The sequence below is a fragment of the Sorex fumeus genome, unplaced genomic scaffold (genome assembly GCF_029834395.1).
Source record: "Sorex fumeus unplaced genomic scaffold, SorFum_2.1 ptg000010l, whole genome shotgun sequence".
Lineage (NCBI taxonomy): Eukaryota > Metazoa > Chordata > Mammalia > Eulipotyphla > Soricidae > Sorex > Sorex fumeus.
The window spans coordinates 36,718,995-36,863,173 of record NW_026606067.1 but is presented as its reverse complement, the minus strand read 5'-3'; the positions used below and the strand labels follow the sequence as shown (position 1 = coordinate 36,863,173).

Below are 144,179 nucleotides of genomic sequence, written 5' to 3'. Positions count from 1 at the left end.
CAGGATGAGAACACTATTTGGGTCTCCTAAAGAGGAATCGAAAGAGCTATGCTTGAAGTATCACGCTTCACTCAAGTGAAAGAAAGAATATGGAGTTCTGACCTCCATTGATGATCGAGAATCAGGGACGCTGTCTCGTTTGGATTCCGTTGCTCATTGTTGTTCCCTGATTTGCTCGAGCAGGCACCAGTAACATCTTGGGCCAATCTATCTTGGGCCACTCGTTCTGGGTCAGTCTATCTAGGGCCTATCTATCTTCAGCCCACCATTCAGCCCTCCCCCTGCTTCTGTGGCAAACAATTTCCCCCATACTCTTTCTCTACTTTTGGGCATTATGGTTTGTAATATAGATACTGAGAGGCTATCACGTTTGGTTCTTTAAGTACTTTGAACACATATCTCCCATTCTGAACAATTCCTCCATTCCTCGAACAGGGTGAGAGACTGTCTGGGTTTCTTTTTCATCATGTCGACCAAGACCATTCATGGTAACTCACAGTTCCAGAAGGCAGAATCTAAACGATGGACATGGGAGTCTCCCGGTGGACGATTCCACAACGAAATAGACCACATCATATTCAATCGACGGTTTTGCCTGACTGATGTCGCTGTTGTCCCAAAATTTCGAACGGGATCGGACCACCGTCTCCTTCGTGCAAAATTCTACTTCACAGAGCGGGGAGAAAGGGCTGCAAAGTTCAAAAAGAGAACTCCCAGAATGACCACCAACTGGGAACTCTTTGGTACTATTGCGGCAACATGGGAAGATGCCATTGTTGACAACATTGACGAGGAATACGATCGACTGGTTCAGCACCTCCATGAATGTGTGAGGAATGCCAAGAGAGAGATAGCCACAAAAAGTCGCCTATCTTCGAAAACTCTTGAGCTAATTCGCCAGCGTGGTTTGGCGCATGCCTCAGGCAACCGCAAGCTAACGTCCGAGCTTGCAAAGCAGTGCAGAGATGCGATCAAGGAAGACCTCAAAGAGAGAAGAGCAGAAGTACTGGTAGATGCGGCAGAAGCCGGGAAAAGTATCCGTAACGCCCGCCTGTCCTTCGCCAACTATAAGACCAAGATGACTGCCCTCCGACGTCCTGATGGATTCATCACATCCTCCAGAACGGCAATGGAGAAGATTATCCATGACTTCTACTCAAATCTCTTCGATAGCCATGTCCACTTGCCGACATACCAAATTCCACAGGATGGGTATGTCGTTCCTAACGTTCTCCCTTCCGAAATCCGACACGCCATTTCGTTGGTAAAGAAGCAAACAGCACCCGGCCCAGACAAGGTCAGACCTGAACACCTGAAGAACCTGCCGTCAGTACTCATCAATACACTGGCTCGGCTCTTCACTCGCTACCTGTCTGAATGCAAGGTTCCGTCCCAATGGAAAACCAGCAGGACCGTACTACTGTTCAAGAAGGGAGACATCCATGACATTGGCAACTATCGCCCGATCTGCCTATTGTCTGTCATCTACAAGCTGTTCACTCGAGTCATCCTGAATAGGATTGGCAGAACACTAGATGAAGGACAACCATGCGAGCAAGCAGGGTTCCGCAAAGGATTCAGCACCATCGACCATATCCACACGGTAACCAAGCTCATTGAGGTTTCTCGGGAGTTCAAGATGCCGCTCTGCTTAACGTTCATTGATTTAAAGAAGGCCTTTGATTCTGTTGAGACGGAAGCGGTCATTGAAGCCCTAGCCAATCAGGGCATTCAAGCCCAATACATCAGGATCCTCCGTGAGCTGTATTGCGGATTCACTACCAGGATCTCACCATTCTACAAAGAAGTGATCGTTGATGTCAAGAGAGGGGTGCGGCAGGGTGATACCATTTCACCGAAACTCTTCAGTGCCACCCTCGAGAACATCATGCGACGACTGGAATGGGAAGGAATGGGAGTGAAGATAGATGGTCGGCAACTACACCACCTCCGCTTTGCTGATGACATTGTTTTAATAACACCAAACATCAGCCAAGCGGCACAAATGCTGGCCGACTTTGACCATGAGTGTGGAAAGGTAGGACTACAGCTGAATCTTACGAAGACAATGTTTATGAGAAACAGCCTTGTTCCTGATGCCCCATTCGCTCTCAATGGAACGACCATCTCCGAATGCAACAGCTATGTGTACCTAGGTCGAGAGGTCAACATGAGAAATGACCTGGCACCCGAGCTGCGCAGAAGGAAGAGAGCGGCTTGGAACGCCTTCAAGAACGTCAAAGAAATAGTTAAGAGGACGAAGAACCTCCGGCTCCGGGCACATCTCTTTGATTCCACTGTTCTTCCTGCATTAACATATGCCTCAGAGACCTGGGCCCTACGCAAACAAGATGAGAACACCATTCAGGTCTCCCAAAGAAGAATAGAAAGAGCTATGCTTGGAATATCACGTTTCACTCAAATGAGAGAACGAATCCGGAGTTCTGACATCCGTTGACAATCAAGGATCAGGGACGCTGTCTCATATGCCAAGGTGTCGAAAATCAGATGGGCTGGTCACATAATGAGATTTAAAGACGACCGTTGGACTAGAGCTGTTACTGATTGGATTCCACGGGATGTCAAGAGACCGCGTGGCCGCCCACCTACCAGATGGTCAGACTTCTTTGTCAAGATCATGAACGATCGGTTTGAGGCCCTCCATGTTCCCGGAGCGAAGAGATGCCATTGGGCTACACTAGCACGCGACAGGGACAAATGGAGACGTTACTGGTGCCCGCTCGAGCAAATCGACGACTAACGGGAAGTTAAGTGATTAAGTGATTATTATTAAGTGTCTACTGTCCTTGGGCATCAGTTCCATATCATTTTATTTTATATTCCACAAATGAGTGCAGTCATTTTTTTTTTTTGCTTTTTTGGTCACACCTGGCAATGCACAGGGTTTACTCCTGGCTCTACACTCAGGATTTACCCCTGGCAATGCTCAGGGGGACATATGGGATGCTGGGAATCAAACACGGGTCAGCTGCATGCAAGGCAAACGCCCTACCTGTTGTGCTATTGCTCCAGTCCCAGTCATTCTATGTCTGTTCTTCTCTTTCTGACTCATTTCACTTAGCATGACACTCTCCATAACCATTCACTTATAAGCAATTTTTATAACTTCATCTTTCCTTATAGCTGCACAGTATTCTATTGTGTAGATGTACCAAAGTTCCTTTAATTAGTCGTCTGTTCTCTGGCACTCGGGTTGTTTCCAGATTCTGACTATTGTGAACAGTGCTGCAACGCACATACTGATGCAGATGTCATTTTTTTGCACCCTCGGGATATATTCCCAGATGTGGTACTGTGGGGTCATGTGGAAGCTCAATTTCTAGCTTTTTGAAGGATAAGGTTGAGAGGTAATTTGATACTCAGTAGTAAGTAACATAAACACATGATATCTCTTTTCCTATTCATTTTCTCAAACTCTGATTACAGTTGAATTAAATTAAAAATGCTTAGCAATTTGGTATCTAAAAAATCTATAATATTGGGAAATTAAGCGACACATTTATAAAAATCCATGGTCTAAAAAGAAAACACAAGGAAACTAGGAAATATGTCAACTGAATAATAATGAAAATAAAACCTCAAAACTATGCAAAGCAGGGCTGAGGTAAATTTGTGGACTCAAATGCTTTGTTAATAAAAAAAATCTATAAACATTAACCTAAGATTCTATTTTCTTTTTATGAAAAAGGAAAGGAAATTTAAAATAAGTGTAAAACAGTAAGAAAATAAATAATAAACAAGAGATAAAATTCAAAAATCAAATCAGTCTTTGAAAAGGTTAATAAAATATATGATAGTCAAGATATATTCTTTTTGGTTTGTTGTAGCCTAGGTAACATGGTTACAATAGTTTTAACACTTATGCTTTGGGAGTACAAAGTTACTGCACCTTCATCACCACCAAAATACTGAAAAGATAGGTTTTTAGTGCTAAAAAGATAGGTTTCAGTGCTTAGTCAATCCTTGAGCTACATTCTTTTTTTTCTAATTAGTCAAACACCTTGAGGTACAGTTGTAGACTTACAAACTTTCATGCTTGGGTTTCAGTTATACAATGATCAAGTACTCCACCAGTGCCCATTCTCCACCATCAATGAACCTGGTAGCCCTCCCCTCCCATAACCCTCCACCCCACCCCACCTCTGTGGCAGGGAATTCCCTTTTTGGAGCTACATTCTTATAATCTTTCTGACCCCCTAAACCAATAAGTACTGATAAGATCTACCTTCCATTGTCATCAATTAATTCTAAGTCTTCAAAAGAACTCAAACGTCTGCGGAAGCTCTTCATTGGAGTTATTTTTGTTTGTTTGTTTGTTTTTTTGTTCTTGTTTTCTATATTGGATATTTGAACTTTGTAAGATTTGAGTTTTGAAACAACTGGTAAAAGTCCGAGACATGGGGCTGGAGCAATAGTACAATGGGCAAGGTGCTTGCCTTGCACATAACTGCAGTCCCGTCCATCTCTAGCACCCTAGGTAATCCCCTGAGCACTACCAGGACTGGTTTCCAAGCGCAGAGCCAGGATTCAGCCCTGGCTCAGGTGTGACTGCAAAACAAAAAACAAACAAACAAAAATTAAATTAGAAATGATCAGCAATTGGGTATCTGAAAAATCTACAATAGAGAGGTTCTCAAAGAAAGAGTTTGAGGAGCCCTTCTGAGCAATGGAAAGGAACATTCAAGGACTTTGGCTACTTATACCAGTGATCATGAGGTGACTGTAGTTTTGAATGTAAAGCCACACTACGTGAATAGAAGAGTTGTGAAACCAAAACGGGCTGTCTCGAAAGAAGATTCTCAATGACCTGATGCCCATCTAAGCGTGAAAAAAAAAATGTTATTGGTGGCATACTAGAAGACATTGACGATAACACTGCAACTAATGCCTAGAAGCTACAAAGATGTGTGTGTGTGCCTGCGTGTACATTTTTTGTAATTAACTGTATAAAAGGTTGATTTATTTTCTGTTCTATGAAAAAGTGTAAAGCATTCCATAAAACGTTTTAATATAGTTTTTTGGTACATATATTGACTGCTAAATGCAGTAATCTGATCATGACACTGAATGAATGTGCCTTAAAAAATAAAGCACTATGTAAAGTTAGTCTTCTCTGAAGTCATCTTGGTTGACTTGCCTTAATAGTATGAAATTAGAACGCCTTCAGGTGATACAGATTTCATTGGAAATGTATTATTATAATATTTTTGGACAAAGAAATCACTATCTTTAGAAAACACTTTATTAGTAGATTTCATTGTTTGTAAAACTACCCAAAAAAGTAACTTTTATACTGTTAATGGGTGCATATTGAAATTTTTAAGGAAAATTATACAGATGCCTGTAATTCAGGGTTTGAATTTTTTGGGGTGTGTGTGGGTGGGCCAGGGGAGTGTTTGGGCCACAGCAGGTTTTCATCCTGGCTCTGTGCTGAGCAAATCACCTCTGATGGTGCTCAGTGAGCTATATGTTAACCAGGATCAACCAAGTACACCTTAACCCTGTGTACTATCTCTCTGCCACTCCAGAGATGGTTGAGAGGCAAAAATGTCCTCAGACATTGTTCATCTGAGAATACTTTTATCACTCCCTCGAGTCTGTATGATATAACCCAGCAGGATAGAGGATTCTTGGTTGGAAGTTCTTTTCATTCATTTTTAAAAATATATACCATTTCTTTCTCTTCTTGCTGTAGACCTTCTTTGTAAAATCTGATGTGAGATTTAAAGGGGTTTCCATAGACTTTAATCTTTGCTTCTCTTGCTGTTTTAAGGAATTTGTCTCTCTCCAAAAAGAGATTTTAAAAGACTGAGCTACTGGAACTCTACCAAGTAAGAGACCAAGTAAATGGTTTGTGCAATGCTAAGAATCAGAGAGTCAAAGACAGGCAAAGAAACTTTATATTTGAGACAAAAAGGTGATCAAAGGAAAACCAAAATGCATGCAGTTAGTTAAAATTCCAAAAGTTCCTAACCTTTGCCCTGAAGTGAATGAACTGATGGCTACTGTATAGCATGTAATTCAGGGGAAAAGGGATAAGGATAGTGACTACTATTATCATTTATTGACAAATATTTATTTATTTATTTTTAATGTAGGAGAACTGCTAATTATTCAGCCATTAATTAAGCTGATTGAATTGGGTATGAACCCCACATTAGTTTTTTTTAAAAAATTTTTAAATGAAGGCATCATTTTATTTATTTTTATTTTTTTATTTTTTATTAGTGAAACACCACGAGCTACAGTTGTAGACTTACAGATTTTTTGCTTGGGTTTCATTTATACAATGATCAAATACCCATCCCTCCACCTCCAATGCCCATTCCCCACCTCCAATGCTCCCGGAATTCCTCCCACCTCCACCACCCCCCCCCATCCCACCCCACCCTTGAGGCAGGGCATTCCCTTTTGTTCTCTCTCTCCTTTTGGGTGCTGTGGTTTGCAAAAGAGGCATTGAGTGGCAATCATGTTTGGTCTATAGTCTACTTTCAGCATGCATCTCTCATCCTAGGAGGATCCTCCCAACACCCCTTATTTGGTGCTCCCTTCTCTATCTGAGCTGCCTTTTCCCCTAGCGTGTGCAGCTGGCCTACAAGCCGTGGAGTAAACCTCCTGGTACTTATTTCGGTTATTCTTGGGTGTTAGTATCCTATTTTGTTACTTTATGTTCCCCAGATGAATGCAATCTTTCTATGTCTGTCTCTTTCTGAGTCATTTCGCTTAGCATGATACTTTCCATGTCGAACCACTTGTATGCAAATTTCATGACTTCATCTTTTCTAACAGCTGCATAGTTCTACATTGTGTAGATGTACCAAAGGTTCTTTAACCAGTCATCTGTTCTCAGGCACTCGGGATTTTTCCAGATTTTGGCTATTGCGAACAATGCAGCAATGAACATAGAAGTGTAGATGTCATTTTGACTGTACTTTTTTGCCTCTCCGGGATATATTCCCAGGAGTGGTATTGCTGTATCAAATGGGAGCTCAATTTCTAATTTTTTGAGAATCGTCATCCATACTGTTTTCCAAAAGGGCTGAACCAGTCAGCATTCTCACCAGCAGTGAAGGAGGGTCCCTTTTTCGCCACATCCGCGCCAACACAGGTTGCTTTTGTTCTTTTGGATGTGGGCCATTCTCTGTGGTGTGAAATGATAGCTCATTGTTGTTTTGATCTGCATCTCCCTGATGATTAATGATGTAGAGCATTTTCTCATGTGCCTTTTAGCCATTCGGATTTCTTCTTTCAGAAAGTCTCTGTTCATTTCATCACCCCATTTTTTGATGGGGTTAGATGTTTTCTTCTTGTAGAGTTCAAGCAGTGTTTTGTATATCCTTGATATCAACCCTTTATCAGATGGGTATTGGGTAAATATCCTTTCCCATTCTGTAGATTGTCTTTGTATTTTGGTTATTGTATACTTTTTTTTAATTGAATCACCGTGAGATACAGTTACAAAGCTTTCATGTTAGTGATTCAGCTGTACAATGATTGAACACCCATCCCTCCACTAGTGCATACTTTCTACCACCATGTCCCCAGAATATTCCCCCCTCCCCATACCAGTTCTGACCCTGCCTCAATGACAGACAATTTCCCCAATACTCTCTCTTAATTTTGAACATTATGTTTTGTTCAAATTTTCCCACTATCATTCAAGCCTGCCTGCCAGGGGCAGATGCTAGATCATTTATTATCCATTGCTCATTTTGAATATCTTGGGTGCCTCAGCCAGGTACTTCTGGAATCCTAGATTGTAAGTGGTTGGGTTCAAGAGACTTTTCTTTAGGGCATTAATCCATTTTGGATTCAATTGGGCGTCTCTGGACCAGGGCTTTTGGTACACTAAGATGACACCCAGAGGTACATTGTGAGTTTGACAGCCAGACTGATGAGCGGGTGGGGAGCCAGGGAGGGACAGCCCAGCACCTCTGCTGTCATGCTGCATGAAGATTTAGTCCTGGAATCTGCACAACTGGGCCTTGCTTGTGGAAGCTCTTGGTCACCAGGATTCCCTCTGGAGTAGGCGGAAAGACTGCACCTGCTCCATCTGGGCTGCCCCAGTGAAATTGGCTCAATATGGGGCCCGGAGAGATCTCTGGCTCTGTGGTGTCTTCTGGGACTCGCTGCTGTGTCTCTGACTTTTGAGCTCTTCAGAGATTTATTTATGGATCTCTGAAGCAAGGCCAGTAATAGAGTTGACAGGGTGGCTCTGCAGTTGTTTTGTGGAGGTGACTGCCAGCGCTTCCATGTGTATTGGGAAGTGGGGGGAGATAGCCCACCCCAACTTGTGAAAGCCTGGAGATTTCAGTCATAAAACCCACATATCCAAATTTTCAGCAGATTATGTCTTGGTGAGGTCCATCCTGAGACGGTGGAGTCAAGGCAGAGGTATGGCAGCAACTTTGGATTGTGGAAGCAAGCAGCTGCTGGGGGCTCTGATTGGGTGGCCACCAGGACAACCCTCCAATTTACCCCAGTCTGTTCAGCCATGTTCAGGTCTGAGATTAACTGTGGCTTTTGGTCTCTTTGGAGATTTATCTGTGGGTCTCTGAGATAAGGTCAATAAATGAGCTTATAGAGCTAAGGTGTTTTGTGGGTGTGGCTCCCATATATCTAACTTTTGGCCATTTAATTTCTTGGTAAACTTGGTCCCAAGTTGTTGGGGTCCTGCCAAAGCACAGTGGCAATTTTGGGATGTCAGGCACCACCCAGCTACTGATGCACTCTCCTGACAAATATTTATTAGGTACTGACAAATATTTATTAGGCACTATACTCGGCACTGAGGACAGAACCTATGAAACATGCTGGTGTAGCCTTTGCTTTGTAAAGATGTGTTTAGTGAGCAATATTGAATCAATCCCCATTCTGTTGTGCTGCTTTTGTACCAGAATTATCAAGGCCATATGATATTTTGAATTCACAAGGCAATACAATATTCTAACCAATGTAACAGGATAGCAATTTTTGTTAATATGTGTAAAATAGAAAAATGTTCCTCTAATTCACACTAATATGAAGGTTGCAATGCTTGATATAGTCAGAGATAAGGAAGAAATGTTTCATCTCTCATTATTTTTATCTTCTTTTCACACACAGTTAAATTTATTTTACAGAGGCCACTAAGATATTAGGCTATTTTCTTGTTCATTAAGCATCATTGCCTTTAATTTTTATTAACATTTTGCGTGCTTCCCTTTTTCAGAATTAGGTGAAGATGTTATGCAAAATATCATGGAGTTGAGATGTTTATTAATATTTTCAATTATATCTTTTTCTTAATTAAAATACATTTTTATTCATTAACTGAATAATTGGTAAATAAATGATAAATTGTGACTCAGAACACAGTGTGAAACAAAAAGCCAAGAATATGTTATCATGCAGATACCTCTAGATAGCACTTCTATATGTTAGTGCTTTATTTTTTAAAATTGTGAACATGAGTTATTTTCATACTTTAAAATCCAATAAAGCAGCAGAATTGTGCCATTTTCCTTACAAATCTTGTACTTCTTACCTGTTACTAATATCAGTTAGACAATCCAAGTACTTTGTCATCAACTTTATAGGTTTTCCCCAACAGAAAAATGAACAAGTTTTCAGGCCATGAAAATAAGGAACTCAAGTTAAAAGATTCATATTCTGCAAATTCCTGTATTGGTTTTAGGTAAAAACCACAAGTAATATATTTATCTGAAATTTTACAGTAATACAGGATGGCAGGGTAATTCCTGGTCACCTACATGTAGTGGCAGTACTACATCCTTGGACCCTGACCTAGAGTTCCCTACTGGATTGGCCAAGAACTGCTGAGAGTTCCCTGAACCTCCCGTACACAGCTTGGGAGGCCCTTCAGAAGGAAAAGAGAAAGAAAAAAACCAGCTTGACTTTATAGTTTATTAATCTATTCCTTTTTTTTTTTTTTTGCTTTTTGGGTCACACCTGGCAATGCTCAGGGGTTACTCCTGGTTTTGCACTCAGGAATCATTCCTGTGCTCAGGGATATGGGATGCTGGGAATAGAACTCGGGTCGGCCATGTTGGCTGCATGCAAGGCAAATGCCCTACCCGCTGTGCTATCACTCCAGCCCCTATTCTTTTTGTTTTTGTTAGCATGGTAATATATTTGCTAACTAGAGATACCTAGAAAAATAAACCCAAGGTATATTTGTAACAAAATAATTATAAGGGAAAATATTTTTAGAAAAATAGATTTTATAGACTCTTGAGTGTGCTTTGACTTGATTTCCCTCCCCTCTTTTTGTAGGATTGAGGGTTCTCCTGGAGGTTGGGGTTGGAAGACACGCCTCCCAGAGATTCTTGACCAACTGCACCTATAGGTCAATGTGCTGCCTGAAGGGGGTCAAAGCAATGCGATGTACAATGGGAGGGCCCTTGTCCTGCGAGAGGCTGACCCGGTTCTCTCCCCTGTATTCGACATGGTGCCCTGAGCCTGCGAGGAGTGATTCCTGAGTGAAGAGCCAGGAGTAACCCCCAAGCACTGCCAGGTGTGCAGTCCCCAAAACAATAAAACAAAAAACCCAATACACTGCCTAAAACTTGCTTAGGTCACCCTTACCTTGAAGATGTTGGGGATATGGTGGGGGTGCTACACTATATGATACTGGGAATTGAAACAATCACATGCCAGGCACACACCTTAACTCATGCAATACCTTGAATACTAATTTGATTTTTTAGTAGCACTGCACTGTAGCACTGTCCTCCCATTGTTCATCAGTTGCTCAAGCGGGCACCAGTAATGTCTCCATTGTGAGACTTGTTGTTACTGTTTTTGGCATATAGAATATGCCACGGGGAGCTTTGCCATGCAGGCAGCATACTCTCGGTAGCTTGCCAGGTTCTCCTAGAGGGACAAAGGAATTGAACCTGGGTTGGCCGCACGCAAGGGCATTGGCCTACCTGCTGTGCTATCACTCCAGCCAGTATATCATAGAAATTTTCAAGACAGAAAATGAAAATTTTATTTTCTCACAGATCTTGAGCCAGGTAAAGGAAAGTTAAGCACGGTTTCTTGGGTCATAAAGATGAAGAGCTACTTGGTGCTGAATGGGCATGCTTGGCACTGGAGATGGTTCATGGGTGTGACTGACTGGGTTTCCTGAAGTACAGGGACTTGGGGGAGGTAGCTCTGTGAATGACAGGATATTTCAGTCCAAAAATTGCATACCTGAGTTTTTCAGCAGATTAGTTTCTGGGTGGGGCTCGTCCCAAGCAGTCAAGTCTGGCAGGGAGCATGCCAGTGACTGTGAAATGTGGAAGCTTTTGGCTGCTGGGGCTCTGTTTTGGCAGGCATTGTGCTGACCCATTCGGCCATGATCCAGAGACTCATAAATAAATCCCAAAGGAGATCAACCAGTTGATTCTTCCAGACACCACCCAATACTGAGTCATCAAGGGCATCCCAGAGGGAGGTGGGTCGAAAAGGATCGGGGGGGGGGGGGAGGGCGGGGGTGGATTCCCTGTCCTCTACCACAAACAGTTTGTGAAACTGCTTCTGATTTTTAATTGTTAATTTTTGCAGGGTTTATGAACAGGTGATGCTTAGATTTTATCCTGTCGTTTTTCTCAGGGCTAAACTCCTGAAGGTGCTTCAGGATGGTATATTGAACAGGAATTTTAAATGGGACGTTGCTCTTACAAAGCAAATGACTTGACTCCAGTTCCTGTCAAACTTTTCTTAAAAAGGCCTGGAACAATAGTTCAGTAGGTGAGGTTTTTGCTTTGTAAGCAGGCAGATCTGATGGATCTATCACATCCTGATGGATATATCATATCTTCCAGAAGGGCAATGGAGAAGATTATCCATGACTTCTACTCAGATCTCTTCGATAGTCACGTCCACCTGCCCACATACCAAATTCCTGAGGATGGATATGTCATTCCCAATGTTCTCCCTTCCAAAATCCGACATGCCATTTTGTCGGTAAAGAAGTGAACAGCGCCCGGCCCAAACAGGGTCAGACCCAAACACCTGAAGAACCTGCTGTCAGTACTCATCAATACACTGGCTCAGCTCTTCACACGCTCCCTGTCTGAATGCAAGGTTTCATCCCAGTAGAAAACCAGCAGGACTGTTCTACTGTATGAGAAGGGAGACATCCAAGACATTGGCAACTATCGCCCGACCTGCCTGTTGTCTGTCGTCTACAAGCTGTTCACTGGAGTTCATCCCTAATAGGATTGGCAGAACACTAGATGAAGGACAGCCATGCGAGCAAGCCAGGCTCCGAAAAGGATTCAGTGTGATCGACCATATCCACACGATAACCAAGCTCACTGAGGTTTCTTGGAAGTTCAAGATGCCGCTCTGTCTAATGTTCATTGATTTAAAGAAGGCCTTTGATTCTGTTAAGACAGAAGCAGTCATCGAAGCCCTAGCCAATCAGGGCGTTCAAACCCAATACATCAGGATCCTTTGTGAGCTGTATTACAGATTCACTACCAAGATCTCACCATTCTACAAGGAAGTGATCATCCATGTCAAGAGAGGGGTTCGGCAGGGTGATACTATTTCACCGAAACTCTTCAGTGCCACCCTCAAGAACGTCATGCAATGACTAGAATGGGAAGCAATGGGAGTGAAGATAGATGGTCGGCTACTACACCACCTCCGCTTTGCTGATGACATCGTTCTAATAACAACAAACATCAACCAAGCAACACAAATGCTGACCGACTTCGACCGTGAGTGTGGAAAGGTCAAATTACAACTGAATCTCACAAAGACAATGTTCATGCGAAACAGTCTTGTTCCTGACATTCCATTCACTTTCAATGGAACGACCATCTCCGAATGCAACAGTTATGTATACCTAGATCGAGAAGTCAACATGACAAATGACCTGGCACCTGATTTACGCAGGAGGAAGAGAGCAGCTTGGAACGCCTTCAAGAGCATCGAAGAAATAACTAAGAGGACAAAGAACCTCCAGTTCCGAGCATATCTCTTCGATTCCACTGTTCTTCCTGCATTAACATATGCCTCAGAGACCTGAGCCTTACGAAAATAGAATGAGAACGCTATTCAGGTCTCCCAAAGAGGAATCAAAAGAGCTATGCTTGGAGTATCATGTTTCACTCAAGTGAGAGGGGAAATCTGGAGTTCTGACCTCCATTGACGATCAAGAATCAGGAACTCTGTCTTGTTTGCCAAGAAGTCGAAAATCAGGTGTGCTGGACACATAATGTGATTCCGAGATGACTGCTGGACTAGAGTTGTTACCGACTGGATTCCACGGGATGTCAAAAGAACACGTGGCCGCCCACCTACGAGATGGTCAGACTTCATTGTCAAAACCCTGAACAAATGGTTTGAGGCTCTTCATATTCCTGGAGCGAGCAGATGCCATTGGGCACGTGACAGGGACGAACAGAGATGTTACTAGCACCCGCTCGAGCAAATTCATGATCAAAGGGATGATAAGTGATACAATAAATAATTTCATTTAGAAAGAGAATGAAAATTACTTGTTTGGGATCTGTCCAAGATGGAGCATGTCTACTGACAAGATTCATTTGAACCGGCAGGTTTGGATTAGTCTTAAGATACAGGATTTTCTGTTAGGTTGGTTACATCTAAAAACAAGTTGTCAAATACCCAGCAAGTCTGAAAACAAAAAGAACCTTATTTGAATAATTAGATGATAGCTTAATAGGAAAGAGGTGGTTGTAGGAAAGAAATTTTTAAAAATTGGGGGGGGGGGGCGGCATACGTTGAGGTATTTAGAGTCACTTCTGCTCCTGCTGGGGTGTGAGAGGTGTTGCTATCAGTGGTGCTTCCCATGCAGTTCTGGGGTCAATCCTGTTCCTTCTGCTTGCAAAGTATGTGCTCTAGCCTGTTGAGCTATCTCTCTGATGCCAGAAATAATTTTTATTAGCTTGTTTTTGGGGCTCTGGGGCACACCCAATGGTGCTAAAGGCTTGCTTTTGGTTCTGTGCTCAAGGGGTCACTCTTGGTGGTGGTGGAGATCAAGTCTGTGTTGGCTACATGCAAGGCAAGCACTTATCTCCTGTACTATATCTCTGGCTCAAGGAAATGAAATTTTTAAAAAATCTTTTAGCTTTGTAATTCTTTTGTTTTTTTGTGTTTAGGGCACAGCCAGCTATGCTGACTCCTGGCTCTGCACTCAGTGATCAGCCCTGGCAGGCCCAGAAGATCATAGGGGTTGCTGGGAATGCAACCCGACTTGGTCAGATGCAAGGCTACTGTCCCATCTGCTGTATTTTTGAGGTAGAAAATTAATTTTTTTCCCAAGTACTGCTCCTGGTTAAATACTTCTTTGCTTTTTAAGGTTCAAGTAACTACTGAAACTTCTACTATGAGCTCTCTTACCAAATTGAATGAAGATTCTGATCTCTAGTCTTTGTTCAACCATGCTTGACTCAAACCACACTGTAAAGTTTCTCTTCCAGAACATTCTTCTTGTATTTACCTTTCAAAGTGTTTAGTTCTAAGGTCTTTGAGTCTATCCCTTCTTTTAAAAGCAAGAAAGTCTCATTTTGTAAAATTACTACCCTGTCTGCAGTAACCCCTGGCATAATGCATTATAGTATGCATTAATTGCATTAATACACTTTTGTTGGATTTGATTGTATTGCAAGTCAGTGACTTTAATACATTTGTGTGTTTTTAGGTTTGGACCACATCCGAGAGTGCTCAGGGGTTAGTCCTGGATCTGCATTCAGGAATCACTCCTGCTTGGGCTTAGGGACCATATGGGATGCTGGGGGTCGGACCTGGGTCTGCCACATGCAATGCAAGCGCCTTACACTCTGTACTACTTCCCTGCCACCTTATATTATGAATTTTAATGTTACATGAAAGAATGGTGCTTTTAGTCACTAGACTATACACTGCAAGTTCGTATGTGTTTTTATGGTCATAGGCCCCTGGAGCCACATGTCCAGTACTGTACATTCTTTTACTTTTTTCTTTATATATCAGAGAATCCAAGTCCCACACACCTGGGTTCCTCTCCACACACTTGGATAAGCCTCAGACATAACAGAACTGGCAGAGGAACCCAGGTGTGTGGGACCCGGGGCTGAGATCTCCAAGCCTGCACGGTTTGGGACTGGACCTGTCAGTAGCTAGACAGTTACACCCTCCAACTGCCGTGTAACCCCAACAAAGGCCAGGATCCAGAGATTATCACAACAAGCTCCCGGGAGAGCACAAGGCAGAGTCTCCTACCCTGTGTCTGACCATCCTCGCCAGGGCCCAACAGCTGAAGACCTCCAGGCCCCAACCAAGGCCTTACTGGAGCCACTCTCCACACACTTGGATAAGCCTCAGACATAACAGAACTGGCAGAAGAACCCAGGTGTGTGGGACCCGGGGCTGAGATCTCCAAGCCTGCACGGTTTGGGACTGGACCTGTCAGTAGCTAGACAGTTACACCCTCCAACTGCCGTGTAACCCCAACAAAGGCCAGGATCCAGAGATTATCACAACAAGCTCCCGGGAGAGCACAAGGCAGAGTCTCCTACCCTGTGTCTGACCATCCTCGCCAGGGCCCAACAGCTGAAGACCTCCAGGCCCCAACCAAGGCCTTACTGGGGCCACTCTCCACACACTTGGATAAGCCTCAGACATAACAGAACTGGCAGAGGAACCCAGGTGTGTGGGACCCGGGGCTGAGATCTCCAAGCCTGCACGGTTTGGGACTGGACCTGTCAGTAGCTAGACAGTTACACCCTCCAACTGCCGTGTAACCCCAACAAAGGCCAGGATCCAGAGATTATCACAACAAGCTCCCGGGAGCGCGCGGCCGCATTTGCGGCCTCGCGAATATTTAATTACTTTTCTCTAAATTTACAGGGTACCTTAAATATCCTTAAATATCCAACCCGCACGGCAGAGCCTGGCAAGCTATCTGTGGTCTATGCCAAATAGACCAAATTGATATGCCAAATCCAGTAATAAATGGATCTCATTTCCCTAACCCTGAATATGCAGAGTCGAGAAGGATATGGAAGGAGAAGCTGATAAAACACCAAGGCAGACATAGGCTGCCAAAACGCAGAAAAACAAAAATGATTGTCTGTACTTTTAATGCTCATATGCTGGCATCCGCTGCATCCATTGAAGACCTTATGGTACAAGCACGAAAGATCAAGTACGACATCATTGGTCTGACCGAAACGAGAAGACATCAATCCCATCATGCTGTTTTCGACACTGGAGAAGAACTGTTCCTTGGAACATGTGATAAAAGAGGCGTCGGTGGTGTCGGTATCCTTGTCAACACAAACTTAGTCACGAGCATTGATTCATTTGAATGCCTAACAACCCGAATCGGACGATTACACTTGAATAAATGTGGCTCACTACCGGCAGTTTCTATCTTTGTTGTCTATGCACCAACATCCAGTTATGGTGAAAGAGAAACTGAGAAATTCTACATGGAGCTGGAGAAATTCTATAAAGAAGATCACACCTTCTACAAGATCATTGTCGGTGATTTTAATGCCAAGATAGGACCAAGAAGATCAGTCGATGAACTCCACATCAGAACCCATGGCCTGGAATGGAACGAACAGGGTGACAGACTGTCTGAGTTCATCATGTCAACCAAAACCTTCCATGGTAACTCACAATTCCAAAAGGCTGAATCTAAACGTTGGACATGGGAGTCTCCCGATGGACGGTTCCACAATGAAATAGACCACATCATATTCAATCGGCGGTTTTGCCTAACCGATGTTGCTGTTGTCCCAAAATTCCAAATGGGATCAGACCACCGTCTTCTTCGTGCAAAATTCTACCTCACAGAACGAGGAGAAAAGAATGCAAGGTTTAAGAAGAGGACTCCCAGAACAACCACCAACTGGGAACTCTTTGGCTCTGTTGCGGCAACATGGGAAGATGCCGTCATTGACAACATTGATGAGGAATACGATCGAATGATTCAGCACCTCCATGATTGTGCAAGGAATGCCAAGAGAGAGATAACCACAAAAAACCGTCTTTCTTCGAACACTCTTGAACTTATTCACCAACGTGGCTTGGCACGTGCCTCAGGCAACCACAAGCAAACGTCCGAACTGGCAAAACAGTGCAGAGAAGCCATCAAGGATGACCTCAAAAACAGGAGAGCAGCAGTACTGGTAGATGCAGCAGAAGCTGAAAAAAAAAAAACATTCGTAATGCCCGCCTGTCCTTCACCAACTACAAAACCAAGATGACTGCCCTCCGACATCATGATGGATCTATCACATCTTCCAGAAGGGCAATGGAGAAGATTATTCATGACTTCTACTCAGATCTCTTTAATAGCCACATCCACTTGCCCACATACCACATACCACATGATGGATATGTTGTTCCCAATGTTCTCCCTTCCGAAATCCAACATGCCATCTCGTCTGTAAAGAAACAAAGAGCACCTGGCCCAGACAAGATCAGACCTGAACACCTGAAGAACTTACCATCAGTACTCATCAATACATTGGCTCGACTCTTCACACACTACCTGTCTGAATGCAAGGTTCCATCCCAATGGAAAACCAGCAGGACTGTACTACTATACAAGAAAGGAGACATCCACGACATTGGCAACTATCGCCCAATCTGCCTATTGTCTGTCATCTACAAACTATTCACTCGAGTCATCCTGAATAGGATTAGCAGAACACTAGATGAAGGACAACCATGTGAACAAGCTGGATTCCGAAAAGGATTCAGTACCATCGACCATATCCACACAATAACCAAGCTCATTGAGGTATCTCGGGAGTTCAAGATGCCACTCTGTCTAACGTTCATTGATTTAAAGAAGGCCTTTGATTCTGTTGAGACGGAAGCGGTCATGGAAGCCCTAGCCAATCAGGGCGTACAAACTCAATACATCAGGATCCTTCGTGAGCTCTATTGCGGATTCACTACCAAGATCTCACCATTCTACAAAGAAGTAATCATCCATATCAAGAGAGGGGTTCGGCAGGGTGATACCATTTCACCAAAACTCTTCAGTGCCACCCTCGAGAACATCATGCGACGACTGGAATGGGAAAACATGGGAGTGAAGATAGATGTTCGGCAACTACACCACCTCCGCTTTGCTGATGACATCGTTCTAATAACACCAAACATCAACCAAGCGGCACAAATGCTGAACGACTTTGACCGTGAATGTGGAAAGGTCGGACTACAGCTGAATCTTACGAAGACAATGTTTATGAGAAACAACCTTGTTCCTGACGCTCCATTCGCTCTCAACGGAACCACCATCTCCGACTGCAACAGTTATATATACCTAGGTCGAGAAATCAACATGATGAATGACCTGGCACCTGAGTTGCGCAGGAGGAAGAGAGCGGCTTGGAATGCCTTCAAGAGCATTGAAGAAATAACTAAAAGGACAAAGAACCTCCAGCTACGAGCACATCTCTTTGATTCCACTATTCTTCCTGCATTAACATATGCCTCAGAGACCTGGACCCTACGAAAACAGGATGAGAACACTATTCGGGTCTCTCAAAGAGGAATCGAAAGAACTATGCTTGGAATATCACGATTCACTCAAATGAGAGATAGAATCCGGAGTTCTGATCTTCGTCAACGCTCAAGAATCAGGGACGGTGTCTCATTTGCCAAGACATCAAAAATCAGATAGGCTGGACACGTAATGAGGTTTACAGACAACCGCTGGACTAGAGCCATTACTGATTGGATTCCACGAGACATCAAAAGATCACGTGGACGCCCACCTATAAGATGGTCAGACTTCTTCGTCAAGACCCTAAATGATAGGTTTGAGGCTCTACATGTTCCTAAAACGAACAGATACCATTGGGCTACACTAGCACGCAACCGGGATGAATGGAGACGTTACTGGCACCCGCTCGAATAAATCGATGAATAACGGGGATTAAGTGATTAAGTGATTAAGTGATCAGAGAATCATCAAGCAATGCGGGCTTAGTATTGTTTAATGGACTAACAAAGATAAATGAGTCCAAACAAAAGTTATACCTGAGAATAAAAGCAAATGTGTGTGACATCCTCACCCCCACACCCCAGTCATCATAACAATAATAAAGGAAAGGTGCAGACAGTTTAGGTGTTTAGTTTCTTCTCTCCCTACAAATGCCCCAAATTTTAATCCATGCCCTGGCTGAAATAACTAGGTAGCCAAAAATGTCAGGAGTTGTTTTGCTTAGTAAGAAATGTGCAAGAAAAAAATCCTTTTTGGCAAGCCAAGAGTCACCCTAACCAAATCTGATTTGACAGTTGGCTTGGTGCCCAATCAATTCAGTTGAGCCTCAAGGAAAATACACTACATGGACTAAAAAATAATTTATAGCATTTTACAGCAAATAAAGTATTAAAAATAGTTATAGTTTCAGAAACATAGTACAAGGGTTAAGCACTTGCCTTGTATGTGACAAAAAAAAACCTTATTCTATATTTATTTTATTAACAACAAAATAAATACAGAATAAGCATGAAAGTATTGGTACGAAATTTACCTAAAAGAAAATTTCTAGAAATATCACTGTCACTATCCTCCTATTGTTCATCGATTTGCTTGAGCGGGCGGGCCTGGTAACATTGTGAGACTTGTTACTGTGTTTAGCATATCGAATACATCATGGGTACTTGTCAGGCTTTGCCGTGTGGGCGAGATACTCTCAGTAGCTTGTTGGGCTATGTTATATATACAGTTGCATTCATAATATGAACCAGGTAGAAATTCTAGTTTAAAATGCAGTATAAGCATAAATAATTAACAAAGACGAAGGAAAAGGAGAAGGAGAAGGAGAAGGAGAAGGAGAAGGAGAAGGAGAAGGAGAAGGAGAAAGAGAAGGAGAAGGAGGAGAAGGAGGAGGAGGAGGAGGAGGAGGAGAAGAAGAAGAAGAAGAAGAAGAAGAAGAAGAAGAAGAAGAAGGAGAAGGAGAAGGAGAAGGAGAAGGAGAAGGAGAAGGAGAAGGAGAAGGAGAAGGAGAAGGAGAAGGAGAAGGAGAAGAAGAAGAAGAAGAAGAAGAAGAAGAAGAAGAAGAAGAAGAAGAAGAAGAAGAAGAAGAAGAACTGCAAAATGTTGATCACATGATCACTTGACATCACGTTACTCATTGATTTGCTCAAGCAGGTGCCAGTAACGTCTCCATTCATCACTGTCGTGTGCTAATGTAGCCCAATGGCATCTGCTCATTTTAGGAACACAAAGAGCCTCAAACCGATCGTTCAGGGTCTTGAAGAAGTATGATCATCTCATAGGTGGGCGGCCACACGATCTTTTGACGTCCGGTGGAACCCAGTCAGTAATGGCTCTAGTCCAGCGGTCGTCTCCAAATCTTATTACGTATCCAGCCCATCTGATTTTTGACATCTTGGCAAATGAGACAGTGTCCCTGATTCTTGACCATCGATGAAGGTTGGAACTCCGGATACTTTCTCTCATTTGAGTGAAGCGTGATACTCCAAGCATAACTCTTTCGATTCCTCTTTGGGAGATCCTAAAAGCATTCTCATCCTGTTTGTGTAGGGCCCAGGTCTCTGAGGCGTATTTTAATGCAGGAAGAACAGTGGAATTGAAGAGATATGCCCGGAGCCGGAGGTTCTTTGTTCTCTTAGCTATTTCTTCTACGTTCTTGAAGGCTTTTCAAGCCACTCTCTTCATCCTGCGCAACTCTGGTGCCAGGTTGTTCGTCATGTTGACTTCTCGAGCTAGGTACACATAACTGTTGCATTCGGAGATGTTCATACCATTGAGAGTGAATGGAATGTCAGGAATGAGACCATTTCTCATAAACATTGTCTTTGTTAGATTCAACTGTAGTCCGACCTTTCCACACTCATGGTCGAAGTCAGCCAGCATTTGTGCTGTTTGGCTGATGTTTGGTGTTTCAAGAACAATGTCATCAGCGAAGCGAGGGGGTATAGTTGCCGACCGTCTATCTTCACTACCATTACTTCCCATTCTAGGCATCGCATGATGTTCTCAAGGGTGGCACTGAAGAGTTTCTGTGAAGTGGTATCACCCTGTCGAACCCCTCTTTTGATGCCAATGATCACCTCCCTGTACAATGGTGAGATCCTGGTAGTGAATCCACAATACAGCTCACGGAGGATCCTGATGTATTGACTGAATGCCCTGTTTGGCTATGACCTCAATGACCACTTTAGTCTCAACAGAATCAAAGGCCTTCTTTAAATCAATGAACATTAGACAGAGCTGCGTCTTGAACTCCCAAGAAACCTCAATGAGTTTGGTTATCGTGTGGATATGGTCGATTGTGCTAAATCTCTTTTGGAAACCAGCTTGCTCCCATGGTTGCTCTTCATCTAGTGTTCTGACAATCCTATTCAGGATGACTCGAGTGAATAGCTTGTAGACAACAGACAACAGGCAGATTGGGCGATAGTTGCCAATATTGTGGATGTCTCCCTTCTTGTACAGTAGTACAGTCCTGCTGGTTTTCCACTGGAACGGAACCTTGAATTCAGACAGGTTGCATGTGAAGAGCTGAGCCTGTGTATTGATGAGTACTGACAGCAGGTTCTTCAGGTATTTGGGTCTGACCTTGTCTGGGCCAGGTGTTGTTTGCTTCTTTACCGACAAAATGGCATGTCGGATTTCGGAAGGGAGAACGTTGAGAATGACATATCCATCCTGTGAAATTTGGTATGTGGGCAGGTAGACGTGGCTATCAAAGAGTTCTGAATAGAAGACATGGATAATCTCCGTTGTCCTTCTGGAAAATGTGATAGATCCATTAGGATGTTGGAGGGCAGTCATCTTGGTGTTGTAGTTGGCGAAGGATAGGTGGGAATTGCGAATGCTTTTCCTGGCTCTGCTGCATCTGCCAGAACTGCTGCTCTTCTCTCTTTGAGGTCTTCCTTGGTCGCTTCTCTGCACTGCTTTGTAAGCTCGGAAGTTCGCTTGCGATTGCCTGAAGCTTGCACCAAGCTATGTTCGCGAATGAGCTTGAGAGTTTTCGAAGACAGGCATCTTTTTGTGGTTATCTCTTTCTCGGCATTCCTCGCACAATCATGGAGGTGCTGAACCAGTTGATTCCTCGTCAATGTTGTCAATGATGGCATCTTCCCATGTTGCTGCAATAGTGCCAAAGAGCTCACAGTTGGTGGTGGTTCTGGGAGTTCTCTTCTTAAATTTTTCAGCCCTTTCTCCCTGCTCCGTGAAGTAGAATTTTGCACACAGGAGACAGTGGGCCAATCCCGTTTGGAATTTTGAGACAACAGCAACATCAGTCAGGCAAGATGTTGATTGAATATGATGTGGTCAATTTCATTGTGGAACCGTCCACTGGGAGGCTCCCATGTCCAGCGTTTAGATTCGGCCTTCTGGAATTGTGAGTTACCATGGATGGTGTTGGTCGATATGATGAACTCAGACAGTCTCTCACCCTGTTTGTTCCATTCCAGGCATGGGTCCTGATGTGGAGTTCTTCGGCTGATCTTCTCAGTCCTATCTTGGCATTAAAATCACCGACAATGATCTTGTAGAAGGTGTGGTCTTCTTTATAGAACTTCTCCAGCTCCATGTAGAACTTCTCAATGTCTCCTTCATCATAATTGGATGTTGATGCGTAGACAACGAAGATAGAAACTGCCGGCAGTGAGCCACATCTATTCAATCGTAATCATCTGATTCGGGTTGTTAGGCAAAATGTTACAATAGCCAAAATCCCCAGGGCAAAGAAGAAATATATAACAAAAGTGTGTGTCCTTGCAGACTTAGAGATTGATTTTAAAGAATCACAGAGACATTTTGCTCAAAAATTCTCCTGTGGTGCCTCAGTAACAGGGGAGGATGAAATCATAACTCAGAGAGACTCTGCAGATGATATAATTGATGTCATTTAGGGAAAATGGCCGGAAGTGGATGATGATAGCGTTTAAGATGTCACAGAAGTGAAGAAGGGATTTTGACTACAGACAAGTATTTAACGATCTAAACTGAGAGTTGATGTGGCAAAAGAGAGTCCTTTTCAAAAAATATATATATTTATCCTACAGAAAAACTGTAGACTACCCTCACAGTAGGCATTTTCTCTATTCTGTACAAAGCTTCTTATTTTCGTTTTTTTATTGTCAAAGTCTAATAAACTTATTAGAAATATCATGTTTATACATGAAATAGAATTTAGTTAAATAAAACTTTCTGTTCATTTGGTACTGAAAAAATGATGAAATGGTTTTCTGAGATTACTGGGATAATTAGATTTAAATGTGCTACCAGGTTTATTTATATTATTCTAAAATTTTGAAAATGAAAGCTAGAAACAAAGAAAATATATTCAACCAAAATTTGACTAAAAAGTGTAGATTTTTTTTTGTCTAATGCCAGGTACAAAAGTCAGATCAAAGTGGATTAAAGACCTCAATATCAGACGTGAGTATATAAGGTACATAGAGGAAAATGTAGGTAGAAATCTTCATGACATTGAAGCTAAAAATATCTTTAAGGACGAAACAGCACTGACCATGCAAGTGGAAGAAAACATAAACAAATGGGACTACAGCAAACTAAGAATCTTCTGCTCTTCAAAAGAAACAGTGACCAAAATACAGAAAGAACCTAAAGAATGGGAAAGAATATTTACCCAATACCCATCTGATAAGGGATTAATATCCAGGATATACAAGACACTAGCAGTAGAGCATTTGCTTTGCACATGGCCAACCGGACCGACCCAGGTTCTGTACCTCTGCCCCTCTCGGAGAGCCTGGCAAGCTACCGAGAGTATCTCCCCCACACAGCAAATCCTGGCAACCTATTCGTGATTTATTCAACATGCCAAACACAGTAACAACAAGTCTCACAATGGAGACGTTACTGGGCCCGCTTGAGCAAATCAATGAATAACAGGAGGACAGTGCTACATACAAGACACTTGTAGAATTCTACAAGAAAAAAACCCCAACCCCATCAAAAAATGAGAAGAAATGAACAGAAACTTCCTCAAAAAAGAAATACAAATGGCCAAAAGGCACATGAAAAAATGCTCCACTTCGCTAGTCATCAGGGAGATGCAAATCAAAACAACAATGAGATATCATCTCACACCACAGAGACTGGCACACATTCAAAAGTACCAAAGCAACCAGTGCTGGCATGGATGTGGGGAAAAAGGGAAGCTCTTTCACTGTTGGTGGGAATGCCCACTAGTCCAGCCTTTCTGGAAAACAATATGGACAGTCCTTCAAAAACTAGAAATTGAGCTTCCATGTGACCCTGCAATACCACTTCTGGAAATATATACCGAGTATGCAAAAAAAGCACGTAGAAATGACATCTGAACCTATATGTTCATTGCAGCACTGTTCACAATATCCAAAATCTGGAAACAACTCAAGTGTCCTAGAACAGATGGCTGATTAAAGAAACTTAGGTACTTCTACATGATGGAATACTATGCAGCTGTTAGGAGAGACAAAGTCATGAACTTTGATTATAAATGGATAGACATGGAGAGTATCATGCTAAATGAAATGAGTCAGAAAGAGAGGGACAGACATAAAGGACTGCACTCATTTGTGGAGTATAAAACAACATAACATGAGGCTGACAACAAAGGACAGTAGATACACGGGACAAGAAGATTGCTCCATAGCTGGAAGCCTGCCTCATGAGCAAAGGGGAGAAGGCAGCTGGAATAGAGAAGGGATCACTAAGAAAAAGATGGCAGGAGGAATAGGCTGGGACGGGAGATGTAAGCAGGAAGTAGATAAAGGACCAAACATGATAACCTCTCAGGGTCTGTATTGCAAATCATAATGCCCAAAAGTAGAGAGAGAATATGGGGAATCATGTCTGTCATGGAGGCAGAGGGAGGGTGGGAAAGGGGGGGTATACCGGGGATATTGGTGGTGGGGAACGTGCACTGGTGGAGGAATGGGTGTTGGATCATTGTGTGATTGTAACCCAAACATGAAAGCCTTTAACTATCTCATGGTGATTCAATATTTTTTTTTAAAGTCTAGGAGCTATAGCACAGCGGTAGGGCTTTTGCCTTGTGTGCAGCCAGCCTGGCTGAGCCGCGTTCAATTCCTCCACCCCTCTCGGAGAGCCTGGCAAGCTACCGAGACTATCTCGCCTACACAGCAAAGCCTGGCAAACTACCCGTGATGTATTCAATATGCCAAACACAGTAACAGCAAGTCTCACAATGGAGACGTTATTGGGTCCGCTCGAGCAAATTGATGAACAACGGGAGGACAGTGACAGTGACAGCTATTTTAAGCAAGAAAACGTTTAATAATCTTTATGAAATAATATTCTGAAATAATAAAATCATGGTATTATTTTTATGGGATGGGGCCAGAGCAATAGTGCAGCAGATAGGGCACTTGCCTTGCATGCAGCTAACCTGGGTTCAATCCTTGGCATCCCATATGGTGCCCTGAGTCTACCAGAAGTAATTGCTGAGTGCAGCGACAGCAATAGCTCCTGAGCACCAATGGGTGTGACCCCCCAAACAAAACACACACAAAAGAGAAAAGATTATGTTAGCATTTTCAGAAACATTAAAATCACTTCAAGAGTGTTTCCTTTAAGATATAAATACTAACCTAAAGCTTTCTTTTTTTTTTTTATCTATGTCATCATTTTAAACAAGAGGTAATGAGTCATTAGACTTGGCTTAGTGAGAAAAATAAAATTCCTTCTGATTGTAACTTAGTAATTATAGAAGGTGCTTCTATCCGAAGATTCAAGATGCAAATGCTTAACAATAAAATATTGTCGCCCCAAAGAAATGACAGTTAAGCATATACTTAAATTATAAGAATGGTCAACTAGAATGAAAGATAAAAATAGAAATTTCATGTGATTCAGAAACATCATTCATATACATTAATTAATTTTCCAGAAATATTTATATGAAGACTATGAAAATACTAATTTGAAGGTATATTTGCACTCCTTGTGTCATCCAGAATTATTTACAATTGCAAAAATATGGAATTAACTTAAAGATGCCCATTGACAGGTAACTGAATAAAGAAGCTAAATTGTACTCGGCCATTAGAAAAGATCAAATTGTGCTTTTTGTGAAAAATTAATGTTTCTTGAGGTAATTGTGCCAAGCGAGATGTAAGAAAGTAAAAGTTAATTATGGAATAATTTCACTCTTATGGTAATATGAGTAATTAAAGTTAATGAACTAGTAAAAGAAACATTAACTACTGGACCTGTTGAAAATTATGGTGGAGGGGTTGGCGCCATAGTACAGTGAGCAGGATGCTTGCATTTCACGCAGACAACCTGGGTTTGATTCCCAGCACGCTATATGGTCCCCCAAGCCTACCATATGTGATCCCTGAGCCCAGAACCAAGAGCAAGCCTTGAACACAGGTGGTTGTGGCCGAAAAAACAAAAAAAAAGAAAACAAAAAAAAAGAAGAAAAAGAGAAAACTATGACAGAAACCAGTAGTCAGGGGGAAAGAGGTGAAAAATGAGCAGAGAGAGATGCACTCCAGGTGGTAGGGTGACTCTGGAACCTTGTGGAATAAATCGGTGATAATTAAATGCATACAGAGGCCATAAAGCCCAGCACTCTAAAATTGCATAACATGAAAGCCAATGATAAATCAATAGAAAAAAATTTATTGCAGATTTTTAAAATCTTTCTACAGAAAATGTAGAAGATTTAGTCAGGATCAGATTTGCAGAAGCAAAGAGCTACCAACACAGGTCCTGATCTGCCACACATACACTTCTATCAGCTGAAATCCAAATGTCACAGTCATTATTTTGAGTTCCAGAAGAAGAATTATTTTCAAGGGGTCATAGTGAATGACAAGGTAAGGGAAAACTCATATAAAAATCAAAACTCTCCCATCTTTGCTGCACCTCTTTTCCCAGCAGCATGAATTAGTTCTTCAGTTATTGATTCAAAGGCAAACATTTGTGAGCTTCAAAAAATTTTCCAGTGGAATGTTACCTCTATAGGAGTTACCTAAAATATCGAAGGAGGTCTGAGAATCATGTACATAACTACTACAGGATAAGGGCCGGATGCCCAGCAAAAGCACCTCCATTATTCATTTAACAGTTGTGTGCTGTACTACACTGAACACTGAAACACACCTTTTGCAAATTTGAAGGTGATCCCTGAGCACGGAGCCAACTACCTCAGAATATGACCTTGTATAGAAGCAGGGGGCAAAACCACATATAATTCATTTAGATCAGGTCATAGAATGAGCCCCTAACTCCATGTGAGCAGTTCTTATAAGAAGAGATACAAAGACCAAAACACAGAAGCCATAGGCTTATGGCTAGGAGGCAGAGATCAGATGTATCTATATTCAAGGAAAAAGAAGATCGCCCATTTCCACCTCTGAGCTCAATCACTGAAGAAGCCTCTTTGTCTGGCCTCCTGTTATTTATACAACCGCCACGGTGCTTCTTTTCAAATACAGATCAGCTCCTGCTGCCACCCTGCTGTAGTGCTTCCTAGTGAAAAGCTGTATCAATTTTCTGACCCCTTGAGTTGGCTGGAGATGCACCTCCGATGCATGTGCGATCAGACCATACATTAAGATTCATTTCTTGAAAACACCAAGCAGCCACATCAGGGAAACTGGCTCGACCTAAAGGTCCAAAGGCTGCGGCCTGGTCTGATAATGTGCAAGATAATCTCTCCACCATCTCAATATAGCTATTCCAGAGATTTCCCTGGCAGTGGGGAGGTTGACTGAGTTTAATATACACAAGTCAATCAATGCAATACATCATATCAATAAAAGGAACATTTAAAAACATATGATCATATGAATAGATTAATTGAAAGCATTCGACAAGATCCAACAACCATTCATGTTTTAAACTCTATAAAATGGGAAGCATTTGAACGGGAGGAAGTGGTACTGAAAGGTGGTAAAATGTTATATCAGGAACAGTAGTGTAAACCACAATGCAAAACAGCTGGGTGGGAGGCTAAAGGGAGGGCTGGGAGCGGGCATTGGTGGAAGGAAGTGTTCACTGGTAAAGGGATTGGTGTTGACACATTGTATGCCTGAAACCCAGTCATGAATAACTTTGTAAGGTCATGGTGAGGAAAGAGAGAGAGAGAAAGAGAGAAAGAGGGGAAGGAAGGAAGGAAGGAAGGAAGGAAGGAAGGAAGGAAGGAAGGAAGGAAGGAGAAGAGGGAGGGAGGCAGGGAGGGAGGGAGGGAGGAAGGAAGGAAGGAAGGAAGGAAGGAAGGAAGGAAGGAAGGGAGGGAGGGAGGGAGGGAGGGACGGGGGAGGCTGAGAGAACAAGAGACCTAGTGAGAGAGTGCGAGAGAAACACAAAAACAGAGAGGCAGAAAGAAAAAGGAAAAAAAGGGAGGGAGGGAAAGAAGATCTTATTTCAGGGCCAGAGAGGAGCACACCTTTGCACGCAGGACTCCTGGTCTGACCCCTGGCACCACACTGTATGACACCTCCAGTACCACTGGGAATGACCCCCAAGCAATGATATGGCCTACCACCTTAACACCACATAGCCTCTACATATGTTTTCTCAGCCTCTGGATTCCTGCATAGCTATCTCCATATCATTCATGTTTCTGGTCATATTGCTCTTCCTCAAAGAGGGCCCCTTCACCACCCAATGTGAAGCAGCAATCTGTCAGACGATGTTACACCACTCTGTTCCAATTCCTTCAACGTTCCACCACCCAGCAGCAGAGTTGAGTGGCTGAGCACCTAAGAATGAAAACTGGAATCTGTGACCCAGGTACCTCAGTTTCACTAGCTCAGTGACTTGGTGCAGAGCACCTCATACTTCAATGCCTCTGTTTCAGAGTAATAGTATATACTTTATAGAATTGTGAACAGTAAATAAGTTAATACATTCAGAGTGCTAACTACAGAACTTGGTTTATAGTAAGTATTCTGTGCATGTAAACTGTACTGATCACTTGATCACTTGACATCCCATTACTCATCAATTTGCTCGAGTGGGCGCCGGTAATGTCTCCATTTGTCCCTGTTGCATGCTAGTGTAGTCCAGTGGCATCTGCTCACTCCAGGAACATGAAGAGCCTAAAACCAATCATTAAGGGACTTGATGAAGTATGACCATCTCGTAGGCCACGCAATCTTTTGACATCCTGTGGAATCCATTCAGTAATGGCTCTACTGCAGTGGTCATCTCCAAATCTCATTGTGTGTCCAGTCCATCTGATTTTCGATGCCTTTGCAAACGAGACAGAATCCCTGATTCTTGATCATTTATGGAGGTCCGAACTCCAGATTCTTTCTCTCACTTGAGTGAAGCCTGACACTCCAAGCATAGCTTTTTTGATTCCTCTTTGTTCTCCTCCTGTTTTTGTAGGGCCCAGGTCTCTGAGGCATACGTTAATGCAGGAAAAACAGTGGAATCAAAGAGAGGTGCCAAGAGCCAGAGATTCTTCATTCTCTTAGCTATTTCTTCAATGCTCTTAAAGATGTTCCAAGTCACTCTCTTCCTCCTGCGCAACTCAGGTGCCAGGTCATTCATCATGTTGACTTCTTGACCTACCTGCACATAACTGTTGCATTCAGAGATGTTCATTTTGTTGAGAGAGAACGGAACATCAGGAACGAGTCTGTTTCTCATAAACATTTGTCTTGGTGAGATTCAGCTGCAGTCTGACATTTCCACACTCATGGTCAAAGTCGGCCAGCATTTGTGCCACTTGGCTAATGTTTGGTGTTATTAGAATGATGTCATCAGAGAAGCAGAGTGGTGTAATTACCAACTGTCTATCTTCACTCCCATTCCTTCCCTTTCCAGTCGTCGCATGACATTCTCGATGGTGGCACTGAAGAGTTTCAGTGAAATGGTATTACCCTGTCGAACCCCTCTCTTGATGTTGATGATCACTTCCTTGTAGAATGGTGAGATCCTGGTAGTGAATCCATAATACAGCTCATGAAGGATCCTGATGTATTGAGTTTGAAAGCCCTATTTGGCTAGGGCTTCAATGACTGCTTCCGTCTCAACAGAATCAAAGGCCTTCTTTAAATCAATGAACATTAGACAGAGCGGCATCTTGAACTCCCGAAAAACCTCAATGAGCTTGGTTATCGTGTGGATATGGTCGATCGTGCTGAATCCTTTTCGGAACCCGGATTGCTTGCATGGTTGTCCTTCATCTAGTGTTCTACCAATCCTATTTAAGATGACTTGAGTGAATAGCTTGTAGACAACAGACAACAGGCAGATTGGGCAATAGTTGCCAATGTCACGAATGTCTCCCTTCCTGTACAGTAGAACAGTCCTGCTGGTTTTCCATTGTGATGGAACCTTGCATTCAGACAGGCAGTATGAGTAGAGCAAACCAGTGTATTGATGAGTACTGACAGCAGGATATTCAGGTATTCGGGTCTGACCTTGTCTGGGCTGGATGCTGTTCGTTTCCTTACTGACAAAATGGCGTGTCGGATTTCGGAAGGGAGAACATTGGGAACGACATATCCATCCTGTGGAATTTGACAGGTGAACATGGCTATTGAAGAGATCTGAGTAGAAGTCATGGATAATCTTCTCCATTGCCCTTCTGGAAGATGTGATAGATCCATCAGGACGTCGGAGGGCAGTCATCTTGGTCTTGTAGTTGGCGAAGGACAGGTGAGCATTGTGAATGCTTTTCCCGGCTTCTGCCACATCTGCCAGCAATGCTGCCCTTCTCTCTTTGACATCTTCCTTTATCACTTCTCTGCACTGCTTTGTGAGTTCGGACCTGTATTATTTTTGCTTTATTCTTTGGCTCTTCCTATGTGCCTTCCTTATCCAATTACCACCATTACTACTACCAATAACCATGAAATCAAATGAAACAGTTACATTGAAGTCTAGGAACAAAGTATAACATCTTGTCTCCACTTTTTCCACTTCCTCTTTTGGGTTAGGTATATCTGTGGATTAAGTGAAGTATTAGAAACAAGGGTTCAAAGTTGCCTAAATTTTTCTTAAATTGGTCTCATTAAAAAAAAATCCCTCAGCTCTACAGAAGAAGAATTGAGAACTACTCGTTTGTTGTTGTTTCTTTTCTTTCTCTCCCTTCCTTCCTTCCTTCTTTCTTTCTTTCTTTCTTTCTTTCTTTCTTTCTTTCTTATTTCTTTTTAATTTCCTGTTTCATAGTGTAGTGCTGGGAGAGGAGAAGTATATTCTGGCTCTATCCGTCACTCACAAACTAGGGTAGCATTCTTCAATCACCATCTGCAAACTGGTGCTGCTCTGCAGATATTAAAAAGAATTCTGAACTAGATGGAGGATAGACAGGCTGAGCTTTAAAAGGTTAATGTGTAAAACTGAGATTGTTACTACTGATTCAGGACTGAAAAATGAGTTAAATATCACCACTTGTCATTACCTTTAAAATCTATGATTTTTTGCTTCACACCCTACTGAGGTCACGAGTTGCCCCCTACAAGGGGCTCTCCGGCACAGCCATGGCTCCAGAAGCACAAGGACTTAATGCAGAGCCCGGCAGCTTGCGGCAGAAAAGTGAATGGACTATGCGTTAATCCACGCCATCATGCCTGCCCGGAAGGGAAAGGGTGCTTCTCCCTTCCGCCTTTTTCCCTCTGGACAGCAAGGTGGCGGCCACCTTGAAGCTTTTTGGAAAGCCAGGTACGAGCCAGTCATGACGGGGCAACTGAAACCTCATGGGAAGGCGGGCATTTCTGGCTCGTCCTTCACGACCTACCAATGTCACGAGTGGCCCCCCACGAGCAGCTCTCCAGCAGGGCCATGGCTCTAGAGCCACAGAAACCAATCTTATAATTATGTGACTCTCGGCAGAAATACTTCCAGGCTTAATAAGTAAAATACCAGAAATCCAAAATCGCGTGGCCACGACATCATTTGGTTCTTGTAACCAGCTGTAGAAAACAAATTATTCCACAATGCCTTTTCAGCATGTCTGATTTTGGGGTGTGAACTCTAAATAATAATGGTGCATCTTTTGTCGAAACAATGATTCTAATCAAAGTAGATAGAGAATTGATCTGCCTCACAGGCACTGGGAGGGTTGGGTGGGGGGTGTTTATTGGGGTTCTTGGTGGTGAAAAATAAGTACTGGTGAAGGGAAATGTGTTTGATGATTGCATGACCGAGACTTAAACCTGAAAGCTTTGTAACTTTTCCCACAGTGATTCAATAAAATAAAAAAAAGTAGAGGGAAAGAAGGAAAGTGCCTTCCAGGGGGTTGGGGGGAGGGGGTGGCAGAAGGGAACTGGAGACATTGGAAATGTACAATGGTAGAGGGATGGGTGTTGGAATATTTTATGGTTGAAACTCAATCATGAAAACTTTGTAAATGTATCTCATAGTGTTTCAATTAAAATTTTTTTAAAAATCTATGATTTTTCTAAGTACAATAATGTCCATTGTCTGTTGTCCTCCAGTTGTTCATCAATTTGCTCGAGCAGACCCAGTAATGTCTCCATTGTAAGAATTATTGTTACTGTTTTTAGCATATCGAATATGTCACGGGTAGCTTGCCAGGCTTTGCCATGGGGGTGAGATACTCTCGTTATCTTGCTGGGCTCTCCAGAGGGGCAGAAGAATTGAACTTGGGTCGGCCACATGCGAGGCAAATGCCATACCCGCTGTGCTATCGCTCCAGCCCCAAGTACAATACAAAATTCAAAAATAAAATTAGCATCTATAAGATAAAACAGAATTATTTTAAGATTACCTAAAAGCAAGTTGTATTCAAGAAATCTAGTATCACTTGTATCATTTGTCATCCTGTTGCTCATCAATTTGCTCGAGTAGGCGCCAGTAAGGTTGCCATTCGTTCCTTTCATGTGCTAGTGTAGCCCAGTGGTGTCTACTTGCCCCAGGAACATGAAGAGCATCAAACCATTCATTCAGGGTCTTGATGAAGAAGTCTGATCATCTTGTAGGTGGACGGCCAGGCGTTCTTTTGACGTCCCATGGAATCCAGTTGGTAATGGCTCTAGTCCAGCGGTCATTTCCAAATTGTATTACATGTCAGGCCTATCTGATTTTTACACCTTCACAAGTGAGACAGTGTCCCTGATCCTCGATCGTTAACAGAAGTTGGAACTCCGGATTTTTTCTCTCAGTTGAGTGAAGCGTGATAATCCAAGCATAGTTCTTTTGATTCCTCTTTGGGAGACCTCTTTGGGAGAATTATGTATACATATTATATATTACTACTAGATTACTTTCGGGTCTCCCAGAGCAATCTAGTAGTAATATATAATATATATTCCATATAGAGAGAATTATTTCTACTGAAATATAAAGATTATCTTCTAACTTTATCACATATATACTTCTGTTTAGAGTTATGTTAAAACAATATATATATGTATATATATATATATATATATAGAGAGAGAGAGAGAGAGAGAGAGAGATGGAAGGCTCAGTGGCAAAAGTGCCTGTCTTGCAGGCTGCAGGCTGAGGTCAGAGAGGCGAGTGAGTCCAATTCTCTAACAATGACCCAATGTCCACATGTGATCCCAGCACCCCTACTGTCTGAGAGCCTTGACACCACGTGTGATTTCCAGTGCAAGCAATGTAAACAAATGGGTGAGTCAACCAAACGTGTGACCTCCACTTGTCACTGAAACAAATGGGAAAGAGAAGGGAAATAAAAGTAAAGCTCCTTAAAACACACACACACACACACACACACACACACACACGTAGATCAATAAAACAATGATGTCGAGAGTCAGGGAGATAGCACAGCAGACATGGTTCTTGCCTTGCACACAGCTGAGCAGGTTTGATCCCCAGCATCCCATATGGTCACCTGAGCATGCCAGGAGTGGTTTGTAAGTGCTGACGCAGGAGTAACTCCTGAGCATGACCAGGTGTGCATCACCCACCCTCCTGCAAAAACAAAAACAAAAACCCAAAATGTGAATGTTCACAGCACCACTGAAGTCCATTCTTCCTATAAATGTTTTCCTTGAACTTGGAGCAGCTCCCCAACTTTCTCCTACTAATATGTCAGTCCCCAACTTGTCATCATAATGTCTCTTTGGATTAGATTAAAATTTTTATAATAAGGTACAAAATTACATGACCAAAATATTTTGAGTCAGTTGGAGTTCTGGGCTGGAGCGATAGCACAGAGGGTATGGTTTTGCCTTGCACACGGCCAACATGGCCAACCCGAGTTCGATTCCTCCGCCTCTCTTGGAGAGCCTGGCAAGCTACCTGTGACATACTCGATATGCCAAACACAGTAACAAGTGTCACAATGGAGACGTTACTGGGCCTGCTCGAGCAAATCAATGAACAATGGGAGGACAGTGACAATGACAGTTGGAGTTCTCAGCACATCCTAGACAAATTTGTTTATGTTTTCTTTCTAGATCTCTGATTGTAGTTCTGCTGGTGTGGTTTTCTCTCCCACTTTGTGTTCTTGGCTAGAGTGTTTTAGGTATCATTTTTATGATTAAAAGGGATGTCCCATTTACTTTTTAAAATTGTCTTAGTCTAGGAGTAGCTTAAATCATTTTTTAAATTTTAGCCATCATTTACACTTTTATAATACTGTCAATGGTCTTTTGTTCATACAACACTCCACCACAAGACTCTCTACCTTCATGTCATTCCCCACTCACCATTATCTACCCTGATGTCCAAACCAGAGGCATCACTAAAAACAAAGAAAATTATAAGACCTATGTCCCTGATGAATATAGATTCAAAGATGTTCAACAAAGTACTAATAAGCTTAATTCAACAATATGTCAGAAAAATCATACACCATGACCAATACTTCAAGTCAGTCAATGTAATATACCACATAACGAGGAAAAATAATCTTATCACTGGATGCACAGCAAGTGTTTGACAGGATAAACACCCTTGATAAACACTCTAGCTAGACTGGAGATAGAAGAAGATAGAACCTTCCTAAATATAGTTAAAGCAGTTTTTACCTTGAACTCACAATTAGCATCATAGTGATTAGTGAAAAACTGAAATTCTCCCCCACTAAGATCAGGCACAAGAGAAAGTTGTGAACTCTCACCACTATTATTCAATATAGTATTGGATATCCTTGCCACATTGGATGTCCTTGTCAGGTGAGGAAGAGGTAGCGAAGGCATCCAGATCGAAAAATAAGTGAAATTAGGGTCTAGAGAAAGTCCAGCAGGTAGAAAGCTTGACTTGCTTTTAGCCAATTTTTGTTCTATCCCTTACACCCTATATGATATACCCCGAGTTCTAGCGGGACTAGATACCTGAGCACAGATTCAGGAGTAATCCCTGAGCACTGCTGAGCACTGCACAACAACCAAAAAAAATCCAAATTATCACTATTCACAGATGGCCCTTATGTGTATTCATGGTTCTAATATAACATTTTTAAATATTATATTAGAAAACCTTAAAGACTCGACAAAAAAAATCTGAAAACAATAAACACATACCGGAAAGTAGCAGCCTACAAAATCAGCAAACATAAATCCATGACATTCCTATATGTAAAAAATGTAATGAAAGATGGTAACCAAAATGAGTCAGAAAGAGAGGAATAGACATAGAAAGATTGTATTCATCTGGGAAACATGTCACTATCACTGTCACCGTCCTCCCGTTGTTCATTGATTTGCTCGAGCGGGCCCAGTAACGTCTCCATTGGAGACTTTGTTGTTACTGTGTTTGGCATATCGAATACATAACAGGTAGCTTGCCAGGCTCTGCCGTGCGGGTGAGATACTCTCGGTAGCTTGCTGGGCTCTCCGAGAGGGGCGCTGGAGCGATAGCACAGCGGTAGGGCGTTTGCCTTGCACGCAGCTGGGGAATATAAAGTAACAAAATAGGAGACTAACACCCAAGAATAGCCGAGATAAGTACCAGGAGGTTCACTCCATGGCTTGGAGGCCAACTGCACATGCTAGGGGAAAAGGCAGCTCAGATAGAGAAGGGAGCACTAAATAAAAGGTGTTGGGAGGATCCTCCCAGGATGGAAGTTGCATGCTGAGAGTAGACTATAGACCGAACATGATTGCCACTCAATGCCTGTTTTGCAAACCACAGCACCCAAAAGGAGAGAGAGAGCAAAGGGGAATATGCTGCCACAGAGGTGGGGTGGGATGGAGGTATGCGGGGGTTGGGAGGGATACTGGGATCATTGGTGGTCGAGAATGGGCACTGGCGGAGGGAGGGGTACTCGACCACTGTATAACTGAAACCCAAGCACAAAAAATTGTAAGTCTAAAATTCTTTTAAAAAAAGTAATGAAAGAAAAAAAAATTTAAAAACCGTCTCATTCACAATGGCACTTAAAAAATCAAATACCTGGGAATCATCTTAACAGAAGTGAAAATCTTTTTAAGGAAAATTATGTATCATTGCTAAAACAAGTAAAAGAAGACATAAAGAAATAAAACTAACCTGTGCTTATGTATTGGAAGGATTAATAGGGTCAAAATGACAATCCTACCCAAAACACTACAGATTCAATGCAGTTCCCATAAAGAAAATTTTTTTGAACACAAAAAAAACGTTGAAAATGTTTTGTTGTTGTTTTATTGGACCACAGTTGGTAGTGCTCAGGGATTACTCCCAGTTATGTGCTCAGCGATCATTCCTGGTGGATCCTGGTAACCATATGTGTGTGTGTGTGTATGTATACAGGGTGCCAGGGATCAAACATGAATTGATTGCATGCAAAGTAAGCACCCTACCTGTAGTACTATCACTCTGGTTCTACACTGCTGAACTATTTATGAAGCACTGAACCCCCACGAAGAGCTAAAGCAATTCCAGGAAAAAAGAGGATGGGAAGCTTTTCTCTTTACAGGCTTCAATTATAGTAATACAAAACATTTGGGACTGGAAAAAGACTTTCCCATTGCTTTAAGTAGAAATGTAATTCAAATATTTCTATATCACCATTGATTCACTGAATATATTTTAAGATGCCACTTCCACATTAATATATTCATTTATATTAGTGTGGACTTTTGTCTTATTCACTTAGCTATATCCATTACGATTTATTATTTTTGGTTTTGAAGCCACATATGGTGGTTCTTGGGAGCTAAGCCCGTCTCTATGTTGGGGTCACTCCCATGAGGTTTCCAGAGATAATCTTATCTGAGCCTCCTGCAATAAAGCATTCATTCAGCCTGCCAACCTAGTCTCTGATCCTAATATTATTTACTTTGTTGCTAATATTATCTTTCTTTAGCCAATGGGAGACTCTTCAACTGAAGCTGGTGCCCTTTGGAGCAGGCAACAATTATTACTATTATCATTTTAAATCTTAGCACAACAGATTCATCTTGTGCTTGTTCTGTGGAACCAGTCTTTCCCTCACCAAGAGTCTGTGGTATAGAAAAAAATGGTTCCTTTTCTTAGACAATAGATGTGGAAACCAAGTCTTGGGTAAGAGATGTCCTACTGACTTTTCAGTGCCTTTTTTCAGAGTCTGTTATCTTCGTGTACTATCCATCAGTTAAGATTTCCTTGCAAGGGGCTGGAGTGGTAGCACAGCAGGTAGGGCGTTTTGCCTTGCATGCGGTGGACCTGGGTCCAATTCCCAGCATCCCATATGATTCCCTGAGCACTGCCAGGGGATTAATTCCTGAGTGCAGAGCCGGGCGTAACCCTTGTGCATCGCTGGGTGTGACCCCAAAAAGAAAAAAAATTCGTTGTGCAAATCTGGACTTTTGTCTGTCTCCTCATCTTCACTTTAATTCCTGAGTGCAGAGCCAGGAGTAACCCATAACCCCTGTGCATCGCTGGGTGTGACCCCAAAAAGCAAAATAATAATAATAATAATAATAATAATAATAATAAAGATTTCATTGTGCAAATCTGGACTTTTGTCTGTCTCACCATCTTCACTTTCACTCGGAAATTGGCCCACTTGCTTTGGCGAGACCTATCACAGTGAAATCACGCACCTAGGGGTGGGGGGACAGTCCTGCAGGAGAACCCGTGGTCCTCTGAGTGCAGTACAGACCCGCGTCCTCCAGAGTCCGCTGTGCCGCCGTGCCCGGCGCCTGCTCCAGCAACCTGGCGCTCCCGCACACCCTGGGCAAGGACACGGCCGAGGGGGCACGTCAGCGCTCCGACGTCCTCCCGGCGCCTCCTCTGATTGGCTGCGGGGCCCGGAGAGCCCGGTGGATGCGAGCGCAGCGCCGGGGGCAGCAACTCGCAGGCGGTCCCTGGGGTGGCATCGGCGGCCCTTGGCTGTGCTGTCGTCTGTCGCCGGGCCGGACCGGGCCGGGCCAGGATGCGGTCCTCCTGCGTGCTGCTCACCGCGCTGGTGGCGCTGGCCGCCTACTACGTCTACATCCCCCTACCCGGCGCCGTCTCGGACCCCTGGAAGCTGATGCTGCTGGACGCCACTTTCCGGAGCGCCCAGCAAATGGTGAGCCAGCCGATGCTCGGGGGTCCCTCGCGAGGGAGGGACTGGAAGGGGGTGGGGTGGGGAGGCGACCCAAATTTCCCCACCCCGACCCAGGGGAACGCGGACGGCGCCCCGGTCGCCTCTTAAGGTGGCTCAGCCTGGCATGACGCGTCGTCCTCCTCCGTGAGCGCATCAGGCTAGATCTGCGGCTGGGGGCTGCGGGGTGGGGGCGCGTGGGTGACTGGCTACAATTTGGCAACAGTCTAACAGTTCCTCTAATCTGTACCCTACCCCCAATCCCCCTCCTCCCTCTTCACCCACTCCTCTTAGCAGGCTTTCTTGGCAGGAACATCAACTTACATTAAAATTTAAAAAAAGAAAAAAAATTAAAAAATTAAAAATGTAGCACTGTAGCACTGTCCTTCCGGTTGTTCATCGATTTACTCCAGCGGGCCCAGTTACAGCTCCATCGTGAGACTTGTTGTTACTGTGTTTGGCATATCGAATACATCACCGGTAGCTTGCCAGGCTTTGCCCTGCGGGTGAGATACTCTCGGTAGCTTAAAATGGAAAAAAAAAATGAAAAAAAAAAACCCCAAACAAACAGACCTTGTGCATTCTGTTAACCTCACTCTCCCGGGAGAGGCTGGCAGTGAGGGAATTAAATGTTGGAGGAAGGTGTTTGGAGGGGGGAAACACATACACACACACACACACACACACACACACACACACACACACACTTTCAGTTTGGGTTTAAGAGCCCAAAAAACAGACTTTCGGTTTAGCCACCTTAAGAGCATAGGCGGGCACGGGCGGGCTTCCAGAGTCCTGTGACCGGAGTCTCTGTTCCTTTCGGGGGCAGCGGGCAGGGCCGCTGGAGAAGCCTCGCAGATCTCCCATTTCGGGCAAGCTTGGGCACTTGCAGCTCTGGCTAAGAAGGCCTGGAGCAGAAGCTCTGGAGGTGGCCGGTGTTTGCATGCTGTGTTTATTTTCTCTCTGCCCTGCAGCCTTGATATTCTGTCCTTGGCTGCCTTTCCTGCACCAAGATCCTCTTGACCTGCGCTGGGTAACATTTCGCTTTACCGTATCTTGCCCGAGCATTTCTCTTCCTGCATCCAGAGGAAGATGGGACTCTCTGGCTTGTGCTATGGATGGAGAGATGATTTCTGGTGGAATCCAAAATCCAAAGAGCCACCTGCAGCCATGTGGGTTATGACCTTTTGCCTAAATGGTATTTCTGGGCCACCGACTCTCCGTTTAAACTAACCTTGCTCCACACCAATTTCTCTTCCTTCCTCCCACCTTGGTCTCTAATCTGTAATTTTTGTTCACCCCACGCCCCCCCTTTTTAGGAATGACTAGAGAAAGGTAAAACAAAAATGACCCATGATTTTTCAAGAAGGTTGCTGTTGCCCTTCAGAGGGGTGGTGTTTGTGCTTTCTCGTGCATTTCAATTATCTCTAGGATCACTTAGTCATGGAGACTTTATCCCATCAGGAAACTCTTGAGGGTGTTATAGTCTGTTTCTAGCAGTGATTTTCTTTTCTTGAACCACCTAGACGTGCTCCACCTTCACGTTCCCTGTTGCCTCTCAAGAAAGGTCTATTGAAGCTACAGATTCTGTTCCCCCATTCCTCATTGGCATGTGAAAGAATGACCAACCCCCCTCTCTAGCCCTGCTTAAGTACCATGGTTTACTAAGTTGTTCATGATGTGTTTGTTACAGGCATTGAGTATTCCAACACCAATCCCACCAGGACGGTCACTTTCCCTGCACCATTGTCCCCATTTTCCAACCACCCCACGAGACTGTCCCTATTAACAGGAACAAAATAATTTCTTTTATATTGTTTCTTATGGGCTGGAGCGATAACACAGCGGGTAGGGTGTTTTCCTTGCAAGCGGCCAACATAGCCAACCCGAGTTCGATTCCTCTGTCCCTCTCAGAGAGCCCTGCAAGCTACCGAGAGTTTCTCGCCCACATGGCAAAGCCTGGCAAGCTACCCTTGATGTATTTGATATGCCAAACACAGTAACTAGTCTCACAATGTTACTGGGCCCGCTCGAGCAAATTGATGAACAACAGGAGGACAGTGACAGTGACAGTGATTGTTTCTTACAACCAAATGGCTAATAGAGCAATCAAAAAAATACTTCAGTTAAAGAAAATTTGTGAAACTTGTTGTATCTCACCATGGGAACATTAAGTTCTCGTCTGAGGGTTTACTAAGCTGCGGTTGCTATTTGAGCCTCCTGTGATAACTTTCTTCTTAATTGAGCTTAGTTGGTGCCTACGTTACATTTCGACCCCATCTGGCATGCTCCCGCTGGGTGTTAGTACTGTAGAGTTTGGAGATGTCACCCACGCCAGAATATTTAACTGGGCAGTGAGTGTACATGATGGTGGTAGTGGAATGTGGGTGTGGCTTCCGGCACTTGGGGAATTGTGGGAGTTGGTGGGAGGTTGCCCACCCAGACTCTGAGAAGGCCCAGAAAAGTATCAGCCAGAAAAACCTGGTATTTGGCAGTTTGGCATCTCTGTGGAGCTCAGTCATCGGGTGGTGGAGTCCGCTGTAGGCATGGCAGCAGCTGTTGGGGTGTGAGTGTGGCTGAGTGTTCTGAGGCATCGACAGGGCTGCTTCGAGTCTTAGATAATTATCTGAACCACAGGTGCCATATTAAAATCACTTAGGGAACTTTGTAAAATCCTAATTCCCAAGTCACACTGCATGCTAATTTGTTCCAAGTCTCTTAAGATATGTTTAGAGGAAGTGTTTGAAGACATATCTGGTGCCTGGAGGTAGCTCCCAACAGTGCTCAGGGGACCATGTATTGCCAGGGATCAAGCACAGACCTCCTGGATGCAACGCTTGTGCTCAGCCCATTGAGATATTCCTTTAGGCTCAAGGACTTTTTGGTTTGTTTTGTTTGGGGGCCACACCCTGCAGTACTCAGGGATTACTCCTGGTTCTTCACTCCTGATGAGCTCACGGGACCATGTGGAGTGCTGAGGATTGAAGTGAGGCTTGCTTGCTCTACTTTCTCTTCACCAGGCATTTGTATTTTTCGCCCGCTTCTTTCCTGCTTGTATAGTTTTTGTGATTTCTGATGCTTATACTTTGTTGCAGTGCTAGCTAGAGATTGGACCAACACCGCATTGTGCATGTGGCTTTGGGCATGTGCTGGATATCAAACTTGGGTCCTACTGCCTGCATAGCAGATAGATGCTCCGTCACCCAGTTTTTAAAATTGTATGTTATGACCTCTGAGGGGGTCATATTGAATGTGTGTGTGGCTTTTTAAAATAAATTTATTCACGACATATTATTAGTGAATGTTTTATTTTTAACACATATATACCTACATACCTGCAGTGATACAAAAATTTCTCCAGTGAAAAAAGGTCATGACTTTTATTGATTTATGTATTCCTTGCCATTCCTTTGAGTTTTGTTGGAGCAAGCAATATAAAATAAATTTTTTATGTACCTGCCTGGGCTGGAGCGACAGCACAGTGGCTAGGCCGTTTGTCTTATACGTAGCCATCCTGGCAAACCCAGGTTCGATTCCTCTGCCCCTCTTGGAGAGCCTGGCAAGCTACCGAGAGTATCTCGCCTGTACGGCAAAGCCTGGCAAGCTCCCCGTGACATATCCGATATGCCAAACACAGTAACAAGTGTCACAATGGAGACGTTACTGGGCCCGCTCTAGCAAATCGATGAACAATGGAAGGACAGTGACAGTGAAGTGACAGTACCTGCCTGCCAAGGTGGGAGGGAACGCAGGGACATTGGTGGAAAAAAGGCCACACTGGTGGTGGGATTGGTGTTGGTACATTGCATGCCTGAAGAAACTCTTGTTATGAGCAACTTTGTAAATCACAATGTCTTAACATACATAAATACATTTATTTTACAAAGGAAAGGGGTCATGAGTGGAAAGGGGTCATGAGTGGGAAAAGGTTAGGAACATCTGCTTTACTATTGGGCCTGGCCCTTTAAGGCAGAGGTTCTCAAACTTTTCTTCTTACTCGAATCACCTAGAGAGCTTTTAAAATTCGTAATACCTTTATAATATCCCTATCAGAATCATCTCTGTGGGTGGGATCCAATATTTCAGTATTTCTCATTCTGTTCAGGATATGCTTGTATACAATCAACGTTGAGAACCACTGCCCAAAGGCATTTATGATTTTTAAAATATTTGTATTGAATCACTGTGAGATGCAGTTACAAAGCTTTCATGTTTGAGTTTCAGTCATACAATGGTTGAACACCCATCCCTCCACCAGTGCACATTTTGCACCACCAATGTCTCCAGTGTCCCTCCTCATCCCAGCCCTCCCCCTGCCTCCATGGCAGGCAGTTTCCCCCATACTCTTTCTCTACTTTTGGGCATTATGGTTTTCAATAGAGATGCTGAGAGACTATCACGTTTTGATCCTTCAGCACACATCTCCCATCCCGAACGATCCCTCCACCCATCATTGACTTAGTGATCCCTTCTCTGTTCCATCTGCCTTCTCCCCCAGATCATGAGGCAGGACTAAGGAGCAGTATTCCTGGCCCTTATGTGTATTCATGGTTTTAAGGCAGCCCCAGGTGATTTAATGTGCAGAGAAGAATCTGAGAACCATTGTGCTGCTAAGTTGAACAAAATGCATTGGGGAATAGATTTTATATATTTCTTATACTGTGCAAATTATTTTGTTTGCATGTTTGTCAGAATGAGCCCTCTTACATTATCATGGATTAATTATCAGATTAGCTGGTTGATACTTTGTCTCTGAGAGACTAAGAAGATAAAATACTAGTAAGACAATTTTCACTGTCATAGCAAAGCTATCACAAGACTTGAGCAGTGGAAAACTACAAATGAAAGTTGTTCTGGGAAAGGCCAACAAGCAGAGAGACAGGTTTAGATTTAAGAGAAGGGTAGCAGGAAACTAAAGGGACAAAGCGGAGAATTTAGGGAAATTCTGAAGACTGGTTTCAAAGTACCATGTGAGCGGGGAAAAAAATCAATGTCCTTTTAGGGGCTGGAGAGTTAGTACAGAAGGTAAGGCGTTTCCTTTGGATGCAGTTGAGGTGCCACAGCTCAGATTTGAGTCCCCGACACCCCCGATGGTCCCTGAGCTCAGCAAGGGGTCACTCACGAGCACAGAGCCAGGAATATTTCCTGAGCAACACATGGTGTGATTCCCAAACAAGACAACAAATTTCCAGTTCAGGGAAACAAACTGAGAAGTGTGTGAATTATAGAAGAACGTGTAAATTATAACCATTCCTTGTTTCTGTGCGTGTGTGCATGTGTTTGTGTGTGTGTGTGTGTGTGTGTGTGTGTGTGTTGGGGGGGGGGGGCTGGGGGGAGCGTGTGCTGGTGGGCAGTGCTGAGCGCACACCAAGCCTTGCTCAGGGGACAGTGCAATGTCTTTTGTGCTATCTCTTCAGCCCAGTCATCATTTTTGAAGACAGTAGCAATGCCCGTCGGAAGTCACAGACACATACCTAGTCTTTGATCCATTACCCTTCTAGATGAAATTGAGTAATCATGAATAGAAGAGTAATCATAACATCTTTCTATATTATCAGAAATGCTGTTTGGTGGTTCAAAGACAGTGCCATTTGTGAGAATAAAAGGAACAATTAACAGATGTTTTTCTTTTTCTTTCTTTTCTTTCCTTTTTAGCACTATTTAAAAGGATACAAACATAAGAACAATAAGGTCTACTCGTATTTTAGAATTTGGGTAGTAATAAACATTAGTTTGTAAAATAATCTATAAGACATACAAAAGAGTAATTCTGTATGTAGAGATAATTCTACCATTATTCTACAAAACTGCATTCTTTTTGATATCTATATGTTATAACAAATTTATATACATCTATATGCATATGTACAATAGGATTTATAATAAAGGAACTTTCCCCTGGCTTATAAGATTATATATTCAATTATCTGACAGTGAATTTGTAATACATTATTAAAATTTTTGTATTTTTTTTGTTTGTTTATGCAATGCCTGGGATCAAGCCCAAGTTCTGAAAATCACACTTTCCTTTGGATATTCAAGCCCCCTTTTGTAAATATATATATATATATATATATTGCTTTTTGGGTCACACTTGGCACTGCACAGGGGTTACTCCTGGCTCATGCACTCAGGAATTACTCCTGGCGGTGCTTGGGATATGGGATATGGGATGCTGGGAATCGAACCTGGGTCGGCAGCGTGCAAGGCAAACGCCCTACTCGCTGTGCTATCACTCCAGCCCCTGTAAATACTTTTTGGGATTGGATACACCTGATTATGTGTTCAGGGTCAATCAGTGGAATTCAGGGATACCAGGGATATAACCTACACCTCCTGCATGCAAAGCATACACACAGCAGCATGTTGATTGATCTTTCTGCCTCTCCTATAGATTTCTATAGATTTCTTCTGATAGAACTGACGTGAGCATATATGTGTATGTATGTGTCTATACATACAAATGCCTCCATCCCTCTCGGAGAGCCTGGCAAGCTACCAAGAGTATCTCGCCCACACGGCAGAGCCTGCAAAGCTACCCGTGGCATACTCGATATGCCAAAAACAGTACCAACGATGGTCCTTATTCCCCTGACCCTGAAAGAGCCCCCAGTATGCCATCGGGCTACACTAGCACGTGACAGGAATGAATAGAGATGTTACTGGTGCCGGCTCAAGCAAATTGATGAACAACGGGGTGATAGTGATAGTGATGATAGTGATGTGTATATCTATCTATCTATCTATCTATCTATCTATCTATATATCAGTCTGATTAATATTTAATTTATTATTAGGGTTTAATTATTCTAGGAAGAAAAGCAGATTCTTTTTTTCAAAAGCATATTTAGGGTCCGTAGAAATAATTCAGGGGTAAGGCACTTGCATGTGGCCAGTCCTAATTCACTCGCCACATATGGTTCCCTGAACACCATCAGGAGTGACCCTTGAGCACTGCCATGTCTGAGCCCCCAAAAGAAATGTTTTTAAAAAATTGAAAACAAAAATGGACTTCCTAAACATATCAAAGGTATAGGCTAATGAAGAAATAAATAAATTTAAAAAAACAAAATAGAAAAAGCATGTTATATTCCTTAACATATTTACCACAGTGGTATGCTCAGGCACTCGGGTGTAATGTGGATTGAAAGCCTACTATGTGAAATTGAAGGGAACGCTATAAAGAAAATGCAACATACAAAAGTGGAGAAGAAACCATGTTAAAACATAGCTATTAAAAAGGTGGGAGCTAATGGGTATCACAGACCAGGGATAATTACAGAAGCTCACAAGAGGAAGAGGTAATGTGCAGTTTAGAGAGGTGATAAAGATGGTGACTAAAGCTAATAATAATGGCACTCAAGGAGGGCAGATCATGAATTTCCCATGTCTTTATCATCCCCTGCTTACTTAATTCTCTCTCTCTCTCTGATAGCAATTTTTGAAAGAGAAGTTCAACCTGATAATCTCTGCTGAATGTTGTGGCTGACAATGCTTTTGGACTAGTCGAACAAGATTTTTCTGCTAAAATGCCCCATACTTGTTGTCATCTAACATGACCTCACCTGGATTCTCTGAGCATGAAGTGCCTTAGGGTGATGGGGTGTGGCATAGTGTTAGCTCTGCTGAACACCGCACAGAGATTCACCCTGCTAACCCTTGTTTTCAGAACCAAGTCAGTTCACTTGAAAGCATTAAATTGTGTCTACTCCCTTCCAGACTTGCTGTGATACAGATGTCTAGATGTGAATTACAGGTTTCATCAATGATATATATATATATATATATATATATATATATATATATATATATATATCTGTGTGTGTATGTGTATGTATGTGTGTGTTTGTGTGTGGTACATATGTAATTTGGGGGTCACACCTAGAAGTGCTCAGGGCTTACTTTTGGATCTGCACTCAGGAATCACTCCTGGCCTCTTGGCAGTGTTCCGGGAACTATGTGTGGTGTTAGAGATCCAACCTAGGTTGGCCTGGTACAAGACAAGCACCCAAACCCTGTGCCATCTCTCCAGGACCCCACCTCCCATCCCATCCTTTATTTCTGGTGGTTGGCAATCAAACCCAGGACTTCACATATGCAAAACAAATACTTTTTTGAAGAGCTACATCCTCAATCCCCATTACACATTTTTCTTTCCTTTTTTTATCATACCTGGTGGTGATCAGGGCTTTATTTTGCTTCTGCACTTAGAAATCAATCCTAATTGGGGCTTGGTGGCAGCTGGTAAGGCAGGCACTTTACCCCCACTGTACTCTGTCCCCCCCCAACCCTTTATTTTCTTTTTGTTTTTTCGGGCCACATCTGGCTGTGCTTTTTAGGGCTTACTTCCGTCCCCGTACTCAGGGATCACTCTGGTGGGGCTCTGGTGACATGGGCCGTGCTGGAGATCAAACCCCAAGTAGATCATATGTGTAAAGCAAGCAACTTACCTGCTACATTACTCTCCCTACCCCCACCCCTTGACAATAATTTTTAGCTTACTTTATGGGATTTTTTCTTTGACCACCTGGCAACAGAACTAGTGACCTTAAGAATGGCTTCAGGGACAGAGCTTAGTCTATATTAATTTTGGCAGTTGAGTTTATTTGAGTTGGTCTCTATACATAGCACTCATGAATCCAGTCAGCATTAAATATTTCTGGCGGTTGGAAGGATTCAGCTTCCAAGTGTATAAAAAAATACCTATTTAGAAGCTGGAGCGATAGCACAGCAGGTAGGGCATTTGCCTTGCACACGGCCAGCCCAGGTTCGATTCCCAGCATCCCATATGGTCCCCTGAGCACTGACAGGAGTGATTCCTGAGTGGATGAGCCAGGAGTAACCCCTGTGCTGTAACACCAGGTGTGACCCCCTCCCCAAAAAGAAAAACCTATTTATAGTTTCTAGTTTTTTTTTTCCCAAAGACTCTACATATATAGCCCCTATGCACAGAAATGTTATTATCATTATTTTCTTTTTGATATGGCATCCCATTTTAAACATGTGACCTGCCTGAACTTGCTCTAGAGACATTCCTGTGAGATTGTAAGAGTGAATTCATTTTTAATTGTTCTATTAATTCATGCACAATTACTACTTTTTAAATACTGAGCATGTGTTTACTTTTACTGCTAATTGCAACCATATGGGAACTACCACTTCTTATTTATCAATAATTAGAAAAGGTAATTGAACTCCATGTAATAAACCTACTAGATTCTGTACCTGATCTAAAACGTGTCATCTCATGAAATTTTGCCAATCTGTTTTTCAGTGTTTCCAGAAGGAAATTAAATTCTTTCCCCTTGGAAGGCATCATTCTCTGAATAAAAACTGAGCACCAGTACTAGGACCAGTGCAGCAAAACTGAAAGGCACCCTAATTTTGAGGAGTTTGCAGTCGAGTGAAGGGAGATAAGCGAACTATTTGGTAATTACTGTTGGTTTGAGTATGCACCTGAATGACAGAGGAAGAGTCTTATGACAGAATCTTTTCTGGGCTATTGTAGGAACCTTAGGAAGAACATTTGGCCCAGGCCTGAGCCTAATGCAGGGCCCGTTTTCCTTTCATAGTGAGTTATCAAGATTGAGTGGCTATAGTAAAATAATGAAGTGTGCACAGAAACTCCTTAGCATCAACTTCAATTGGTTCTTAAAAACTGCAAGTTGTTACGTGAAATAAAGCAGAAGAAAACAAGTCCTTAAATAACACTATTTCGTGCCAGTTGAAGTTGCTTTTTTCTCATGAAGTTGACAATGAAATGATGCTGATGAGGACTTTGCTCAAGTGAGTGTTTTTCTGTGCTAGATACTTTGTTTTGTATTGTGCATAAAATTTATTTAATCCACATTACAATTCAGTACAATAAGGTACGTGTTCTTAGTTTCCCTCTGTTATTACAAAGGTAGTACTATACTGCAAAAGGCACAACTTTTTTTTTTTTTGCCCCCACAACTTCTTCAAGACAACACAGCTTCCATCCTCCTCCATAGACTAATGTAGGATGTATAGATTTCAAATTATACTGCTGCACACTGGAAAGCTATGTAATATCATAAACCTAGGTTTACTTCTGCATTTATTTATTTATTTATTTATTTATTGCTTTTTGGGTCACACTCAGCGATGCACAGGGGTTACTCCTGGCTCTGTACTCAGGAGTTATTCCTGGCGGTGCTCAGGGGACCATAGGGGATGCTGGGAATCGAACCCGGGTCGGCCACATGCAAATGCCCTAAGGCAAAATCCCTACCCACTGTGCTATCTCTCCAGCCCCCTACTTCTGAATTTAAAAAGAATATATAGTGACAGTACTGCTTATCACGGTGGAGTCATGATTTAACTCCGGCCTTTCTTACTCGAAGCTCAAGAGTGTACAGCCTTTGTGCTAGGTTGCCTTTCCATTGGTGGTAGCTGAGTGAAAGGTGAAGAGAAGAGGGGAAAGGAAAGTCAAAGGGGCCTGTTCCCACCAGAGGAACATTCCAGTGAGAGAGGAATTTATGCCTGAAGAACTCAAACGGTTGAGTCCGGTTGCAGCATAAAGCTCTGAAGTCAGAGAGATGAGGGGGAAAGGAAACTAGGAGAAATAATAAAGGACTGTGAGATCAATAAACATCCCTGGAAGATGTTTAGCAGGGGACATGACTGTCCAATCTGTGTTTTAGGATTTCCTTGTGGGAACTAGTTTCAGAGAGTAAAGGAAAGCAGAAGTCCATGCAGGAAACAGTAATCCAGGTAGGAGGTGAGAGTGTGAAAGGAGAAAGAGGGATTGCGTACTGGGGAGAGAGAAAGAGGAAGAGGAAGGGGGACCAAGGAGAGGGTGGACGTGGAGGGGAGAGGGGCGGAGAGGGGATGGATGTGTTAGGAATGAGAGTAAGATTGGGGGATCCTACCAAGAAGACGTGAAGGAGACAGTGGTGGATGCAAACAAGGCTGGCTCAGAGAGAAATAAGATTCTGAAGAACTGGGCTTTAAGTAGATCTTCTTACACTCTGGACTTGACATGGGATTTTACTTGCACAGAACACAGCACTTCAGGTTGTACATAAAAGTTTGGTTGCACAGAAACAGTTCAGCATCTCTTGCTTCCTCCCCTCCTGGCCTCTACCCCCCATAGTCATTATCTCATGAGGAGAATTAAGTCTTGTCTCTTAAAACTCTTCCAGCGTTTTTGGCATTTCCAGAGTCACTGCATCTACCAGCTAGTTTGTAGTAGTCCTTGACATGTGTCAAGAGAGGACACTGAGGTTCAGGAAAGCTCAGTGTCATTCCCCAAGATCATACTTGATTAGTTCAACTGGGAAAGTCACGGCTGTAATAGAAATTCTTGAACTCCTAGTTTTATGCACTCACTCCTAGGCCTTCTACTCTGAATGCAAATGGCCACAGAAGCATTTGCCCCCATTTGTCTCTTTGGTGTTCCATCTGACTAGCCCCTTACAACTGCATCAGGCATGTGGGAAAACTCATGATTCATGATTTGGCTTTCTTTCAATCTGCTGTGTTGGCTCATTTTTTTTCTTTTTGGGGTCACACCCAGTTTTGCTCAGGGGTTATTCCTGGCTCCGCACTCAAGAACTACTCTTGGCAGTGCTTGGGGGACCATTTGGGATGCCGGGGATTGAACCCACGTCAGCTTCATGCAAGGTAGCAGTCCTACCTGCTGTACTATCGCTTCAGCCCTCGTTGGCTAATTTGTCCAAGCAGCATCCCTGCTATGCTTGGAGTTATGCAGTGCTGGGCAAGGTAAGAATTCCACTGAACCACACCCCAACCCAAATATTATCTGCTTTTAATATGAACATTTATTTTAAAACCCAGCTCTTGGAAGGGCGGCAGCATCTGCTTTGGAGGCTAAGCTTACATAAAATGGCTTTTTGTTAACCTTTGCAATTTTGGGAGGGGGAGTGCAATCCTTCGTGGTTTCTGGGCTTTCTGGGCTTCCAAGTTCCTCGTCATATTATTGCAGGTTATTCTTGTGTTTTAATGTGTAGTGATTTACATTCCTTTCTCTACCTAAATGCATCTCTTTGCAAGATGGCTTCTGGGTCCCCACATTCATTCGATGGTATTCTACCTTTTCCCTTCGAATGGGTAATTGATGAAAGCTCCCTGAGAAATTATCCTGCCCACATGGCAGAGGCTGGCAAACTCCCCGTGGCGAATTCAATATGCCAAAAACCAGTAACAATGGTGGGTCTCATTCTCCTGACCCTGAAAGAGCCTCGAATGTGGCACTTTCTAAAATCTCAGGGCTAGGACTAAAGAGACGTTACTGGTGCCTGCTCAAGGAAATCGATGAACAACAGGATGACAGTGACAGTGACAGTGAATAGGAACATATTGATAGAAGAGTTTCTGCACAGTCACGGCTTCATTTGTTGAATAATAGTTCACATCCAGCTTTTGAAACAGTAACTCTGTTCCTCTTTTTATAGGAAAGGAAATGGAAACTCAGCAAAGTTAAGTAACGGCTTCTCGGCCACATGATTGCCTGGCAAGGCTGGCTGGCAGTCAGGTTTTGTGGACTCCATGGTCCTTCCACTCTTGTTCCACAGCTTTCTGTTTGGCTTGTAAGTCTCCCCAACTCTGTTCCTACTCTGTCCCTGCCTCTTGGAAATACTCTGCATTAGTTGCATGAACAAAGCATCACATGCAGAAGGAAGGAGTGTATTACATATTTATAATTATAATTTTAAAATGATAATTTTTATAACTTATATAAAGAGATTAACTTATTACCAAGTTTTTCATGATTAAACGAGTGGGAAGTGCTGAGTTCAACAGTGTTAGGCAGGCTTTATTTATTTATATTTTTTGGTCACGCTGGGACTCTGAGCAGGCGTTAGACGCGCTAGAGGAAGTGTACTACAACTGAGCCACACTCCCAGCCCTAGAAACTCTCTATTTTAAAATTCTCTGTTTTAGTGTTCTTTAACTTCCTTTTTACTTAATCTGTCTTTTCATTTCTTGAGGCTTCGGGGCTAAACCTGGCAATGCCTAGGGGCTATTTCTGGTTCTGTGCTCAGGGGTGAGCGCCCTGGAGTGCTCAGCAGATTCTATGTGGTACAAGGGATTCAAAAACAGCCAACACGCAAGGAAGTGCCTTATTTTGTGTACTATCTGTCAGGCCCTGGAATTCCCCCTTTTGAAAAAGAATTATTATTATTATTATTATTATTATTATTATTATTAAAGCAACAACTATAATACAACAGTTACAATAGAGCTCAAGTTCATGGTTTTGATGTACACAGTGACTTACCTCAACACCTCCAAAGACCCAAACCTCTCCACCACTGACCCTCTGTCGCCTGAGTCATCCTCTTTCTTCCCCTGCCCTTCCCCCAACTGCTTGGTAATCTCTGTTTTGTAATCCAAGGCAGAGGGTTTGTTAGCATTTTGTATTGTCTGTTCCCTGACTTGTTTCTCTATTTACCCCGGATGAATGAGGCCATCCAGTATTTATTTGTTCTTCTGACTTATTTCTCAAATATAATATTCTTCAGCTCCATATGGGACTCTTTTATGACTCATTTTATACTTTTATAAAATGTATCAGGATTCCTACTCTATTGATGTAAACTTTGAATCTAAAAGAGAAAATCTACGGTGAGACTGAAATTGACGTGACTCACAAGGTTCTTATTTTACAAAGAAGACTTCACGATACCGCTATTTGGGGGAACATTTTTTGCAGTACTGAAGATTATGGATTTTGAAATCAGAGAGACCTGTGTCTAGATCATAGGGTATACAAATTGTGTAACCATGATCTATATATTTAACCTGAGTTTTTTCCCCCCATTTCTATTAAGTGATTTGGTAAGCATCATCACTAGGTAATATGTAAAAGCATTTGAAACTGAACCAAACACCTACAAAAACATTTAATGCAGCTCTTATTTACCTATTTTTATTATAGTTGAGGGAACATGGCTACAATCATGTTTAATGCATGCTTATCGTGTACAAAATTACTGCCCTTCCACTATCATGCCCAATACCCTTCACTGCTGTCCTGGTGTCACTTTGAAGTCCGTCTCTTCCTTCCCTCCATCTCTGCCTGCCTTAGTCACCTGAATTCTACATTTGAATTTCAAGAATGTCGTCATTAGATATTATTGGTCATTCTTTTGCTTTTGTTTTTATATATACCACATAGGAATGAGATTGTTAAATACTTACCCTTCTTCTTCCGACTTATTTCACTTATCACAATCCCTTAGAGCTCATCCGTGTTTATAGTCCTATTTTTGTATTTTATATGATAATATTTTAATAGTGATGAGCTATTTTTTGTTTTTCATTTCACCATTACTCTTTTCTCAGATTTGTGGATTTCTATATAAATGCGTGTCTGAATTCCTGGTTTCGTATAGGTTTCAGCTATTGGGTTCCACGCCTATCTTCAACAATCAGTTAAATAATACTTTGGGTTGCTTTGCTTTTCAAGTCTTCATTTCTTTATGAAAGTGAGGTCATACAGTGCCTTCCTCAAGGCTTGTTATATGGATTAGATGCAAACACATATACAAACAATATATATAATTAGCATAGTGCTTGATATCTAGCAAGAAGTAAAACCATAGTTTAAAATCTAGTTTAAAATGTTTTGGAGGGGAAAAATTGTTTTGGAGGGGGCTGGTGCAATAGTACAGCAGGGCAGGCATTTGCTTTGCATGTGGCCAACCTGGGTTTGATCTCTGACATCCCATATGGTCCCCTGAGCGCCGCCAGTAATAATTTCTGAGTGCAGAGCCAGGAGTAACCCCAGAGCATCACCAGGTGTGATCCAAAAAGCAAAAAGAAAAAAAGTTTTGGAGTTTCTAACCTATTTTAATGATTCATACTTTATAGTTACAAATATTTTACATACATATTAACTCAATCTGTTTAACAACTCTGTAAGTTAAGCACTGCTACAATTCCTGTATCTTGAATCAAGACGCTGAGGAATAGAGGAGTTAAGTAACTTGTTCAAATTATATGCACAGAGCTACAATTCTAATATAGTAGTCTGGTTCTGGAGTTAGTTTTTTTTTTTTGGGTCACCCCCGGCATTGCTCAGGGATTACTCCTGACTCTGCACTCAGGAGTTACTCCTGGCGGTGCTCAGGGGATGGGATGCTGGGAATTGAACCCGGCTTGGGCCGCGTGCAAGGCAAATGCACTATCCACTGTGCTATTGCTCCAGCCCTCTGGAATTAGTTTTGCTCAGTGATGAAATTGCACATCCCTTAGGTTATTACTTTGTCTGTAACAAATATCACCAGGTTTTGCAAAGGTATCAGTTGTTTTAGAAAACTATGTCAACCAAAGGATAGAGAAGGTATATTCAGCGTATGTTTTTTGGTTTTATGTATATTAAAATTCTTTACTTAAATTTTACGTCAAGGACTGTTTCACTACAACATGAAAGTAACTGAAAAAGTACTTGAAATTAGAGTTAGTTTTTCCCCAACAAAAGATTTCAGATTAGCTCAAGGCTTTGGGTTCCATCATTTGGGTCCAGAGATCTGGCCTATGACTGTGGAAAATAGAGCTTTGACTTCTACAGTTGTGGGAAACAATTATATTCAGTTCAAGAATGAAAAAAACTTTGCCATGGTCTCTATTATTTGTTAATTGAGCAGACATGGACTGGGGACTCACATAACAGTCACTGGCCTTCCTGGGGCTACAATTCTATGCCAGAATATCTGACACATACTTATGGGAGGAAAAGTGAAGGAAATAGAAAGAAATCTGTTGGCAGGGCAATGCTTGTTGAAATCCCCTAAAGATTTGAAATCCCATAAGGAACTGTTGCCTGAGAAGAGTTGTTTGGGCAGAAGTTCAGCCAGCATAGGATACTGAGGAGTCAGCAGACAGGAAATATAGAGAAATAGAATAGCAAAGAGACCAGGGAGGAGACCACCAGAAGGGTGTGGTCAGCTTTGTTGTGGTTTCCTGAGACTAAGGAACTGCCTGATTTCTCAGTATCTCAGCCACAAGATGTACTCCATGGCAACTGTGCCATTTACATTTCAGATTCTCAACCTGTAGCCTCTTTGTTGGAACAGTTTCAAGGATGCCTGCCAAAGTAATGTTTTGACTTGGTCAGTGCCAATATTGAGCTTTTCTTTATGACAGTAAATATCCAAAATATGCTTTATAGCTGTGCTTAAAATCTAAAATGGGGGCTGCCGATGTTTATTACTTATGGACCAAACAGATTACATGTAAACATATAAAGTAGTCTTTGGGATATGATTATTTAGTCTATTAAAAAATTCAAAGCAAAGGGGGGAGAAGGTCAAGAAATTGACTTTAAATTTATGTTGGTTGTTTATCTATATAAAAAGTTTCTAAACTTTTTACATCTATGTAAAAAGTTTCCTAAATTATATGGAATCACGTTTAAGTATGAATTTGGGGTGGGGAAGATTAGCTCATGTTAAATCTCATGCCTAACATGTGTGAGTCCTAAGTTTGATCTCTGTCACTCCAGCATCATGAGATATGGCCTCTATAAAAAAAAAAAAGACATGTCTTGAGGTGCTGGGGAGATAGTACAGTGGGAAGAGCACGTGTGTTGTATTCAGTCAACCAGGATTCAATCTTTGGCACCCCATATGGTCCCCTGAGCTATGCCAGGAGTAATCCCTGAGCACAGAGCCAGGAGTAAGCCCCGAGCACAACTGAGTGTGGCCTACCCCAATGACACACACACACACAGACACACACACATACACACACAGATATATATATATATATATATATATCTAACCAATTATAATTATTTTCTTTTCACTCATAATACACGTAATTTTTTTTTAAAAAGTTCCTCCCGTTGATCATCGATTTGCTCGAGCGGGCCCAGTAACGTCTCCATTGGAGACTTTGTTGTTACTGTGTCTGGCATATCGAATACGTCACAGGGAGCTTGCCAGGCTCTGCCATGCGGGCGGGATACTCTCGGTAGCTTGCCGGGCTCTCCGAGAGGGGCGGAGGAATCGAACTCGGGTCGGCCATGTTGACTGCGTGCAAGGCAAACGCCCTACCCGCTGTGCTATAAGTTGAGTGAAAAGCAAATAATTATAATTGTTTATGTACTTGAAGGAAACTGTTTTAAAGTGACTTTGAATTACTCTAAAAACAGGTAGCATGGCTTCCTAACCGCATAATATTATTTTGGGCAAATGGGAATTTTGGTGGCTGTATCTTTTGGGGGTGGGGCGAGGACTTTGGGCCATACCCAGTGGGTTTTAGGGACTATATCAGGATCTGGGCTGGTGGGAGTGGGTTGGGGTCCATGCTTTGCTGGGGTCTGAACCTGAGCCTCCTGCATGCAAAGCCCGTGCTCAGCTTTTTAAACTCTCTGGTTGGCAGATCAGAACTATAAAGTCTTAGAATGTTGGACTTTCACTTAGGTGTTCTTAGTGGCTGAAGGTTTGTACACCACTTCCCCACTCCCTCCCCATCTCCTTAGTACTTTCAGGTTTTAGAAAAAGGCAAGTGAGGGCATTTTAATAGGCATTGCAATAAAATGTAAATGTTTAGTGTTAAATGAGCTGTTCCAACTCTTCCTCCCTCTGTTTGTGGAGGACTCACTCCTTGTTCTTTCAAGTACCAAGTATCAAGGTGCCAGAGTAGCTCAGTGGCAAGACTGAGCCAAGAACTTGCCTTGAAAGCATGAGTCCCTGAGTTTGACCACCCGCCTCGCCTCTCCTCAGTTCCTCCCTAAACAAGGGAAGCCTGACCCCAGCAGCACTGCTGTTTGGGACCCCTGTGGTTCCACATCAAGTGTGCCAGGATTGTTGCCCAGCGTGTGTCATCCCCAGTAATCACAACAACACAGGGAAAGAGAGGGGCATAAACAAGATCAAGTGCACTGTGTTTTCACCATTTTTGTTTGTTTGTTAGTTGGCCACACCCGGAAGTGCTTAGGGCTTCCTCTTTGCTCTGCACTCAGGGGTCACTCCTACCATGCGCTGGAGATCATGTAGAGTTCCAGGGAGCGAACCCAGGTTGGCCACCTGCAAGACAAGTGGCCTACCTTCTGTACTATCTCTCTAGCCCCCTTAAAATTTTTTTCGACTGATCATCCAGAACGGTGATTCCCAAAGTGGTTGGTACTACCCAGCTGAAAGGCACTGTAAGAATCTAGGTGGTGGGATGTGTGACCGCTTCTGGTGTAGCTGTGTGTGTGTGTGTGTGTGTGTGTGTGTGTGTGGCCTGATGTGGGTGGTGATGGGGAGGGAATGTTGCCTCCTTCTTGTTTGCTTAAGAACACAGATTTCCTACATTTACACAATGGAGTACTATGTAGCTGTTAGAAAAGATGAAGTCATGAAATTTACATACAAGTGGTACTACATGGAAAGTATCATGCTAAGTGAAAATGAGTCAGAAAGAGAGGGACAGACATAGAAAGATTGCATTCATCTGGGGGACATAAAGTAACAAAATAGGAGACTAACACCCAAGAATAGCCGAGATAAGTACCAGGAGGTTCACTCCATGGCTTGGAGGCCAGCCACACATTTTAGAGAAAAAGGCAGCTCAGATAGAGAAGGCAGCACCAAATAAAGGGTGTTGGGAGTATCCGCCCAGGATGAGAGATGCATGCTGAAAGTAGACTCTAGACTGAACATGATTGCCACTCATTGCCTCTTTTGCAAACCACAACACCCAAAAGAAGAGAGAGAACAAAAGGGAATGTCCTACCACAGAGGCGAGCGGGATGTGGGGGAATAGGGGGTGGGAGGGGTACTGGGACCCATGGTGGTGGGAAATGGGCACTGGTGGAGGGATGGGTACTCGATCATTGTATAACTGAAACCCCAGCACAAAAATTTCTAAGTCTACAACTGTACCTCATGGTGTTTCACTAATAAAAATAAAAAAATAAAAAAGAACACAGATTTCCAAGAGGTAGTTTAGCAACCTTTTTCTTTCCCCTTTTTTTTCCTGAAGAGAAAAAAAGGGCAGAGGGCCAAAGTTTGGGAACCTCTGATCTAAAATATGCCAGCTACAGCAGGAGCCTTGAAGTCTACACATTCCAGTTTGGAAAAACCAAGTTGATAATTCCAACAAAACATGCTGGATAAGAGTTGCCTTGTTGCATTTGTAACGTTTATAACATTATAGTTGGGTTTGTGGGGTGCACTGTGAGAACTGAGCTGCAGACTCAGCTCTTTTGTACTCCTAAGAGAGCCCAGGAGTGACTGACTGAGCTGAGTGGGAAGGATAGGAAGCAGTTCACTAGGCGGAGGGGGATGGAAGGGTTTTCTAGAACGAGAAAGCAGCAAGTGCAAAATTCTGAGGTGGGAGAGCCGGCCTCATAGAAGGAGCTTTTCAAGCTTAATGTAACTGAATGACAGGTGGAACTGGTCTCAGTGTGAACAACTCTGTGCCAAGAGTTGAGTCAAACATGTATTCAGTTGTCTTAGTTCTGGAAACTTTAGGTAAGTTAACAGCAGGAATAAGAAAGCGTACAACCCATATATGATTTTTTTTTAGAGGCAAATACTGTTTGGCCAAATCAACTTTAAAACCCACATAAATATGCTCTGTTGATGACTGAACAGGGAAACTGTTTTGGTTTCAGTCTCAGTGAAACCTAGAGAGTAACACTTACATTTTGGTGGCCAAATATGTCATTCAAAACAGTTTGCTTTTCTATTATAATTTAGTTAGTTTGTTTGTTTCTGGGACATACCTGGTGATGCTCAGGGGTTACTCCTGGCTCTGCACTTAAAATTACTCTTGGCAGTATAATTCCCAAGGTGCTATCACTCTGGCCCTATCATTTTGCTTTATTTATTTACTTTTTAAAAATTTTTATTAGTGAAACACCATGAGGTACAGTTGTAGACTTAGAAATTTTTGTGCTCAGGTTTCAGTTATACAATGATCGAGTACACATCCCTTCACCAGTTCCCATTTTCCACCACCACTGATCCCAGCATCCCTCCCATCCCCCATCCCCCATCCCACCCTGACTCTGTGGCAGGGCATTCCCTTTTGTTCTCTCTCCTTTTGGGTGCTGTGCTTTGAAAAAGGGGAATTGAGTGGCAATCATTTTCGGTCTATATTCTACTTTCAGCATGCTTCTCCCATCCTGGGAGGATCCTCCCAGCACCCTCTATTTGGTGCTCCCTTCTCTATCTGAGCTTCCTTTTCCCCTAGCGTGTGCGGCTGGCCTACAAGCTGTGGAGTAAACCTCCTGGTACTTATTTCGGCTATTCTTGGGTGTCAGTCTTCTATTTTGTTATTTTATGTTCCCCAGATGAATGCAATCTTTAAAGCTATGTCTATCCCTTTCTTTCTGAGTCATTTTGATTAACATGATACTTTCCATGTAGTACCACTTGTATGTAAATTTCATGACTTCATCTTTTCTAACAGCTGCATGGTATTCCACTGTGTAGATGTACCAAAGTTTCTTTAACCAGTCATCTGTTCTCGGGCATTCAGGTTTTTTCCCAGATTCTAGCTATTGTAAACAGTGCTGCAATGAATAAGCAAGTGCAGATGTCACTTCGACTATACTTTTTTGCCTCACGGGTTTAGCCCTTTTGGAAAACAGTATGGACGATTCTCCAAAATTAGAAATTGAGCTCCCATTTGACACAGCAATACCACTCCTGGGAATATCATTTTGTTTTAAATAAAAGCTTCTTTAAGCCAGTTTTCTTGTTCTATCCCAATGCTCTACTCAAGAACGTCAGTCTTTGTCTTCAAGTTTGAAATAAACATTGTTGTTCTTGGCAGCTATTGTGACTTAATTGGGACAGAGGCTTCTTGCATATTCTTCAAAAGGGTTCTGGCTCTGGTTAGAAAATATGATTTTCTTTTCTTTTCTTATTTTGGCTATACCCGTCTGTGCTCAGGGCTTACCCTATAACTCTGTGCTCAGAGATCGCTCCTGGTGGGGTTCAGGGGATCCATTTTGGAGTGCTGGGGATCGAACCCGGGTTGGCCATGTGCAAGGCTGTCTTACCAGTGTTTTCTTCTCTCTGTGCCCTTTTCTTTCCATCGACAGAACAGATTGCTCTTGGTAAGTCTTGATTTAATTATTTTTCCCTAAGTAATTTGAACTGCCAGGCCAGCTGTAAACTGTTTGATGGCAGGGAGAATTATGGGGTTCCCTGTTTGTACCTGGCAGAGTAAAATCACTTTTGCAGAGTAAATATATGGGGGTGGGGGTGGGGGAGCTGGAGCGATAGCACAGCAGGTAGGGCGTTTGCCTTGCACGTGGCCAACCCAGGTTCTATTCCTCCACCCCACTCGGAGAGCCCAGCAAGCTACCAAGAGTATCTCATCTGCACAGCAAAGCCTGGCAAGCTACCTGTGACGTATTCAATATGCCAAAAACAGTAACAACCAGTCTCACAATTTGTTGTGAGACATTACTGGTGCCCGCTCGAGCAAATCGATGAACAACAGGAGGACAGTGCTACAGTGCTAAGTATATGGGGAGTGACCCAGAGTCCCTGGATAGCTTTTTCCTGGTACCAGGGAGCATCAAAGCAGGAGTGACTTTCAAGAAGTGAGTTAGATCGGGTGCCGCAGAGGAAGAGGAAGTACTTGCGGTTTGTACTGAAGGATGAACTGGAGTGAATAGAATTTCCCATACGAGACAGAAGCCTACAGTTCCACATTTTTCTTTGAGGCAATTAACTTCTGCACTTCAAGGGCAAGACAGACAAGTTGTGCTACAGAGGTGTGTACAGGGAAGTGAGGTGAAGGAATATGAGTAGGTAAAGGGTGTGTTTGGATAGTGTATGGATTTTAGAGGGTGGAGAACGTCTTTGAGTCTTATAATCCATGGATGTCATGACTCTCAAATTTTCCCATTGAAATCTGTTTACTTTATTAAATTAGAGAACTGAGTTATTTTTTATTTTTACACATGTTGGATATTTAATTATGCCATGGAACTTTTTAGAAAATTAAAAAATATACCTAGCTTTATCATAACTCACCCATTTCCTCTTTTGCTCTGTCTCCTTGCAGTCTCTATTTTTGCATATTTGTTCTCTTTTATTAAATGGCATCATATTATACTTCTACAAAACTTACTTTACTTTTTGTTGTATTAGAATTTCCCACATGATAATTTCCCAGTATTCCTTCCCTTCGTAATGGACACATCAAAAACTATACATGTGATCTTAAACCTCTATTACCAAAAGCTGAGACTGTTCATTTGCTTGGTATTATAAATAAGCTACAGTGAATATATTTGTGATTATAATATCTTTGTTTTTATGAATTTTCCTTAGAGTAGAAATATACTTAGGGGTGGGGGAGCACAGCTGATTTTGTACACAAAGACCACTTTGGTGGTGCTAAGGGATCAAACCGATTCAAAGAGATAACCTGAGCAGTTGAAAACGTTCATCGTTTGTGTGAGGCCCTGAGTTCAAGCCCTGGCATCATATTCTTTACCATCCCACTACCACAGAAAAAGTTCTAGCCCTGGTGGCTCCTGAGCACCATTGGGAGTGACCTTATTAAATATAGACTGAAGTTCCTATGGCATATTTCTGATTATGGAAACATTTCTAAACATCTAAGACCCAAAAAGCTTCTACTGTTAAACAGAAAGTTGTGCTTATTCCTTCCTTATATCCTTATTTCAGTTCAGGGTTACAGCAGCTCCAGCACAAAGTAGGAACTAACCTTGGACAGGTGCTGTTCCGTTACAGGGCGCACTCCCACACACGCACACCCATGCTCACTCACACGGAGACAGTGGAAACATACCAATTATCCCAATGGACAAATCTGGCATGTGAGAGGAAACCAGAGTATTCAGAGAAAACCCAGGGAGAAATGGGGAGAATATGCCATGTTCCTGGGAGTCAGGCATTGATTATATTTCTTAATCAACATGCTAGTGAAACGATACTGAACAGAACAGTGTTTTTGAGGACATGTTGAACTTGGGTAGTGATCAAAGAGCTGCAGTGACATTGGGAGGGTTGGGGTTAGAGCTTCCTTGGAAGACGGAATAAGAGTAGCATGACAGAGAGGCTAGGGGAAGGGCAGTGAGGTGTGGCAGGGGAGAAGGAAGTCAGAGACAATATGAATAAAGCATGCTGGTAGGAATAGCATGTTTGAGAATTGGGAGTAGGCCTATGTGGTTGGCTGAAGGACCTGTTTAGAGCTACCATTCATCATGGAACTACCTGACAGTCATTCTTTAAATCCTTAATCTGTACCATCACCGTCCATTAACTTTACAAATGTGCTGGAAATGCCTAAACAGAAAGAATCAAACAGTTTGTGGATAAGTGTCACTGAAGCAACAAAAATAAATATGGAATTACGCATTTTTTTTCTATGAAGCGAAAGGCAATTGTTAGGATTATGGGAAATCTGAGATAAATTGAAATTTTTTTTTGAAACAGATAAGTACCTGAAACTAGGAATCTTGAGCTCTTGTTAAATTTTCAGTAAGTAGATGGTTTGGAGCTTGTCTCTCTAGGCATCTCAGTTTCTCAAATTGTAAGGAAGATAGTCTGTGTCTGTGGATTCTTTAGGTTTTGAAATTGTGTGCAATACTTCCTAACAGGGTAAGTTAGGGAGTATTGAACCCTTTGGAAAGGAATTTGGTGAGAAAATACATCTGAAGAAATAAGGGATTTCTTCACGTATAAGGGAATATATATATTATCTATTTTACACAGATATATTACTTCGTTATTATATATGCTATATCACATGCATTTCTATACATATCATACATACACATATTACATATATCACATGCAATATAAACATATTATTTAGAGAATTTGGTGGGTCACCCTTTTTTAAGCTCTAAGAAATCTTTAGAGTTACTTTTGTAAATTAAGTTTCCACTCCTGGGATTCTCCTAAGGAACTCTTTATGGTGTGTGTGTGTGTGTGTCTGTGTGTTGTGTGTGTGTTGTGTATGTATGTGTGTTTGTGTTTGGGGCAGAGGAGTGGAAGGCATCTCCCTCCTCACGTGCACAGTCCCTGGATAATTAACTGCATTTTAGTGAGCTATTTTCATGTTTCATTTGTAGAAGACTGCAAGAATGACATTTTCTAGATTTGATAGTTTCGGGTACTTACTAAGGTTAAATTAGTTGTAGTAATCTCATATAATCTGAGACACAGCTTGTCGTGGTAAACAGATCTTCAGTATACAGAAAGCACCAATGTGTTTCTCAGCATTAAATATCTGCTTCCAAATGTGATTCTGGGCACTCATTCATTCCACGGGAGTTGGTGGCATGCATCATTGTCCCAGGCGGGGTGCTAAGATTATGGATGAAGTAGTGAACCAATGCCTGGTTATTATCCTAATGACCAATATGGAAGGGCGCCTCCTTTCAAACACAGATCTGTTGCTTATGGAAATATTCATGTCCTCACTTGGTTTTAGTGATTGATTCTATTAATTTTAAGTTCTAAAGCCTTGATAATGTGGAAAATTTCAGCAGATCTCTAACAGAAAGGAGATATGCGTACTCACCTTATTAGCCCAATATGTGGTATGAGAGGAGGAAAATATTTTATAATATTACTGATTACTAATACCACAGTGATGAATAATCTTTTGTGTGTGTTTCATTATAAATGATTGAGTCACATTCTTCAAAACCCAGAAAGAAGGGAAGTATCCTTTCTGGAACTCCTTCACTGTTGTACGTGTCTATCCTCCAACACAAGAATTTAATTTATGGTGCATTTTATATTTACATAGCAAAATATAAAGGAACAGTTTTATGCCAGCAAATTTAAACCTTCCTACTTCTGAGTTGGGTAGATATATTGCTAATACTGTATAAGGTTATTATAAGTATAAAAGAAAAACCACACTTCCACTGATTGTTTTCCTTGTTTCATTAAGTGTCCTGATCTCAAGCACAGCTTCCTGAGAATTTATCACTCTTTGGAGAACTGTAATGCCCATGAACTCTGAATTACAAAAGAACATTTTTCTTGGTTTCTGTTTGCCTGATCTAGAAAATTTGAGGTCTAAAGGAGTTGAAGAATAGAGCACTGGCAACACGTTGACTTTTGGCTTGAGTGTTCTATGTATAATGTTGTAGATTAATGAGTCTATAATGAAATTCTTCATCCCTGCCTTAAGGATAACCTATATAAATTTCATTTTACAATGCTCACAGAGGGATCATCAAAAAAAAATTCTCAACTTTAATTCCTCCACCTCAATACCTCTGTAGGTATTCACTGAGCTCAAAATGAAAATCAAATTTGAAATTATAGGGATTGAAACTATAGTCCAGAATCTAATTGCTTCTATTTAAAATATTGTTGGTTAAAAAAAAGAAAGAAAAAAGGGCTGGAGCTATAGCACAGCGGGTAGGGCATTTGCCTTGCACTCGACCGACCCGGGTTCAATTCTCAGCATCCCATATGGTCCCTTGAGCACCACCAGGAGTATTCCTGAGTGCAGAGCCAGGAGTAACCCCTGTGCATCGTTGGGTGTGACCCAAAAAGTGAAAAAAAAATTGTTGGAATTTTGAAATGGGTTCCTATTGTATTTGTAACCCCAAACCTGGCGTACTTTCTTAAATCTACCAAAATTTTAAAATATTTTGGTGTGATTTTTCTTTTCCTTTTTTTTTTTTTTTTTGGTTTTTGTTTTGGGGACAGAACTGGTGGTGTTCAAGTTTACTCCTGGCTTTGTGTAGTGCCTGGGATCAAACAGGGATCTGCTATGTGCAAGGCAAGGATCCCTATCCACTGTACTCTCAGGCCCTGACTCTTACTTACATGATTCCTCCCCTTCTAAAGGCCTGTGTGCATCTGCTTATGTTTAAGCCTGAAAATTTATGGATCTGGGCAAGTAAGACCTTACTGATGCCATTACACTTTCCCCCCCAAAGACTGAAATTTCTTAACAAAGTTGCCTTCTATCTGATTATGCCCTTTCTGCAACTTTTGTGTGACATCCAGGCCTTTGGCAGCTCAATGCTCACTCCTGAGCACTCCACAACATTCTATGGGCAGGAACTGGGCATTTCATCCGGTGACCCAATGAAGAAGGCCTTGGGGCTGGCCTCCCATGCCTGGGTACATCTGTGCTCTGTCGCCATCTGCACAGCGCTTTGTCTTTGTCTTCTGTCAGTGACAGAAGTGAAATTTTGTCCCTGTTAGGAAATTAGACCTTGGTGGGGGCGAGGTTTCGGGGAAGGCCTGGACCGTGGGAATCCCCGAAGTGTGTTTCTGTTCCTGGGGGAGTCAAATATCCGGGTGAGAAAGGAGAAATACATAAATGGTTCCATATTTCAGACACATTCCGGCGAATTTGGCACACAGACGGGTTTTCTGGAAGAATAAATAGGAATTCAGGGACACGAACATTCTCCCTTAAAGGCCAGTGGTGGTCATAAGACCACTGTGAGTTGTGGTTGTAGGTTGTGCCCTTGGCAGCCTTGCCTCAGATCCACGGCAAGGAACAGAAGGAACTGGAAAAGGTGCATTGTGAGAGATTGTTGTGGATTTTAAATAAACTAGCTTAGTGCTTTTCATCTATCATGTGCAGAAGAGCCGCTGGAGAGGGATTCCTGGGGCCCACCCGAAGGCAGGGTTAGAACGTGGAGATGCTGCTGTTCTCATGCCCAAAACCCTTTGAGTTGCCATGTAGTCTGTCTGCACATGTTGTGATGATGTGAGAAGAGTTGAGAGAAAAGAATTCTTTCCACCAGCCTCTTAAAAGCAGGTGAATTTAGTTAGGTATCAAGTCTTGGTTTGCTGATATGGATTTGGTTAGCACAAGTGACTCCACTTTGGGTCTGCTGTCTTTTACATGTGTAAATTACACATTCTATAAATGTGTCTATTATACATTCCTCTCTTTGATCATTCTCATCTTACCAGGAATGTGACCAAAATTCGAGGCACTCACATCAGCTCTCAGTCACTGGTCTGTACTTCATACTGATGTCAATGTGAATTTACAAATCATGCTGCACGTTTGCAGATTCTTTATGATGTTCATAGGGCATTTATGACATTCATAGCTTGTGACTTCAGGTTCACATTTGGGTAAGGAGGAAGCATACCTAGAAGTGCTTGGTGCTACTCCCAGTGGTTCTTGGGGACTATAGATTCCAAGATTATAGGTTCCAAAAGCACAAGGGCTTCTCTTAGCACTGCACTGTCAGTTGGCATGGCCAGCCGCTCCAGACAACTGGTGGACCCGCTTCCCCTGGTTCCAGGACTTGTCTAGAGCCAGTCTGGGTTCTGTCGATCCATATCAGAATTGAATTTTCAACACGCCAGTTGAAAATTACAAAGAGGGGAGATATATATATATATATATTATATACTTTTTAAATAAATGAACACTTTGGCTAAGTGATTTTTTAGTAGTTACTGTATATGTTACTGAGAAAGCTATATAACAGGTTGGCTTTTTGTTGTGTGTGCGTATTTTTTTTTAAATGTTTGGCTATTGTTTCGTATTTGGGGGATGGATTTTTCCCTAACTTTACCAAAGTTTGCAACTTATATTTCAACAGATCAGGACTATTTGAAATCATTACCACTGCAGACAAACTGGAAAAAGAATGGTTTTCTAAAAGTTTGAGGATGTTTTTTCTTTTTTTCTTCTTTCTTTTCTTTTTCTTCTTCTTTTCCTCTTCATTTTTTGTGGATAGTTTGAGGATGTTTTTATTTTTTCTTCTTTTTCATCATCATCATCATCTTCTTCTTCTTCTTCTTCTTCTTCTTCTTCTTCTTCTTCTCCTTTTTCTCCTTCTTCTTCTTTTTTTCCTCCTCCTCCTCCTCCTCTTCCTTTTCCTCCTCCTCCTCGTCCTCCTCCTCCACCTCCTTCTTTATTCAATTTTTTTTTGTTGTGGATAATCTGTTAGGAAGAAACAAAATCCCCTGTAGGCTTTTTGTAAAAAGTTCAATATTCTTTGTCCAGATTTTAGATTTCTCAGAATAAATGACTTTTGCAGAAACAAAGAAATTTCAGGGATTAAGCATAGGGCCTCCACTCCAGTCTTAGGCCTTGGCTTTACATTTTTCAGTGTTTATTCTCTTCATTTATTTTTTTTATATTCCAGACTTAGAATGATCATTTGCTTGGTGGGTAGCAGATACAAATACAATTTTAAAACTTTTGAGTGAACACAGTGTGCCAGGTAAACAACTGTAGTCACTATAAACAGGATCATTCCAAATGCATGACTATTCTTTGAAGTCATGGTCATGAAGGCCCAACCAATCAAAGAAGTCAAAGAAAGGCCCTTTTAAGTAGTTACTTCCTTAAACCAAAGTCATCTTGTGTAACTGAATTTCAACTGTTCCAGAAGTGTTAATCCAGGTGTGAAAAGTGGTATTGGTCATAACACAAGTACTTCCTTTGATAGCTAAAATCAAGAGCTGGTCTTATTACTAAGAATAAATTTGCTTTTTGGGTCACACCCGGCGATGCTCAGGGGTTACTCCTGGCTCATGCACTCAGGAATCGCTCCTGGCGGTGCTCGGGGGACCATACGGGATGCTGGGAATCGAACCTGTGTAAGCCATGTTGGCTGCGTGCAAGGCAAACGCCCTCCCCGCTGTGCTATCGCTCACAGCGCCCAGGAGGAGAGAGAGAACAGGGGGGAATGCCCTGCCACAGTGGCAGGGGGGGATGGGGGGATGGGAGGATGGGGGGGGGAGGGATATTATCCTGGTGGTGGAAAATGGGCACTGGTGGAGGGATGGGTATTTGATCGGGGTATGACCGAGATCCAAGCACAAAAATTTGTAAATCTACAACTGTACCTCATGTCGTTTCACTAATAAAAAAGAAAAAAAAAATAAATAAATAAATAAAATTATAAAAAATGAGGAAAAAAAAAAAAAAAAAAAAAAAAAGAATAAATTTGTCCGGAGATTCTAAACATATGCCTTGGGTAATTGTGATTTTAGCTGCAGATTTTTATTTCTTTTTTAAGGGCCGTGAGTTGGGTGGGTCAGGACCACATCTGGCAGTGCTCAGGGCTTACTCTTGCTCTGTGCTTAGTGATCACTCTTGGTGGTGCTCAGGGATTGGACCGGGGTCAGCCATGTGCAAGGCAAGTGCCTTATCCCTGTTCTATCTCTCTGGCTCCCTACATTGATTGTTTTATTGCCTAGATGCAAGCCAAACCATAGGTTAGGGATTGTTAACCAGAGATGGGGAAATGAATTCCAGAGTTAGGATTCCCCCTCCCCGCCCTAGAAGATAGAAATGATGATGTTACCATTCCAGGTCAATGCCAGAGTGAAGAGAAGTCAAGAGCTGTGGTATGAAGTCTTGCTTTACTGTGTTGAGTGGGAGCAATCTACTCAGTGTCAACTCTTCTTCACTCACAGGCCTCCCACATGGCTGCAGTGCCAGTTGTCAGGTGTAGCTATTTATGTCTGTGAGATTTGTATCCAGGGTCTGTGTCTCTGAAAATTGGCTGCTGATTAGTTAGAGAGGAGGACCTGGAGAATCCCTCATGGGACATTTAGGGGCAGTCTTTGATCTCAGTGATTCCAGATTGGAAAAAAAGGGGGGGGGGGAGTAAGTTGGACATGTTAATTTAAAGCTAGTTCACTTACCGCCCACTTTTGGGGAAGAAATTTACAAACAGCATTCACCTGGAAATCTAGCTTTTAGAGAATTGAAATGAGATGACTCAAGGACTAGTAAAAATTCAGGATCTTAATCAATTTGCAGGTGTATAACAAAGTTGCAGAGATAATTACCAGGACTAGAACCTAATCTAGACTAAAGTGCAAACATAATTTTTCTCTCTCTGAAATATTTTTCACTTACTTTTTACCAAAGGTAATCATGGTAAAATTATTTTGTTTGCATGAAACTTGATAATATTTATGAGATTGAAGTTGTTTTGCCTTGCATGCGGCCAACACGGCTGACCCGAGTTTGATTCCTCCGCCCCTCTCGGAGAGCCCAGCAAGCTAACCAGAGTATCTCGCCCGCAAGCAAAGCCTGGCAAGCTACCTGTGACGTATTCGATATGCCAAACACAGTAACAAATCTCACAATGTACTGGGCCTGCTCGAGCAAATCGATGAACAACGGGAGGACAGTGACAGTGACAGTGAAGTTGTTTTAAAGAATGTTTTGGTGGCAGTTTTTTATTTAAAAACTAAGATTGAACTTTCAGTAACCTCTTGAGACCTGGGAACCACGCCAAGAGCCTACCCTCAGATTATTTTCTGGCAGTACCTAAAGCTTGAGAGAATTTCTGTTTCATATATAATATTCTAGTCAAAACTTGTTAATATGGTCACTATTGTTTTCAGTTATAAGGAGAAAATATTCTTTGTTTTTGGGTCGCACCTGGCAGTGCTCAGTCAGGGCTCACTCTTGGCTCTTTGCTCAGATATCACACATGGCAGTGCCTGGGGAACTGTGGTTGCTGCCTGGGATCAAGCCTGGGACAGCCACATGAATGGCAAGTACTCAACCTGCCGTATTGCTGTATTATTTCTCTGGCTTCAGGAGAAGATTCCTTTTCTTTCCCCCCAATTTTGGTAACAATTTTTTTCTCTAGAACTTTTATTTTTTTAGTTGAATGAACTTGAGATACTCACTTACAAAGTTGTTCATAATTGGGTTTTACCTTTCACCAACATATGTTTCTACCACCAGTGTCTCCATTTTTCCTCCTACCCCTCCCCCCACTAGCCTATCTCTATGGCAGATACTTTTCTTCTATGTGTGTGTGTGTGTGTGTGTGTGTGTGTGTGTGTCTGTCTCTTCTTTTGGCACTGCGCTTTGCAGTACTGTTACTGAAAGGTTTTTGTGTATACTACTTTTTAAAAATTTCTTATAAAAAAGATATCGTGGGACTGGAGTGATAGTACAACGGGTAGGGCGTTTGTTTTGCACGCGGTCGACCCAGGTTCGATCTCTGGCATCCCAGATGGTCCCCCAAGCACTGCCAGGAGTAATTCCTGAGTGCATGAGCCAGGAGTAACTCCTGAGCATTGCTGGGTGTGACCCCAAAATGCAAAAAATTAATAAATAAATAAATAATTAAAAAGGATATCGCTGGAACGATCGCACAGCGGGTAGAATGTTTGCCTTGAGCGCGGCCAACCTGGGTTCGATTCCTCTGTCCCTCTCGGAGAGCCCGGCAAGCTACCGAGAGTATCCCACTCACCTGGCAGAGCCTGGCTTGCTCCCTGTGGCGTATTTGATATACCAAAAACAGTAACAAGAAGTCTCACAATGGAGATGTTACTGGTGCTCACTCAGGCAAATCGATCAACAACGGGGGGGGGGGGGGGGGGGAGGAACAGTGCTGCAGTGCTACAATGCTGCTACTTTACCTCCTTCAACATGCAGTTCTTGTCCAAAGTGATCATTTCCAAAAATCATTGTCATAGCAACCCGTACTCTTTCCTAACTTCCTTCTTCCCCCAAATTGTGGCATGCTTCCTCCCATGGGCCGGTTTTCCTAGCCCTAGTTTCTACTTTCTTTGGGCATTATTCTCATACTATGTCTTTTGTTTGTTTGTTTATACTATCTCTCCTGCCCCAGAATTACTTTCTCTTCATCATTTTTTTTTATACTGCCAGAAATTGAACCAGGTTCTCACACATGCAAGCCAAGTGAACCAGAACCTTGGTTCCTAGTATGACATGTTATTTGATGATGGTCCCCTATAATAAGTAGGCCTGATTTGCTTAATGTCTCACCTTTTCTTCTTTTTTTTAAATTGAATCACCGTGAGATACAATTACAAAACTTTCATGTTTGAGTTTCAGTCCTACATGATTGAAAACCCATCCCTCCACTAGTGCATATTTTCCACCAAAATGTCCCCAGTATCCCCCCTCCCATCCCAGCCCTCCTCTTGCCTCTGTAGCAGACAATTTCCCCCATACTCTCTCTCTACTTTGGGGCATCATGGTTTGCAGTATAGATACTGAGAGGCTATCATGTTTGATCCTTTATCTACTTTCAGCACACATCTCCCATCCCAAACGATTCCTTCCACCATGATTGACTTAGTGATTCTTTATTCCAGTTGCCTTCTCCCCCAGCTCATGAGGCAGGCTTCCAACTACGGAGCAATATTCCTGGCCCTTGTGTCTATGTCCTTGCGTGTCAGTCTCATATTATGTTATTTTATATTCTACAAATGAGTGCAGTAATTCTATGTCTGTCCCTCGCTTTTTGACTCATTTCACTTAGCACGATACTCTCCATGACCATCCACTGATAAGCAAATTTCATGACTTCATCTCTCCTAACAGCTGCATAGTATTCCATTATGTAGATGTACCAAAGTTTCTTTAACCAGTCGTCTGTCCTCGGGTACGCAAGTTGTTTCCAGTTTCTGGCTATTGTGAACAGTGCTGCAATGAACATACAGGAGCAGATGCCATTTCTACTGTGCTTTTTTTTACCCTCGGGATATATTTCCAGAAATAGTGTTGCTGGGTCATATGGAGGCTCAATTTCTAGTTTTTGAAGGAATGCCCATATTGTTTTCTAAAAAGGTTGGACCAGTCGGCATTCCCATCAGCAATGAAAGAGAGTCCCTTTCTCTCCACATCCATGCCAGCACTGGTGGTTCTTATTCTTTTTCATGTGTGCCAGTCTCTGTGTATGAGATGATATTTCATTATTGTTTTGATTTGCATCTCCCGGGTGATAAGCGATTTAGAGCATTTTTATGTGCCTTTTGGCCATTTGTATTTCTTTTTTGAGGAGGTTTCTCTTCATTTCTTCTCCCCATTTCCTGATAGGGTTGGAGGTTTTTTTCTTGTACCATTCTTCTAGTGTCTTAGATATTCTGGATATTAACCTCTTATCAGGTGGCTATTGGATAAATATTCTTTCCCCATTTTATGGGCTCTCTCTGGGCTCTTTCTCTGATTTTGTTCACTGTTTCTTTTGAGGTACAGAATGTCTCCCCTTTTCAAAGATGCAACATTTAGAGTTATTTAGGGGGAGCTTGTAATAAAAATACCAAAAATATTTTAAGACACTTGATAAGATCTTGTGTTACTGTGAAATATCTGTCTTTTTTAATAAAGAAACCCATTAAAGGCTTAGAGTGAAATTATAAAGTGAAATTGAAATTATAAAGTGAAATTTAAAACTTTCAGCAAATGCAGAAAGTTCCACAGTTGTAAAAACCTTGGTTCCGTTAGAAGAAAAGACTCAGTTTTCCTAAGTCATGGAGGACAATAAGTACAACAGGAAATACAGGAAGTTTTTTTTTAAATAAAATACAGTGTTTCTTAGGCAGATTACTTGAATGGTAATTAAGTAATTTGTATTTTTCCACTATCTGTTGTTCAAAGCAGACCAAGGTTGAAGAAAACATTGTTCTTTTATTAGAAGAAAGAAAATTAGCAGATGACAGAAATTGATATGAGTTCACTGTTGATATTAAAGATGTTTTGGTAATTGGTGCTGGGAACTGAACTCAGAACTTTGCGTGTTTGAGGTGTGTGTTGTATCCCTGAGACCCATCCCCAGATCTTAGCTTTTCTTTAGTTTTTAGTTTTGGACCACACATGGCATTGACTTCTTCCGGGCCTTGTGCTCAGGATCACTCCTGGTGATACTTAAGAGGAACTTAACACAGTGCTCATCTGGGTTCATCATGTGCAAGGCAAGCACCTTAGTCCCTGAAGTATCTCTCCAGCCCCAAAGTTCCTTTTTTTAGTGGGGAGAGGGGAGACTTTGGGGCACATCCAATGATATTCAGGGATTACTCCTGGCTCTAAACTCAGAAATTTCTCTGAAGGTCCTCGAGGTACCATATAGAATGCTGGGAATTGAACCAGGGTCGACCTCGTGCAAGATAATTTCCTACCCTCTGCACTATTGCTCTGGCCCCACCAAAGCTTATTTTTTAAACTCTATTTATTTATATCTAGCTTGATCATAAATAAAAATTTGTTCCCATTATTCCTCCTCCACAAACCTAAAACTTTCTTCTTTTTTATAGAGATATTATAAGGTTTCTTGTGTGTTCATTTTTGTTTTGCTTTTTTGTTTGGGGGTCACATGTGGGAGTGCGCAGAGGTTACTCCTAGCTCTGCACTCAGGAATGATTGGCTCATGAGACCATAGGAGATGCTGGGGATCGAACCCACATAAAAGGCAAGTGCCCTACCCACTGTACCATCTCTCTGGCCCTATATATTTTTTGTTTTTGTTTTTTTCTTACCATTCTGAAACAACAGTCCTCACATATGGATGATTCACTCTTCTTTCAACAAATTGCAGTACATGTCTTACTTTTTATGCACACAGATGTTTACCCTATTATTTCTAGCAAATTTGATTATATATTAAAATTTTAACCTAAAAACCTGAATTTCAAGGGAAAAATTAAGATATCAGGCAATTATGATGTGATTACGTGAGCATTTGGTAGATTGGCAGACTTCTAAGTACACATTAGAGTTTCTAGAAGTACATTTTTTCTCATAGTAAATTTTTCAGTGTGATATAAAGCATGCTTACTATTTATTAATAGCCCAATAGCTTTGGTTTTCCCTGTAATAAATGTAGATAAATCTATGGTCAGTAATTATGTATCAGTATTTTATTTTGACTTGAGAAATGAAATGCAGTGGACAGTCAATGAATTTGACTTAACTCATCACCTAACTTTATTTAGAGGGACTTCAAGTTTCTAAATAAAAAAATAAAAAATTGGAAATGATTTCTCACCCTTGATTTTCTTTCATTGCTTTTACAAAGATCAGGAATTATACATGTGCTTGGTTTTAGTGCTCACTTGGACTAATTCTTTCAGTTTCAGTGCTTTTAACTGTGGGTCACATCCTTAGTTTTGGTGCTCAATTACTCTGGTTAATCTTAGTGCTCAGCCAGGATCATTATGGTACTCATATGCATGATTTCTGGGCATTTCACACTTAAGTTGTAATACTCACACGCACACTTGGCTTAGTGGACCAGAGAGCAAACATTTTTTAGTGGTTCCAGGGATCTCAAACTGCAAGGCCACTGGAACAGCAGTGGTCACATGTGGAACCGTACCAAGAATCAAACTCATGACCTTACCCATACATGAGTTTTACCACTGAGCCATCACTCTGGCCCTAGAAATGATTTATTATTATTTATTTAAATGTATTGCTATTTATTCAGCCACTGATTAAGCTGACCAAAGTGGGAATGCACTCCACATTATAATTTTTTTTAACTGAATATCTGTGAGATAGACCATTACAAAGCTGTTCATGACTGGGTTTCAGTCATATAATGATCCAATACCCATCCCTCCACCAGTGTACATTTCCCACCATCAGTGTCCCCCATTTCGCTCCCATCCCAACACCCCACCTCCTACCCCTCCCAGCCTGCCTCTCTGGCAGACACTTTTCTTTTATTTTTTTTCTCTCTCTTTCTTTCCTTTTCCCTTTGCGCATTATGGCTTGCAATACAGGCACTAAGATCACCGTGTTTGTTTGGGGTGTTCAGTATTTTTATCGAGAAGGTAAGGCAGGAGTGGCTTTTTAACTGGGTGGCAGCTTTGGAGTGTGAACGTGACAGCTGGCACAGGTTGAGATTAACTGCAACTTTTGATCTCTTTTGAGATTTATTTATGGGTCTCTGAAGCAAAGGCTGATAAATGAGCTTGTATAGCTGAGCCACAGGTGGTTTGTGGGCATGGCTCCCACATACCTAACTTATGGTCGTTGAATTTTTCTGGAAATTTGGTCCCAAGTTGTTGGGGTCTGGCCAGAGGCACCTTGGCAATTTTGGAGTATAGGAAGCCTGAAAGCATCATCAGACTGTTGATGACTCACCCCACGGGTACAGGTTGACCTGTTGGCAGCACTGCACCCTCATGGAAAGTATTTTTTGTACACTTATCATAAAGCACAATTGGGCAAAAGTGCATTTGTAAAATTTCATATACTTTCTTAATTTACTTGTTCTTAACAATTATGTTTAGTTATTATTCCAAGGTGTATTTCTTGCTGACACATCTTGTAAAAGAGAACATGAGCTTATCTGGCAGGAAAACCAGGTAAATAAAAGTTGTTTTTATTGTATTCATGCTGATAAGTCAGGTCATTCCTACTTTGATTAAACTACTAAGTCCAAACTAGCTTTTATTTGCTAAAGATTAATCATAGATCAAAGAGCATTTGGGTTAGTTTCTGTACTTAAGAGTCTTTGCGGACACTATTTTAAGTGCTTAATTTTGCTAATCCAACTAATAGCACCCTTTTATAATTTTTACAATGTCCATTTAAGAATATAAAATTATCTATATATAAAATGTAGACAGAGACAGACATAAACATGCAAAGAAATATTGTAGTTGTTGCTGGGTATCACTTATATCTTTAATTTTTCTTTAGATTCTGCTGAATTTGGAAACACTTGCTTTCAAGTGCACTTAGTGAATGTTTCTTAAGTGAAATGTTCTTATAAGTGACCAGTATAATTCCAGGTTGCACAATTCCCTTGAGAATTGGCAGTAATCAGTAGGATCCTAGTCACAAACGGACTTCACCCCACATTTTGGCTTAATGTGATAGTTGCCAACCCAAATTCGCAGAACATATAGTAAGCATTTTTATAATAGAAAAATTTCTGCAGATAGAAATTTATAGCTTTTAGGATCATAGTTCTTAGAACTAAAATAATCATGTGTGATTGGGCTGGAGCGATAGCACAGCAGTAGGGCGTTTGCCTTGCACTCAGCCAGCCCGGCCGAGCCAAGTTCGATTCCTCCATCCCTCTCGGAGAGCCCGGCAAGCTACCAAGAGTATCTTGCCCACACGGCAAAGCCTGGCAAGCTACCCATGACATATTCAATATGCCATACACAGTAACAAGTCTCACAATGGAGACATTACTAGGCCCGCTCGAGCAAATCAATGAACAATGGGAGGACAGATTGATAGGTGATGGCACGCTTGATTGACTATCTGGAATCTAAGGGTCCCATTTCTTTTGATCTTGGCGGTGTTTGCTGCATCAGTGCTGCAGTGCCAAGGATTAAACTTAGAACTTCACTCCTATATGGTATGTGCTCCTGTTTGGGCCATGCCCCCAGCCCAAAGAATCCTAATTCTAACATCCTTCCCTCCTTTTGTTGTTTGAATAACCAGAGCTCACACACTTGTTTTCATGTTTATAGGGGATTGAGTCCTTTAATTGTGGTTCTCACACATACCTGATTGCTGTACACTGAAGATGGCACTCACTATTGTGGAACCAGGAATCACCAAAGGCAGTATTGTAGGATCACATTCAGCATCTGGGGTGGTGTTCCGGATCAAACATGTGGCCTTATATCCAAACATCAAGCATTTTCCCACTGACCTATCTCCACTCTCATGTCTTTCAATCCCACTTCTTTAGTTAAACCTTTGTGTACTCTGACTGAACTAGACCTAAGAGGTATAGCTATTGGGTTGAGGATTGTATGATGTGTTTCAGTGTACCTCAACGTGTGGAAATTTTCTTGAGATTGTTGACCTAGTGCCAATCTAACTTGTTTTATGACCAACTGTAATTTGGAGCTTTGTGCCTAGTAATAGTTTTTCAATGCCCAATACATATCCACCAATTTAGGGGTGGCTTCAGAGGGTTCCATTTAGCTATAACCTTTAACCATTCACCCAAGGTATCACACTGGATGTGTCCCAGTTTAAGACTGACCAATTTACCCCGGATTTTTAATTGGATCCAGTACAGCTCCTGTTGGCAAACACACCATTCCCGTCATAGATCCTGAAATTGAGGAAAAGGTTAAACAAGCACAGTTCAGCAAATGCGGGCCTCAGATGTGGACTTCACAAAAAAAAAAAAAAAGCTGAACATTGTGACAGTTTTCTGGTGGACAGAACCATGGCAGATAATAAAGATTAGAGGATTAATTTTGAACAGCCTGCCAGGTGAATATGATGTGTGCTATATTGGAAAGGTAATTAGATTGAGAATTCAACAGATAGAGTGGAACTAGGTCTTATCCATGACTTTTAGAAACAAAGGGTAAGACAAACTTATATAAAACTAAAGTACTTTTTTGGTAGCACTATTAAAATTTTTCTATGTGTAGGACTTGGGGCTGAGATCTCCAAGCCTGCTCGTATCAGGATTGGGCCTCCTCCATTCAGATCCCCCATCTTCCAGTAGCTAGGTAGTAGAAAGCAGAACCACAGACCTACTGGCAGAGAGAATGTGCTGCTGGTTGGGTCAAATTTAGTACAGATTTCATGACCCATTTATCTTACCTGCCCTCATTTTTTAAAAATTTTTATTAGTGAAACACCATGAGGTACAGTTATAGACTTCAAAATTTTTGTTATACAATGATTTCAGTTATACAATGATTGAGTACCCATCCTTCCACCAGTGCCCATTCTCCACCACCACTGATCCCAGTATCCCTCCCACCCCCCATCCCCCCATCCCACCCTGCCTCTGTGGCAGGGCGTTCCCTTTTGTTCTCTCTCTCTTTTTGGGTGCTGTGGTTTGCAAAAGAGGCATTGAGTGGAAATCATGTTGGGTCTATAGTCTACTTTCAGCATGCATCTCTCATCCTGGGAGGATCCTCCCAACACCCTTTATTTGGTGCTCCCTTCTCTATCTGAGCTGCCTTTTCCCTTAGTGTGTGCGGCTGGCCTCCAAGCCATGGAGTAAATGTCCTTTACCTGCCCTGATTTTAAACTTTTTACTCTTAATGTGTTCCAAACCTGTATGATGGAAGAGACTCCATGTTAAGTAATGATTTAGTTACTTTTTTGCTGCTGAGGTCTGTGTAAAAGATCTGGCTAAGAGGACAGTGGATTGGGCTTTTAGCTCACTTTGTTACTTGAGCTTTATGATCTTAGGCAAGGAATTGAAATTCTGTCCCCGTCAGAAGAGTGTCAAATGAGTGTGATGCCTGCTTTATTTCATAGGTTCGTATGAGTTTCAAGCAAGTGAAAGTTCATATGCTCATAAACTGTATTGTACAACAGTAATTCTTCTAGTCATTATAACTTATATGTTTCATATAGCATGATTCATTTATTATAACCATATGAATGCACGTAGGGTCTTGATTTACTATATCGTCTGATTTTGGCTTTTCAGACCTCTCTAGATACCTGTAAAAATCAATTGCCTTCTACCTTTTGGGTTTAAATGCCACTTCAGACACCATTTTTCAAAGGTCATAACTAATTTGCTGCTTCCTACGCTTGACATAAAGATGAACCTCAACTAGCATCAAACAGCTCAGTAAATCCTCAGAAAATGACTTTAATGACACCCTTGTGAGATATAACAATTTTGACAAATTTTATTTCACAGAACTATTTTTTCATAATTCCATTTCCATTTCGTTGTAACAAGCAACGTAAAGTAAATTATTTTGTGCTTGCTAAAGGGGTGGGCTTGGGGGCTGTGTGGGAAACTGGGGACTTTGGTGGAAAGAAGGCCAAATTCGTGGTGGGATTGATGTTGGAACATTGAACGCCTGAAACAACTGTATTATGAACCATTTTGTTAAACCGTAGTGTTTAAAATTAAGTTTAATTTTTTTTTTTAAAAAAAGGATAGCGATTAACCCAAGTTTTGGAGACTCCTGAGCAAAATGCTTGGGAACTCAGGCTGAGGGTGTGACTGGCCAGCCTGCATTTACCATAAAGCAGAAGGAAGTTTGGGAAGTTTTCTGTATAAGTTCATTCCTTGTTCTGTTTCCCCTCCCTGCCCCCCAGCTGTTATTTAGAACACTCACATGAAAACAAATGCCATGCCGTTTGTCCGGCAATCAAGGGAGGCTTTTAGCAGTTTAGGTAGCCTATGGGCATCCGTTTATGATCAGTTGTACATGGAACTCTGGGAAAAACAATTTGATCCCCAAGACTCCGACTTTGTTCCAAGGAGCTAGTGAGCTACTGATTGGTATTGTAAGCCACAGAGACTTAAGTAACAAAAAAAATCATTTTTTTCCCCTCTAAGTCTCTTTTCAGATGTTTAAAGAGAAGTGTAGCACTGTAGCATTGTCCTCCCGTTGTTCATCGATTTTCTTGAGCAGGCCCAGTAACGTCTCCATTGTGAGGCTTGTTGTTACTGTGTTTGGCATATAGAATACAACACGGGTAGCTTGCTAGGCTTTGCTGTGTGGGCGAGACATTTTTGGTAGCTTGCCAGGCACTCTGAGGGGGCGGAGGAATCGAACCTGGGCCGACGTGGTCGGCCGTGTGCCTTACTCACTGTACTATCGCTTCAGCCCAAAGAGAACTGTATAAAGACAAAAGAGAGTGGGATAGGGAGAAGGCCAGAAAGAGACAAATACTGGAGAAGACTTGAGTGAGAAACATGCTGGAGAGAAGATGTTGAAAGGAACAGGATGACCAGGGAGCCTCCTTGAGGTCCAGGGCTCAAGGCTTGGGCTGCTATCCCTGGCCACATTCCTGGGTCCTATCTGAGTCTCAGATTCCCTTTGTGTTAAGTAGGGGAAACTAAATGTCTGTTCCCTATACAAAAATCTTTCCTGTTAGAGAGAAGATTTGGGAGCTGAACTGGTCCTTAGGAATTACCGGAAATGTGTACTGTATGATAGTAAACAGGCCAAAACTATCAAAGACTGTTTGATACTTCATTATGTCTACGCTTCTCAGGTTGGCTTAATCACTCCCTCCAGTGCTTTGCTATATGGAGAGAATGCAACTTAGTCTCACATGGTACTTCTCTGGTCTATGCCCACTTTCATAAAATAGGTTGATTATGCAGAGTAAAAGAAACTAAGAAGCAAAAACATAAGAAAGAAAAGAACAGGAATAATACACGCCCCTAACCAGGTAGATATCTACTATAGGCCCGAGCAAGACTCCTGCCAGTTCAGGGCCTTTGGTGAGAAGTGGCAGTAGGTAGTGTGGTCTTTACCTCAAATGTACTCATTTTCCCTCCCTGCTTTATCTGGATAATTGAGGCACAGAGAACTCATGAAACTTGCTCGTCACATAGCTATTAAATGATAGAGGCAGGATTTGACCATGATCTGTGCTCTTTCCTCTACACCAAATTTCCTATCTCTGTTCTTGTTCAGAACTATTCATAGCATGATAATGAAAAGTGGTTTTTTTGAATCAATCTTCTGAGAAAGGCTTAAAGATAGATAGATAGATAGATAGATAGATAGATAGATATGTGTGTGTTTATCCAATGTGTGTTTTGGGTTATATATACATATATATGTATATACATATATACATATACACACATGTATATAAACATATATGCATATACGTATATATGTACACATATATAGCACTGTCCTGTAGCACTGTCCTCCTATTGTTCATCGATTTTGCTCGAGCGGGCACCAGTAACATATTACAACAAATTGTGAGACTTGTTGCTACTGTGTTTGGCATGTCGAATACATCATGGATAGCTTGCCAGGCTTTGCCGTGCCTCAGATACTCTCAGTAGCTTGCCGGACTCTCCAAGAGGGGCAGAGGAATCGAACCTGGGTAGGCCACGTACAGGGGAAATGCCATACCCGTTGTGCTATCGGTCTGGCCCATGTATACATATATACATATATACACATGTATATAAACACACATATATGCACACATATATAAGCTGTCTCTATGGATATATAGATATATCATATATAGATATATCCTTGAAATCCTCATATCTCTCTCAGTTGGGAACATGCAGCCTGTAATTCGTTTGATGCAGCCCAGCATCAAAATAATGTGAGACTGACTGGTTTGAGATGCCAGAGTTAAACTAAAGTGGAAAGAGTTCATTATATGAAGGACTGGGATTAAAATGCTTTGAAGGCCTGACATAAAATAAAACAGGTAACATTATGAGTATTTATATGCCAGGCACTCTTACAAAAGCACTATAAAGATAACATGATTATCTTGCAATGAAGAATTTGAGGGAGAAAGAGGTATGATGACTCGTCTGGATCTGCCCAACTACTGAAGCATCAGAACCAGTATTGAACTGGTGTCTTTTACCCTCCTATGCTTTAGAAGAATAGGGAATAATGAAGGATGGCATAAAGGCATGTATGTGTTCTCTGGGGGCTGGAGTGTGAGGAATCCCTAATTTGTGTGATTGCTGATTTCCTTGATGCAGATATTCCCATCACTGCCAATTTCAAACGACTAACCCAAAGCCAACTGACTTATAAATAAATGTTAGCAGTTGGTTTTCATGACCAGACAAGAGCTGGTTTTAGCACAACAAAGGGCATTGACAAAGAAAAAGTGTACACGGGGGTGGGGTTGGGGGGGACTGTGCTCATTATGTATGAATACCTTTAAATCTGGAAAACTGGAAAGTACAGAGGATGGAAAAAGGAGGGTGGGGTGTACAGTGTCATCAGACTGGAATGCCAACTTTAGGATTCTTCTTTTTATTGGAAATTGGATTCAACAGAAGATTGTTTTGTTTGTTTCTTTGTTTTTTTTTTTTTAAGCACTAAGGTAATGCATCAGCCATTTTGAGTAGGAACTCTGACAGTATGTGCAGGAAGTTGAGAACAAAGTGTCTAGAATTCAAGTTAGTAGATAAGTATAGGAAATAAGGGACGTGTAATCAAGGCAGCAGTGGGAAAGTGGGTGGAATTGGAAAATACTGACCGGAGTAATTGACATGAATTGACATGAATTAATGATGACTGAATTTTGTCAAGGCTTCTAGCTTAGAAGCTAGACTTGTGTTCATATCATTAATTGATAATTTAATGGAGTGAGTTGTGAAGATGAGAACAGAATATAGATCTTTGAAGATTTTGAAGAGTCTCTACACTAAATCCTGAAGTTGGTTGTAACTATGAATCTAGAGCTCAGGACAGACAGATAAGGCACTAGAGAGAGAGAGAGAGATGTGGATGTCATCAGCATGTGAATAAAAGTCAGAACCACCGATTTCATAGGCCCCGGGTAAGCACTGACCTTTTTGCCAGGGATTGTGCCAAGGTCATACACTGATATGTTCAGGAAATACAGGAATTATAACATTGATTAAAATTTCCAGAATGACCTCGGGGCGCAGCATCATTTAAAGGATCAGTAACCTGAACTACTGCTTGCTGATCCACCATCCTAGGTGAGGCTTGCCTCCAGCTGAGATTGCTGGATTTATTCTGGAATTAGAGGCAAAGCCTCTCCCTACTGGATGAGTCCCAACTACCTCCACGCCCAATCTGTGCCACAATAAGGGCCCACACCACAGCTTCTGAAGTATGCGACTGCTTATGTGGCCATGCAACAGATCTACTCATAAAATTTCATGCTGCTTACAGTGATTCTTCCTGTTATTCTGCGAGGATGGACAGAGAATAAACAGAGTAACCTTCAGCCTAATCCCTCAGCATCTTCCAGAAGGGTAACTACAAAGACTCACCTCCTACACAGCAAGAGTATTAGAAAGACAATGGGAAAAACATACAGAAGCTCACCAAGTTAAATAAATGGAAACAATGTCACTGAAGGCATAAACAACACTAACCTACACAGTAAATCCTCAGTGTCTTTATTGACACCATGATGAAGAAGATCAGTGAGTTCAAAGAAATGATAGCACAGGTAGTCGGAAAAGCCCAAGAGAGTATAAGAGTCAAATAAAAAAAAACTACAGTCATAAATGACAAAAATGTAGTGCATTGTAGTATATATATAGTAAAGTAAAGTAAAGTAAAGTAAAGGCCCTCCCATTGTTCATCGATTTGCTCGAGCGGGCCCAGTAACATCTCCATTGGAGATTTTGTGTTTGGCATATCGAATACATCACGGGTGGCTTGCCAGGCTCTGCCGTGCAGGCAAGATACTCTCAGTAACTTGCCGGGCTCTCCGAGAGGGGTGGAGGAATCGAATTCGGGTTGGCCATGTTGGCTGCATGCAAGGCAAACACCTTACCGCTGTGCTATCGCTCCAGCTGGAATATATATATATATATATATATATATATATATATATATATATATTCAAAGCTCTGAATAGCATCATAATAGAAACTGAGCAAAAGGAGAAGGAGCTCCAAGATGAGGAGAAAATTTCTATGAAACAGCAGAAGGTGGAAAATCGTCTGAAAAGAAATGAACAGCATACTAGAGAACTACAGAATGAGTTCAACAGGAGCAACGTAAGAATCAGCGTAGTTCTGAAGAACAGGAAGCAGTTGTGATGAAGAAACAATAGTTTAAAAAAGTAATTGATAGAATTTCCCAGAGCTGAGGATTACAGGCATCAGGGCCCAAGTAGTTCGAAGGGACCCAGTGAAAATAGACTCAATTAGGAAAACCCCAAGACACATTATGACAAAAATCTAAAGCTAGAGACAGAATATTGAAAGCAGCAAGATTTAAAAAAAAGGAACTTATATGCAAAGAAAAGTCCATAAGATGTTAGGCAGATCTATCAAATACGATTCTGAGGCAGAAGAATATGGAAGGATATAGTACAAAACTCAACAAAATGAATACCTCACCAAGAATAATATATCCAACTAGATTGTCATTCAGATTTGAAGGAACTATACAGAGGTTTATGGATGGGCAACAGTATAGAGAATTCATCGCCTTTTAAAAAAAATCATAGCCTTGAAAACAGTTTTGCAAGAAGCATTAAAATAGCTCCTTTAAGGGACAGGAGCAATAGTGTAGCAGGTATGTGTTTGCTGACCCGGGTTGAATGCAGCTCACTCAGGTTCGATCCCCGGCATCCCATATGGTCCCTCAAGCACTGCCAGGAATAATTCCTGAGTGCAGAGCCAGGAGTAACCCCTGAGCATCACCAGGAGTCACCCCCGCCCATCCCCCTCTCCCGTAAAAAAAAAAAGAAAAAGAAAGCGCTCCTGTAAATTATAGGGGAAATTCCCAACATATGGCATTGAGTATGGCACCATTAATGGTGCATATGGATGTGTCTTCTATTAGACTAAGGAAGGTTAAAAACATAGCAATTGGTCATCACAAATTGACTTTGATTGATTTATTTTCTGATGATTCTATTTGCCTTTCCTTTCAGTTTTATTGGAGCAAGTAATATGAAGTAAACTTGTTATATGCCTGCCAAATGGACAGACCTGGGGTCATTAGCAGTAAGAAGGGGACATTGGTAGTGGGTTTGGTGTTGGAACATTGTGTGCCTGAAAACAACTTTGTATATCGCGGTTTCTCAATTTTTTTTTTTAAAAATAAATGATCAGTGAGCAGAAGAAGTAACAATCAATGAATGACGCTCTGCACACACACCCCAGCCCCCACCCCCTGGTAGAGAGGGATTAATTATTAGCTTGGCAAGAGGCAAAGAGAGACTGGTGAGATTAAGGGAGAAGAGAATTTGAAGAAAGAGCAAGTTGTCAAAGAGACCAAATAGGACACTGTTAACAGTAGATCATGGGGTCTTTGGTGAACCTAACAATGACATTTTTTGTCAGAATTTAGGGGCTGAAAGGTTGCTATGGGTTGCCTTCAAATTGGCAGTCTGAAAAGTCCGTCTTCTTTAGCTTACAGGCATACCTGAGTCACCACAACAAAAATCAAGCTTTGCTTAGGCATAATCCTTCCAACTCCTATACTTTCATCTGTTTTCCAGATCTTGTCTCCTCTTTCCCTTCCAGAGATTTGGTTTACTCCTCATTTGTTTTCTTCTTTGCAATCTTTCTCTTTTCCATAGAAGCATGCTTCTCACTTTCATCTTAATACACACACACACACACACACACACACACACACACACACGCACAAAAGTTTTTTTTTTTTTACTTTTCTCTCAGGCTACTAGCTGCCATCCTTATGGCTGTGGACTGTGAAAATCTGTACACTGTCCACTGTTCTCTGGTTGTTAAGCCATTTGCTCGAGCGGGCACCAGTAATGTCTCCATTGTGAGACTTTGTTACTATTTTTGGCATATTGAATACACCACAGGGAGCTTGCCAGGCTCTGCCATGCAGGCGGGATACTCTCAGTAGCTTGCCAGGCTCTCTGAGAGGGATGGAGGAATCGAACCCGGCTCAGCCGCGTGCAAGGCAAACGGTCTACCCGCTGTAATATCGCAACAGCCCAGTCTGTGAAAATGCTGGTCTACAATCACTAAAGCAGTTTCTTCACTCCCACTCACTTTGCAACCCATTATAAACTGGCTCTCAGCCACAAATCTTCAACACAACTGTCTTTAATGGATTCACCTATGACCCCACTGCTCCCTTGCCAGCAAGACTTGCCTGGTCTCTCTGCAGGCATTTAACAACTGCATCTTTCTTTCAACTCTCACCCTTCTTGTTTCTCTTCCAGGTTGATAATTAATTTCTCTATTGGGGGTGGATGGTGGAAAGGATTATAGACTATTTCTTCTTCTCCTACTCACTGACCCTCAAATAAAGGGTTTTTTTTCTTCTTTTTTTTCTTCTTGTTTTTTTTCTTCTTTTTCTTTCTGTCTTTGAAATCCCTCTTTCTGATGAGGTTGACTTTTCTTTTTCTTTCTTTTTTTTTTTTAGCTAACAAACATTCGGGTAACAGCACTGCTCTGGTTTCAAACAGATTTGTCTGGGCCCCAGAAGAGGGGATATGTCCTTAAATAGAGGAAATCTGGGTTTGGTGGAAATATAGAGGTTTGCTTCTTAGAACCCCACTCAAAGTTACTGGGAGAGAGACCAAAGGGCACCCATATGGAAAGGAAGGCTTTGGGGTTCAGAAGGAGAGGCGTGAGGAACAGCTGTTCCTCCAACAGCCGATAAATAAATGAAGCACAAATATATTCCCATCTCTAACATCAATGAGGTTGACTTTTACCTCTTACCATATGCCTAGAGTCTTCCCCCAAGCGTGATCAGATCACCCTGTCCTTTTCTCAGATTTGGGCTGAGTTAGAGACCCAGGCCTCAGTTACGCCTCAGAATTGCTTTTTTTCTTATGATCTGGGTGGGAATTGGAAATGAGGTCTTTCCATCCTTATTGGAGGGGCTGGTGCTGTACACTCATAAAACTCTGTGTGGCAGTGGGCAGAAGACTAGAGTATGGAACTTCTGCATCACGACCGAAAACATCTATGTGCCCCCCCCCAATCCCCTCTCTGGTCATGCGGGACTGGAGTGAGTAGTACAGTGGGTAGGGCATTTGCCTTGCATGCAGCTGACCTGAGTTCAATCCCCGTCATCCCATATGGTCCCCCAAGCACCACCAGGAGGAATTCCTGAGTGCAGAGCCAGGAGGAACCCCTGAGCATTGCTGGTGTGACCCCAAAAGGAAAAAAAATCTGGTCATGCATTAAAACATAGTTGAACACAGCTGATAATGTTTCCAAGATGCTCTTTTTTCACCTCTTTCTTTTCTCTCCAGACTGGGGGAGCACACATTTGTAGTTTAAGGTACATATGTCTATTTTTAAAGTTTATATATCATATTCATCTATTCTGTCTGGAAGGCTCTGTCATTTCAAGCTAGATCTATACGTTTTGTTCATCCTTGTTTTGTTCATCCACTCTCGAGCCAATAGGCAGCAATTGCTGATTGAGTTAGTTGTCTTGCTTATGCTCTTATGTAGTGACACATCATTCTACCTAAGAGAGCTCTCTCTCTCTCCTCTCTTCTCCTTTCTCTTTCTCTCTTTCTGGGAACAGTGGTAGAGTGCTCAGTCTTGCTTTCAGCCCTCATTTTTCTGGAGGATGGCCAGTCTAGTACCTTGTCTGCCAACGCTTACCCCTAATACCTCCAATTTTCAAATTTTCCCTTCCAAGTTGACACCTGCAGTTTCTTTAAGGTTATGTTTCTATTTATTTGATATTTGTAACTCTTTTTTCCTTATTATTTTTCTGAGTGGTGGTTGGGGGAAATTCCTGGTCTTATCTGGGAGCTATTCTCAGAAATACTAGGCCAGATGGGCCAGACAGTTCAGTGTTCAGGCCCAATGATGCAGGATCTGACCCTTCAGTAGTGCTTGAAGGGCACCTGAGCTACATCCAGAAGTGCGGGAGGGGTGGAGGGGAAAGGCTTATCATGCAGTGGACCAAGGGAACAAACCAAAGTCCTATGCAAACAAAACAGCCTATCTCCATGGCCTAGTTGTTTCTTCTTCAAGTTCTATGCGCTATTTATATGTGTTTATTAAAAAGTGGGACTGAGAAATCACTGAGTTCTTTGAGAAATTTGGAGTATCTCAGATTTACTAAAAGTATATACTTAAATCTCACAAGTAAAGTATGTACAAGTTAAGTCTCTATAAATTAAGCAAGAATTCCAAAATAGTCCAGTTTTCATTAACCTACTAGTATTATCAAGCTGTTCTGCCAGATATAAACCAGAGTAACATTTATTCTCTATGATGATATGAATGGGCATCATACTGTTATCACTGTCATCCCGTTGATTGTCGAATTACTCGAGCGGGCATCAGTAATGTTCTATTCCTCCCAGCCCTGAGATTTTAGCAGCCTCTTCTTTCTTGTCTTTTCCCAACGATTGGAGGCTCTTTCAGGGTCAAGGGAATGAGACCTGATGTCACTACTGTATTTGGCATATCGTATACGCTACGGGGAGCTTGCCAGGCTCTGCCCATGCGGGCTGGATACTCTTGGTAGCTTGCCGGGCTCTCTGAGAGGTATATATTTATATGTTTTTCTCTATGATTTGTTGCCTGCTGTCTGAACCCCATCAGATATGGTGTAGTAATTGTGCAAAATGGGTAGGAAGTGTCTTATAATGTGTTGCACAATGAAAGGGTGATGATCACAATAAACAATAAATAGCAATAGTGGTCTGTACCAGGCACTATTCTAAGTGTTTTCCATATTTTCACTGATATAATGTTTATAACAATTCTGTGAACTTAGGTTCTATTGTTCCCATTTTGCAGATGAGAAAATTAAGGCACATGCCTATAAACGAAGGCACAGCCGATAAGCAGTAGAAAGGAGATTCTGCTGCTGAGCAGAAAGAAACATAGCCAATCTGGCTTTCTCATATATACTTTGAGCCAGTTTTTTGTATTTTCCTGAACATACAGCTTTGGAATTAATTAATTTGTGTAACTGGCAGAGGAAGATGGAGATGAGGGTGCCATCCTCAAGTGTCACTTCATGTAGACTGACACTTTTACTGCTAAGCCCGAGTAACTTTTACTGTGGGATTCTCTGCAGTTGGAGTGGGAGGCATGGGAACATTTTGACATTTTCTGATGAAAGTTTGACATGGTTGCCATTGTATCTCTTAGAAGAACAACAGAGTGCAGAGATGGTCAATCTTTTATAAAGACAATGGGAATATTGAGATCATGGTCTTATTATGTTCCATGATGTGCCTAAAATTTTCTTGGCTGTTACTGATGTCTTTCAGGTTTTGCTGATAGCCATTTTTTCAGTCCTCAACTTCCTTAAATTGCCAAACGCTGGCTTTTTAAAGAATCCAATCTGACTTCCATCCTCTGATATACTCAGATTTCTCTCTTTGGATTCTTTTTCCCCAGCCTGTCAAAGAATTTTATTCTCTGCTGTTTCCTTTTTTTTTAATCACCGTGAGATACAGTTACAAGCTTTTGTGTTTGAATTTCAATCATGCAATAATCAAACACCCATCCCTCCACCAGTGCACATCCTCCACCACCAATGTCCCCAGTATCTGTACTAGGCACTATTCTAAGTGTTTTCCATATTTTCACTGATATATTTTCACCCCTACCATCCCAGTTCTCCCCCTACTCTATGGCAGGAAATTTGTCTCTCTACTTTTTGGCATTATGGTTTGCAATATAGATACTGAGAGGCCGTCATGTTTGATCCTTTATGTACTTTCAACACACACCCCCCATCCCGAGAAATCCCTCCAACCATCATTGACTTAGTGATCCCTTCTCTATTCTGGGAGAGAAGGCGACTGCTGTTTCCTTGACTCTGTGTTCCCTTTCCTACAGGCCTCTCCTGAATAATTAAAACTTACCTCTGAGCTCTTTCTCTGAACTGACAGCCTTAAATCTCTGACTCTGCGTTTATAGACCTAGATGTTCCAGAGGCTTTAACAGGAGCAGTTCTGAAAAGGAAGTTGTCTTACTATTCCTGACTTCTCTGTATACGGTTACTTTTCCTTAAGGGAAGACATAGCTTGAATATTTTGAATTCTTACTCTCAGGGCCTCGACCTGTCCACCTAATCCTGGTCTCCCCATTCTGTGAGCAGTTGTCAAGTCCCAGGAACTCAGACTCAGTGATTTCTCTTATTCCTGTGCCTCCACTGTACTCTTCCAAGATTGGCCTTCATTTTCTTCACCATGGACAATTGTCAAATGTTTGTAGTGTCTCAATTTTGTCTTTAATCCCTCCTCTCAGCCAGCTGCTCTATAGAGTTCCTCCAAAGATAAAGTCTCATTTTGAAAAAAAACATGTTCGGGGCTAGAGAGATAATATAGGGGTTAAGGTGCATAGTTTGCAGGCAGCCAGTCCTGGTTCCATCCTGGAACCACGTGATTACCCAAGCACTGCTGGGTGTGGTCCCACGAGCAAACAACAAAAAAGCTAAGTCTCGCGAGAGCTGTGCAGGCTTAAGGAGAGATGGCAATTTGGTGAAAGGAGTAGGGGAATTGTACAAGATTTAGAATTTCAGTCTTCCATTCATCTTTTACCCTCCTTTGTAACACGTAGCAAAGTCTTTTTATATGATAGGTACATAAAATGATACGTTAGGAATCCACTTGTAATTTGGAATGTTTATGAAACATCATTGAAGGGTTTTTCTTTTTGTAAAGCAAAAATTCTGCTTTGATGAATCTCAGGTGAATGACAATGTTGCATTTAAGTGTAAGTCATGTCATTTGTGTCCAGTAAAAAAGAAAATGAGTCTCATTTAAAGTCCTCAAATTTTATGATACTAAAAAAAAATTCACCATAAATTTCTGGACAGAGAGGTATTCTGTGACTTTTGAAACAATTATAGACAAGAAAAGTGCAGGATCTAAAGAGATTTGAAAGTAACTTAATGGCTGAGAGATAATCATGGGATTAAGGTATTTGCCTTGCATGCTGTTGACCCTACTTCTATTCCCAGCATCACATGGTGGTTCAAGCACTGCTGGGAGGATTCCTGAGCAGAGAGATGGGAGTAAGCCCCCAGGAACTCTGGTGTCCCCACCAAAAAAAGTTACTTGTGGGTCAAAAAGATGAGTATACGTTTTCCATGCAGGAGATTCAGGTTTCATCCTTGGCACTGCCTGGTTCCTGAGCATGAGCTGGGATTAGCTCCTGGGCACCACCAAGTGTGGACCAAAACAAAAACTGCTATTTGACAGTTGAAATGACCGTTACTGAGAAGCTGAACGCTTTTATATTAATCTAGAGTAAAGCCACTGAGCATGAGAAATGAAGCTGATGGTGAGTTGGAATAGATTGCTCTAAGTATTTAATGTGGTTGGTTCCTGCTGAAATCTGACCACACGCTAAGTTATTTATGTGGAATGAGTGTCAGTATACAGTAGCTTTGTCCGACCTCCCTCTATCCTTTTGACATAATCATAGATATGAACTTTGTAGAGAGAATTATTTCATATCTTTTTAACCTGTTCCCTACAGAACTTTATCACCAGTATTGACCTAATAAATAATGTAAAAATGAGGAAGAAATGATAGAATGACTAGAAGTATTGGTCTGTCACTGAGCTCACATTTTTCCCATCAATGCTGTTCTGGTTTTTTTTTTTTTATTTTTTGGGTCACACCTGGCCATGCACAGGGGTTAGTCCTCGCTCTGCCCTCAGGAATTACTCCTGGCAGTGCTCAGGGGACCCTATGGGATCCTGGGAATCAAACCTGGGTCAGCCGCGTGCAAGGAAAACACCCTACCGATGTGCTATCGCTCCAGCCCCAATGCTGTTCTAAGAGTGTAATAATAACAATAGAGAGTCCCTACAGGGCTTAGTAATGCCAGGTAGAGTTCTTGCTGTTCTCGCTTTTTGTCAAGTGTCACAGCGCTCTTTTGAAGTCACGGTCACGGTCACAGTCCTCCGGTCCTCCCGTTGTTCATCGATTTGCTCGAGCAGGCCCAGTAATGTCTCCATCGTGAAACTTGTTGTTACTATGTTTGGCATATCAAATACGTCACGGGCAGCTTGCCTTTTGAAGTAGTCTGATTTATTATACCTGTTCCATTGGTCAATAATTATCCAGGTTAATAATTATCCGAGAGGTTTAGTAACTGGTCTGAGATTCCCACGGTTGGGAAGTGGAGAAACTGGGCCCTGAGTTCAGGAGTCTCTGCTATTGACTTGGGCCGTCTGTGCCTCTTAGAGGGAGCCCTTCATCCCACACTTCCTGCCTCCATTTCCCCTTTAAACTGCAGCCTCCCATTGGCCTTTGAAGTAATGCTTGTCCAATGCGTTTCTATCTTCCTTTTTGGCTCTTCTTCTTGTGACCCGTACTTCATCCTACATTCAAACCCCATTCAGGCTCAGTGCCTCGGCGGATCTCACTCCCAGGTAGAAGTCATTGCTTCCTTCTTGGAGCTTGTGTATGATTTTTATGCTAAGTCTTTTTATTTATTTTTTAAAAATTTTTATTAGTGAGACACCATGAGGTACAGTTATAGACTTACAAATTTTTGTGCTTGGGTTTCAATTATACAATGATCAAACACCCATCCCTCCACCAGTGACCATTTCCCACCACTACGTATCCCAGTATCCCTCCCACCCCCCATCTCCCCATCCCACCCTGCCTCTGTGGCAGGGCATTCCCTTTTGTTCTCTCTCTCCTATTGGGTGTTGTGGTTTATGCTAAGTCTTTATTACTGAGTTTATATCACTTAACTGACATCAGTTACTCATTTATAAAGTCTTGGTTCGCTTCTGTTTCCCAAGACTCTGAAGATTATCTTTTTCTCCTCAATTTTTTTCTGCCCATAGAATATATTCCCTAAACTGTATGCCCAATCAGTTAACAAAAATCATCCTTCTCCAGAAAGTTAGCAACTAGTCTATTTTTTTTTTTTATTTTAGGGCCGCATCCTGCAAGGCTCAGGGGCTACTCCTGGCTCTGCACTTAGAAATTATTCTGGCAGTGCTTGGGGGACCATATGGGATGCCAGGATCGAACCCAGGTCGACAGTGTGCAAGGCAGATGTCCATCCCACTGTGCATTCTGGAGTGGCCCCACAACTACTCTACATTAATAAGAGAGTACAATATCTGTTTAGCTTTCTTTGATTTCTGCTTATCTGGTTACCTGTAATATTCAGACCTGGAGAAGAAAGTTAGCAGCTCACTGATGTGCTCTTGTCCCACTGAGGGCTAGTGAAAACCCTTTACCCTTCTCTCTCCTTAAAGCAAATTTGACTTCAAACCATTGCCCTCCAGTACTTCAACATGTTCAACATGTTAAGACTGGGTTAGTTCTCAGTGGGTGAGATTCTTAACACTTGGCCTGCTGCTTTGGCTACTGGAGTTCTTTAGCACATCTGAAGAGGCTTCAAGAAACTCTTAATTTGAGATGGTTTCTTTGGTGGGCCTGAATCTCATTTAACAAACTCAAGAATATGAGACATATCTCTTGGTCTATGTTTTGGACCTTTTGTTTGTTTGGGTCAGGCCTTGACAGTACTTTTGACAGTACCTGGCTCTGAACTAAGAAACACTCCTTGGTGGGTTCAGGGGAATTAATGGGATGCTGGGGATCAAATCTGGGTCAACTGCATGCAAGCAAGTGCCCTACCTGCTGTACTTTTAGTTTGGCCCTGAAAGGGGCTTATTATTTTGTTGGGGCTGAGTGAGTAAGTGAGATCATGTGCAAACTCATCCTCAGCTCACATTATGTTCCACATGGTGTTGGATTCCTGTATTCTGATTTGGGATATAAATTTTTTTCTACCTATAAGAATCCTTCAGGTTTACTCAGGCTCTCTTTAATTCCTGTGAAGTTCCTTGAGAGCATATAACAGACCAAGGATTATTATATGCTTATATAACATATTATATATGCTTATTATAGATGCTTATATATATTATATGCTCATAATGTTCATGTTTTTATTGGCATGTGGAATCTTTCTACTGTCCCTGCACCCGCTGAAGCCTGAGGAGCTCTCTGAGACCATTTGAGGGACAACCTTCGCAGATATGCCTGCAGCCACTCTTCCCTAGGGTCACGTCTGTCTTCAAGGTTCTGTCTCTGCATGTGTCCACAGCAGATCCCACAGACATTATCTGGGGATGGCTGAATTCTAGAATGATTTTCCTCCTCCTCCTCCTCCTCCTCCTCCTCCTCCTCCTCCTCCTCCTCCTCCTCCTCCTTTTCCTCCTTCTCCTCCTCCTCCTCTCTCCTCCCTCCTTCCTTCCTCCTTCTTTCTTCCTTTCTTCTTCCTCCTTTCTCCTTTCTCCTCCTCCTCCTCTCTTTCTCTCTTCTTCTCTTCTTTCTTCTTCCTCCTCCTCCTTCTCCTCCTTCCCCTCCTCCTCCTCCTCCTCCTCCCTCTCTCAGATATAAACCCATACTTTCTTCACTTCACTTCTCCTTCCCTTTCTCACTACCAAGCTTACACATTTTGTTCCCGAAGCAACATCTTATCCATTATGAAAATTGCTATCGTTTTTTAATTCCCAGAGTATAGAGGTTTTTGAAAATAAAAATCAGAGAGTAACTCCTGTTTCTGTGTGTATATCATCTCCTGTCCCTAAAGTAACGACCACAGAAAGACTTGGCTGCTGTAGGGAAGGAAGAGAAGTAATGAGGACAACTAAGAAACTAAGATATTGGAGCGAAAAGATTAGAAAATAGTCACAATTTTATCTTGCCATATGACATCACCTAGACATGAGAAGTCTTCCCTTACTGAGTAGAACTCAGGGAAACTTCCTGGGCCCAATTGGACATAAGCCATCTGCTCTAGGACAATATTCTGTATGTCCTTATAGTTTCAGGTATCCGCTTTGGCAGTGGCTGCTTAGACTATCTAGGCCGTTTTTCTCACAGAAAGGTTAATTGTGTCTGTCTCATAGAAGTGTAGCCAGGGTTCAGCAATGTACTCTTTCGCTATAACACTCAGGCAGTGATGAAATGGTTAACAACATGCTACCAATTAACAAATGTTTGATTCCATTTTCAGATTTCGCAAGTTTCTGCTGTCTGTGGGAAAACTATTCTTCATCTTCTAATTTTTCAATACAATTAAAAAACATTTATTATAGCACATTCCTGGGTTGTTTTCCCACCCACTGAAACTTTTCTATTCCCTTCTTTGTTTCTCCATAAACAAACTATTCATTCTCCAGCCAGCATTACTGCCCCATACAACACCCTACTCTGCACTATGTAAAAATGTAGTAAGCTATTCAGAAATCCTATTAATGAAAAATGATCATAAGCTCACAGAGTGTGTTTCTGGAAAGATATAAGGGAATTGAGGCACGTCTGAATACTAGAACAATGCCATCGTTAATGAAAACCATGGTGGATTCTACTTTTCTCTCTTCTAAAAACAGTTTATTTGTTTTACAGAACTCTTGTAGTTGAGAAACAAACATAATTTGTCTGATATATCCATTGAAGCCTACAATTAACTATATATATATATATAGTGTAAAATGAAATAGCCCTCCAGTTCTTTGTTCATTATTTCATACTCATAAAACCACAGTTCCTGTGAGTAATAAAATAGATTAGCACTGTAGCATGGCCTCTTATTGTTCATAGATTTGCTTGAGCGGGCACCAGTAATGCCTCCATTGTGAGACTTGTTACTGTTTTTGACATACCAAATGTGCCATGGGGAGCTTGCCAGTCTCTGCCATGCGGGCAGGATACTCTTGGTAGCTTGCCTGGCTCTCTGAGAGGGACAGAGGAATCGAAACTGGGTTGGCCTTGTGCAAGACAAATACCCTACACGCTTTGCTATCGCTCCAGCCCAAAATAGATTATGATCTGTATTAATTGATTTCAGTTATCAAGGATTTATTTTATGATTTCTAAAACGTGAAATGAATATAGTGATTCTTAAGTACATCCTGGAAGATCTTATTCCCCTTTTACAATGATATTTTATAACAAAACCCAAATGATGATTGCCCTTTCCCTATTTTTCAAAGATCTTAAATTGATGTTTAGAATTTTCTGGTCCTAGCATATTTGTTTTCATTTTTTAAATCAAGAACATTAACAGTTATGACTTTTTCAGTAAATTGAACAATTGGTAAATACAGTCATTGACTTCTTTTATTAATATTCATTTCCCTGTTGTTGATTACTCTGTCAGCAAACATTTTAATGGAATTACTGCAATAACTGTTCATGATCAGTCGAACTGCCTCTTGGTCTTGTTTGTCATGAGTATGGACTAATTATTTTATAATGCAGTTCTTTCCATCTCTTCTTGTGCTAGGGCTCCTGTGTTCAGTAGTGATGTCCTCCCTCAGACACTGTGGGTAACGACTCAGCAGTCTGGCTGCTCAGGAGATAAAAAATCTGAGTTCGCATAGACCTGTACCAGGAAAGTCTTCCACTCATTTTTTGGCATTTGGGGCTTCTTTAATTTCATTACTTATGTTCTTTGAATTCTCTGGTTTTGAAACAAGGTCATTAAGTCTTGCAGGGCAGTCAGTTTTCTAAGAGTGTTTGATGAGGGGCTGGAACGATAGCACAGAGGGTAGGGCATTTGCCTTGCATGCGGCCGACCCAGGCTTGATTCCCAGCATCCCATATGGGACCCCAAGCATCACGAGGAGTAATTCCTGAGTGCACGAGCCAAAAGTAACCCCTGTGAAATGCCGGGTGTGACCCAAAAAGTAAAAAAAAAGGTTTTTGATGAGAAGTGCTTGTATAAGTAGTGGAATTGAGGGGATAAACTCTACAGAGACTTTGCTGGGTAGATGACTTGGGACTTTTCTCTCTCTACACCTTCTCCAATGCAAGAACTTCCTGTGAAGACAGTTTGATGTCCACAGGTGTTAAAGAGCAAGAGGTGGCAGGCTGTGTGTTCTTTGCAGATTTCTAAAAAGTGCCTGGTTCTGTCTGAGCTGATCCGCTTCTGAATGCCAGGGTGCCATGGATTCTGACCCAGGCACACTTAAATATATAAGCTTAAAAAAGAAATACTTTTACAACCATTTTCTTTTGTGGTGCTGGGGATCCAGTTTGGGCATCAAGCAAACACACAAGCATGAGCTTTGCCGAGCTACATAACCCTGGTCCTTGACTCAAAACAGTTGAAAAAATGCTGACAAGAGGTCTTGTGGTTAGACCTTAGTGGCTTGAATGTGTTATTGGAATTATGACATCCTGCCTTAGGAAAAATTTAAAAAAGGAATGACTCCTGGGAGCCCAGCTTCTACTTATGAAATTTGAGTTCCAGAAGATGGAATGTTTTCTAATGCCTAACGCTTCTCAGTAAAACTGGAATTGATAACACTTGTCCTGCTTCTTGCTCAGAGCGAAGAACTCATGTGTGAAAATATTTTGTAATTTGTAAAAGTGAACAATAGAAATTTTTATTGCATTACATTGTCCAGTGGGCCTAAGCGATAGCATTGTCGGTAGGGCGTTTGCCTTGCACATGGCTGACCTGGGTTCTATTCCTCTGCCCCTCTCGGGCAGCCCAGCACGCTACTGAGAGTATTCTGCCCACTCAGCAGAACCTGGCAAGCTCCCCGTGGTGTATTTAATATGCCAAAACAGTAACAACAAGTCTCACAGTGGAGACGTTACTGGTGCCTGCTCAAGCAAATCAATGAACAATGGGAGGACAGTGACAGTGACATTGTCCAATAAGTGCTCAGATGCACTGGCAGTTGTAAGAATTCAGATTCTAAGGGCCGAAGGGATGGTGAGGGAGTAATATGTTTACTTAGTCTGCAGCTGATCAGTTTGATCCTTGACACTATTGTGATGGAAATTTACATATGTATCTTTGATTTTATAATCTTATAGCATGTACTCTAAAGAGCTGATTTAACTTGTGGTTAGAACGTTATGAAAGATGCTCACCATATCTGCATTTGGCATAAACTTCCTTATTTCAAGCTAAGAAAAGGCTTATTTTAGAAAACTCCCATAACCGCACTGATAACATGCCATCGTGTGTGTGTGTGTGTGTGTGTGCGCGCGCGCACCCCTACATTGCTTGAGCCTGCAGCAAAGTAATGATAAGTTTGCAGTAATGCCCTATAAAAATGGGCCCTTGGACCCCTGAGCTTTGCCTAAGGTTTTAGGTACTTACTTAGACGAGGGGCTGGAGTGATAGCACCATGGGTAGGGCATTTGCCTTGCACGCGGCCCACCTGGATGTCCCGAGTTCGATTCCTCCGCCCCTCTCAGAGAGCCCGGCAAGCTACCTAGTATCTCACCCGCATGGTAGAGCCTGGAAAGCAACCCATGACATATTCGATATGCCAAACACAGGAACAATTGTCACAATGGAGACGTTACTGAGCCCACTCGAGAAAATCGATGAACAATGGGAGGACAGTGACAGTGACTTAGACTAGACCCACGGTCCCATCAACCATTGTAGTAAAGTTCTCCTTGTTCTCCCAGCACAGATTGTTTCAGTGTGCTTGATTAAGTGAACACCCGTGACAACAGCCCCTTAGACGTTCCCTCGGCGTCAGCTCCCGAAAGGTAGTAAATGTGGCTCCGCTGATGACAGTATTGACCTGCTCTCCCCTTTATCCCTCCTCCGACCGCAGAGTAACCTGATCCACTACCTGGGACTGAGCCATCATCTGCTGGCGCTGAATTTTATCATCCTCTCATTTGGCAAGAAAAGCGCGTGGTCAACCCCTCAGGTGAAGGTGACGGACACCGACTTTGATGGTGTGGAAGTCAGAGTGTTCGAAGGCTCCCCAAAGCCGCAGGAGCCGCTGAAGCGCAGTGTGGTTTACATCCATGGAGGCGGCTGGGCCCTGGCCAGTGCAAGTATGTCTTTCCTTTGGTTTGGGCTGTGGTTGACCCCGAAGTGGTGTGATGGGTTTGGCTTTCTTCTGGTGTAGGAAAGGAGAGGAGACCATTTGATGTTGTTCCTTTGGACTGTCTCAATTACCCCTTTGTAAGATTCCCTACAAAATTAATCACAATGTATAAAAAAAATTCAGCGAGGCTGGAGAGGTAGTAAGTGATAGGCCCAGAGATCTAGTCCCAGTAACTCATGCCCACCCCGAAGAAGTGTTGAGCGTTGCCCTTTCAGCCCCCAGCCCTGCATACTCAAGCAGCACCAGCTGCTTGCCCATTGCCAACCACCAGACCTGAATTTCTCAACTTAGTATCACTGGGAGTGAGGCTAGGGGGACCCTTGACTTCCCTTCCAAAATTCAGCCCATTCATTTATTAATTCAGCACGCTGCATTAAAAACATTTCCAGTAGAAAAGTGAATGGACCATGCGTTAAACTAAGGCGCCATGCCGCCCCAGGAGGGAAAGGGTGTTCCTCCCTTCCGCCTCTGCCACTCCCCCCCCCCGTGTCCCCCCCTCCCCTAGCAGCAAGGTGGCCGCTGCCTCAGAGCTTATTGGAAAGCCAGGTATGAGTCGGTGGTGATGGGGCAACTGCAGTCTCATGGGAAGGGGGGCGGTACCAGCTTGTCCTTCACGCCCTACGGAGGTCACGCGTTGCCCCCCACCCCCCGCCCGGCACAGCCATAACAAACACCAGACGCACAGAAACCAATCTCTAAATTATCTGGCTCTTTGCAGAAATCCAAAATCGCGAGGCCACTACTGCGGCCACGCGAGATTATATGATTCTCATAACTAGGTATAGAAAACGAAGTATTTCACAATGCCTTTTCAGCAATTCTGATTGTTGGGGGGGGGGGGGGTAATTCTAAACAATAATGATGCATCTTTTGTCGAAATAAATGAATGTAATCAATGTAGAGAAGAGTTAAGTAGAAATCATCTGCCTCACAGGCATTGGGAGGGGTTGGAGGGGAGTATATTGGGGTTCTTGGTTCTCTCTCTCTCTCTCTCTCTCTTTCTCTCTCTTTCTCGGAATAGAACAAGTTTTGTTTTGTTTTTTCCTGAATTTACCTGTTAATTCACCACTGTCTCTTCTGCTTATGAAGGCAAAGATGAAAATAATATCCTGCTGTAGAAAGAAAACGATCTTCCAGAGTTCAATTTTGTTTTGGGTTTTTTTTTTATTGTATAACTTTCATGAGCAGTACACACCCAAAATGGTAGCAGCCAAGTAGAGCAGCTTATCCAGGAGGAAATCAGAACCCCTTCTCCGCCCTCATTGTCACAGAGCTGCTTCTGCATCTTGAGCTCAAAGTTTCAAGCACACCTCAGTTTAAAGTCAGTTGACATAGCATGCTCGGGGTCTGGCTTCAAGTTCCAGCACCACTCGGTCCAGTGACCACAGAGCCAAAAGTAGTTCCTGAGCATTGCTGCTGTCTGGAACCCAGACCATGATAATAAAACTAAGTAGCAACTTTGCTTATTTTATTACATTATATACCTTTTTTTGTTTTGTGGCCATACCCAGAAGTACTAGGGGCTACTCATGGCTCTGTGCTCAGGAGTTAACCCCCCCCCCCCGTGATGCCCCTCAGCGACATGCAGTGACAGGGATGAAACCCAGGCTTCCTACATGCAAAACCCATGATCAGCGCATTGAGCTATGTCTCTGCATCCTACCTCTTTTTAAGAAGTATACTACAGAGGATTACTCCATTTCTTAGAGGCCAGCTGGGCATTCTAGGGGAAAGGGCAGCTCAGATAGAGAAGGAAGCACCCAATAAAGGGTTTTTGGAGGATCCTTCCAGGATGGGAGATGCATGCTGAAAGTAGACTATGGGCCGAACATGATTGCCACTCAATGACTCTTTTGCAGACCACAACACCCAAAAGGAGAGAGAGAACAAAAGGGAATGCCCTGCCACAGAGACAGGGTGGGATGGGGGGGCAGGAGAGTTGGAGGGTTACTGGCACCCGTGGTGGTGGAGAATGGGCACTGGTGGAGAGATGGGTATTTGATCATTGTATAATCAAAACCCAAGCACAAAAATTTGTAAGTCTAAAGAAAAAAAAAGTATACAGGCCAAAATATATCATTTTTCCTAATAATTCATTTGATCTAACTCCATTTTAACTAAAAAGCCAACAAATTAACAACATTAAAAATATTTTAAATATTAACAAAATTTTTTCTGGTTTTTGAAAAATTCTTTATTAATTTAGCAAGTTTAATATATTTTTGTTTCTATTAATGTCTTTTTTATTTATTTATTGAATCACTGTGGGAAAAGTTACAAAGCTTTCAGGTTTAAGTCTAGGTCATGCAAATATCAAACACATTTCCCTTTACCGATACTTATTTTTCACCACAAAGAACCCCAATAAACTCCCCCCTCCCAACCCTCCCAATGCCTGTGAGGCAGATGAATTCTAGTTAACACTCTATCTACTTTGATTAGATTCATTGTTTCGACAAAAGACGCAAAATTATTATTTAGAGTTTACACCCCCAAATCAGACATGCTGAAAAGGCATTGTGAAATAATTTGTTTTCTACAGCTGGTCACAAGAATCAAACGATGTCTTTGATTTTGGATTTCTGGTATTTTACTTATTAACCCTGGAAGTATTTCTCCTGAGAGTCAGATAGTTATGTGATTGGTTTCTGTGCTCTGGAGCCATGGTCGTGCCGGAGAGCCTCTCGTGGGGGGCAACCAGTGACCTCGGTAGGGCGTGAAGGACAAGCTGGGAACGCCCCCCTTCCCATGAGGTTTCAGTCGCCCCATCCCGACCAGCTCATACCTGGCTTTCTGTAAAGCTCCAGAGCAGCTGCCATCTTTCTTTCCAGAGGGAAAAAGGCGTAAGGGAGCAATACCCTTTCCCCTCCAGGCAGGCATGGTGGCGTGGATTAACGCATAGTCCATTCACTTTTCTGCCGCAAGCTGCTGGGCTCTGCATTAAGTCCTTGTGCTTCTGGAGCCATGGCTGTGCTGGAGAGCCGCTCGTGGGGAGCAACTCCTGACCTTGGTAGGGCGTGAAAGACAGCCGGGAATGCCCCCCTTCCCATGAGGTTTCAGTCGCCCCATCACGACCAGCTCATACCTGGCTTTCCATAAAGCTCTGGAGCAGCTGCCATTTTTCTTTCCCTAACAAAATTTTAATCTTTTAAAATATTAACAAAAGTGGTGGGCTCCCTAGCAGTGCTCAGAAGTTCTGGGAGTTCCACAAGTGATTCTTAGCCGGTCAGGCCAGCAGGTCAGTGCAAAGGCCATAGGATGTGATGCTGCTTGGGCCCTGCAGTTCTGGGGAAACCCAGGCCACACTGGCAATGCTGGGGGCCTCCAGGGATTTACCGGAGGATGCTCAGGGAACAACATGGTTCCAGGAACTGGACCAGGCACATGGCCTAACCATCAGGCTGTCTTCTGGCTCCTTTATCATTCTCTTCTTTACTGCTTGTTATGTTTTCACCATTTGTTTATGGAGTGTGCAGGTGTTTCCAGGACTGAGAGGTCCCTTAAAATACAGAAATTTCAGTGAAACACTTAAGTTAATTGTATGTAGACTTGAACCTTTGATCATCTTAATGTGTGTCAGGTGATAGATTAAAAAAAATAATCGATCCCCTCCCTCTAAGAGACTGAGCACTGGATACCTTCAGTCATGGCCTTATATTGGGGATGCCAGGAATGGAAAGATGGATAAGACTCAACCTTATCTTTTTCATATCACTTTTATTCATCATTCCTGCCAAAGAAATGACTAGAAATGGCTACAAAATTACATAGAGGGTTTTTTTGTTATTAGTCTTCTGGTTTTAAGATCTTCTTGGAAAATGGTCGTAGTTATTGTCTTTCTCTTCACAGAGCCCAACTTTTTTTTTTTAGAGCCCAACTTTTAAATCATTTTTTTTTTTTATTTATTGAATCACTGTGGGAAAGGTTACAAAGCTTTCAGGTTTATGTCTCAGTAATGCAAATATCAAACACATTTCCCTTTACCAATACTTATTTTTTACCATGAAGAACCCCAATAAAACCCCACCCCCACCCCTCCCCGTCCCTGTGAGGCAGATGAATTCTAGTTAACACTCTATCTGCTTTGATTAGATTCATTGTTTCAATAAAAGATTCACCACTATTATTTAGAGTTTACCCCCCCCCCCCCCAAATCAGACATGCTGAAAAAGCATTGTGAAGTGATTTGCTTTCTACAGCTGGGTTAAAGAATTAAATGTTGGTTTTGGATTTCTGCTATTTTACCTATTGACCCTGGAAGTATTTCTACTGAAAGTCAGATAGTTAAGAAACTGGTTTCTGTGTTCTGGAGTCGTGGCCGTGCTGGAGAGCCGCTCGCGGGGGGCAACCGGTGGCCTCGGTAGGGCGTGAAGGGCGGAGCGAAACGCCCCCCTTCCCATGAGGTTTTAGTCGCCCCCACACTCCCGGCTCATACCTGCTGTCCACAAGGCACCCATGTGGCCGCCATCTTTCTTTCCAGAGAGGAGAGGGCGAATGGGGCAACATCCTTTCCCCTCCGGCAGACTTGATGGGCTGGATCAACGCATAGTCCGCATAGTCCGTTCACTTTTCTGCTCCAAGCTGCTGGGTTCTGCATTAAGTCCTTGTGCTTCTGGGGCCATGGCCGTGCTGGAGAGCCGCTCGCGGGGGGCGACTTGTGGCCTCGGTAGGGCGTGAAGGACGGACCAGAACGCCCCCCGACCCATGAGGTTTTAGTCACCCCCACTCCCCCGGCTCATACCTGCTGTCCACAAGGCTCCCATGTGGCCGCCATCTTTCTTTCCAGAGAGGAGAGGGCGAATGGGGCAACACCCTTTCCCCTCCGGCAGACTTGATGGCCTGGGTCAACGCATAGTCCATTCACTTTTCTGCTCCAAGCTGCTGGGTTCTGCATTAAGTCCTTGTGCTTCTGGGGCCGTGGCTGTGCTGGAGAGCCGCTCGTGGGGGGCGACTGGTGACCTCGGTAGGGCGTGAAGGACGGACCGGAACACCCCCCTTCCCATGAGGTTTTAGTCGCCCCCACACCCCCGGCTCATACCTGCTGTCCGCAAGGCTCCCATGTGGCCGCCATCTTTCTTTCCAGAGGGAGGAGGGCGGAAGGGAGCAACACCCTTTCCCCTCTGGGCAGACTTGATGGCCTGGATTAACGCATAGTCCTTTCACTTTTCTGCTCCAAGCTGCTGGGTTCTGCATTAAGCCCTTGTGCTTCTGGGGCTGTGGCCGTGCTGGAGAGCCGCTCGTGGGGGGCAACTGGTGACCTCGGTAGGGCGTGAAGGATGGACCGGAACGCCCCCCTTCCCATGAGGTTTTAGTCGCCCCCACACCCCCGGCTCATACCTGCTGTCCACAAGGCTCCCATGTGGCCGCCATCTTTCTTTCCAGAGGGAGGAGGGCGGAAGGGAGCAACACCCTTTCCCCTCTGGGCAGAAATGATTGCCTGGATTAACGCATAGTCCTTTCACTTTTCTGCTCCAAGCTGCTGGGTTCTGCATTAAGTCCTTGTGCTTCTGGGGCCATGGCTGTGCTGGAGAGCCGCTTGCGGGGGGTGACTGGTGACCTCGGTAGGGCGTGAAGGACGGACTTAAATCATTTTTTAAAATAATGAAGGGATTAAATTTTTACATGTATTTCTTCTGTTAGGCCCAATCTTTGGATCTTCCGGGGATAAGGCATTGCCTTTCATGGTTTGATCTCCAGCACTGCATATGGTCCCACAAGCACCTTCAAGAGTGACTCCTGGGCACACTCACATCCAGGACTAAGCCCTGAGCACCTCTGAGTGTGGCCCCACACCCTGTCTCCTCCAAAAAATAAAAAAAGATACAGATAAATTCGTTTTATTTGTAGTTTTGTTTGGGGGCTACTCTACTCAGGGGACATGTGGTTCTAGATGTTAGTGGGCCTTATGTGTTGCTGGGATTTGGGTTGGTTTGGTATCGGGATTTTGGGTTTTTGTTTTGGGTATTTTTTTTTTTGTTTTTGTTTTAATTTTTGGCCCACAGCTAGAAGTGCTCAGGGCTTTCTTCTGGCTCTGCACTCAGGGATCACTCCTGACAGGGGTTGGGACCCTTTATGGTGTCAGGGATTGAACTCTTGTTTGCCATGAGCAAGCACGTGCGCTAACCACTGTACTATGGCTCTGGGTTGTGGCATTGGGATTTGAGCCCTGCTGCAGTAGCAGCCAATTGCTGGATGACCACCTCAACCTTTGTACTGTCTCTCAGCTTCCAAAGAAAAGAAATCCTGAGACTTACAAAATGTCTAATTGGTCTTGTGTTGGGTTTAAATAGGGTTTAATTAGAATACTATAATCCCTAAATTGGTGACTTTCTAAATTAGAGCAAATGAATGATGTCAAAAGAGAAAAATCTATACATGTGGTTTTAAAAGGAAATTGTCTATTTGTTGTTCATTTTTGGAAAGGTAAACACAGTTGATATTAACATGCTGCTTTTCACAGAGTCCACTATAAAATAGATGGTTATTTTATAGTACACTTAAAGACCGTCTAGTATGAATAACCTGTTATTTTACAATAATTGCACTTTATCATCAACCAGATCTGGTTTTTAGCCATGTAACTATTATATTTTTTTTAATTTTTATTGTATCACCATGAGTTATACAGTTACAAATTTGCTTGTGATTGGGATTAAATTTTTACATGTATTTCTTCTTTTAGGCCCAATCTTTGGATCTTCCGAGGATAAAATCCCTTTAATCATACAATGTTCCAACACCTATGGCTTTGGCAGTGTACATTTCCCACCACCAATGTCCCCAATTTCCATCCTGCCTTCCTCTTCCCCCCACCCCAGCCTATCTCTATGACAGGCACTTTTCCCCTTCTCTCTCTCTCTCTCTCTCTCTCTCTCTCTCTCTCTCTCTCTCTCTCTCTCTCTCTCTCTCTCTCTCCTCTTGGTCTCTCTTTCCTTTTGGCATTATTTTGGTTTGCAATACAGGTACCAAAAGATGTTTGTTCCTTTACCTACTTCCCACACTCAGTTCTTGTTGAGAGTTATCATTTCCAACTATCATTGTCGTAGTACTTCTTTTTCTATTCTAACTGCTCTTTTGCGCCAACACTTGTGACAAGCTTCCAATCATGGACCAGTCCTCCCGGTCCTTGTTTCTACTATCCTTGAGTATTAGTCTCACATTATGTATTTTCATATCCCACAATGAGTACAGTCATTCTGTGTCTGCCCCTCTCTTTCTGACTCATTTCACTCAGCATGATACTCTCCATGTCCGTTCATTTACTTATTTATTCGCTTATTGAATCACAGTGAGATACACAGTTCAAAAGTTGCTCATGATTGGGTTTTCCTCATATAATGTTCCACCTCCTGTCCCTTCACAGTGTACCTTTCCTACCACCAATGCCCCCAGTTTCCCTCCCCCCATCCTCAATGACAGGCACTTTCCTTCTCTCTCTCTCTCTCTCTCTCTCTCTCTCTCTCTCTCTCTCTCTCTCTCTCTCCCTCTCCCTCTCCCTCCCTCTTTTTTAGTCATTAGTATTTTCTTTTTGGGGAGGGGGCGGTCACACCCAGCAATGCTTAGGGCTTTGCAATCAAGAATTACGTCTGGCATTATTCAGGGGGCCATATATTATGCCGAGGATTGAACCTGGGTTGGCCGCATGCAAGGCAAACACCCTACCTGCTGCTATCACTCTGGCCCTATATTTCTCCTTTGAGGAAGTTTTTGTTCATTTCTTCTCCCCATTTTTTGATGGAATTGAATTTTTTTTCTTGTAAAGTTCTCCCAGTGTTTTATACATCTTTGATATTAACCCCTTATCAGATGGGTATTGGGTAAATAATTTTTTCCTTTCCATGGACCGTGTTTATATTTTGGTCACTGTTTGTTTTGAGGTTCAGGAGCTTCTTAGTTTAATGTAGTTCCATTTATTTTCCTGGCCAGTGGTGTTCCATCTTTGAATATGCCTTTAGCTTCAATATCATGGAGGACCTTCTAACTATTATTGACACATATGTTCATGTTTGCTTTTTTATAAAAATTATTTTATCATTAGAAACGTAAGTCCATCTAAAAGCAATCTAGTTAGCAGAACTTACAAATAGACAGTATTCAATAACCTATTTTATAATGATTATTCCATTGTCTCTTTTAGAAATCAGCTATTATGATGAATTGTGTACAGCAATGGCTGAGGAGTTGAATGCTGTCATCGTCTCCATTGAGTGAGTAGTAAATACTCGTTGGTGGGGGATAGCTTTCAAGAAGAGATCTGAGATAACCATTTGTTTACTTTCTTCTATAAGTATTAAAGTATAACATGAAGGTTCAGAGAGATTTAAAAATTTTCCCAAGGTCACACAGAAGTTTTCTGATATAACTTATATTTCTTTTCTTTTTCTTTTTGGGTCACACCCGGTGATGCACATGGGTTACTCCTGGCTCTGCACTCAGGAGTTACTCCTGGCGGTGCTCAGGGAACCATATGGGATGCTGGGAATCGAACCCAGGTTGGCCACGTGCAAGGCAAATGCCCTACCTGCTGTGCTATCTCTCCAGCCCCTTATATTTCTTGAAGTAGCATTGATTGCTAATGCCTGAAACATCCCATCAATATTCATGGAATGAACGAATGTCAGTTCTCACATGAAAAAGCCAAGTTAAGGACTGAAGTTAATCCCACCCAGGGGCTTTCCTTGCTCCCACCCAACCCAGGTTCAGTTCCCAGCATCACATATTGTTCCCTGAGCACTGCCAGGAGTGATCTCTGACCACAGAGCTGCAAGTAATTCTAAGAACCACCAGGTATGGCCAAAAAAGAGAAGAAAAGAAAAAATTTAAAATAGCCAAAATAAATATTTTATAACTTCCCTATGTATAAGGAAGTTGATATCCACAAAAGATGAGTAATCTGTAAAATTCATATAGAGAAATAAGGAAATGAGCCCAGTTCCAATTTCTTCAGACACCATTGAGTCTTCTTGTACTACTGTTTGGCCAATAAAAAGGAAACTGACTAAATACATAGCATATATACTTACAGCGGGTAGGGCGTTCGCCTTACAAGCGACCAACATGGCCGACCCGAGTTCGATTCCTCCGCCCCTCTCGGAGAGCCCGGCAAGCTACCGAGAGTATTTGATATGCCAGACACAGTAACAACAAAGTCTCCAATGGAGACGTTACTGGGCCCGCTCGAGCAAAATGGCATCTCAGCCACTCTCCACACCCCTGAGCTTATCTGGCTTTTCCTTTCCCTCTCTTCCTTTTAGCCAGCACCTTCCCCGTTCCTGACCCAAGTCCTGCCTGAGGTCTCAGGCCTGAGAGAATCCTTTTTTTCTGCAGTTCCTTGGGAGTTCTCCGGAATAGTTTAGGCAGCTCTGGGCTCTATGGGAAGGCACTTTAGATTCTCCCTGGGGCCTGCTGTAGCTACCTCCTCGGAGTTGGCTGTAGACAGCACCTACCACCCTAGACCCTTACCGGGACCACCCAGATGGCACAAAGACTCTCAGTTCAGTTTGCAATTGTAGGAACAGCCAAGTGATTGCATTAACCAGTCTATGCAGATGGTCAGAGGAAAGAAGAACTATTTAAGCTGTTGCCTGTTATGGAGCAAGGCCCTACATATTGGTACTGAGAAACTTGCCTCAGGGTCCCTCTGTGGTTTCCTGTGTGGTGCCTGCTCCTCAGAAGGCCTGAGGGAAATAGGTCTCGTTTTACTTGGCACCCGGATGGTTCTACACACATGCCTTATCCACCACGATTTCAGTGCAATTGTAAGCAATCTGCTTAAATACTTTGGCATGCCCATCTTCACCTGGCGAGTAAAATGTGTCCTTTAAAAATAATTTTGTATGTTTTGGGTTTGGAGGTCACACCTGGTGGTGTTCAGAGCTTACTCCTGGCTCTGTGCCCAGCGATCACTCATGGTGGGACTTGGGGAACCATATGGGGGTGCTGGACATTGAACCCGAACTGGCTGTGTGTCAGGCAAGTGCCCTACCCACTGTACTATCTCTCCAGCTCCAAAATATGTATTTTCTTGTCATTAAGAAAATATGGATTTTCTAGGATTAACACAGAAAAAGGATGAGTTATATGTTTTTTTGTTTTTTTCTTTTTTGCTTTTTGGGTCACACCTGGCGATGCACAGGGGTTACTCCTGGTTCTGCACTCAGGAATCACCCCTGGCGGTGCTCAGGGGACCATATGGCATGCTGGGAATCGAACCCGGGTTGGCTGCATGCATGGTAAACACCGTATCCACTGTGCTATTGCTCCAGCCCCTTAAGAGTTCTTTTTTATTTTTATTTTTTTTTTGCTTTTTGGGTCACATCTGGCAATGCACAGGGGTCACTCCTGGCTCTCCACTCAGGAGTCACTCCTGGCAGTGCTCAGGGCACCATATGGGATGCTGGGATTTGAACCTGGGTTGGCTGCATGCAAGGCAAACGCCCTACCCGCTGTGCTATCTCTCCAGCCCTGAGTCATATGTTTTTAAGATTATTTATTTATTTATGCATTTGCTTTTTGGGTCACACCCTGTGATGCTCAGGGGTCACTCCTGGCTCTGCACTCAGGAATCACTCCTGGCGGTGCTCGGGGGACCATATGAGATGCTGGGAATCAAACCCGGGTCAGCCGCATGCAAGGCAAACACTCTACCTGCTGTGCTATTGCTCCAGACTCCAAGATTTATTTTTAAAAAAGAAAAACAACACTAAAACAAAGGGGATTGTTTTCATCTTCATCTTCCAATGAGCCAAATTCAAACAACGTAGCATCCAGAAGTTTAACTACTAGGAAACATTATGCCAGAGATCACATACCATAACTAATGACTGTGAACTTAAGCACAGAGTTTATAACTTCACATGAAAATGAGGTCATCAGTATCTTTCTCTTGTCCAGAATATGAAAAATGGGCATAAAAATGATGTCTTCTTTCTTTTGGGTCCTCAGCAACTAGTCCAAGGTTTAGAACATGATTTTAATGTTGTACTTTATGTTGGGCAAATGACATCACAGAATTTTCTTGAGAATCAGTCATTTGAGATCAAAAGGCTTCAGATACTTAAGTATGAAGTATTAAACTTGAACATAGAACAGAAGAGTGCAGCCTGTAAAGGTTATTTATCAACATGTGACTGAGACTCACAGTACTTTTCTTGGCAGAAAAATAGACCTCGGGTGGTTAGGATCCATGCCAGCTCTCAGAACCATGTAACCTATGCTCTAGTTGAGGCAAAGCCAACATCATATGATCACAATGTTTCTCCTGGAAAGTATGTTCAGAAGTCTAATTTAGAAACTCATTTTTCATTGCCCATCTCTTTCCTCTTTTATTTCATAATATCTATTAAATTCCAGTTACATTCCAGTAGCTATGTTAAATTTTCATCACTTAACAGTCAGGCAGACATAATTTCTGCTCTCATGGAGTTTATGACATAGAACAGAAAATACACTGTAAATAGGTAATGCTGTGATGTGAAATAAATGAATCAATGGAGACATCTAACAGGTAAGATGTTGCCTAGTTTTAAGGGTCAAAGAAGGATGAATAGAGCCACCAATTACTTACTTCCTAACAAAGGAGGTTAGGAATGGAAGCCAAAGTGGTTTAATGGGGGTGGGAGGAGAGAGGGAGTGGGCAGAGTGCATTAAGGGGATATGAGAGAAGACAGAGGCAAGAACTTAGTCTTCCAGTGATGGTTAATGAAAAGAAGAAATAAAGATAATTCCAAGTAAGTCTTCAGGAAGATTCTGGACCCTTGGTTCTGCTGGAATTTCAGCTGGTCCAAATCAAAAGGTGGTTGGAAACAGCTCTTTCTTAACCTTGGAACCCACAGGATTAGTAATGGGTTAGAGCTTCAGTTCATGGTGGGTATGGTCTTGATGAAACTGGTGGACAGAAGCTGGGGGCAATCTTGGTTTGATGTCAACATGTTAAGCAATTGCATGTGCCTGGTTTTTTTTCAAACCCTTAAGTGAGACGAGAGCAACTGACAAACTGACAGTGCTTTTCAGAAGCTCAGCACAACTCGTAGCTCAGTAAATCTGTTTGAGGGCCTCTGCAAACCACAGCACCATGGTGACAGGCTGTGACTTGGCTGTTGTGACTCTGCCTGCCTTTCTCTGCTCCTGAACTGAGAAACTTGTGACACCCCCATCCAGGCACCCTGGATGGGGAACAGCCTGAATTCCTAGGGATCCTCTCCAAGAAAGTGAAGTTTATCTCAAAACCATCCTTTAATTCACTCCTCTTCTTTTACTTTGCAAATGTAAAAGTCGGCCTCCAGTAATCTAATACTGTAAGATGATAAGATTTGTGGCTTTTTATTTGGTTTAAAGAAGTAAGTCACTTTATTTTTTTTTCACTGTCATCAAGAATAAAGCTCTTTCTTTTCATGAATTTCATTAATAGCTTCTTAGCTCTGTTTTCTACTAACATAGCAAAAACCCACCAGTTTCTCTTGTGGGGTGTAGATCTTTTATAATTCAGAAGTCAGGGTAGCCACTGAAATTAGAGCTTCACCAAAAGCTACAGAAGCTGGAGCTACACAACCTCTCTGCTAGGTGCCCACGGGACAGTCCCAAGGGTAGACTTCTTGCCTTCCTCACGGCTGACCCAGATTCAATCCCTGACATCCCATCTACTCCCTTCCAAGGCCCATCAGGAGTGAGTGATCCCAGCGTTCAGAGCCAGGAGTAACCCCTGAGCATTGCCAGGTATGGCTCCAAAACAAAAACAAAAACAAAGAACCCCTCTACTAGCAGTGCACAGGCTCCCTGTGTGTGCGGCAGAACCCCGGTTAGGAAGCAGACAGTCTGTTTGGGCTTCTGTAATCACCTGGGGAAAGGTGCTCGCTGTCTGTGTACCCTTGAGGTGGAAGGAGAGGTTAACACCTGGATGGGAGGCGGCTGTTTAGATGAACACAGAAAGGCAGGGAGTTTTCTGCTGTGTATAAGTACCTTCCAGAGATCTCAAACTGTGAACAGTATATCATAGAATCATTTCCTATATTTATTTATTTTTTGCTTTTAGACAGGAATATTTTCCTTAATTATTTACTGAATCGCTGTGAGATACGGTTACCGAGCTTTCATATTTGAGTTTCAGTCATAAAATAATCGAACACCCATCCCTCCACCAGTGGACATTTTCCACCACCAATGCCCCAAGTATCCAACTCTTGCCCCCCATCCCACTCCTTCCCCTGCCTCTATGGCAGACAATTTTCTATATACTCTTTCTCTCTATTTTGGGTCATTATGATTTTCAGTACAGATAATGAGAGGCCATCATGTTTGGTTCTTTATCTACTTTTAGCACACATCTCCCATCCCGAGTGATCCCTCCAACCATCACTGACTTAGTGATCCCTGCTCTATCCCAGCTACCTTCTCCCCAGCGCATAAGGCAGGCTTCCAACCATGGAGCAATCTTCCTGGCCCTTGTCTCTATTGTCCTTGGGTGTTAGTTTCATATTATGCTATTTTATATTCCACAGAAGAGTAGTCATTCTGTCTGTGCCTCTCTTTTTAATCATTTCACTTAGCACAAGACTCTCCATGACCATCCACTTAGAAGCAAACTTCGTGACTTCGTCTTTCCTAACAGCTGCAACTTTTCTAACAGCTACACATTCCATTGTATAGATGTTCCAAAGTTTCTTTAACCAGTCGTCTGTTCTCAGGCACTCAGCTCGTTTCCAGATTCTGCCTCTTGTGAACAGTGCTGCAATGAACATACTGGTGCAGATGTCATTTCTACTGTGCTTTTTTGCACCCCCGGGATATATTCCCAAAAGGGGGATTGCTGGATCATATGCAAGCTCAATTTCTAGTTTTTGGAGGAATTCCCATATTATTTTCCAGAAAGGCTGGACCAATCAGCATTCCTACCAACAATAAAGGAGTCTCCCTTTCTCTCCACATCCACGCCAGCATTGGTTGTTCTTGTTCTTTTTGATGTGTGCCAGTCTCTGTGTATGAAATGCTATCTCATTGTTTTGATTTGCATCTCCCTGATGATTCGTGATGGAGAGCATTTTTTCATGTGCCTTTTGGCCATTTGTATTTCTTTTTTGAGGAAGTTTCTGTTCATTTCTTCTTCCCATTTTTTGATGGGGTTGAGTTTTTTTTTCTTGTACAATTCTACTAGTATATCCTGGATATTAACCCCTATCAGATGGGTATTGGGTAAATACTCTTTCCTATTCTGTGGACTCTCTCTATATTTTGGTGACTGATTCTTTTGAGGTGCAGAAGTTTCTTAGTTTAATGTAGTCCCATTTGTTTATGTTTATGTTTGTTTCCATTTGCTTGGTCAGTGGTGTTTCATCCTTAAAGATAACTTAAGCTTCAGTGTCTTGGGGGGTTCTGCTTGTATTTTCCTCCATGTACCTTATGGATTCATGTATGATATTGAGGTCTTTAATCCACTTTGATCTGACTTTTGTGCCTGGCATTAGACAGAGGTCAGAGTTCATATTTTTGCAGATAGCTGTCCAGTTTTTCCAGCACCACTTGTTGAAGATGCTTTCCTTGTTCCACTTCACATTTCTTGCTCCTTTATCAAAAATTAAATGATCATATATTTGAGAGTCTGTGACAGAATATTCAAATCTGTTCCATTGGTTTGTGGGTCTTTTTCAATTCCAACATTATGCTTTTTAAATTCCTACTGCTTTGTAGTACAGTTTGAAGTTGGGGAAGGTGATGCCACCCATCTTCTTTTTCCCAAGGATGGCTTTAGCTATTCGTGGGGGTTTATTGTTGCATATGTATTTCAAGAGTGTTTTGTCTATTTCTTTGAAGAATTTAATAGGTATCCTGAGAGGGACTGCACTGAATCTGTATATTGCTTTGGGGAGTGACAAGGTTAATCCTCTGTATTCATGAGCAGGAATGTGTCTCCAATTTCTAGTGTTCTCTTTTATTTCTTAAAGTAGTGTTTTGTAATTTTCTTTGTATAGATCCTTCACCTCTTTAGTTAAGCTGATTCTGAGGTACTTGGTTTCCTGAAGCACTATTGTAAAAGGTAGTATTTGTTTATTTATTTACTTATTTATTTTTTGCTTTTTGGGTCGCACCCAGCAATGCACAGGGGTTACTCCTGGCTCTGCACTCAGGAATCACTTCTGGCATTGCTCCGGGGACCATATGGGATGCTGGGGATCAAACTCAGGTCGGCTGCGTGCAAGGCAAATGCCCTACCCGCTGTGCTATTGCTCCAGCCCCGGTATTGTTTTTTTTTTTTAAATATCTCTTTCTTCTCTTTCATTTTTTGTATATAGGAAAGTCATGAACTTCTGGATGTTAACTTTGTAGCCTGTCCTAAGGGTGGCAACGCCCCGCCTGGGTTGCTGCCCCTCACTGGTCCATCGAATCATTTCCTTTAAATAGATACCCATTCTAGGTTCCTGGGATTTTGGTGAAGCATCGTGACCTCTGTCAGTTCTTTGGAATGTCCTTCTGATCCAATCAGCCTAGACTTTGGTAATCTCTGCCCGCCTCTTGCTGACTGAAGGCTGCTTTAAGCTGTCTCCAGACAACAGACTGATAGCAATAAGGGAAAGGGAAAGCTTCCCTGATAGGCACAAAGCACATTTTAGGAATGCAAAAAGAGCAGGGGAGGGGCATGAAGAGCTAGTACAGCAGATGGGATGCTTACCTTGGATGTGGAGTGCTACATCAGGTGTAGTCCTCAAACCAAACCACAACTACCACCACCACAACAAAGTAAAGAAAGGAGCTCAGGGATTGGCTTAGGGGTGGAGCACCTGCCTTAGACTCCTTAGACCTTCATCAGGCAGGCTCCAGGCCACATGCTGAAAGTGACCACGAGGATCATTGTCGGGATTCCTGGTCAGTGTGACTGTGATTTCCAGTGCACATGAACCAAATGTACATCCCCTGGATGTCACAGTAACAACAAAGGTAAAGAAGGAGCAAAGAATGAAAAGAGAGGGGCTGGAGCAATAGCACAGCGGGTAGGGCAGTTGCCTTGCATGCAGCCGACCCGGGTTCAATTCCCAGCATCCCATATGGTCCCCTGAGCACCGCCAGGGGTAATTCCTGAGCGCAGAGCCAGGAGTAATCCCTGTGCATTGCCGGGTGTGACTCAAAAATAAAAAAAAAGAATGAAAAGAGAGCAAGAAAGATAGTTTGGTAGGCTAAGTGCATGCAATGCAGAGGCCCTGGCTTAATCCCTAGCACTGCATGGTACCCAGAACAACACCGGAAGTGACCCTGGAGCACTGCTAAATGTGGCCCCCCCAAACCAAAAAAGAAACAATTGTCCACTTAACATTCTTTCACTGTTATGTCATTTATTGTGTCTGTCTTTCTGTCTTTCTTACTTTGTCTGTCTGTCTGTGTGTCTGTCTGTCTCTCTCTCTCTCTCTCTTTCACTTTCTCTTTCTCACACGTGGTTTAGGGATTACTCCAGGTTCAGGGAACCATATTCTGTGCCAAGGGGATTGACTCTGATTTGGTCACAAAGAAGTCAAGTGCCTTAAGCCTTGTACTGTCTCTCCAGCCCCATTGCATGTTCTTATAACGTCTACAGGAATAGTAGCTTGTTCTTACCTCTCAAGTAGATGGCAATCTAGATGCAATTGCTGATTTGTTTCGGATAATTCTTACTGAAGATAGTCTCTCTGACTGAAGGGATCGTTTACATTTTCATGTTCTCAAGCTAAGTGTATGGAGTTCTTCGTGGGAGATATCAAAAAGAGGGGAAATAGGCTACCCAGGTATGGACATTATCGCCTGTGGATTCTAATACCAATATAGTTTCATTGCAGAATACCACGTTGCCTTTCATCTCACTGGTGCTTAATTCAGTGTCCTATGACCACAGTGGAAGACTGAGTGCTTGGGTCCCATATTAGGTTATTTTGAAGATGAATGGACATTCCATCACTCTAACATTAGTGTTATCTGAGTGTTACACTGGTGTTATTCCATACATCAGTGTCTATAGGCTTAGGCAACTCAAATTTTTCTTCAACTTTGGGTTGTGTGTGATCTGCTTTTGACTTCGGGAGGAATGTTGGCTTTTCTAAGTATTGCTTATCTCCTTGATCACTGTGAATAAATTACATAATAAAAATAATGGACCAGAGAAATGACATTTCTTATTTCAGGTAATATATGTAAACATTTTAGTATGTAATTCTGTCTTTTCGAAAAGAGGTTGGGATATCTGTGTAAAGATCTATTGTTGTCAGAGAAAATTTAAGAGCTCAAAGGAATCAAGCTTTCTTGTCACTGGACTCTTCTTAGGTGTCATGGAAGATGTGGCATTTAATATGAAACCTAAAAGGTGGGAACAGTTGATGAGGGCAAAGCCGATGGAGAGATCAGTGCACTGGGAACAGGAGTGGAAAGTTATAAGAATGTGCTGAGCTGATTTATAGTTCTAAACTCTATACATTAGAACTCCCTGGGTATTAGATCACGATCATAATCATCCTGTTGTTCATCGATTGCCTTGAGCAGGCACCAGTAACGTCTCCTTCGTCCTTGCCCTGAGATTTTAAAAAGTGCCATATTCAAGGCTCTTTCAGGGTTAGGAGAATGAGACCCATCATTGTTACTGGTATTTGGCATATTGGGTACCCCACGGGGAGTTTGCCAGACTCTGCCTTGTGGGCAGGTTACATTTGGTAGCCTGCCAGGTATTAGAACTTCTGTTTATAGAGAAGCTGGGGCCCTGAGCACTACTGGGTGTGGCCCCCAAACCAAACAAACCAAACAAAAAATTTTTTTGTTTGGGAGCTACACCCAGCAGTGCTCAGGGCTTACTCCCTGCTCTGTCCTCGGGCTTCACTCCTGATCGGACTCTGGGACCATATGCATTGTCAAGGATCAAACCCTGGTCACCATGCACAAGGTTTGCCCTCCTCATTGTACTATCACTCTAGTCCTGAGAATATATTCTTTTGGCTGAGACTGGGAAGCCACATGGACTTTGAAGTCAGATTAGATTACACCTGTCACTCCCAGGCTTTTGTCGACTTCCTTGACTTCCTTTCTGAGTTGCTTATTCTTATCCATAAACCCACAGTTTTGTTTAGATATGCTAAGCTGCAGGTGAGGTGCCTGTAACAGTAATACGATCTTTTTCTTTCCTTTAGCTTTTGAGGTCACACCAGTGATGCTCAGGGGTAACTCCCAGTTCTGCACCCAGGAATTACTCCTAGCAGTGCTCAGGGAAAAATATGGGATGCGGGGGAATCGAATTCAGGTCCTCTGCGTACAAGGCAAACACCCTATATGCTGTACTTTCGCTCCAGCCCCTATGATCATTTTTATATGGTGTACACACAAATTAAACTTCATTTCCCGGGACGATCCTCCCAACACCCCTTATTCGGTGCTCCCTTTAGTAGACTATAGACCAAACATGATTGCCTCTCAATGCCTCTTTTGCAAACCACAACGCCCAATAGAGAGAGAGAGAGAACAAAAGGGAATGCCCTGCCACAGAGGCAGGGTGGCATGGGGGGGATAGGGGGTGGGAGGGATACTGGGATCCGTGGTGGTGGGAAATGGGCACTGGTGGAGGGATGGGTATTTGATCATTGTGTAATTGAAACCCAAGCACAAAAATTTGTAAGTCTGCAACTGTACCTCATGATGTCTCACTAATAAAGATTAAAAAAAAAAACCTCATTTCCAACTTTACATCAAATTTTGTTCTGGTAGAGGCTTCACAGTAATGGATAGGTTTCTAGGTGATGTTGCTCTTGTGTCTTACTTCCCTGAGCCAGGCAAATTGAGATAGTACTTGACATGATAGCACATGGGTATTTTTTCCATAAAACTTACATTTACATTTTGAAAATGTCCAGAATTCTCTTTCAATACTTTTTCGGGACATAACTTTCAATAGCGGCAGACATGTCAATACATTGATGCATAATTTCCTTGGCTATAAAATTCCTTAGATGCTTATAAAAATTTCCTCCTGCTGAAATTTCTGTCTATTAAGAATTTACAGAACTTTTCTTTCCTAGGTAAGTTTTAAGGGTTATCTTATACTAGGTCATATCAGAAATATCTTGGATGACTTTTTTAGTGAAAAGTGAAAATTACACCTCTTATTGGATAAAGCAAGAGGACATTTCCTGCTTGTAGAAAAATAAGGGAAGGGATGAGAAGAGAGATCATTAAAGGAACCCAGGAGACTTTACATTACATAACATGGGGCATGTTTACATTAACCAAGCCAGATACTAATTTACTGAGATTTCAGGCAAGTGTATATTCTCTTAGATTACCAATTTCTCTTGCTCTAAAAATCACTAAGAACTTTGTGAAACAGATAGATACAAGGGCCAGGAGGATTGCCCCATAGCCGGAAGCCTACCTCATGAGCAAAGGGGAGAAGGCAGCTGGAATAGAGAAGGGATCACTAAGAAAAAGATGGATGGAGGAATCAGTCGGGATGGGAGATTTGTGCTGAAAGTAGATAATGGACCAAACATGATGACCTCTGAGTATCTGCATTGCAAACCACAGTGCCCAAACGTAGAGAGAGATTACGGGGAATCATGTCTGCCATGGAGGCAGGGGGAGGGGGGGAAAGGGGGAGGTATACTGGGGATATTGGTGGTGGGGATTGTGCACTGATGGAGGGATGGGTGTTTAATCATTGTGTGATTGTAACCCAAGCATGAAAGCTTGTAACTTTCTCACGTTGATTCAATAAAATTTTTTAAAACAGAACTTTGTAAAACAGTCTTTGAAAACTTAAATGTATAACCTTAATTTATGTATAGATTAAATATATTATAGTTAGAATATGTTCTGACTTCCTGGGCCACTTGGAAACTTGTTTACTATCATATGTAAAATCTTGCTGAACAAAATAGCTGTTCTTTCCACAGCCTGAGTCATAAACTGGATCTGTTTTATTTCATTGAAATACTTATGAATTCAGCATGGTGAGTGAAGTCAGCCAAAAGAAGAGAGATGGATATAGAATGATCTCTTTTGTATGCAAGATAAAAAGAAACATGGGAAATGAATAACAAAATGCCAAAGTAATAGAATCTAAGAACTGGTCTACAGAATTAAGCTAGCCATGGCAGGGAGATGGGGGGAAGGAATGGGGAGCTAGTTAGGCGAGGACCCTGACAAATACATTTCTAGAATTATGTAGAAGGACACTTTTGGTGGTGGGGTGGGGTGTTGGAATGTTGCATTCATAAAACATTGCCATTAACAGTTTTATAAAATTTTAAATCATGGTGACCAAAATTCTTTCTTTTTTCACTTTTCTTTTTCTTTAATTTTTATTAGTGAGACATCATGAGGTACAGTTGTAGACTTACAAATTTTGTGCTTGGGTTTCAATTATACAATGATCAAATACCCATCCCTCCACCAGTGCCCATTTCCCACCACCACGAATCCCAGTATCCCTCCCACCCCCCATCCCCACCATCCCATCCTGCCTCTGTGGCAGGGCATTCCCTTTTGTTCCTCTCCTTTTGGGCCTTGTAGTTTGCACGAGAGGCATTGAGTGGCAATCATGTTTGGTCGATAGTCTACTTTCAGCATGTTTCTCCCATCTTGGGAGGATCCTCCCAACACCCTTTATTTGGTGCTCCCTTCTCTATCTGAGCTCCCTTTCCCCCTAGCATGTGTGGCTGGCCTCCAGGCCATGGAGAAAAATTCCTGGTACTAATCTCGGCCATTCTTGGGTGTTAGTCTCCTATTTTGTTACTTTATACTCCCCAGATGAATGCAATCTTTCTATGTCTATCCCTTTCTTTCTGAGTCATTTCGCTTAACACGATACTTTCCATGTAGTACCACTTGTATGTAAATTTCATGACTCCTTGAAAACCAACTCAGTAATGCTGAAACTGTAAAATAAATAAAAAAATAAATAAAACTGAAATTTGGTCCCAAACTGGGGTAAATAGAATCTTGTGTGATGCCTCCACCTAGTGGCCAAAATGGTATAATCTGGTTCTGTTCTCCGTTTCTTAGGAAAGGATACAGTAGCCTCTTAACAGTGAAAATCAACTGGAAAACACCGTGTTGAATGGTTAGTTGATTCAGATAGAAAAAAAATGAAATTTAAAATATATCTTGTTACAACCAAAAAGCATGGTATTTTAAAATCCATATTTAGAGTTTTAAAAAGTAGCCGTTCCCAAGTATCCACATTTATTCTTAATATTTACCAAAGCATTTCACAAATATTTGCTTCTTTGATTATGCCCATGATAACTGCTGAGATATCTATTTTTCAGATCATCTGGTTAATATACTGATTTCATTAACTCAGTAATCAGGAATGATTTCAAATTCAAATTCTGTTGATTGTTGCGGGGGGGGGGTTGAAGGGAGTTATAAATGAGGGTAAGTTAAATGGAGAAAGTAGTCAATAGGTACAAACATACAGTTATAAATAAATAAGTCATGGGTTATAATGTGCGCCATTGTGACTATAGTTTAAATATTGTGTTACATATTTGAAAGTTGCTAGAATGTACCTTGAAAGTTACGATGACATGAAAAAAAATTGTAACTGTGTGATGATGGATGTTAACTAGATATTGTGATAGCACAGCGGTAGGGCATTTGCCTTGCACACAGCCAACATGGCCGACCCGAGTTCGATTCCTCCGCCCCTCTCAGAGAGCCCGTAAGCTACTGAGAGTATCTCGCCCGCACGGCAGAGCCTGGCAAGCTATGCGTGATTTATTCAATATGCCAAACACAGTAACAACAAAGTCTCCAATGGAGACATTACTGGGCCCGCTTGAGCAAATTGATGAACAAATTGAGGACAGTGACAGTGACAGTGACTCATATATCAAATCGTTATATTCTACATGGGAAACTAATATAATTTTTGTGTAGTTATGCTTTAAAAAGGTTATACAATTGTTGATTTCACATAATTGTAAGTTGCAGGATGATTATCGATGCAATGTTAGCTAGCACTTCTATCATATCCAAAAATTATCAATCTCTTTTGGTAGTGAGAACAGCAATAATCTCTTGGCAACTTTGAGGTTTAGAATGATTACTATTTTTTTTATTTTTGTTTTGAACCACACTACCTCTGACACTACCTCCACTACCCAGCCGCCGCCACACTCCAGGATGCTTTCCGGACCTGCGTGGCCACAAAGCGGCCGCGCAACTCATCATAAGACACAAAATACGCATCTTCCGGAATTGCCGTACCGTATTTGATAGGGTTCAAATATGGTAACACCTACGAGGGCGATTAGAGGTCGCCCCAAAAGCCTCTATCCCTCTCGGAAAGACTGGCAAGCTGCCTAGAGTATTCCGCCCGCACGGAAGAGCCTGGCAAGCTATCCGTTGTGTGTTTGATATGCCAAAACCAGTAATTACAACTGGTCTCATTCACCTGACCCTGAAGGCTTCACCGACATGGCAGCACTGAGAAGGATGAGAAAGGAGAGGCTGATAAAATCTCAAGGCCGAACTAGGCTGCCACAATGAAGGAAGACAAAAATGATTGTCTGTACTTTCAATGCACGTACGCTAGCATCAGATGCATCCATCGAGGACCTGATGGTACAAGCGCGAATGATCAAGTACGACATCATTGGTCTGACCGAGACAAGAAGGCACGAATCTCATCATGCCGTTTTCAAATAGCTAAGAGGACGAAGAACCTCTGGCTCCGGGCACATCTCTTTGATTCCACTGTTCTTCCTGCATTAACATATGCCTCAGAGACCTGGGCCCTCGCCCACCTACCAGATGGTCAGACTTCTTCATCAAGATCATGAACGATTGGTTTAAGGCTCTTCATGTTCCCAGAGCGAACAGATGCCATTGGGCTACACTGGCACATGACAGGGGAAAATGGAGACGTTACTGGCGCCCGCTCGAGCAAATCGACGGCTAACGGGAAGTTAACTGATTTATTTTTATTTTTGAACCACACCCAGCGATGCTCTTGCATAACTCCTAGCTCTGCACTCAGGAATCACTCTCTGTGGGCTCAGAGGAGAGACTATATGGAGATCTGGGGATCGAACCTGGGTTGTCTGTGTGCAAGGAAAACGCCGTACTCACTTCACTATCTTTCCAGCTCAGAATCAGTATTGGCCATATGGAAGTGTTCTTTTTGCTGTTTGACTGTTGGCCTTCTGTTCAGCCCCCAGTGACGTGTTCTTTGTGTTTTGTATTAGACTTGTGTGACTCTTTTAGTTCAGTGCAGTTTTACTATTTTTGTCAAGCAAATTACAAAGACTCCTATATGGATTCATTATACATGAAACCATGAAGCAGCTCATACTGCTACGTTGCCTTCTTGCTTGTGAATGAAGCCCTGACTTCTGGAAATAAGTTTCAAAATTATTCTGGTTTTATCCATACATTAGCAATCAACCTCTGCCTTTTACTTTGAGGTTTTGATTTTGCATTTTTTGTTTTTTTGATGATTGAAAGTTAAAAGAAAAAGAAGGGGAGAGGTTGTTGCTAATACAGAAGTACAATCATTGAAATTCTAAATTTTGCTAGAAGATGAACAGTTTCTATTTATTTTCAATGACCTGTCTATTTAATGTATCACGACCACGATCACGACCATCCTGTTGTTTGTCGATTGCCTCGAGCAGGCCCCAGTAACGTCTCCTTCGTCCTAGCCCTGAGATTTTTTAAAAAGTGCCATATTCAAGGCTCTTTCAGGGTTAGGAGAATGAGACCCATCATTGTTACTGGTGTTTGGCAGTTTGGCAGCCACGGGGAGTTTGCCAGACTCTGCCGTGTAGGCAGGTTACATTCGGCAGCCTGCCAGTTTGTCCAAAGTAGGAATGAGATAATAAGATGTCGTGTGGTCACAAATGTGGCCGCGTGCTTCGGGAATTGGGTTTTACAGTCTCTGAGTCTTGGCCGCCAATGGGATCACATGGCACCAGGGGGCCAGCCGGGTATCAAAAAGATGAATTTTTTTCTTAAATTTTAAATGTCTTAAAAAGCCTTTGTGAGGGGACGAGCAACAGCGGACAGGACTGAGTGCTCTTCATGCAGGAGACTTGGGCTCAAACCTTAGTCCCATATAATCCTCAAGCACCTCCCAGAGCAATCCCAAGCACAGAAGGGAGGAAAATCCCCAAGAATTTCCAGGTGTGCCCCACTGCCCCCCCAAAATTCAAGAGTTGGTAAAGTCCTTAAATGTATGTAATTTTTGTCTTCACAGTTACCGGCTAGTTCCAAAGGTTTATTTTCCTGCACAAATCCAGGATGTTGTACGTGCCACGAAATATTTCCTTCGACCAGAAGTCTTACAGAAGTATTCGGTTGACCCAAGCAGAGTTGGCATTTCCGGTGACAGTGCTGGGGGAAATCTGGCCGCAGCCTTGGGCCAACAGGTAAGAGAACCAAACTCCCCCAGCCCCCTGCCCTGGGCTGTTCTGCTAGTGGAGCATGCAGTCAGATACAACAGACCAACAAATTCTCCATTCCAAAGGCAAAGGCTTAGCCAGAGCACTGGTCCCTAGGTGGACTAAATACTCAGATGCCTTCATATGGATAACTTGAAGAGATCTGTTTGAAGTAGGAGGAGCAGTGAGTGTCCTCTCTGAATCTTTTTTGTAAAGACCCCCTGATGGCAGTGTAAAAGGAGAACTGACATTTAGCAGGCTACTCTGAACCTTAGAGACATGTATAGACATTCAGTACCCCTCAATCCTTTTATTTTTTTGGATTCCAAATTGGAGTCTTTAGTTTAAAATCCAACTGGTAAAGGCCAGAGTGGTAGTACAGTGAGTAGGGCACTTGTCTTGCACATGAACCAACCCAGGCTCGATTCTTGGCATCCCATATGGTCCCCAAAATCTGGCAGGAAGGATCCCTGAGTACTGGGCCAGTAGTAAGCCCTGAGCATCATTGGGTGTGGCCCTCTTCAAAAAACAAAAAAAGATAAATAAAACTAATTATTTAGAATGGTTACTTTAGGAATTGGAACCGAATTTTTTTAATTTAAAAATTATGCTATCTTTTTAATATAAAAGAAACTATTAAATGGCTCAAGCACTTTAAATATTGTAAGTTAGTTTAATTGTTACCTAGTTAAGTTCTTTGAAAACACTTCCTCTAACAATACCTAAAATCCTGACTTGGAGTAAACTCAAAGATAAGTACACGTTTGCCTTTTTTTGGATTCAGTAACTTACGATAACATCCCTGTCTTTTCGCCTTCAAATTTCTTTTGATATTCTCAAAAGCATCTGCCTCTGTATTTCTGCTGTATTTTGGTTTCTTTTCCTTTATAATAATTAAAGAACTTGCTTCTTCACTGGGTAGTGGAAAGTTTGCTGTTTACATGTGGCAAGAAGAAAATCCTGGGGCAGTGGGAAGCATCTTAGTCTTTAAAACCCAAGAAGACCAGAGAGGGATGCTCCCTGCTGCCCCTAAACCTCACTGAGACTTACCAAACTTTGAGTAAGTCCTTTCACCTTTCTGAAACTCAGGAAAATAAGGAATAGCTACCTACCTGTGGTGCTGTAGCCAGCTTAGTGCCGTAACAACGCTTGGCACATATTAATAGGTTTACTGCTCATTTCTTCTTGCTTTTATAAAACCATTACATCTTCCCTGAAGAGTGGGACTCTATTTTTTTTCTTTTTGGGTCATGCCTGGTGATGCTCAGGGGTTACTCCTGGCTCTGCACTCAGGAATCACTCCTGGTGGTGCTTGGAGGACCATATGGGATGCTGGGAATTGAACCCAGGTCAGCCACGTGCATGGCAAACACCCTATTCGCTGTGCTATTGCTCCAGCCTGGGACTCTAACGTTTGGGTGTGACCCACATATCCACCAAGATCTTTGAGCTACTTAGGGATTAAATAGCTTAAGTATACTTAAGTTATTTAAGGATACTTAACTGTTTCTTAGGTGTTCCATGAAAAATAAGTCACTTTAGGTACAAAATTACAAAATGAAGTAATATAGTCGTAGGAGAGACCTGAAAGCAATGAGAGCCATGGGCATGTGGGGGTTCCTTTCTATTCCCAGTGAAAGTCCTACTGGGCAGGAGCCCCTGCTGGCCCATCTCCCCTGTGCTACTTAGAGGTTGACAGGGAGCAAGACCAGCACGTTCCAGTCCTCAGTCTCTAACAGAGTGGAAGCACCCACATGCCCAGGAGGAGACAGACTGAGGGCTCCCTAATGCGCACAGTTGGGGACCATAGATGAGCCCTATGGTCTATTCCTTTAACTTTCCTCCCCCTCCCCCCTGGAATGGTTAAAATAGTTGTCTCTCTTAGAAGACGCCAGTCAGCATTTAATGCAAAACTAAACAAAATCTACACATTTTTCCCATTTATACGGCCCAACTAGGTGTGCCAAAGGGCAGATACAAATAAAGGGGTCTGGCGTGATAATACAGAGGGGTGGGGAGCTTGCCATGCTTCCCACCCCCCATAGAGCCCGAGCACCACAGCAATGGTTCCCGAGTGCAGAATGCAGAGTAAGCCCTGAGAACCATAAGGTGTGCCCCCCCCAAAAAAAAACAAAACAAACGACATTTTCGTGGAAGTTTAAGGGTTTAATAGATCATATGACCCCGGAGAGTAAATCCAGTGGACACTCAAAAACCACCAGCTGCATACGTCAGATCTCTCAAAATTCTCCAGCAGCTTGAGAGGGTGATGGTGGCTAATTTATTTTTAAAATTGCCGTTCCTGGTAGAACTTTAGTCCCCGCTCCTCGCCTTTCAATCGATTGCCTTAGAGTTGCTGGTCTACAACTTTATTAAGTGAGGTTTCTGCAAAGGGCATCATTCAAAATGGAATCGTGTGTTTGCTTTCTCTTCTCCAGTTTAATCAAGATGCTGACCTCAGAAACAAGCTCAAACTGCAAGCTTTAATTTATCCGGTTCTTCAAGCTTTAGATTTCAACACGCCCTCCTACCAGCAGAATGTGAACACCCCCATCCTGCCCCGCTACGTCATGGTCAAGTACTGGGTGGACTACTTCAACGGCAACTATGACTTTGTCCAGGCCATGATGGTCAACAATCACACGTCACTTGACGTGCAAGAGGCCGCCGCTCTCCGGGGCCGTCTGAACTGGACGTCACTCTTACCTGCGTCCATCACAAAGAGCTACCAGCCCGTCATGCAGACCACCGGCAATGCCAGGATCATCAAGGAGATCCCTCAGCTGTTGGACGCCCGGTCTGCCCCACTGATTGCAGACCAGGAAGTGCTGCAACACCTCCCGAAGACTTACATCCTCACTTGTGAGCATGATGTCCTCAGGGATGATGGAATCATGTATGCGAAGCGTCTGGAGCGTGCCGGTGTGGAGGTGACCCTTGATCACTTTGAGGATGGCTTCCACGGATGCATGATTTTCACCAGATGGCCTACCAACTTCTCGGTGGGAATCCGGACTAGGAATAGTTACATCCGGTGGCTGAAGGAAAACCTGTAAAGGAGTCACATTTCTAGAATGCTTGAGCCCCTCTTGACCTTCTGTACCTGCTTTGGAAACACATGCATCTTAGTCCACTAATTTCCCCCTTGTTACTCACGACTTGTGGAATCTCTACTTCCTCTGGACTTTATGCCGATTTTTAAAAAATTTAATACGTTGCACTAACTGAAATGCAAAAAAAAAAATGAATCTGGTTCTCAAAGTGGGCCAGTCTCTCTATTCTTGTTTTAGCCAAACTACTGCTAATACTCACAGCTGGAGAAAGCTAGAACAGGAACTGGGACTACAAGATTTTGGGGCCCTGCCTGTGTCAAGAAGTTCTTTTCAGAAGAAAAATTTCCAGCTGTGGGTGGTGAAATAGTGACTCTAATAAGTTTAAAAAACATACGTGGGCTCTTCTTCAACTTGCTAGAGTTTACTAGGAGTTCAGAGCAGTGTTCAGTGGGTGCGCTTGAAGGTCAGATTTGGGTCCCAAGTGTCCTCTGTTCTTTATGGATGGATGGTTTTTGTTTCCTATGGGAATTTTGACAATAACATTCTAGCAAGGACATCTTTCTCAAAGGACTTCTTTCCTTTATTGTGTTTATGAGATGGCTTATCCGTCCAACTGGATGATGATGATACTTGAAAGTTACTTTCTGCCACTCTTACTAGAAAATGTGAGGTTGCATGCACTGGATATCTGTATCTTAGTACTTTTTTTTTAGTTATGTTATCCCCTTGAGTGAGATCTTTTAGGAGTAAGTTTATTTAGACTTAGAGTAAATCTTCCTGTATAGAAGATGAAAATGAAATGCTAATAGTTTCCTAATGAATATTTCTGACATAAAATTATCAAGAGCAGTATAAATATATTTGACATAGAAAAGAAAGTATACTTACTATTGGTATAAAATTATAAAAGTTACTTTCTGAGGTCCTAGATCTTGGAAACACAATTTTTTCATCTACTTGGATTTAAAATGGAGCTATTTTGGTATGTACAATGTGTTGTTTATTTTCTAAAGTTATTTAATGTTAATATATGTCACTAGACTTAAGATTTTTTCAGGATAATATCTGCAATGAACATTATTAAAACTAATGATCTTTTTAAACAGCTATCTTAGGGTTTAAAATGTGATCCTAGAATTATACCCTATTATAATTTTATGAAAATATTGAACAGCTATTATACTACTATATACTAGGCCTAAATATTTTTGTTTATATGCATATGCAGATTAAATATTAGAAACTATAGCAACATTTCATAAAATCCTCTAAATCCGATAGCTTTGGATACACTGCTCATTTCTGCTCTGTCTGGTCAGAGGAATACTAGCTGACCTGTTCTTCTGGCTGACCAGCATGCATTGTCCCCTGGGGCCCTCATGCCTCTTTGTCCCTTTCTAGCCCCGTTTAGAATTTTGCATCATCCATATTCACTGAGCTTCATGGGAAGCCTTCACTGCCAGTGGGAATATTTCTGACACAGCACAAACCTTGAGTGTGATTTGAGTTGACGACCTCTGCCCCTTTTTTCCCTGTAGCTCTGACTTCTGCTTTCTGGGATTGCAGAGAAGAGCAGTAGTATGGTCCAGTAACACACACGTGAAGAGAAAGTAAAACCCTTCTTTCTCATTGGAAAGATTTTAGGGCTGGAGTAATGGTCAACTGGTAGAGCACTTGCCTTTCATGCAACTAACCTGGGTTCGATCCCCAGCATTCCATAGAGTCCCCTAGCACTGCCAGGAGTAATTCCTAGTGCAGAGCCAGGAGTAAACCCTGAGCACTGCCGAATGTGGCCCCAAAACAAACTTTAGAAAAAAATAAAGTCTAAAGAAATGGAATATTTTATGCGCTTGGCAGTAAAATAAACATATGCATACTTATTTTTTATTTACTATATATGTCAATATATAGTAAATTTTACATACAAACCAGAAGTAAATGCAGCAATGTGTGTATGTGTGTGCATATGTGCGTATAGATTCATGCAGATTAACTTGCTAATGTATTGAGGCAAGTCACATATCTCTGTTTCCTTTTCCTTTCTTCTAAAATCAGTTGAATTACTTGATTTAAAAACTTTGACTATTTTGTCACGCTGACCCATTATATTGATCTATTCAATGGTAGTTTTAAAGTCCTTATTTCATATGCACAACAGGCATCTCAAAGATTTGTCCTTAAAAATGGAAATTTTAGTTTTTACTGTTAGTTGCCCTACACATTTAGTGTTATTTATTTTGACACCATTGAAGGAACCAATGTTTGAACCTTATTTTGAGGCTATCTACCTCTAAGAAAGCAAAGATAAGATTTTCCATGCATAGTTCCTTAAAGTGGTATTTCCTGCCCTATTCCCCCAAACCCCAGAATTGTGAGCCAAAAATCCTATAGCAATTACAGAAAACAATTGAATCCAGATCTCTAAAGGGCTCTCTCCAGTAAAATGGGGAGTTAAAAAAAAGGGATCAACCACTGTTTCTGATGAAATACTTGAGTTTCATGGAAGTTTTTACATATATGAATAAGTTGTCTAATCACCTGCACTATATTCCACCTCAAACTCTCTAATAAAATGAAATTCTTGTTGGAATCATAGCAATCAAAAATCATGGTATACAAAAGAATGAGTTTAGACTAACCAAAACCAAGTTAAAAAGAGTTTAGACAAATTTGAGTGCTAATCCTCCTTTAGGAAGTCTACAGAATTTATGTTCAAGATATCTTGTTTTGGGACAACTTCATTTTCTTTAATTTTGATACAAAGTAATTTTTATGCTCTGCAGGTTGATGTCTCTTTAGTTGGTATAATGATTTGGTTTGATTTTCCTTATTTTTTAAAACAATTGTCTTTGTAATCACTCTTTGTGAACTATGAACAAATATATGAAGAAACTCTTGAAGTGCTGCAAAATACAGTGAAGTGTAGAATAATGTTTTATCACTGTTAAATATTTGTTAAAATTTTAAGAACATTATATAAAAATTATCTTGGTGGATAATAATATTTTGTGCATGATCTTCTAATCTTTAACTATTTCCTCATTTCCCACTGCAAAGGGGAAAGCAGATTTTATGGATCTTAATAGCTAATATATTTTGTAAGGTGAAAATCCAGTGTGGATGTAGGCAAGTATGTATATTTTGCCTTGTGTTTTAAAATAAAAGGGTTCCATCTGGAAATGTGCCTCTTACCCCTTGTCTCATTATCTGGTCCTCATTGCTCACTTCTCTGTATCCCAGACCACTAGCCACAGTTCTTTCTTAATCTGCCCTCTGGAGCATTCCTGGTACATTTCAGGTGGTTGAGTGGCCTCCGTGACGAGCTGTGTTGTCTTCCTGGACTCAGTTCCAACAGTTCCAATGAATATAGGTAGAGACTTCCATATACCAACTCAGTCAGAGAGTCCAAGAATTCAAGTCAATTTAGCAACTCCCTGGCATTCTCTACCTGGAGAGATTCCATAATAAGGAGCACCGTCTTCCAAAAATGCCCTCCACTTCAGATCCCAGCCACAAAACCCAGAAGTTCTCTGTGCTTCTAGTGGAAGATTGGCGGTTTCCTTGAAGCTTTCCTCAGACTTCAAGAACCCACTGCAAACCAGATTGTTACCCAGCACGACTAACTTTTTACAAATCTAAGGTTCACAAGACACCACCCTCAGAGTTAATTTATTGGCTAAAAGAGCCCATAAAAGTCAGAAACATTTTTACTCATCAGAGCACTGATTTATTTCATGATATTTACTTTGATCAATGTTTGAACCTTAATTTGAAAGGTAAAGAGTAACTCTAATAAAGCAAAGGTAAGATTTTACATGCACCATTCCTTAAGTATGCATATATATTATAATGTTATATCTACATAGACTATATTATGTAATTCTCTGTCTATTTCTCGAGATAGAGAGATATATAGATATAGAGTCACATAGGAGAAATTATAACAAAAAGTTCTTGAACCTTTTTTTTTAATTTTTAATTTTATTTTTATAAAGTTGTTCACAATAACTTATTACTTCAATATTCCAACACCAATCCCACTACCATTTACCTTTCCACTACCATTATTTTGAATTTTTCCAACCACCACCCAAAGCCTGCCCCAATAGCAAGCCCTAAATAATTTATTTTGTATTGCTTGCTATAAATAATCTGCTAAAAATGATCAAAAAATTTTTCCTTAGAAGAAAGTATGTGAAGATTATTGTGTCTCATCCTGGAGCTATTAAGCCCTATCTAAGCGATTACTAACATGCTATTGCCTTCTGTGCTAATTTTTTTTTACTCGAGATTGGTTGCCTTCTACTTTACACCACATTGGATGTGGTGTAAAGTATGAGATGTCGCTCCAGGAATTCTAAAATTTTAAACAGGGTGATACAGCTGGAGTTAAATTTTTAACTGGATGGTGACTTTGGGACCTGGAGGCATCTATTCAGCTTGTTGGTATCTTCCAAGATTTATTTGTGAGACTCTGGATCATGGCCATTAATGAGCTTATACAGCACCAGAGGCGGTTTGTGGGTATGACTGCCAGACTCTCGGAAGAACAGGGGAATGGGGGGAGTTGGCCCATCCCTGAGTCCATGAAAGCCTGGATATTTCGGTCACAACCCTGCATGCCTGAGTTTTTCAATAGATTCACTCATGGATGAGGTTCATTCGAGCCTGTGGAGATCAGGATGAACATGGTGGCAATTGGGTCCTAGAGGGTTTCCGCTGCTGCGGCTCTTCTTGGGCAGGAGGTAGGTTCACCCACGGCCAGCTTGGAGCTTTCTTTTCCTCTCCAGGAATACCATTCTTCTCAAATTTCCATGTTTTACAAATGCAGAAGCTCTCTGAAGCTCTCTCTTTTGGACTTTCATGGAGATGTCTTTATAGAGGCATGACTGATTAATTCATTGGTTATAGGCAATTGCACTCAAACTCCAGCCCCTCTCTCTTAGGCCAGGGGTGGGACCAGAAGGAGGTTTCGATCTTCTAATGACATGTTTGGTCCTCCTATCAGCCTCTTTTTCAGATGCTCCCTAGGATGTCACTTTACTACCAAGAAACAGTTTATTATTCTCCAGAATTTGGAAATTACAGTGCTCTAAATGGGCCACCTCCCCCCATTCCTCTGTTCTTCTGTTCTCCTGTGAATCAGGAGAGTCAGGAACTGTGGATGATGACCAGATGTCTGTCTGTATATAAGAGAAATAGTATTTTGGTCATCTGAGTGATAAAATGATCTATTTCCTCTGATTCATTCTCACAATGCATTCATTTCACATCTGGATAGAGTATGTGAGTTTTGCATTCACATCTGGATGCAATGCAAGTGTGTTGTATTAAAACAAAAGTTTATAAAAGTTATGCAGGCCCTGAGACTATTTTGGCACTTTCAGTAAGCTACACACATTTGGAAGGGGTGATCTTAGTGCAAACGAGTTTATGTATGAGCCAGTTTAGCAAAAGAATATCAACATTACTGAATGAAAGTTCTCCAGTTGACACTGTTGTCACAGCAACTCTCATCACTTCATACTTGAGTTTGTTACAGTTTTATTGTTACTGTGAGAATTTACAAAACCTTTTCAAAGCGAATCATTTGTTTAGATCCTACATGGTCATATCCTTGTGTGAACTAGATTTTCCTACTCAGTTATACTCACTCTTCTTTAACAAATGCTCTCATTCTGATTGCTTTATTTTTTGTCTCATGTCCAATTATTTAACTACTGTGCCACCCTCATGATAGCAGGGACTTTATCTTGTCCATTCCTTGTTCTCTTGCATTTAGAACAGAGTATGCAGTGAATTTTCAAAATGGTTTTTGACTCAAATTCTTTGTGAAAAAAAAATGAGCGTATAGGGGTTTAGGAGTTATTTTCTATGTGTATCAACTTATGTCAAATATAAACTTGATTTTAAGAAAAAAGCTGAAAATTTTATTTATTTTTTGTAGGAGTTTGCTGTTTATTCAGCCATTGATTAGGCCAATTGAAAAAAAAACTCCACCTTACTTTTTCCCCCCTTTTTTATAATTATATCTATTGAATCACCATGAGAGCAGGAACAAAGCTTTTGGGTTTAAGTCTCAGTCATACAATGAAACACCATCCCTTCACTGGTGCCCATTTTCGACCACAAAAAAACCCAGTATACCCCCCATCTCACACCCTCCCCCTACCTGTGGGGCAGATGATTTCCACGTTACTCTCTACTTTGATTACATTCAATATTTTGACACCAGACCCACCATTATTATTTGGGATTTTACCCCAACACTCAGATCTGCCGAAAAGGCAACAGTAGACAATTTGTTTTCTATTGCTGTTATAAATAACATATGATTTTGGAATTCCAAAATTTTAACAATTAAATCTGGAGGGATTTCTGCCAAAACCTTATGGGTTCCGAGATTTGTTCCTGAGTCTCTGGGATCATGGTCGTTAAGCAGCTTGATTAGGAGCCAGAGAGGCCATTTGTGGGCGGCAACTCGGGGTCTCGCTGGGGCGGGGAGGAAAAGGCCAGCTCCACCGCCATCCCATGAGGTCCTGCATGTCTTGTCTCTGCAGATCAAAAACTGACTGTCCAGTGGCCTCTCAAGGATGGCGGTCCCCAAGCCGCCAAGGGGGAGCAGGTGGAGGGACAACACCCTTTCCCGCTTGGGATGGTCCGGCTGGTAGACCATTGTGGGGACCACACGCATCTCTGCTAAAAGCCGCTGGGTTCTGAGATTTGTCTCTGAGTCTCTGGGATCATGGCCATTAAGCTGTTTGATCAGGAACCAGAGAGGCCTTGCCTCCTATTATATAGCTGAGCCAGAAGTGGTTTGTGGGTGTGTCTCCCACTTACCTTACTTTTGACCATTTACTGTCTTGGTAAACTTTGCCCCAAGCTTTTGGGGTCTGGCCAAAGGCACAGCAGCAATTTTGGGGTATCTGGAAGCCTGAAGGTGCCATCAGGGTGCTGATGCACTCGCCTCACAGGCACAGATTGACCTGCTGGTGGCACTATGGCCCCAAGCTGAATATTCTAATCAAAATAAAATATTCAAACTAATTTTATCTCTCTTTGCAGGTGTGGGGTGCTCAGGGCTTACTCCTGGCTTTGTATTCTGGGATCATTCCTGGCTATGCTCAAAGGACTATATGTGATGCTGGTGGATTTAACCAGGTTTAGTCATATGGAAAACAAGCCTTGTATCTTTGTATTCTCTCTCTAGCCCTCTAGTTCTATTTTTAACTGTAGCACCATAGCATCGGTGCATTAACATACGCCTCAGAACACTAGATGAAGGACATTTGCACGAGTGGGCCCAGTAATGTCTTCCATTGTGAGACTTATTGTTACTGTGTTTTTTAACTACTATACAGAAAAAAAATTTTTTTGAAAAAAAATAAAAATTTTTCTTCTTCCTGTAACTCAAATCACACCTGCATTTAAAAAAAAAAACAGTATTGAGGGGCTGGAGTGATAGCAGAGCGGGTAGGGCATTTGCCTTGCACGTGGCCGACCCGGTTTCAATTCCCAACATCCCATATGGTCCCCCGAGCATTGCCAGGAGTAATTCCTGAGTGAAGAGCCAGGAGTAACCCCTGTGCATTGCCGGGTGTGACACCCCTCTAGAAAAAAAAACAGTATTGAGGTTTTTGCTACGTTAAATAATGCATACACTGTGTCCTGAATCACTTGATCACTTGACTTCCCGTTAATCATCAATTTGCTGGAGCGGGGGCAGTAACATCTCCATTCATTCCTGTCAGCATGCTATTGTAGACCAGTGGCATCTGTTTGTTTTAGGAACACAAAGAGCTTAAATCGATTGTTCAGGGTCTTGATGAAGAAGTCTGACCATTTTGTAGGTGGGCAGCCACGTGGTCTTTTGACATCCTGTGGAATCCAGTTGGTAAGGGCTCTAGTCCAGCAGTCGTCTCCAAATCTCATTACGTGTCAAGCCCATCTGATTTTCGATGCCTTGGCAAAAGAGACAGCGTCCCTGATTCTTGATCGTCGACAGAGGTCAGAACTCCAGATTCTTTCTCTCATTTGAGTGAAACGTGATATCCAAGCATAGCTCTTTTGATCCCTCTTTTGATACACCATGTCCTGAAAGAATGACTTACCTAATATAGTCCAAAGTGTTCGGTGGAAAACAATTCAGGGTTGGAAACTTTGAGCAATCTAGCAACTTTATCACTTTTAGGATAAACATCCATTTACATTCATTATTTTAAGGGGGGATGAAATTCAATGTTCTTTATTTCAACAAAATTCATGAACTAATTTTTAAGAGAAATAACAAATGCTTACAGGCTTTGCCACAGATTTCTGACTTTGATGTTCTACTTTAGGATTATTATTTTACTCTGAGCAGCATCACCCCTACTTATTTCATTTCTGCCACTCATAGAATGACGTTCCTTGGTATTTCTAAAAAGCAAGTACTTTAACCTATCTCTTATTCAAATTCATTAGTCTCATTAAACAACCCGCTGACGTATCCCCCTCCTTTTACTGGGACTCTTCCACTAATTCCTCTCAATTCTCTAGATAGGGTTCAATGTGTCTTGTCACAGGAAATTCCATTTAAATTTTATTATTCCATTTTTATGTTCCTTCAGATCTAAACATGGAAATGTTGGTTGGGTTACTGATTGCTGAGAAACAATTATTCTGAAATTCAAAATGGAAAATAACCCTGTGTGGTGTGATTGTGTACTTTTGACTTAGCTTAGCTCAAAGGATTATCAGCTAAGTGTAGTCCTGGTGGGTCACAGTAATCAGCATCCCACCAGGATGAAACTAGCACAAAGGCTCATCATGGGGCATGCAGTTGACGCCAGCTATTGGGTGAGTGACTTAGTTTTCCTCCACATGAGCTTTCTTTTTGAACTAAAATTCTACAAGCATTGTCTGGATCCAAGATGGAGTATTCTGAATGTGCAAAATGGGATTCATAGTATCTCCTAATATTATTGTACCATACATTATCAGTTCAAGCAGTCATAGAACAAACTAAAATTCAAGAGGGAGGGATAATAGAAATTACTGCATCCTTAATGCCCCACAATTCCTGCCATTGGAGAACGTCTATCTTAATCAGACATGTATGAGAACAAAATCCTCTATTTACATTGTTGATGACTGGGATAATTTTCCACAGATTATTTTGGCCCCCTAAATTTTTATTTATTTGGGGTCACAACTGGTGCTTCTCAGGGCCTACTTCTGGCTCTGTGCTCAGGAATAATCCCTGGTGGTGCTTGGGGGACCATAAGTGGTACCAAGGAAAACCTGTGGTTGTGGGCTAGCCCATATCTAACTATCTCTCCATCCTGGGTTCCATACATTTTTAGTTCTTTTGTTTTATGAAGCTGGAGCAATAGCACAGCAGGTAGGACGTTTGCCTAGCACACAGCCAACATGGCCGACCTGAGTTCGATTCCTTCACCCCTCTCGGAGGGCCTGGCAAGCTACCGAGAGTATCTCACCTACACAGCAAAGCCTGACAAGCTACTCGTGACATATTCGATATGCCAAACACAGTAACAAGTCTCACAATGTTACTGGGCCCACTCGAGCAAATAGATGAACAATGGGAGGACAGTGACTGAGTTTAAAATTGTTGTTTTGTTGTTTGGGTCACACCCAAGAGTGCCCAGGGGCTACTCCTGGTGGTGTTCAAGGAACTGTATGCAGTACTGAGATTGAACAGAGGTCAGCCTCATGCATGGAAAGTACCTAGACTCTTGAGCTATGTCTTGAGCAGCTTCGTGTAATGTTTTTTACTCCATTGTCTCTTAAATATTTGGTGCTGGATGCAATAGAATAAATCCATATTTCTGTACGCCTAGTTTCACATTTCAGCAGAGTATAAGATATGGGTATCCCTGGAAATTATTCCTCTATTGGATGAGTCAATAACAAGCAACTTCACATCACATAGATATATAGCAATAAAAGCTAAACACATCCCAGCTAAATTTTATTTTTACTGATCCCAAAAATATTTTAAAAAGAATTAAGTGGGGGGGGCAAAAAATAGTACAGGGGTAAAAGTGTTTGTCTTGTATGCAGCCAATCCTGGTTCAAATCCCTGTGACCACTCATGGTCCCCAAGCACCACCAGGAGTCACTAGGAACACACAGCCAGGAATAGCTCCTGGACAATGTCTAGAGTGACCTGAGCTCACCCCCTACCCAAACAAAGGTACAAACAGTTTATACTATACTCTAATAAAACGGGAGGAAAAATGAGTAGGTAGTCAGTGATAATAGCAAAATGCAGTTAAAAGGTTTGTTGCTTTTAACCTTTGTGTTGTTTGTTTGTGGGACATAGCCACTAGTGCTTGGGAACTATTCCATTCTCACTGATTTGGGCTCACTCCTGGTACTATTGTTGCCAGAGATCAAATGCTGAGCTCTGGTCTGCAAAGCATGTGCTTAATATCCTGTTGAGCTATCTACCCAAGTCACCTTTCGCCTGCTATAGAAAAGCAATAGTTGCATACATTTATGAACGAGATTCCAACTGTTTCTCAAAAGGGGTACTTTTTTTTTTTTTGCTTTTTGGGTCACACCTGGTGATGCACAGGGGCTACTCCTGGCTCTGCGCTCAGGAATTATCCCTGGCGGTGCTCAGGGGACTATATGAGATGTTGGGAATCGAACCCGGGTCGGCCGCGTGCAAGGCCAATGCCCTACCCGCTGTGCTATTGCTCCAGCCCTCAAAAGGGGTACTTTTTTTTTTTCCCTTTATTTTATTTTATTTTTTTTAAAGTTGTAGATTTACAATTTTTTGTGCTTTGGTTTCAATTATACAATGATCAGATACCCATCCCTCCACCAGTGCCCATTTTCCACCACCATGGATAATATCTATCCCACCCCCATCCCCCCATCCCCCCTGTCTCTGTGGCAGGGCAATCAAAAGGGGTACTTTTTAATGAAGATGTCCAGCTCAAATTTTATGACAATCTTTCTGTACAAGATTTAGATTTATATATTCAGATTCCTTCTAGATGCTTCTCCCAGGCCACCCTATGACTCACCAGTGCAGTAAGTTGTTAAGTAAGTGCATTGCTTTGTCCCTCTGTAATGGTAAGGCCTTATATAGTATCTATTTCACTTGACTAAACCATAGTCTTTCATTAACCAAGCTGGTTGTGACGATTTTCCCTTAGTACAACCAGTCTTTCAACTTTCAGTCATTAAACAAATTAATCAATACTAGTTACTAATTATTTCTGAAAAAGTTATTCTCTTCTTTTCCTCCTGCAGTCTCTCACCACTTTGTGGGGGGGGGGAGGGGTGGAGAGGGGGATGGTACAGGCACATTAACAGTACTCAGGGCTTGCTCCTGGCTCTGTGCCCAGGAATTTCTCCTTGCGGTGCTCGGGGGAATATATGGGATACCAGGGATTGAATTCCAGTCAGTTGCATGCAAGGCAAATGCCCTACCCATTGTACTATTATATTATACTGTTATACTAAGCCACACTGCCCTGGCCAAAGGATTGCAATAACTTTATAACTCATTTATTCTCTCCAGTCTCAGTTCACTCCATAGCTGCAAAAAAAGATTATTTAAACCATATACTTACAAACTCAAACCTCTCAGTACATTAGCAAGTCCAGTGCACTTAACATTACAAGCACAACTCTCCACAGTACATTGTCCTGTCTTTTGTGTGCAGACACACCTGCAGTCTTTTAAGTGTGTACTGGGAATCCTTAGGGACCCAAAAATCAAAACTCTTTCCTAACAGTGATACAACATTGTCTCCTTTTGTTATTGTTCTCCTTTTCTGAAGGAGTAGTGGAGTGATGTCCTACCAGATGAAACCCACAGGCAAAACTGAGAATTAGTCGCTTTCCTTTTTTGTCAAGATATAATCATATTCCTTTTAATTTTTTCTTGAGTTTGATTGGTCAAAATATAAAGTCAAAATGTTCCTCTTAAGCCAGTGTTTTACAATACTGTAAAACAGTGCCATATTTATACTTGGAAAGTTTCAAGTGTCTCCTTTTTTTCCATAAGCATGTAACATAGGACAAGATATATTACATGAGCTAAGAACTATGCATAAAACTTTTCAGTTTTAATTTTTAAGGTAGTAAACCTCAATCAATAGGTGCTAGGGAACAGAAACTCTTTGGAGGGTGTCAGGGAACAATAAAGTAAAACTTAAATGAGGGGTTCTGAAAAACTGCTATCATAAAGCATCATGTCTTGGACATCCCTGAATATTTTGCTAAATTAGACCTGAACTGTATACAGAACTTCCTACCATGGTTGAATTATTCACACACCTGTCTTTTTTGCCTACCTAATTCTTTTTCTTCTATCTCCAATGCCCTTCCTCTGTCCTTTCTTGTTTTACTTTGCTAGCCTCTCCCTTTGCTAGCCTTTCTCTTCAGGGTGAGCTAAGCAAGCGTGTGTTCTCAGGTCTCACCCTTGCATTCAACTTGTTGCAGGAGAACTGTGGGTCTGACTCCCCAAGGACTGTGGGATTCTGGAACTGTATCGGGTCATTATCACCTTTGTGACACCGTGACACATGCCTGACTCCATCCCTCTCACAGAATGAGCATTCAGAAAGCCCTGGCTGAGAAAATGTTCTAACATTTCTTAGACATTTGGTATGATGTTCAAACACAATACCATGCCACAAATAAAGCATAATATTCTTTCCATGACTTACAAAACTTCATGCTCCACAAGCATGAAGGTACCGGCAGAGGAACAAAGGCACGCAGGTCCCGGGGCTGAGATCTCTAAGCCTGCTCGGATCGGGGCTGAGCATCCTCCACCCAGATCCTCCATATTCCAGTAGGCAGGGGTCACACCCACCAACTGGCCCCCTGGCGCCGTGTAATCCCATCAACGGCCAAGACCCAGAGACTATAAAACCCAGCTCCCGGAAGCAACATCTTATTATCTCATTCTTACTTTGGACAACCTGGCAGGCTACCGAATGTAACCTGCCCACACGGCAGAGTCTGGCAAACTCCCCGTGGCGTACCCAATATGCCAAATACCAGTAACAATGACGGGTCTCATTCCCCTAACCCTGGAAGAGCCTTGAATATGGCACTTTTTAAAAAATCTTAGGGCTAGGACGAAGGAGACGTTACTGGGGCCTGCTCGAGGCAATTGACGAACAACAGGATGGTCATGATCATAACCGTGACTTACAAAGTTAGGCCCGGTGCAACTATGTATGGTTCTTAAGACAAAAGATAAAATCTCTGGGACACATCCCCCGACCCCTGCATCTCAGCATGTATTTTCTTTCTGTTAATGCATTTAAAATATCATTTGATCAACAAATGAAATTCTGAAAGCTACAATACAATGTTTTTAGGTTAAAGCATTTGCCAGCAGAGGGAGCTGCTGGCAGTGAATGGTATTAGCCAGCTTATAGATTGTTCGTTGTGTTGTACCTGAAAATGAAAAAGAAAATCTATCTGGGATCCGTGATGGTGGGAAATGGGCACTGGTGGAGGGATGGGTATTTGATCATTGTATAATTGAAACACAAGCACAAAATTCGTAAGTCTACAACTGTACGTCATGGTGTCTCACTAATAAAAATTAAAAAAAAAAAAGAAAAAATGTATCTCAAGAATGTTTTGTTACTTTCCCCATAAATTTAAATAAATCTTCACATGCAAGGGATCTGGTTCAATTCCTAGCACCACATCTTCCCCCACACACACCACCAGGAATATCCTGAGGACAGTGCTGTTGTTGTAACGAATACTCTTGTTACAACAGTAGCACTGTAGCACTGTCCTCCTGTTGTTCATCAATTTTGCTCAGCAGGCCAACAAAAGGTTACATCTTGGCACAAAATAAATTGAATTGTACTTTTTAAAAAATAGATATTTAAAAAAATTTTATTTTTAAAATAAAAAGACTTTAAATATTTTTAAAGTCTATTTCCAAAAAAATGGACTGGAATGATGGTAGGGCATTTGCCTTGCACACAGCCAACCCGGGTTTGATTCCTCCGTCCCTCTCGGAGATCCCAGCAAGCTACCGAGAATATCCTGCCTGCAAGACAAAGCCTGGCATGCGCCCCGTGGCGTATTCGATATGCCAAAAACAGTAATAACACAATGGAGATGTTACTGGTGCCCGCTCGAGCGAAACTGATGAACAATGGAAGGACAGTGCTGCAGTGCTATTTTCTAAAAATAGACTTTAAAATCTTTATCTCTGAAAGAAAATGGTTGAACTAAGGACAGACTTTAAAAATCGTCATATCTGAGAGAAAAAACTCTCAAAACAAAGCAAAACAAAATAGGACTCATACATCCTGTTAAGAACTATGACTCATTCTCTGCCAACAAGGCATTTTGTCTTTTACTTTTCTTTTAAATTTTTTTTTCTTTTTTTCTTTTTTCTTTTTCTTTTTTTTTTCTTTTTGGGTCACACCTGGCAATGCACAGGGGTGACTCCTGGCTCTGCACTCAGGAGTTACTCCTGGTGTGCTCAGGGGACCATATGGGATATTGGGAATTGAACCTGGGTCGGCCGTGTGCAAAGCAAATGCCCTACCCACTGTGCTATCTCTCCAGTCTCATGTATTCAATATGCAAAACACAGTAACAACAAAGTCTCCAATGGAGACATTACTGGGCCCGCTCAAGCAAATAGATGAACAACGGGAGGACAGTGACAGTGATGTAAATGCTTTTATTCAAGATGAAATTTTGGGAAAAACTAACAAAAATTTTTAAAGGACTATTTAGTGCAGAAGGAAAAAAGAACTTTTACCTTTTGTTATATCTACTGTTAAATCCCATGTACCCAACGCTGGTGGATCCTTGAATGTAAAGAAACTGCCTTTGAAAGCAGCAAGGCTAGATGATCTCCAAAAGCTAAAACATACTTTCCATTCAAACAACATTCAGGATTGAATTTGCAGGATTGCTGTACATTAAAAAAAAGTGATAATATCGTCTATGATTCCTGGGGAGAAGTTTGCCATCCAACTTACATGGAACAGAGGAAACTGCATGAAATAAAATTCAGAAAATCAGAATTCCTGTTTCACCTCTGCAAGCAAAAATCTCAGCAAATTTAGCGAAGTCGTCTTTGGTGCTATGATACTCTCCATTTTAAAAGTTATGCTTGGTGAATGCCCAAGAACAGATGACTGGTTAAAGAAACTTTGGTACATCTACACAATGGAATACTATGTAGCTGTTAGAAAAGATGAAGTCATGAAATTTACATACAAGTGGTAAAACATGGAAAGTATCATGCTAAGCAAAATCAGTCAGAAAGAGAGGGATAGACATAGAAAGATTGCATTCATCTGGGGGATATAAAGTAACAAAATATGAGATTAATACCCAATAATAGCTGAGATCAGCACCAGGAGGATTACTCCATAGCTTAGTGGCCAGCCGGGCATTCTAGAGGAAAGGGCAGCTCAGATACAGAAGGGAGCACCAAATAAAGGGTGTTTGAAGGATCCTCCCAGGAGGGGAGATGCATGTCGAAAGTAGACTATGGACTGAACATGTTTGCCACTCAATGCCTCTTTTGCAGACCACAACACCCAAAAGGAGAGAGAGAACACAGGGGATTGCCCTGCCACAGAGGCAGGGGGGGATGGGGGGATGGGGGTGGGGGGGATATTATCCATGGTGGTGGAAAATGGGCACTGGTGGAGGGATGGGTATCTGATCATTGTATAATCAAACCCAAGCACAAAAAAATTGTAAATCTACAACTGTACCTCATGGTGTTTCACTAATAAAAAAAGAAAAATAAAAAAAAAAGTTATGCTTGGGGGACAGATTGTACCATGGGTAGGATACTTGCCTGTTATGTGGCCAATCAGAATGCCCTAATCTGAGCATCCCATGTGGTTCCCCGATAACTTCCAGAAATAATTTTTTTTAATTGTTAATAGTGAGACATCATGAAGTACAGTTGCAGACTTACACATTTTTGTGCTTGGGTTTCAATTGCTGAGCCAGGAGTAAGTAACCCTGAGCATAGCTGGGTGGGTGGCTTCAAAATAAAAAACAAGAAAATGAATTTTAAAAATTATGTTTTATACAGTGGGAGTGGAAGGGCAGAAATCCAGATGGATCTTGTAGGTCAGTTGAAATCTTACCCATCAAAAAGTATCCAATTAAAACAGATTATGGGATGGCTGAGGGTGGGAGATAAAACAGCAGATAAAAGGATGCCTCTAGACACTCTGTCTCTGTCTCTGTCTCTTTGTCTCTGTCTCTTTGTCTCTGTCTCTGTTTCTCTCTGTCTCTGTCTCTTTCTCATCTCTCTCTCTCTCTCTCTCTCTCTCTCTCTCTCTCTCTCTCTCTTTCTCTGTCTTTTTCCAAACTCACATACACCCACCAGGACTGCAGGATCACATGGGGCTTGCGGCATTCAGAGAGCAGAATACAGGAAGGTCTTCTTATAGGCCCGGACAGATGACAGAATACAGGTGGGTTCACTGCCCAGACAGATGGCCTAACTCAGCCAAGGTCATAGGACCAGATAGGCAACATATCCAGGCAGGGCTTGAACACCCAGTGACAGGCACTGAGGAGTTCTACCCATGGGCACCTTAGCACATGGCCAGAGACTAAGGAAAGCCGAGAGGTCAGGGAACTGCTGGGGTACAGCCCAAGAGAGGCCCAGAGACAAGAGTCAAACTAGAGAAGTGTACTCTGGAGCGAGAGCTGCATAGGGACCAGACCAGTCTTCTTACTCTAGAGGCCACTAGACTGCAAGCTCTGATAGAACCTAGAAAGTACATGGAGCTGGGCAGTGCTGGGACAGGAACAGGACTAGTGACATTGTACATAGATAAAGAAGAGGCCTAGGCATTTGGGGTGCGATGTGGACCCTCTTCTCTGAACTGTACAATGAACTCTAACTTCTAACCTTCTGAGTTTTCTATGCAGATCTTTCACACAATGCTCAAGAACCCACATGAGCAGGAAAAATCCACTTTCCCAGGAACATGTTTACCTAGATTTTTTTCTTTATTCCACAAAAATGTTTGAAGCAGCGTATGTAATCATCATAAACAAAGATTACTGTGAAATAGCAAATTGAAATAGGAAGTCACAGCCAAGGAAAACAATAAGAAATCTGCCCACAGGAAAAAATCAATTGCTGTGGTTACCTCCTGCTTTAGGTCGGAATATCTTGACAGTTGAGGCAAATTGAAACACATGATCAGTAACTCAGTTTTGGGGGTAGGATGGTGGCACACCTGATGGTGTTCAGAGGACCATATCTGCCAGGGATTGAACCCAGGGTGACTGCATGCAAGGCCAGAATATGTATCTTACCTGTGGGTTGATCCCACAATGAAAAAAACCAAAATTTTCAAAAAAAATTCTAATTTCTCAACAACAGCAATGAAAGTAACCTGATCAATAATCAGATATAAATAAACATTTCTAAAAGTAGAGAAATTTAATCACACTCTTAAGGTGGTAATAAGAAAATGATGCCAAGAAACTGCTACTGAATTGAGCTGGAGAGATAATACAGTAGGTTGGGTGTTTTCCCTGCATGTGCCTGATCCCATTTGGTCCCCCAGCACTGCCAGAAGTCACTGTCACTGTCACTGTCCTCCCGTTGTTCATCGATTTGCTCAAGCGGGACAAGTAACGTGTCCTTTGTGAGACTTGTTGTTACTGTTTCTGGCATATCGAATACGTCACAGGTAGCTTGCCAGGCTTTGCCGTGCGGGCAAGATAATTTTTTTTTCTTTCTTTCTTTTTATAGTTTGGGCCACATATGACTGTGCTCAGGACTTACTTTTGGCTCTGTGCTCAGGGGTCACTCGTGGTGGCCACATAGAATCATAGAGAATGCCAGGGATCTATTGTGGGTGCAATTCCTGTGCAAGGCAAACAAACGCCCTTCCTGCTGTGCTACCACTTAGGTCCCATAGGAATAATTAATTCCTGAGTTTACAACCCCTGAGCACCGCCAGGAGTGGTCCCAAAAAAAAAAAAAAAGAAAGAAAGAAAAAAAAACACAACCCCTTTTGAGTCTTGGCTCTCACTGCTGACAACAGCTCCTCTCAGGTACTGAATAGCTCCTAAGGAAAAACTTCAGTTAAGTACCTTTTGTAAACTGAGCTATTGTATGGCAGACCCTGTCACCTATTTTTTTTTAATATTTTTATTTATTTATATTGATTTGCCATGCAATATACAGTTCAAAGCTGTTCATGATTGAGTTTCAGTCGTATAATGTTCAAACATCCGTCCCTTCACCATTGCACATTTCCACCACCAATGTCCTCAGGTCTCCTCCCGCCCCCGCCCCCACACTCCCCCCCCCCCCCCCCCCCCCCCGCAGTCTGCCTCAATGGCAGACCCTTCCCCCCACCTCTCTCTCTCTCTCTCTCTCTCTCTCTTTTGTTCTAGGCACTGTGGTTTGCAATACTGTTACTGAAAGAACACTATACATATAACTCTACCTCCTTTCAGCCCTCAGTTTCTGTCCAGAGCGATTCTTTCCAACTGGCATTGGCATAGTGGTCCCTTCTATCCTAATTGCACTGCCACCCCAGTCCCTTTGGTGGCAAGCTTCCTATCATGGACCAGTCCCCTGTTTTTCCTGGCCTTGGAAATTATTCTCGTACTATTTTTATATGCCCCAAATGAGTGCAGTCATTCTATATCTGTCCCTCTCCTTATGACTCATTTCATTTAGCATGATACTCTCCATGTCAATCCATTTATAAGTAAATTTCATGACTTTATTTTTCCTAACAACTGTGTAGTATTCCATCGTGTAGAGGTACCACGGTTTCTTTATCCAGTTGTCTGTTCTCTGGCACTTGGGTAATTTCCAGATTCTGGCTATTGTGAGCAGTGCTGCAATGAACATAGAGGTGCATATGGCTTTTATGCAGTGAGTTTTTGATTCCCCAGTGTATATCCCCAGAAGTGATATTGCTAGGTCAAACGGAAGTTCAATTTGTAGTTTTTTGAGGAAAGTCCATATTGTTTTTTTAAAATGGCCGAACCAGTCGGCTTTCCCACCGGCAATGACTGAGAGTCCCTTTTTCCCTGAATCCATGCCAGCACTAGTTGTTCGTGTTCTTTTGGATGTGCGTCAGTCTCTGTTATGTGAGATGATATCTCATTGTTTTGATGTGCATCTCCCTGATTACTAGTGATGTAGGGCATTTTTTCATATGCCTTTTGGCCACTTAAATTTCTTCTCTGAGGAAGTTTCTTTTCATTTTTTTCTCCTCATTTCTTGATGGGGTTAGATGTTTTCTTCTTGTAAAGTTCTACCAGTTCTTTATATATCTTTGACACTAACACCTTATTATCCATTGGCCTTTGGGTCTGTCTTTATTCCAATATCATGCTGTCCTAACTTTGTCCACTGCTTTTTCCTAGTAACCACCTATAATTGCTCTTCCTCATCCTCCACCCTTAACAATCTTTGTCTTTTGTTGAAG

General features: G+C 42.1%; 1 protein-coding gene across 1 annotated transcript; it reads left to right on the top strand.

Moving 5' to 3' along the window:
- The first annotated feature begins 38,154 nt into the window (after positions 1–38,154).
- NCEH1 (neutral cholesterol ester hydrolase 1) lies at positions 38,155–127,906 on the top strand. Its single transcript, XM_056110679.1, has 5 exons — positions 38,155–38,381; positions 97,008–97,236; positions 105,427–105,496; positions 121,486–121,657; positions 124,108–127,906. The coding sequence occupies exons 1-5, from the start codon at positions 38,244–38,246 to the stop codon at positions 124,723–124,725; spliced, it is 1,227 nt and encodes a 408-aa protein (XP_055966654.1). The 5' UTR covers positions 38,155–38,243; the 3' UTR covers positions 124,726–127,906.
- The last annotated feature ends 16,273 nt before the right edge of the window (positions 127,907–144,179 follow it).

What these genes read in the sequence shown, in the direction of transcription:
- NCEH1 (XM_056110679.1), top strand. Translation starts at nt 38,244, where the DNA reads ATGCGGTCCTCCTGCGTGCTGCTCACCGCGCTGGTGGCGCTGGCCGCC. An exon ending in TCCGGAGCGCCCAGCAAATG is followed by an intron (nt 38,382 to 97,007) that starts GTGAGCCAGCCG and finishes CTCCGACCGCAG; the next exon opens with AGTAACCTGATCCACTACCT. An exon ending in GCTGTCATCGTCTCCATTGA is followed by an intron (nt 105,497 to 121,485) that starts GTGAGTAGTAAA and finishes TTGTCTTCACAG; the next exon opens with TTACCGGCTAGTTCCAAAGG.